This window comes from Mixophyes fleayi, chromosome 5 (assembly GCF_038048845.1).
Source record: "Mixophyes fleayi isolate aMixFle1 chromosome 5, aMixFle1.hap1, whole genome shotgun sequence".
Lineage (NCBI taxonomy): Eukaryota > Metazoa > Chordata > Amphibia > Anura > Limnodynastidae > Mixophyes > Mixophyes fleayi.
The window spans coordinates 247,765,579-247,909,757 of record NC_134406.1 but is presented as its reverse complement, the minus strand read 5'-3'; the positions used below and the strand labels follow the sequence as shown (position 1 = coordinate 247,909,757).

Below are 144,179 nucleotides of genomic sequence, written 5' to 3'. Positions count from 1 at the left end.
AATTCCGCAGCGCTGTACAGAGAACTCATTCACATCAGTCCCTGCCCCATTGGAGCTTACAATCTAAATCCCCTAACTTACACACACTGACTAAGGACAATTTAATAGCAGCCAATTAACCTACCAGTATGTTTTTGGAGTGTGGGAGGAAACCGGAGCACCCGGAGGAAACCTACACAAACACGGGGAGAACATACAAACTCCAAACAGATAAGGCCATGGTCGGGAATCGAACTCATGACCCCAGTGCTGTGAGGCAGAAGTGCTAACCACTAGGCCACTGTGCTGCCCATATTCTTTCCAATGTAAAAACAAAAGGTGTATTAGATTGCTGTTATAAATAGTAAATGGCCACTTACTCTAAATATTTGGTTCTCTATAACCAGAGTCCATCAATGCAGCTTTTGCAATCCCCACAGACATCTCCTCCGCAGTATTTAGATCACTTGACGCGTTTCTTTTTGATTAATAGACTTTTGCAAAAGGTATCCTGGGTCAGTGACATCGTCTGTATGAATATCTTCATAGAGTTCAAGCTCCTCCTTTAATTGATTGTTTAACTTCAGGTTGTATTCATAATCTTCATCAATCCAGACATTAAAATATAATACAACCATAGCACAAATTTTCCTAATAAGAAAATTCATTGATATGAAATAAAAAAATACTCAGTTGGGCCATTCACTATAGAGCAACATTCCATTTTAATCCCTTATGTCCTCTATAATATAGCTGGTTGCAAAAGGTTTTTAATTCACCAAATAGAGCTGTCGAGGATTCTAAGTGCAGCTATTATTAATTCATATAAGGCTGATTACATAGTTTAAACATAGCAACAATCAAACACTTTTATTAGTTACATCACCATTATGAGCGCTGTCAGCATCTCTCAGTCTCCAGCAGCTGGTCCTCGACGATTCTATATTATCATCTGGGTTTAATTTACATGTTTGTATTTATCTAGAGGCTGAATTTAATAAATGCAACAGCTGGAACTCATATAACTACACTGAATTTATTTGGTGAATATATATATTAATAGTAATGGTTATTAAATTTGTTTGTCCAGCACTCCTATCACAATTGCTCTGTCCTGTTGGATTAAGTAAATATCTTAAACAAATTTATAAAGGAGGTTATCCACTCTTAACGTTGTATTGCAGCATCTATTTGCCTGTAATGCGTAGTTTAAATCAGAGATAGTCAACAGACAGCCCTAGGGCAGATTTGTATGTTATAGCTTGTAACACTGGTTTAAAATGCCTGCTGATAAGTTATTACCGACAGGTGTCTCTTTTTTTTATTAAATGTATTGTTTTAACTTATTTCTATACGCGTATTGTGCGGCCCTTTTGAAGGTTAGAGGGACACAAGAGCGGCCCCTATCAGGTTGCCTATCACTGGTTTAAACGGACTAAAAACAGATCATGACATTTGGCAAACTACTAGGGGGATTTAGATTAAGAAAAGACTGACTTCGTACCAGATAGCATAAGGGATCCAAGGGACACTGGGTGTTGAAATGATTTAGAACCAAAGGTTATGAGGAAGAAACAGAAGTTGAAACATTCAGGGAATGGTGATAGAAAAACTTAAATGAAGTTAAAAAGAATTGTGTAATGTTCAGCACAACATTATAATATATTGATGCTCATCACGCCACAATCCCAGATGGAAAAAAAAAATGTGGGGGCATTTGCCAAATTGCAATCTCAATATCAGAAGCATATTACAATCAACAAACCCACAGTTACCCTCCCATTATGAAGCTCTGACAGTCCACCAGTGAAAACAGGTTAGACAAGGTAAAGAATAGAAAGCAAAGTCAAAAATGAAAATAGAGGCAAACTCTAAAGTCATCTGAGGTGAATGTTGGATGAATCTTGTCATTTAAGAACAGAAGGTGCAGACAAGAGGCTACTAGGTTGTTTTGTAGGGGCCTTGTGACCTCCTGGGATTAGGATCATACATAAAAAAATGTCAGCACAAGACTGATATATGCCTGGATCCTCTAATCTTTGAACAACACTTTTCCACAGACGAAGCAACCTGTGAATTCCATTGCATACATGGCATCATGCATTGGTTCATCTAGGGCAGACACCTGCCTCCCTCTGACTCAACTGACTCCGGCCCTGTGTTCTCCATGCACAGTGGAGGTGACTGTAGAGGAGGAATAGCGGTGTCTGTAGATGACGTTCCAGGTTCACCACACAGAGCCTGATGTCTACACCTGGCAAAAAACTAGGCAGGTGATGAGCTTGTTCTCCCCTGAGGTAGGGCAGGAGAGGTGCTGCCTTTGTTACTCAGACTGTAATAAAGCATAGTATTAAGGTATCTCAGCTGGCTACTCTGCCGAAACTCCATTGCTCATCAAGATGTGTTTTTCCCATATGTGCCACACTGGGACATGCAGGAAGTGGTGCCTACGGATCATCGCTTGTGCCATGCTGTATGCTAATACTCAGGGACTAGACCACCAAGGTCAGCCTGAGAACAAGATGACCTATTGTTGCTGAGGAGTCAACGAGTGGGGGAACTGGTGCTTGATCACACTAGAGACGGTGCTAAAGGCAACAAGAATGATGTCAGCATCTCTAGTGCCTACCCTTCACCACCCAATGTGCCATCAGTCATAGAGCAACAGTGCCGTTGACAATGCCATGTATGAGAGACAAAGCCTTGTGTTCTATAGAGGCCAGACTAATATGTCAAATGGTATGACAATTAACATCAGCATAGTAAGTTTACCTATTAGGATTAAAGTCTCACCTCACTCTAAAGCCCCTGGCAGATCTGGCCATTTGCAATTTTTTTTACTTTATTTTTATTTGTTTCTGTAGGCTCTCTCTTTCCTTACCTCTTTCCTAATCGTTTTCTCTTTCTTTTCTCACTTTCATTTTTTTTTTACTAGCACGTTCCCTTTTCCTCACTCTATTTCTCTTAATCTAATTTTCTCACTTTCTCCATCTCTTTTCTGGCTTCTCTCTTTTTTTTCATAATATTCCTGTTCCTTCTTTCTTTTTTTTCTCACTTTCTCTCTCTCTCTTTCTCACTTTATTTTTCTCTCTTTTTCTTACTTTCTTTTTTTCTCCTTTGCTCACTCTCCTTTTCTTTCTCTTTCTCTCACTTCATTTTCACAGTTTTCTCTTTTTTGTACTTTTCTCTCTTCTTTTGACTCTCCCTTTCACACTTTCTCTCTCTCTCCTTATCACCCTCCTTTGCAGTCCTTTCTCTGACTTTCCCTCTATCTTTCTATCCCTGCCTCTCTCTCTGTAGACTGTTGCTTTTCCACAGCAACAGTTAGTGTGATATAGTGTGAGTCATTTATAGGGTTCTCCCACGTTTCGTGCTAGGAAATTTTTAAACGTCATTCAGTGAAACAGATCCAACCAGCGTGAACGGATGGAACAAAAATGATAACCAGAATCCTGCTAAAGAAACATGCAAAATTACAGGCTTATGTGCGGAATAAAGCTAATAGTCCGTGGATCAGTTTCGGGAGTCTCTTTGAAAATTACTCTTCAACTTCCCATCTTTACATAAAAAAGGAAAATAATGTATCCTTCATTTCCCTGTTTTATGGCATAGTACCTTATGAGTCATTTCTTCACCAACAGATTAGAGAGACAGAGATGCAGTTTCCCTTAATGTGGACTTTAAACTGGGATCAAACTAACGGTATTTTAAAGGATCTACAGTATTTCTATTTTGGTCTGTTTTATGTCATTTTAATTAAAAGACCTAGAACCTACTATAGTGCGTTCACATGGCAACGACTCGTTAATCTCACTTGATCTTTCTTCCTAAAAAGGACAGGCCTGTTACTAGTGACATTAAGCAATCTCTTTGTAACAATCCTGTTATTTTTTCTTTGACCTTTCTAATGAAAATTCCTGAAGTCCAGCTTTAATCTGTAAACCAAAAAGAATCGACAGGTAGATTTAACTGCAGGATTTGATTTGAGATGAGTCAAATGCACAATTCAAAAAATAAGTTGGTTAAAGTTTAAAATAACAAGTAAGCAAATCTTTCAAATGAACATGTAGATTTTTTTTTTCGGCGTATCCCAGAGAGATCATTTTGTGGGGTGAACCAATATTTAGGAGAATGCTGCCTGTCTATTAATTATGAACTACTGACATCACTGAGGATTAAAATTAAAATGACAATTTATAACAAAAACAAAAAACATTTCCTATATTCATTATACCACAGAAACATCATTCAACTGATTCCTGAAGTGATTACCTACTGTTGAAGAACCTTCTCCTATGATATGATTCTCAAGCCATTTCATGCATTGTTCAAAAGTATCTCCCATCCTCCCAGCCACATGGCAAGATTAGCTATTTTGCATGTGTTTGTAAAACCCCCCACACAACTCTGGTCAGTTTCAGATAACAGCTTTGAAGCCTGAGACAAAGGAGGGTGTTGGGACACTGAAAGGGTCACTTGCTTTTTACTGCTGGACACATACATAGTGGGGAGAACCGACAGTGGTGATGACATCATCATCCCTGGACCCAAGAAGCTCCATGTGTGTGTGGTGAATCACCACACACATGCTGTTACTTGGGAGGCTGGGTGTTTCCAAGTTTGGACTATAAAAGTCCAGACCCGGGACCCTCTCTCTCTCTCTGGATGCCTGCTGCCCCTTGACAAAGAGCTCTACACTACACTGCAGGACATACACTAGGGATACATTACACTACGGATACACTACACTAGGGATACACTACACTGCAGAAAACATCTATAGGATTACAACACACTACTATATATATATATTACACTAAGCTACAAGAAAGGATTCTATACTACAGGAACGTTCCCTACACTGCAGATAAGAATCGGACCGAGGATACAAGGACTTGATAAGTATCAATAATATATAACTGTGTAGCTATTGTCTGATATCTGTGATAGTTAAATCAATTTTATAAATACTGATTCTTATTAAGGATACATATGCAAAGCTAGGATAGTGTAAGGAATAACGGTGGTGAACATAGGGTTAATGTTATATTTATATACTATGTTATGTTGAACAACGTTATGATATGTGTGTGAATTGTGAATACAAGCTTTTCTGTGTTAACAGTAAAATACTTTGATTTAAATACATACATATATTGTGAGTATTGATTATTTATAACGAATATATACTGTGAAGTACTGCTGAGATACAGTGATTATTGGATAAATAGTTCTGTAAAACTTGTGTTATTTAGTGTGGTCAAAAGACTGAGTAAGGCAACACTGTGTAAGGAAAAGTGCATAAAAGTGCGAGTTTTATAGCGAGTGTATCTAAGAATATAATTAAAGGATAGCGTGCGCATGTGAGGTGCTACCACAGGTCCTTTAACATTGGCGAGCTTAGCCCTGGCTGTTTTAATTGCAATATACTAGGATATAGTAGTGAAAATTGTTATATTGTTAATCTAATTCGGTAGAGGAGCGGGGACGAATAGCTTAGGTACACAAAGGAGGTGATACTTATGTGTTATTAGCGTACGCTTTCTCTGGAAAGAGGTTTGGACAGATAACATTGTTTTACTTGAGGCCTAGAAGAAATACAATTAATTACAGCGAATCTAGTTTAAAATTTAAAGTTTCTTGGATACTCGTTGTTTTATTTCTTTCTTTAAGAAGGAACGGTTCGTCGCACTGTGAGCGTTTGTGAGAAACGTGGATTCACTTTTCAAGGTTGCAACAGTCATTTGGAAGGGTCCTGCTGAGAGGGGAAAGACGTTCCTGAACTGATAAGGATCTTTCTGGAAGCAGCATTTTTACGTCTCAGAGGCTTAAGGGGACCTGTATTACTACAGTGAGAAGTAACACTCAACACAGAACAAAAATGATTTCTGTATCTGGACAGGCGAGTATGAGTTTTATTACCATTGAGAAGTTGTCAGCAAATAGTATGTTTAACCCAGTGATTCCTAATAACTACACATCTGCTGAAACATTATGGGCAACACTTTTAGAACAGGCTTATACACATGATGCGCTGTGTATTAATAGGAGAACCGTGTTCAACAAAAAAACTAAACGTCTCCAAATGTTAGCTAAATTGGTACATGCTTATGAAGATAGGATTTGGACATCTGAACACGCTGAGATGATACTTAAAAACAAAAAGGGCACTGGTGCAAATTCTCATTGCCAGTGCTGCATTGAAAAGGTTAAAAGTGTTTCCATACTTGAAGCACAATTGGAAGACAAAGATATGGCCAATATAGATAGGGGAAGACAGATTTGTATGCTCAATTCCCAAATATTAGAGAAAGAAAAATATTACACAGATGTTGATAAGGAATTGGCAGAACTGTATACAGAAATCAATGTATTCAGGGATAAGGTAGCATCTAATGAAGTTCTAATTGCTGAATTACAAAGTGATTTAATCAATAGAGCACAAATGATAACCAATATGCAAAAAATGATCAATGAGTTATCACCCTTCTCCACAACACAGAATACATCCATGGCTAGAAAACAGGTATGTATAACAGATAAGAGAAGCAGTGAAACAGGGAGTATAGGACATAATATACATATGCCCATACTTTCTCCTGTGATAGATCAGCGAAATCCAATAGCCTCAGTGGCTGACCCTGTAGCACGCACATTAACTTATTCCCCAACACCCATGGGGAGTGTCTCTAATGGTCGTGCGCAATTTGCGGATGATCAAGTTTTTGGCCTAGGCAGTGGTTGGGAAACTGTACATACCGCTCCTACACCACAAACAAGTCACGGTAATGGCACAGGATTGCATGTTTCCCATCGAAATTATAGTATGGAGAAGACTCAATTTCTGTTGAAAATCCGCAAGGAAATTCCAAAATATGATCCCATTATAGACCCTTTTACCTCCTGCGATATTTTTGAGGGACATTGTGACAAATTTAGTGTCGCCCCAGAACATCGCATGGACTTGTTTAAATTGTGGTTACCCACTCACCTCAATCAGAGGTATGCAGCAACTGGAAAAACTGCTCCCAAAAATGGTCAATTTCACGATGAGGAAGAGAGACTTTCTGTCCTCATGAAATTGGCAACTGGCCATTGGGAAGTTACCCCAGAGATCCTATCTAACTTTAAACCAACCATTCACGATGAGCCATTGTCTCTATGTGGTAGGTTTGAAGCAATGTATAGAAAAGTCACCAAAGATCAAGGTGCAGACGTTCCACAAGGCATGATACGCATGTTTGTGGAAAAGTTTCCTTACATTGACACAGCAATTCGCTTAAGTGCGGCTAAAGAACCAACGCTTGCAGATGCAGCAATGGTTATAGAAGAGTATAGACAAGATTTGATGAAAAATAGGAAGTCACTGAAGATGAGGAAATATGTTGTGGTAAATGGCAGATCACAAGATAACCGTTACACAACATATGGCAATGTGCGCAGACAGACACATATTACACCTACAGCTCCTCCACAGGAGAAATGGGTGAATGTGCAATGTTATGCATGCCTAAACTTTGGCCATGTAAGACGTAACTGTACACAAGGTGTTCGCAAAGAGTATATAAGGGACTCTGAACACCTGGGCAATAACAATGGCTTTAAAAACAAGCCTCACGTTAGAGAGTTAGATAAGCAAACACATACCCAGTCAAAACTGCAGCACCTGAATCAGATGCAAAAATGTGTGTCGCTTGTAAGTACACATACTGGCCAAACAGGACAGTCTCATGTACAGTCACATAACTCAGTGACTCCACAGACACAGAACTCTTTAGAACAGGTAAACAATTGTGACGTACAGAAAGCACAAGTAGCAGTTCGCACAGCAGATATCCCTACTGGGAATCTGGTGCAATTAGATTGAAGGTTAGGGACCCCTAAGGATCTGGCACCAATATGCAATATCATATTGGATTCCTCAGGGAGACCCCACATAATGGCCAAAATAAGAAATGAATTACTGAAAATTCTGCTTGATACTGGGGCAGAAATTTCAATCACTAATGTAGAACATGACTTACTACCAGACAGCCCTCAGTGTGTGGTGACTGGATTTGATCACCAACAAGGGGGGGTAAAAGCCCAAAGAATTGAGGAAGTCACTGTGGAAATCAACAGTGATTTCACCTTAAAAATTCCTATGTGGTATTATTCAGGTTCTGATAACATTATCGGAACTGATGTAATGACACAGAATGGCTGGATCTTAAATCTAGCAAACTATTTACTATGGAAGGGACCACGAAACTCAAAGGTCTGTGTGATAAAGAAACATCACTTAGGACCACCCATACATGAAATTGCTGGAACAGCTAACATGGTTGTACACAAATGGCCAGAGGTCTCGCATAACACAGACCTTGAACCTATTGTATACAAATTCCCAGAGCTGTGGGCTCAAGGGAAGAATGATTGTGGAAAGATGATTGATGTTCAGGTGGACATACAAGGACCAGATCCACCACCTCAACGCCAATATCGTTTCCCCCCTGAAGCTATGGAACCAGTGATGGAAGCTGTGACTGACTTAGAAGCAAGGGGGGTGGTCATAAAGGGAAATTCCAAGTGCAATAATCCCTTATGGCCTGTCAAGAAGAAGGAGACTAACACCTGGAGACTCACAATTGATCTCAGGGTTTTGAATAAATATACCCCCATGTCAGCACAGGTGGTAGCAGAGACACCAGACATATTGGCAAGAATAAACGGCAAAAGTAAGGTATTCTCTACCATTGATGTAGCCAATGGTTTCTTTTCGATACCATTGACAGAAAGCTGCCGTTACAAATTTGCATTCACCGTGCAAGATACGCAATACATGTTTTGCGTATTGCCCCAAGGATTTCACAGTAGCCTCACATACTTCCATCAGGCATTAGCAGAAGTACTGAGTGTATTTTCACACCCAGAATGCCTGCTGCAATATGTGGATGATCTACTACTCCATACAGAGACTATGGAGGAACATTTGACTCTCCTAAAGGAATTGCTAGCCCTCCTTGTACGTGCAGGGCTCAAACTGAGTCTTCACAAAGCAAACCTGGCTAGGTCAGAGGTCATATTTCTGGGAGTCAAGATCGCTCATGGGACAAAAGGTATAATGGCCGCCCGAGTTGAGGCAATGGTCAAATTACCTAGACCAAATACCCTTCAAGATTTGCGAAAATTTCTTGGGGTTACAAACTTCATGAGGGAGTTCATAGAGGATTTTGCTACAAAAGCGAAACCTCTGTATGAATTGCTCAGAGGTGAGGAACCTTCATTGAGAGGATGGGCAGAAGAACAGGAAGAGGCATTTTCTACTCTGAAAAGAGATCTCTCTTCTGCCCCAGTTTTGGCCACTTCACACCCAGAGGGTGAGCTGGCAATTCAGGCTCACGCTGGCCCAGAGTCCATATCAACAGTCTTACTACAAGAAGTAGGATCTGAGACTAGACCACTAGGCTATTTCTCAAGACTTCTTTCTCCTGTGGAAAGAGGTTTTGATGAATGTGCAAAACAACTGGCCGCAATACATTATGCTGTCAAAGTGACAGAACATATTGTGGGCTTTAGACCACTTACTATACAGACTCCACACTCTCCATTAACCCTTCTACTCCGGGACATGTTGCCTGGAGTCTCTCAACAGAGGTTTGGGAGATGGATAATGGATTTGAGTGGACACAATCTCCAAGTAAGTCACAAGGCCAAATATGTATTGTCCCAACTGCTAAACACAGCAGGGACGGAACACGACTGTGGACAAATGTCATATGATGAAACAATGACATTGTTTAGACAAACAACACATCCGGGTGACCGAGTCATTTTTGTTGATGGGTCTCGGTCTCACACGAATGGGAAATATGTGACAGGTTATGCAGTCTTGGATAAGACTACAGGGCTTCAGAGTCTTGTTAAATTACCTGGTCACCTGTCAGCACAAAGGGCAGAATTGGAGGCAGTAAAGGAAGCCTTACTACTCCAACCGTCAGGACCACGTACTATATATAGTGACAGCTCATATGTAGTTCGGTCCCTGACATTACACTTGGATACCTGGCACAGGCGCGGATTTGTGGACAGCCAGAATAAACCCCTTGCGCACGTTTCAGTGCTCAAAGAGTTATGGGAATGGGGAATGATGCATCCTAAAGAGGCTGCGATCATTAAAGTTCCTGCTCACCAGAAAGGGAATGATCCCCTTGTCCTGGGTAATAACTCTGCAGACGAAGCAGCCAAACTGGCTTCTTTATCTGGGTTTTTCAGAGACCCAGATTACAAGGAAGTATCATCCTATAAAGTGACGATACGAAACAAGATTCTGGATGAAAGCCCAGTGTCATTTGAAGAGGAACAAGCAAAGGATCCTCTTCTTATACCCCACATTACCATGCCACAAGATCCCTGGTCAATCAAAGAGGGCATCCTGTGTCATACGAACAATGAGGGTTCAGAACCCCTGCCAGTTGTTCCTGCACATCTTCAGGTAGAGCTGACAAGACTCAACCATCAGCTCCTCGGACACCCTGGCCGAGATAAGCTCATGTCCCTCTTAAAGGACAAATTATACTGGTCAGGGATGTCAAAGACAGTGGAAATTGTCACACAACAGTGTCTTGTGTGTGCACAAGTGAACCCCAGAGCTCCAGCTCTCAAGCCGGTTTTACAGCGTGTGTCCCCTGCAGAAGGACCCTGGGCTGCCCTACAGATAGATTTTATAGGACCACTACCAGCTGGCAGTCGCAATTGTCGGTATGCCTTGGTAGTGGTGGATGTATTTTCAAAATGGGTTGAGGCCATTCCAACTGTAAATGACTCTGCTACTACCACAGCAAGGGTGTTATGGGAACAGATTTTGTCACGTTGGGGAGTTCCCAGGATCATCGAATCTGATAGGGGAACACACTTTACTGGCAAGGTCATGAAAGCGCTTTGTGAACTACTGGACATAAAACAGCGATTTCATGTACCGTATCATCCCCAATCAGCAGGAATAGTAGAACGAATGAATCGAACAATCAAATCTCGTTTGACCAAGACACTGTTAGAGAAGGGCTCCTCTTGGGTGACAGCTCTGCCCGCAATACTGATGGGTATTCGGGCAACTGAGGCAACGACAACAGGGATCACCCCATTTGAGCTCATGACTGGTCGCAAAATGCCACTTTGCTTCCCCAATGAACCACAGTTGTCAAACCCCATCAAAGAGGCGATTGCCAGAGATGTGTTCTTACAACAGGTGCAAAATAACCTGAAAGAACTGCTGCCATACGCAGCCATCCGGCTGAACAAACCCTATCTACAGGGGGAGACTCCCATGCCTCCAGTAGATAGTCTGGTAATGATCAAGACATTCCGAAAGGCAGGTCCCTGGGATGCAAACTGGGAGGGACCATATCAGGTCCTTGAAATCCTGGGTGACACAATGATAAAAGTACAAAGGCCAACGACTACAAAGAAAGACTCTCGGAGAAGACGTAAAGTTCTCTGGGTCCACGTTGATCAAGTGAAAACCACGCAAGCCTCCTTAACTCAATAGAGTGCTTCTGTGCTCATTGAGATGGGTAGATTGAGAAATCATACCCCTTCCAAATAAAAAAAAAAAGTTTTAACTGATCATTGAGAACCAAAATGTAAGGAAAGGAAAATCCTAGAGCCCTACCCTGATTACATCTTGTACTGTATATGCAACTCACAGCGCTCCAAGAGGGACACTCCTCCGAGGAGCATATTTTACTCTTTCTCCCACTGTAGGTGTGGATGTAGCGGAGGAGATGGGAAGAACACCAGCAACCCCAGAGAAGCGACTAGGTACCCATCAAGATACTACTGTGTGGCTTCAGAAAATCCTGCTTGGTTTTGGTCCAGAACTCAAGAATTGGCTGCTCGACTTCGGGAAGGAAGAAGACATACTGCAGAAACTTTCTGGGAATCAAGCTACAATCAAGCTGGAATACGATGCCAAAGTATCATTTTCTCATTCATCCCATAATAGTTCTCATTATATTGGTATTAGTAACACATGAAGACTAAAGGACAACAAATGATGAACTATTAAGGAAAGGGGGGGTATGGACTTTGCAGGCATCATGGACTTTGCAGGCATCATGGACTTTGCAGGCATGGGATCTGTTTTACATGAATGTCTTTGTTTTTTTATTATTCCTTTGTGCCTTTTTCTCTTTTCCTCTTCTTCTTTCTTCTCTCCTGCTCTTCACACCCTCGGGGAAAGGGTGGTTTTTTTTCCACTATGGTTCCCCCTCTAGGAGGTTTTTTTCCTGTTGTGCGCCAATAACATAAGAGGTTTTTTTTTATCTCCTCCATAGTTGGTAGGAAGAGGAAGAGAGAGTTGAAAATTATCGGGGTCTCTCTCTCTCTCTCTCTCTTTATTTTTTTTTTAGTTCACCACCAAATCTAGGGACAGGTAACTTCTAACTTGTAGTGTCGGTTTTCCGACAACAGGGGGACTGTTGAAGAACCTTCTCCTATGATATGATTCTCAAGCCATTTCATGCATTGTTCAAAAGTATCTCCCATCCTCCCAGCCACATGGCAAGATTAGCTATTTTGCATGTGTTTGTAAAACCCCCCACACAACTCTGGTCAGTTTCAGATAACAGCTTTGAAGCCTGAGACAAAGGAGGGTGTTGGGACACTGAAAGGGTCACTTGCTTTTTACTGCTGGACACATACATAGTGGGGAGAACCGACAGTGGTGATGACATCATCATCCCTGGACCCAAGAAGCTCCATGTGTGTGTGGTGAATCACCACACACATGCTGTTACTTGGGAGGCTGGGTGTTTCCAAGTTTGGACTATAAAAGTCCAGACCCGGGACCCTCTCTCTCTCTCTGGATGCCTGCTGCCCCTTGACAAAGAGCTCTACACTACACTGCAGGACATACACTAGGGATACATTACACTACGGATACACTACACTAGGGATACACTACACTGCAGAAAACATCTATAGGATTACAACACACTACTATATATATATATTACACTAAGCTACAAGAAAGGATTCTATACTACAGGAACGTTCCCTACACTGCAGATAAGAATCGGACCGAGGATACAAGGACTTGATAAGTATCAATAATATATAACTGTGTAGCTATTGTCTGATATCTGTGATAGTTAAATCAATTTTATAAATACTGATTCTTATTAAGGATACATATGCAAAGCTAGGATAGTGTAAGGAATAACGGTGGTGAACATAGGGTTAATGTTATATTTATATACTATGTTATGTTGAACAACGTTATGATATGTGTGTGAATTGTGAATACAAGCTTTTCTGTGTTAACAGTAAAATACTTTGATTTAAATACATACATATGTTGTGAGTATTGATTATTTATAACGAATATATACTGTGAAGTACTGCTGAGATACAGTGATTATTGGATAAATAGTTCTGTAAAACTTGTGTTATTTAGTGTGGTCAAAAGACTGAGTAAGGCAACACTGTGTAAGGAAAAGTGCATAAAAGTGCGAGTTTTATAGCGAGTGTATCTAAGAATATAATTAAAGGATAGCGTGCGCATGTGAGGTGCTACCACAGGTCCTTTAACACCTACCCTTTTTTTTTTGCAGGGGAAAAGATTGAAGTGACGTTTGTTTGTTCATTTATTTTAATCATTATTTTTATTGCCTTCTTATATTTTACTTAATCACAGTTTATTATTGGAATGATACTATAACATTTTGAAAATACTTTGAAATGCTTTAAGTTTATGGGATATCTTAGAAAAGCTGAAAAGAAAATAGAGGGTGCAGACATAGCGAACCTATTAAAAAAAAAGTAGTTGAAGCACCTGTAAAATACATTTCTCTTGGAAGGCATGACTTAGGGGTATATTTACTAAACTGCGGGTTTGAAAAACTGGAGATGTTGCCTATAGCAACCAATCAGATTCTAGCTGTCATTTTGTAGAATGCACTAAATAAATGAAAGCTAGGATCTGATTGGTTGCTATAGGCAACATCTCCACTTTTCCAAACCCGCAGTTTAGTAAATCTAGCCCTTAGTGTTAATGTATACATATCATTGGAAACATCACTTATAGGCCTACTTTAGAAATTGGCCAACTAAAGACAAGCTACATTGTGGTAGAGCCTGGAAGAAAACTTGTTCAATTTTAGAAAGTTGCAGGTTACTAAGTCATAGTTCTATGTGTAGAAATATGTAAGCAGAAAAACGTATTACAAATAAAAAAAAGTTACAATGGCATTTTGATGAAATAACAGTTTTCATTTAAACTTTTTACATTTAGATATTATGTTTCAACTGGATCTAAAAAAGAGCACACAACTTGAGCGTGCTTCTAACCGTATTCAAATCCAAATAGATCTCAAGTTGCATTTGTATCTGGGTGTAAGTACCCTCTGACTACACAGTACTTGTCGTACAGTATACAAGCATATGTGCAATGTAAGGTCAAATCAGAAAACATATAAAAAAAATTATATTATAAAATAAATAAACAACTCTAAACAGTCTAATCATTAATAAACATATGTTATTTTTTTACAATTTTATTTTATAATACATATAATAATAATATAATACATAAATCGAGTTCTTAATGAGTATTGTATTTATATAGAGCCACTAATTCCGCAGCGCTGTACAGAGAACTCACTCAGATCAGTCCCTGCCCCATTGGAGCTTACAGTCTAAATTCCTTAATATATACACAGACAGAAACACAGACTAGGGTCAATTTGACAGCAGCCAATTAACCTACTAGCATGTTTTTGGATTGCAGGAGGAAACTGGAACACCCAGAGGAAACCCACGCAAACACAAGGAGAAAATACAAACTCCACACAGATAAGGCCATTGTCAGGAATCGAACTCATGACCCCAGTGCTGTGAGGCAGAAGTGCTAACCACTAAGCCACTATGCTACAATGCATTTTATGGTCTATCTTCCTTTTGTTTGTCTTCCTTGCATACACATGTGCCAGTCATCGCTGTCTGTCGGCATTTACACCTGCTCTGCAGCAAATGATACGGCTGAAACAAGCCTACTTAAGAGAAACCCAGGACTTGAATGGGCATGTCCTCGGCACTTATGATTGCCTATGGCCATCCGCTCTTTCCCACCCCTGTTCCACTCTTCAAGTCGTAGGCAGTTGTAAGTGCCACTTGCGTTCAGACATCAATTACATGCAATTGTGTTCATTAGCATATGGTGCATTTCTGAGAATATTTTACGCAGGATACGACACTCATATGACTTATGTCCGAACATGAATCAGGCCCTTTAGGTTTATATAGGAACTGTGTTGTAAGAAAGTATTATAGATCAGAATTTGTATAATAAATAAAATATTTAGGTCTGTATTCATGTCAAAATATAAGTTGGCAGCTATAGGGATGTACTGTTAAATCACGGACAAGATAGAAAATTATACTATTAGCATGTGAATTTGCTATTGTAAAATGTGATGCCATAGTTGTCTCCTGCAAAAAATGGTTTACTTACCCAGTGCATTAACAAAACATTTAAGTGGGAGGGACATTTGTCTAGTGGGCATGGCCAACCTACTGGGGGTGTGTGGCTAATTCTTTACTAGAGCTAGACCACACTAAAACTCTCTCTCTCCCCATTTTTTTGGGTTTGTAAGAATCTATGTAATGAGCCTCCACTGACTCACAGTACTTTTAATGTAGCTATCACTTGCTAGCTGTATAAAAAAAATAATTGCCTACTGAAGTAAAACTCAGTGAAACAAATTTTAACAAATAAACTGTATTTCCCTTTAATACTCTGTAACTAAAATAAATATCTTAATGAACCAATACAATAAATAAATGTTCCTATAATTTTATAGAGGTGCCTTCCTAGCCCTCACACTTACAAACTCTTCTATCACAGTGTCAAAGTTAATGGAACTTGTCAGTTTATGTTCAATGGAGAGAATTGTCAAGTTTGACAGGCGGTGATGTCCAACTGAAGACCTCAAGCAGTTCTTCACTAGTTTTAATTACTGAAGCTGCGTTCACAAGATTCCGCAGTGACAGGTATACTCAGGAAGAAGCGCAGAGCTATATCGATACTTGGATGTATAGAACTCAGGCACCCCTCATATATGAGGTTTAACATATCCTGTGGTGTTGATTTGCTGCAATTTGGGAGGATGAAAACTGCCTGAAATTTGAAACTGTTGTCACAATTTCAGTGTCATTGAGATCAGTAGAGTATGTCTGTGTCAGGTTATTAGCACTCATCTTCATATAGTGGCATGTTGGAGAGGACGGGCCCAGTAAGGAACTTAAACTCTGAAGAGATTTCCATCAGTGTTTCACAACCCCACTTCAGCTGTGCATTCACAGTACATTAAAGAATCCTCTTCTGAAAACCTGCTCAGTGGTCCTACTAAAACCCTCAACTTGAGCTTCTTTATAGTCCATTATTCTTCTTTTTATTTTTCTCATCAAAAGAAATTCTAGAGGAAGATCCATCGACTGAGCTGCATCTTTCAGTAGTGCATCAATCCCTTCTTCATGCATTTGCTGTAGTTCATTTTGAAGTCCACTTATCAGTTTTGCAGCTTGGGCAACAGATAATCTTTTCTTTTGCAATGCTTGGTTCACACAGTCAATAGTGTTTAAAATTTGGCCCCACACCAAAAGTAAGCAAATGAATATAAAATTAATTTGCATCACCAGGCTCTCGGATGAGGAATCTATTTCTGCACATGACGTCTGTTGGGATATCTTGTGCAGTGCCTCAAGAACTCCAGGCAATTGGTTGCTTAAGGACCCTTTGATGATCACCTGGTGTCACTGTGACGTTTGAGTGTAATTTTGAGAATATTTGTTAAGGTATCCCATCTTCTTGTAGAATTAGCAAAAAATGTAACAGTTTCTGAACAGTTCCAAAGAATGGCACCATATTAACAGAATAACTGGCTGCATGAGCACATAGTAAATTAAGTGAATGTGCAGCACATGGAACAAATCTAGTCAGATTGCTTACTTGTTTCAGTCTTGCCTGCACACCATTATATGTTCCTGCCATATTTGCTCCGTTGTCATAACCCTGTCCACGAATATTTTCAGGATCTAATTCCTCCTTGCAGGGCTCCTCTACTATTTCCGCAGCAAGACCGCTACATGTCTTCTCAGTAGTTTCAATAAAGTTTATAAAGCTCTCTTCAACACTGCTTTGGCTGTTAGCACTTCTAACATATCTGATTATTTTACAGAGCTACTACTTGTGTAAGGTGTCTGGAGTGCAAACAATGATGTCAAAGAAGTATTTTGCTTCTTTGATTCTGTTAATTAATTCCATTCTTACTCTGCTACCAAGAAGGTTAATAAATTAATTTTAAATGACTGGGGATAAATAAGAAACGTTGCCTTTCTTATGTGTTTTTGATATGAACGGCCAACTCGTATTAAAATCGCAAATCAATTCAAGCAAATGAAGAAATATCCCTGAGCTGAGTGGGTCAATTGTGTCACATGAACCCTGAAGAGCGAGATTGTTTTTGGCATAAAAAATAATTGCAGCAATAATTATTTTTAAAGCACTGTGCCACTTCTCCTTTTGTGAAGCTATCGCAGTTTGGAGTTCATGGTCAATTCCATGACCAAATTTTAAATACATCTCTGAAGACATCCAACTAAATAATTGTGACTATGATCAGGTGAGTGTTCATGTTCTTCTATCCTGGGATTTAAATGTCTCCAATCAGAGAAGCCTTGCTGTGGATTTGCGATGCTTGTAATGTATGCTGAATATTTCCAAAAAGCATACAGGGAAAACAAAATACAGCAAATTCCATTGCGCTTTACCATTGGTGACAAACACAGCAATAAACAATACTGGGTAATACAGACAAAGAGGTGAGAAGGCTCTGCTCGCAAGCTTACAATCTATAGGTCAATGGGAGACGGTTACATGAGGTTAAATCTACATATTGCATTTCGCTCCAGCTAGATTGCAAAGGTAAAAGGTGATTAGTATGTTATACAATCCAGTCACACAGCAATGTTGGTCAGGGGGTCAGAGGGTTGTTGCCGTGTGTAAAGGACGGTAATAAGGTAACATAGTGATGTTAAGAGGGTAGTTGAGGAATATTATAAACTTGTCTGAAGAGGTTGGTTTTCAGAGAACGCTTGAAAGTTCAAAGACTAGAGGAAAGTCTTATTGTGCGAGGAAGGGAATTCCACAAAGTAGGTGCAACCCGAAAAAAGTCCAGTAAACGGAAATGGGAGGAAGTAATGAGAGTGGAAGAGAAACGCATATCTCGTGCAGAACGGAGGTGTCGAGTTGGAAGATATTTTGAGACAAGTCAGGAGATGTATGTATGTGCAGTTTTTTTTATAGCCTTGTATGTTAGTAGAAGAATTTAATATTGGATTTGGTAAAAAAAACAGGCAAACAATGTAGAGACTGACAGAGTGGTTCAGCAGAGGAAGAACAATTTACTTGGAAAATCAGTCTAGCCGCTGTGTGCAAGATAGATTGTAGGGGTGAGAGTCTGTTTAGGGCAAGACCAGTAAGGAGGGAATTACAATAGTCAGTGTGTTAGATGATTAGTGCATGAATTAGAGTTTTTGCAATGTCTTGTGTATGATATGTGCCAATACTGTAAATATTTTTTAAATGTATGTAAAATGATTAAGATATAGAGTCGATGTGGGGAACAAAGGACAGTTCTGAGTCAAGGATCACATCTGTGCAGCAAACTTGCGGGGTGGGATTTATGGTCACGCTGTCAACAGAAATAGAAATGTCAGATAGGCAACTTCTGTTGGTGGGTGGGAATAATATTAATTCTGTTTTTCAAGGATTGAGTTTGAGTTGGCAAGAGGATATCACTCAGTAATGGAGACAACACAGATGGCGAGAGATCAGGAGAGGATAGATAAATTTGGGTATCATCTGCATAAAGATGATAGTGAAAGCTAAAGGAGCTTATTAGTTTTCCAATATAAGTGGTATAGATAGAGAACAGCAGAGGACCTAGTACCGAGCCTTGTGGTACCCCAACTGATAAAGGAAGTGGAACAGAGGTGGATCCAGAGAAACACTGAAAGAACAATTAGAAAGGTAGGATGAAAACCAGGATAAGTCTTGAAGACCTAGGGATTGTAGCATTTATATGAGAAGAGAGTGGTCAACAGTGTCAAATGCAGCACAGAGATCCAGGAGAATTAGTAGGGATATTAGTGTCCTTTGGTTTTTTAATACCTGCAATATTGTATGTATTATAAATATAAAGACTGTTGCCATATTGTGTGAAAGTAGCACCACAGCAGAAACCATTCTGCTTGTGTTAGCTAAGGTAATTACCATTTGTCTCAAATGTCCATTGTTATGAGATCATCATCATCATCAGTTATTTATATAGCGCCAACATATTCCGTAGATGTGGTTTAGATCTGGTTTGTTAGCAATGTAATCAGAACGATGTGTAAGTGACTGCTAAGATAGCTAGCTGGCAGCCCAAGTTAATTATATAGGTCAACAAATAATCTGAGAGGTAATTAGGTCAGACAATGTGCAACACTACTATACTGGCAGATATAGCATTGGGAAATTAATATGCATCAATATAAATGTTATTGTATCAAAATGTATCTCAGACTTAGATCATATAATACTGCAGATACAATGTGTCAAATGTCTTAATGTTTCAGACAAGTATGAAGTGTCATGTTATTCCCTGATGTAATATTGTAACCTTAGTGTGTCCAGCCAACTAGCTAAGTCAGTCAAGCCATTCCATTTTATAATCAAGGTAACAGAAATGGTATGTCTAACAGTTAAATCATTTAAGTGTAAACTGATAGACCCCTGCTGAAAGTGGGAGGATTGGGACATCTATAGCCGGCATAAGTTTCTCAACAGTGCCACAAAAAATGTGATGTTACTCCACATAGATCTAGCAAAATTAAAAAAAACGCACCTAATTTCACCATAAAGGCAAATCCATTTGGATCGGTGCACTGATGTAAACTGGATAACTTGATCCAATTCCAGTGAACAACTATTACAAATAGGGAATGTTGTGTCCACATAGTGCAATCTATGTTAAGCTGACAAACTCACACCAAAGTCTTCACTTTATGTCCAGTCCTACACTATATACAAATATAACCATGTATTGTTATGCTATAAATATTAACATGATCATTACTATGCTTGTATATGGGTTACATCTTACCTGCAGACAACTTTTAAAGGTAACTACATCCAAAACATCAGCAGTTAGACACTTAGGGGATCACCGGACATAAATTAGATAATTGGATAACGAAGAGAGCTACAATAGGTGTTTGGTCACAAAAAACATTTTTAACAAAAATAACTATAAAGTATTGTGCTGTACCACAAACATTATATTAATGTAAAGAACTAAAAACTGGGGTGCAAGAGGGGTTTGACCACATAGTGTAAACCAAAAGACAGGATCCTCTGCACTCACCAAAAGACTATTAATGCTATTGAAATTGTACTCTGCTTTATATCTGTACTCAATATATATACATACATTTTATAAAAAAAAGTGGACTTATTATTTAGTATACTCATTCATTTTGACATTATAAAAATGAGATATAATAAAAGATGTATTTTATTGAAGTTTATGTTTGTGTCCACTGTTCTGGATGATAGTACATTCAATTTATTAAGGACCCCTTAGTGGGATTTATGCCTTATTGCGAATTTATACAACATCTATTTATATCCTTAGTAACAGGAGTGCCTCTCATGTATAGTATTCTTTTCCCCCTTTTTTGTCATTTTCCATACCAACACACCTTTATCAATTTAAAAGTTGAAAGCAGGTAATCATTAAATGAAGTGTTAGCACATGTGATCACCCCCTCCCCCACCCTACCCTTCTTTATCCTTTCTGACATTATTTAATTACCCTTTCAGCTTCACCTATACTTCTGTATTCTTCTTCTGTATTCTGCTGAGTGCTGAAGACAGTCCTCTTGCCCACTTCTCTGTCCCGGTCCAGTTGCCGCTGTCCTGTAGCTACTGGCTCCACTGGGCTCCTCTAAGTCAATGACGGCGTTGTGACTTCAGACGCTGCAGGACAGAGGGCAGAGATCACAAGCCAGAAGCCTGGTGCTGAGCGCCACTTTGGAAGCGCTGGGTCGCTGGACGCCAAGCTCCGGTAATCTGCGGTCTGCAGTGGAACCAGGGCAGAGAGGCAAGTAGCGGGTGGCACCTGCACCCCCTTTGCCTTGCGCCCTGGGCAATGGCACCGCCCACACCGGTCTAGTTACGACTCTGGCCGCTCGCCATCTACAGAAATGATTTTATATAGTAGATAGTTTGATTATATAATTTCATTAAAAGGGAAAAACAAATTATAGCACACTTTAATTGTGACTGTTTAAATAGCAAACACTTTACTATAAATAACGAAGGTATAAATAAAGCAGGGACTGGTAGATTGTAAAAGCAGTGATCAGATAAAAATAGATCACTTTTGACTGTCTTGAAAAATCATTGTACCCTATATTAATGAAACATAACGAAACAACACATTATGATGTGAAATTATCCAGTGATAAAGTGATAAATAGATATAATATTCACCAACTGCAGCTTAAATCAAAAGTCCATCGAGTGAACAAACATTGCAAAAAAAAAATGATTATATTGGCTTCATAAAAAAAGTCTATAAATGTAACAAGAAATAGTTATTAAAATGATTTATTGTAACATCTGTGAATATAAAGCACATTCTCTGTATCTAATTTGTATCTAAAAAATTGCTGATTTCATTTTCACTTGTAAACATTTCCTTTAGCAAAAAAACAATACAAATTGTTAAAAATACGTATAAGCTTAATGATCATTAAAAATGTAAAGGTAATAGAATTGAGTTATTAGTGCCGCTGCGATTCCTACTATATTTTGTATGGAATCAGTAGATATATAGTATAAGTTTACATGCAAATCATTGCACTTGTATAGACATGCTAGGTGTTTGAGTACTGTGTTGCAGCAGCACGCTGGCTTAGTGGTTAGCACTTCAGCCTCACAGCACTGGGGTCATGAGTTTGATTCCCGACCATGGCCTTTTCTGTGTGGAGATTGCGTGGGGTTACTCCGGGTGCTCCAGTTTCCTCCCACACGCCAAAAACATACTAGTAGGTTAATTGGCTGCTATTAAATTGACCTTAGTATCTCTCAGACTGTAATTGTGTGTATGTTAGAGAATTTAGACTGTAAGCTCCAGTGGATCAGGGATGTGAGTGAGTTCTCTGTACAGTGCTACGGAATTAGTGGCGCTATATAAATAGCTGATGGTGATCATGTTGCTGTGTGTGTGTTCCAGAATTATTTACTTGATAACACAGAACAAACAAGACTATTAGGATATGCTGGCAATAGAGTCATAGTAATAAGCAGCTGTATTATGAAATGCACATAAAACAAAGGACAAAGAAACTGAAGTTCTATATCATAAAAACAAAAGCCGCATCAGTTCTAGGTCTTACAGCTTGCAACCTGTTAACGTTAATAATGAACATTGAGGGGGCTGAATCAAACCCAACAATGGAAACGATTCAAGAGCACCATGCAGATGTTTTCAAAAGTTCTGGCTGTTTGCCAAGCACATGATCCATTAAATTACAACCAGAGGTACAATCAGTATACACCCATCCAAGTTCCTGTAGTGCTTTGGGGAAGAATTCAAAAGGGCCTTGCCTGTTTACACAAATGAGACACAATAGCGAAAGTCCCAGACCCATATTGGTGGAGAAGTTCATGGGTAGCAGTGGATCAGAAATCAAATAGTATATAGCATACAATCCCTACATTGGACGTTATCTCATGCAAACTGGCAGAAGCAAAGATCTTCACTGTACCTGATGCCCAGTGTGGATACTGGTAGCAAGCGGTGGGTGAACAGAGCAGTAAATTAACCATTTTTAAAACATCATTTGGGTGGTACAGGTTGGCACACATAACATTTGGAATCATATATACAAGAAATATTCTGAAAAAGATGCATAAAATTATTAAAGGCCTACATAAGGTAGAAGTAACCATTGATGATATTCTGGGAAACCAAGGGCTAAACATAATGCAAACCCATATGTCCTGCTGGAACATTGCAGAGAGAATCAACTCAATATTAATCATGCCAAAATGCAAATAAGAGTTCTGACGGTGTCCTATTTTAGGCACATAATAAGCAGCTAGCAAATGAAACCAGGGCCAAAGAAAATACAAATGATTACATAGATTCCTGCATCAGGCCCAAAGAAAAGAGAAGTTTTCATGAACATGCCTGCACCAACAAACTAGAAGGAGCTAGAGACCTTATTAGACAACTAATTGGGTACATTTTCTATAGAATCAGCCATAGTCCCTTTGTGAACCTTGCCCTCAAGGACCATTTCAAATTGTATTCAAGTATTTCCACTAAGCAGCACAATTTGACAATAACAATGACAGCGGTCAGAAGTTTGCAGAGTATTCCTGTGCATGAAGGCTTCTCAAATTTAGAAAATGGGAAGAATTTATCGACTACTAAATGTCGCACACTAGACAGAAATATTAACATAATATAGGAAGATGTAATATATATATTTGAATGCAGGTTATTTTGTTTTGTTGCTAACGTGCTTCCTTCAACAGCTTCCGTAGTCTGTAAATGTAGTTTGGTACTTGAGCCTCTAGGGTTCCCTTAGTTTGGTGTAATATATACACAGAACAGGAGGTAAAGCAAAATAAAAGTGAGATGGGAAAGTGTAAATGTAATAACTAAACCATTATGTGACTCCATTTTATGGAATGCCCCTAAAATGCAGCCCCTCTACCCCTTTATCTAAGTTTAATCATTTTGTTACTTGAACTGAAATTTAATATTTGTACTACTTAGGGATGAGCGCACTCGGATTTATGAAATCCGAGCCCACCCGAACGTTGCGGATCCGAGTCGGATCCGAGACAGATCCGGGTATTGGCGCCAAATTCAAATGTGAAACTGAGGCTCTGACTCATAATCCCGTTGTCGGATCTCGCGATACTCGGATCCTATAAATTCCCCGCTAGTCGCCGCCATCTTCACTCGGGCATTGATCAGGGTAGAGGGAGGGTGTCTTAGGTGGTCCTCTGTCCTGGTAGATCTCGTGCTGTGCTGTTTAGTTCTGTGCTGTGCTGTTTAGTTCTGTGCTGTGCTGTGCTGTGCTGTGCTGTGCTGTGCTGTGTTCTGCAGTATCAGTCCAGTGGTGCTGTGTGCTGTGCTCTGTCCTTCTGAGGTCAGTGGTGCTGCTGGGTCCTGTGCTGTGTCCTGTTCAGTCCAGTGGTGCTGTGTCCTGTGCTCTGTGCTTCTAAGGGCATAGTTATTTCCCCAATATTCCCCTGTGTTTAAAAAAATAAAAAAAAGTTTTTTTAAAAAATACCAAAAACTACTTTAATTTTTTTTAATTACCACAAAATTTGCACAACCACTCCTGCAGTATAAGCCCATTGGTACTGCAATATTACCAAGTTCACACATTCAGCAGTAAAAGTCCAGTGGTACTGCAATATTACAAAGTTTACACATTCTGCAGTATCAGTCCAGTGGTGCTGTGTCCTGTGCTCTGTCCTGCTGAGTTCCGTAGTGCTGCTGGGTCCTGTGCCGTGTCCTGTTCAGTCCAGTGGTGCTGTGTCCTGTGCTCTGTGCTTCTAAGGGCATAGTTATTTCCCCATTATTCCCAAGTTTTTAAAAAATAAAAAAAAAGTAAAAAAAAAAAAAAAATTTAAAAAAAAAAAAAAATATATAATAATTATAACCAAATTTGCAAAACCAATCCAGCAGTATAAGTCCATTGGTACTGCAATATTACAAAGTTCACACATTCTGCAGTATCAGTCCAGTGGTGCTGTGTCCTGTGCTCTGTCCTGCTGAGGTCCGTAGTGCTGCTGGGTCCTGTGCCGTGTCCTGTTCAGTCCAGTGGTGCTGTGTCCTGTGCTCTGTGCTTCTAAGGGCATAGTTATTTCCCCAATATTCCCCTGTGTTTAAAAAAATAAAAAAAAGTTTTTTTAAAAAATACCAAAAACTACTTTAATTTTTTTTAATTACCACAAAATTTGCACAACCAATCCTGCAGTATAAGCCCATTGGTACTGCAATATTACCAAGTTCACACATTCTGCAGTATCTTGTGCTACATATAATGGAGACCAAAAATTTGGAGGATAAAGTAGGGAAAGATCAAGACCCACTTCCTCCTAATGCTGAAGCTGCTGCCACTAGTCATGACATAGACGATGAAATGCCATCAACGTCGTCTTCCAAGCCCGATGCCCAATCTCGTAGTACCGGGCATGTAAAATCCAAAAAGCCCAAGTTAAGAAAAAGTAGCAAAAAGAGAAACTTTAAATCATCTGAGGAGAAACGTAAAGTTGCCAATATGCCATTTACGACACGGAGTGGCAAGGAACGGCTTAGGCCCTGGCCCGTGTTCATGACTAGTGGTTCAGCTTCACCCACGGATCTTAGCCCTCCTCCTCCTCCCCCCCCCTACAAAAAATTGAAGAGAGTTATGCTGTCAGCAACAAAACAGCAAACAACTCTGCCTTCTAAAGAGAAATTATCACAAATCCACAAGGCGAGTCCAAGGATGTTGGTGGTTGTCAAGCCTGACCTTCCCATCACTGTACGGGAAGAGGTGGCTCGGGAGGAGGCTATTGATGATGTAGCTGGCGCTGTGGAGGAACTTGATGATGAGGATGGTGATGTGGTTATTGTAAATGAGGCACCAGGGGGGGAAACAGCTGATGTCCATGGGATGAAAAAGCCCATCGTCATGCCTGGTCAGAAGACCAAAAAATGCACCTCTTCGTCCTGGAGTTATTTTTATCCAAATCCAGACAACCAATGTATAGCCATATGTAGCTTATGTAAAGCTCAAATAAGCAGGGGTAAGGATCTTGCCCACCTAGGAACATCCTCCCTTATACGTCACCTGAATAACCTTCATAGTTCAGTGGTTAGTTCAGGAACTGGGGCTAGGACCCTCATCGGTACAGGGACACCTAAATCCCGTGGTCCAGTTGGATACACACCAGCAACACCCTCCTCGTCAACTTTCTCCACAATCTCCATCAGATTCAGTCCTGCAGCCCAAGTCAGCAGCCAGACTGAGTCCTCCTCAATACGGGATTCATCCGAGGAATCCTGCAGCGGTACGCCTACTACTGCCACTGCTGCTGTTGCTGCTGTTAGTCGGTCATCTTCCCAGAGGGGAAGTCGTAAGACCGCTAAGTCTTTCACAAAACAATTGACCGTCCAACAGTCGTTTGCCATGATCACAAAATACGATAGTAGTCACCCTATTGCAAAGCGTATAACTGCGGCTGTAACTGCAATGTTGGTGTTAGACGTGCGCCCGGTGTCCGCCATCAGTGGAGTGGGATTTAGAGGGTTGATGGAGGTATTGTGTCCCCGGTACCAAATCCCCTCGAGATTCCACTTCACTAGGCAGGCGATACCAAAAATGTACAGAGAAGTACGATCAAGTGTCCTCAGTGCTCTTAAAAATGCGGTTGTACCCACTGTCCACTTAACCACGGACATGTGGACAAGTGGTTCTGGGCAAACGAAGGACTATATGACTGTGACAGCCCACTGGGTAGATGCATCCCCTTCCGCAGCAACAGCAACAGCTGCATCAGTAGCAGCATCTACAAAATGGCGGCTCATGCAAAGGCAGGCAACATTGTGTATTACAGGCTTTAATAAGAGGCACAACGCTGACAACATATTAGAGAAAATGAGGGAAATTATCTCCCAGTGGCTTACCCCACTTAGACTCTCATGGGGATTTGTGGTGTCAGACAATGCCAGTAACATTGTGCGGGCATTAAATATGGGCAATTTCCAGCACGTCCCATGTTTTGCCCACACCATTAATTTGGTGGTGCAGCATTACCTCAAGAGTGACAGGGGTGTGCAGGAGATGCTTGCGGTGGCGCGCAAAATTGCTGGACACTTTCGGCATTCAGTCAGTGCCTACCGCAGACTAGAGGCACATCAAAAAAGCATGAACCTGCCCTGCCATCACCTCAAACAAGAGGTTGTGACGCGCTGGAACTCCACCCTCTATATGCTGCAGAGGATGGAGGAGCAGCAAAAGGCCATTCAGGCCTACACAGCCACCTACGACATAGGCAAAGGAGTGGGGATGCGCCTCAGTCAAGCGCAGTGGAGACTGATTTCCGTGTTGTGCAAGGTTCTGCAGCCATTTGAACTTGCCACACGAGAAGTCAGTTCCGACACTGCCAGCTTGAGTCAGGTCATTCCCCTGATCAGGCTGTTGCAGAAGCAGCTGGAGAAAGTGAGGGAGGAGCTGGTAAGCCATTGCGATTACACCAAGCATGTAGCTCTTGTGGATGTAGCCCTTCGTACACTTTGCCAGGATCCGAGGGTGGTCACTCTTTTAAAGTCAGAGGAATACATTCTGGCCACCGTGCTCGATCCTCGGTTTAAAGCGTATGTTGTGTCTCTGTTTCCGGCGGACACAAGTCTACAGCGGTGCAAAGACCTGCTGGTCAGGAGATTGTCCTCTGAAGAGGACCGTGACATGCCAACAGCTCCACCCTCATTTTCTTCCACATCTATGGCTGCGAGGAAAAAGCTCAGTTTTCCCAAAAGAGGCACTGGCGGGGATGCTGATAACATCTGGTCCGGACTGAAGGACCTGCCAACCATTGCAGACATGTCTACTCTCGCTGCATTGGATGCTGTCACAATAGAAAAAATTGTGGATGATTACTTTGCTGACACCATCCAAGTAGACATGTCAGACAGTCCATATTGTTACTGGCAGGAAAAAAAGGCAGTTTGGAAGCCCCTGTACAAACTGGCTCTATTTTACCTGAGTTGTCCCCCCTCCAGTGTGTACTCGGAAAGAGTTTTTAGTGCAGCGGGGAACCTGGTCAGTGAGCGGCGAAGGAGGTTGCTTCCTCACAACGTTGAAAAAATGATGTTTATAAAAATGAATAATCAATTCCTCAATGAAGTACAGCACTGCCCTCCAGATACTACAGAGGGACCTGTGGTTGTGGAGTCCAGCGGGGACGAATTGATAATGTGTGATGAGGAGGAAGTACACACTGTAGGGGGAGAGGAATCAGAGGTTGAGGATGAGGACGACATCTTGCCTCAGTAGAGCCTGTTTAGTCTGTACAGGGAGAGATGAATAGCTTTTTTGGTGTGGGGGCCCAAACAAACCAATCATTTCAGCCAAAGTTGTTTGGTAGGCCCTGTCGCTGAAATGATTGGTTTGTTAAAGTGTGCATGTCCTATTTCAACAACATAAGGGTGGGTGTGAGGGCCCAAGGACAATTCCATCTTGGAACTTTTTTTTTGGCATTATATGACCAATCAACAGTCGTTTGCCATGTTCAAAAAGTAAAACCAAATTTTAAAAAATTCAAGAAATTAAACCAAAAGTAAAATGCCGTGTCATAATTTAAAACAAGAGTTTTTGACGTGCTCTAAAACTACTGTATTGTTGTTTATATTTTATAAACACTACACTTGAAAGCTTGAGTCTTTCAATAAAAAAGTAACTGTCCATTGCACGAATATTTGCAACAGGGACAATTTTAGGGTTAAGAAAGCCAACTAATAACACTTCGACGCTGTCTGTCTTTATAAACACTACACTTGGAAGTTGGAGGAGGTATTGTGGCCCCGGCACCAAATTTACTACCGGGGCCACTCCACTGTGCAGTCCATATTTAGGTGTATCAGATATTAAACAACGGTGACAGTTGATGCCCAATTTTTTAATTATATTGTGGCCTCGGTACCAAATTGTGTACCGGGGCCACCACACTACGCAGTCCAGATACTTGTTTGGTGGAATTCAGACCAGTTGAGGGTTTTATTATTATATTGTGGGGACCACTCTATCTATACCACACTACAACTCTATACCACTCTATTTCATACTTTAATTCTATTTAATACTTTAATTCTATTTCATACTTTAATTCTATTTAATACTTTAATTCTATTTCATACTTTAATTCTATTTAATACTTTAATTCTATTACTAATTACCATAAAGAGGAACTGCCGCTTCTATTTAATACTTTAATTCTATTAGTAGTTACCATAAAGAGGAACAAAATAAACCAATTTTACCAAAAGTATAATATGACTTAGACTTACAAACACTACACTTGAAAGATGGTGCCTTTAAATGAAAAAGTCAGTCTTCATTGCACGACTATGTGCAACAGGGACAGTTTTTTGGTTTACAAAGTCAACCAATAACACTTGGACCCTGTCTGTCTTTAACATACTTGATGGGATCTCAATGACGAATTGTCTGTACCATGTTTGGAGGAGGTATTGTGGCCCCGGTATCAAATTGGGTACCGGGGCCACCCCACTACGCAGTCCAGATACTTGTTTGGTGGAATTCTGACACGTGGAGGGTGTATTTATTTTATTGTGGCCCCGGTATCAAATTGGGTACCGGGGCCACCCCACTACGCAGTCCAGATACTTGTTTGGTGGAATTCTGACACGTGGAGGGTGTATTTATTTTATTGTGGCCCCGGTATCAAATTGGGTACCGGGGCCACCCCACTACGCAGTCCAGATACTTGTTTGGTGGAATTCTGACACGTGGAGGGTTTTTTAATTATATTGTGGCCTCGGTACCAAATTGTGTACCGGGGCCATCACACTACGCAGTCAAGATAGATAGATGCGTATCATAGATAAAGTACATTCAGTGCTGTGGGCCAAATTGAAAAATATTCAAAATGCACTGACATTATCAAAAACAAGAGGTTGTCACACGCTAAAACTCCAACATGTATATGATGGAGAGGATGGAGGAGCAGCCGTATGTGTAGTGTAATGCAGACCTGTTGAAGGTTTTTTATATATTTTATTGTGGTGCCCAGTGCCCACTCCTCTAGGCAGTCCAGGTACATTTATTGGTGCGATTCATAAAAGTTCAGGGTTTTTAATATATTGTGGTGACCCACTCCTCTACGCAGTCCAGGTACATTTATTGGTGCGAATCAAACAAGTTGATGGTTTTCTTATTATATATATTGTGGTGACCCACTCCTCTAGGCAGTCCAGGTACATTTATTGGTGCGATTCATAAAAGTTCAGGGTTTTTAATATATTGTGGTGACCCACTCCTCTACGCAGTCCAGGTACATTTATTGGTGCGAATCAAACAAGTTGATGGTTTTCTTATTATATATATTGTGGTGACCCACTCCTCTAGGCAGTCCAGGTACATTTTTTGGTGCGATTCATAAAAGTTCAGGGTTTTTAATATATTGTGGTGACCCACTCCTCTACGCAGTCCAGGTACATTTATTGGTGCGAATCAAACAAGTTGATGGTTTTCTTATTATATATATTGTGGTGACCCACTCCTCTACGCAGTCCAGGTACATTTATTGGTGCGATTCATAAAAGTTCAGGGTTTTTAATATATTGTGGTGACCCACTCCTCTACGCAGTCCAGGTACATTTATTGGTGCGAATCAAACAAGTTGATGGTTTTCTTATTATATATATTGTGGTGACCCACTCCTCTACGCAGTCCAGGTACATTTATTGGTGCGATTCATAAAAGTTCAGGGTTTTTAATATATTGTGGTGACCCACTCCTCTACGCAGTCCAGGTACATTTATTGGTGCGAATCAAACAAGTTGATGGTTTTCTTATTATATATATTGTGGTGACCCACTCCTCTACGCAGTCCAGGTACATTTATTGGTGCGATTCATAAAAGTTCAGGGTTTTTAATATATTGTGGTGACCCACTCCTCTACGCAGTCCAGGTACATTTATTGGTGCGAATCAAACAAGTTGATGGTTTTCTTATTATATATATTGTGGTGACCCACTCCTCTACGCAGTCCAGGTACATTTATTGGTGCGATTCATAAAAGTTCAGGGTTTTTAATATATTGTGGTGACCCACTCCTCTACGCAGTCCAGGTACATTTATTGGTGCGAATCAAACAAGTTGATGGTTTTCTTATTATATATATTGTGGTGACCCACTCCTCTACGCAGTCCAGGTACATTTATTGGTGCGATTCATAAAAGTTCAGGGTTTTTAATATATTGTGGTGACCCACTCCTCTACGCAGTCCAGGTACATTTATTGGTGCGAATCAAACAAGTTGATGGTTTTCTTATTATATATATTGTGGTGACCCACTCCTCTACGCAGTCCAGGTACATTTATTGGTGCGAATCAAACAAGTTGATGGTTTTCTTATTATATATATTGTGGTGACCCACTCCTCTACGCAGTCCAGGTACATTTATTGGTGCGATTCATAAAAGTTCAGGGTTTTTAATATATTGTGGTGACCCACTCCTCTACGCAGTCCAGGTACATTTATTGGTGCGAATCAAACAAGTTGATGGTTTTCTTATTATATATATTGTGGTGACCCACTCCTCTACGCAGTCCAGGTACATTTATTGGTGCGATTCATAAAAGTTCAGGGTTTTTAATATATATTGTGGTGACCCACTCCTCTACGCAGTCCAGGTACATTTATTGGTGCGAATCATAAAAGTTCAGGGTTTTTAATATATATTGTGGTGACCCACTCCTCTACGCAGTCCAGAAAGATACCTTGTTGCAACGTTTTGGACTAATAACTATATTGTGAGGTGTTCAGAATACACTGTAAATTAGTGGAAATGCTTGAATGTTATTGAGGTTAATAATAGCCTAGGAGTGAAAATAAGCCCAAAAACTTGATTTTTAAACTTTTTATGTTTTTTTTCAAAAAAATCCGAATCCAAAACCTTAAATCCGAACCGAGACCTTTCGTCAAGTGTTTTGCGAGACAAATCCGAACCCCAAAAATAACGAAAATCCGGATCCAAAACACAAAACACGAGACCTCAAAAGTCGCCGGTGCACATCCCTAGTACTACTACACAAAACTAGGCACACTGGTGCCCCTACTGTGTACTTAGCAAGATATACCCTCACCCCACAGAAATGCTCCCATCAGCCGGTGCAAACTGCTGCTCTCCTGCAACCTTTGAATATTTATTTATCCCTTCTTAACGAATATTGGTTAATTTTTTTTTTAAATAATTTCAACTACACTTATTGCAATATATGTTTGAAGGGAGAAAAGCCATTTATCATCCTCATCATCATCATTTATTTATATAGCGCCAGCAGATTCCGTATCGCTTTACAATTGAGAACAGACAGTAATAAAGCAATACTGGGCAATACATACAGACAGAGAGGTAAGAGGGCCCTGCTCTCAAGCTTACAGTCTATGGCCAATGGTTCAATACACAAGGGTAAGTGCTACATCATATTGCATATTTGTGCAGCTAGAATGCAAAGGTAAAAAGTATTTATTGGGCTGTATGCTCAGTCACATAACTATGTTGGTCAGAGGGTTGTTGCCTTGTGTTAGCTGTGTAGAGGGTGCTAATAGGGTAACCTAGGGAGATTAAGAGGGTGGTAGAGGAATATTATAAGATTGCCTGTAGATGTAGGTTTTCAGAGTACGCTTGAAGGTTTGAAGACTAGAGGAAAGTCTTACTGTACGAGGGTGTGAATTCCACAAAGTGGATGCAGCACGATAAAAGTCCTGTGTATGGGAATGGGAGGATGTGATGAGAGTGGAAGAGAGGAAGAGAGATGCAGATCTTGTGCAGAACGGAGGTGTCGAGATATTTTGAGAATATATAAATTACAATTATAAAATATGCATTTATAAGAGAGAATTATTAAATGGCCCAAATTATAATAAGGCATATTTAAAGGACTTTTGAATGAAAATAAGGTGTGTATAAAACATCCAATTATACAATACAATTATAGCAAAGTATATTAAAATAATTTGAACCACAGCTATTGCGGTATTTCTTTGAGTGAAAAGGAGCATTTAGACAATAATTTTTTGGCCATTTAGTGCAAAAAAGTATAATATTTAAATCCATACATTTATTTTAGTGTAAAAGAGGTGATTATAAGACAGACAATTATCTGGCCCAACTAGAATAAAGTATATTAACAATTTAGTTAGTTAGTGAAGGACTGAACTGGACTGTCACTGGCTGTCCCTAATTCCTGTGCTGTGCCAAGGAGCCATTTGATTAGTAAAATACAGCACTTAACGCACATCTCCCAACTTGTACATCTTTGTCCCGCACAGGAGTGTTCCGCTACCCACAGCATATTAGAGCAGCGGGGAACTGGTACCCTGTTTTAATAAATGTTACTGGAAATATGCCTATAATAAGACCGACAATTATCATTATTATAATTATTATTATATTATAAGCATATTTCGAATAACGTTTATTAAAAGAATTTTAGCCAACGGTATTATGTATTTATTTCAATAAATATGAGAGAAATAATTCATTAGGGCAAGTATTTGCCGGTTTTCCACGCATTGTACTAAAAATCACCCACGCATGCTGAAAACCAGCAGATAGATTGGGTGGGGATGGAGCGTGTGGCCATAGTGACTGTACAGTGTGAGCGTGCCAAACTCGAGCGCACACAGCAACAGCTGTAGCAAGCTCTACGGCAGTGGAAGTAACCTTCCATTTTGCCTGTATCTCTTGCTCCAGCTCTGGGGCTTGTCTAAGTTAGCCGGCCAGTCTGCCAGCATTACAGCCGGCAGACCCGCCAGCTCTCTAATGTGTTAAAAAATACATTTAAAATAAAATACCGGGTGGGATTCCCCCTCCTATTGCTATTAACCCTAGTGCTGCCAGGCTAGTGCTGGTTGCTGCGAAATCAGTGGAAAAAAAAATGTGTGAGGTCCCCAGATTTCACTACAACCAGCATCAGGCCAACCAGCCAGGGTGGTTGGCACTATAGCAGGGGGACACGCGGTAGGGGTCCCCTCACCATAATGACAAACCAACCCCAGGCTGTTCAGCGCTGGGCTGAATTCACCAGGGAGTGGGTTCTGCTAAAAAAATTGTGCAGGCCCCCCTCTAGGAAGAACCAGCCCTGTGTTGAAAGCACTAGGGCTCTTCCTACACCTTTGGGGTGGTGGGAGTAGGGTAATAAAATATGTGGAATGTGTGAAAAAGTTTAAAACACCATTTTAGTTTGTGGAACTTCACATCCCAGCCAGCCTGGGATGTCAATAACAGTATGTTGGTGCTTGTAGAAATAAAAGCACCAGCATACCCGTGGCAGCCAGAGCACGCAAATGCAAATATAAGAAGTGATAATGGACACCCTTGCCATGTACCATTAGAAATTAAAAAGGCAGAAGACACAAATCCCTTGCTAAATGAACGAGCAGTAGGACCAGTGAAGCTAATGCTATTTTTTTGTCAAGGAAGAAAACTGATTAGAGGCTTCCAGGAACTGGGTTGTTCTATAGTAGGTTAAATGGGGATGGAAAGATCGAGAGATTAAAGTGTGATTTACCCTGGTCCCTGAATCAGCAAGAAATAATAATAAATGGATGACTCTATGTGTAAGTTTGTCTTTTTTGTTGGTTATGCCCAGAACCAAGACCTTTGAGGATACCTCATATATGTATTCTCTAAGTATTTCTACATCAACACGTGTGACGAGGCTAACCTGAGAGTCCACCTAACATGAGAAGCCAAGTAACAGCATCTGATGCCAGAAAACATCTGTCTCTGTTGGTGGTCAGGTGACAGAGAGTGAGAAGACTTGTTCATGGGACTTGATCCCTCCAAATGAATCTCCCCAACAATTTGTGAATTTGACCAATGGTGGAATGAGGTACTTTAGTAATGCCCTAAATAGAGAAATGAGCCACAGAAGCAGGGTCATTTTTATTGGTTTTATCGTCCCTTATCAAGATATTATCAATCTTTGCCAAGTGGAAAAATTAGTCCTTTTAGGAGGCCCCACCTCCTAAAAGGACTAATTTTTCCACTTGCAACCTTGCCTGGTCCCATTTCTTACATTGAGAACTTGTGATGTGATGCCGTTTGTTGACAATCTGGAAGAGGATGTTGTGTACAAACCTTGAATCTCGGTATTTTAGTGTAGACCTTGACGTCTGTCTGCACTAGATAGATAATCTGTAGTTGTGCAACGGGTAGGACCCTTCTCCTCCCTTGGTATAACAATGATTTTGGTCTCAAAGACTCGTTTCGAGAAGGGGCTTCCAATTAGTACACTGTGAAACAAGGTGGTTGAATGAAGGACAAGCACTTTTCTGAAATATTTATAGTAATTGGTAGTTAAGCCATGAGGACCTGAGGCTTCTCTGGAATTAAAACCCTTTAGTTATTTTGTTGATTTCTTCCTCATTCATTTCAGCTCTTAAATATTCCAGCATTTGCTGTGTTACCTGCTGTAAACATCTTTGTGTCTTGAATTGTTGAGTAATATTCTTATGTAAATGAGCAGGAATGGAGTGTTTGGTGTAATTATAAGGGCTATTATCATATTTAAGATTTTTTTTTAGGATTATATGTTATCTCCTACCTGGATTTAATAATTAAGATAAAGCGCTGAAAGAGTTTGGGTCTTGTGTATATAGGGAAAGATTAGCAAAGTGGTAAATGAACAATGGATACCTGCCCTTAAATCAGACCTATTGGGGAAGGAGGGTGATAATGCGCTATGCATCCAGTGCTTGTCATATGGGTCACTAGCCAATGGACAATAGCAAAGCAGGTTTATATGAGTTTGAGGAGTACCCCCCCCCCTCCTTCTTCCCTAAATCCAGAGAGACCTCCTAAATTCTGATTAATGTAAAGAAACGGAGGTAATCAAGAATTAACATAACAAGTTTAACCATTCTAAAGAGTTTGCAGATAAAACATACTTCAGTGTGTACTAAACAGAGCAGACAAAAAAGTACAAAATAGTTCTATGACTGCCATATATTTATAGCCAGAATTATATGTGAAAGCATATATCACTATAATTACAATACTTTATAACTGGGACCTTCTCCAAACTATATAAGCAAATATTTCATGTACAATCATTTCCTTTTATCATTTGCGTAATAGAAAAAGAAACATTGCTCTCAGGGAACCATAAGTTAACTTATCTTATGAAATACAACTTAAGAGTCCCGTTTAGATGTCAGTTCTGCTTGGCAATGACTTGTGTGCTCAACTTGGTAATATGCCGATTGGTCTGGACCTGAACCATAAGTTTACTTACCTTACGAGATACAACATAAAAGTTCTCTTAACATGTTAGTTCTGTTTTGCAATCATGTCTGTGCTCAATCTGGTAATGTGCCAATTGGTTGGTTCTGTGCTTCATTGTGGCCTGGGTAATAGAGCTGAACTCTCAGCTGCAAAATCAAGTGTCTGGTTAAGGTGATTGCCTCAGGTATTTATCAAAGACTGGTGGATGCCTTGTGGTGTTTATTGGAAAAAGCCTATTGTCACTGGGCAGCTTATCGATCGGGCACAGGGAGAAGTGTATGCCTTAGATTTGCACGGAAGTTCAAAAACTTTTTATTTACTTTTTTTAAACAAGATAACGTGGTGCAGAGGGCACAATGTTACAGGTGTTCCTTGTTGTGCGGAGGGGCTGCCACAATTATTCATAGGCTAAGGATTTAATTGTAAGACAGAGTTGTATATTATTTTGACCTTGGTTCTCAAGAACTCCAGATGTGTGTTCTCTGTTTCTCAAGAAGACATATGTATGTTATCTGCCTTGTATGTTCTTTCAGACGTCAGTATGTGTGTGGGAAGTAGACAGAAACACAAGTTCTTTGTTTCTTTCCGGAGCTTGTTAACATTCTCATAAGATATCACTGTTTTATTTATATTAATGATGCTTCTTATCCTTTGCTGTGCGAATTCATTATATCATGACATTTACATGTCTTTATTTTAGTCAATATTTTTGCAAAGATAAAAAATTTGCTGAACTGTAAGGTGAGGGGGACTACCAAAATATCCCGCAAGTACAGTATGTCTAACATATCCATTTGATAAAAGGAACCTGTGATTATTGAATGTGATAAAAAGTCTTAAAGTGGGTTTAATTCCACAACAGAGCGTACAGCCAGGCCCGGCGCTCCCATTAGGCAAGGTTAGGCATTTGCCAGGCTCTGCAGGGCGCCTCAAAAATAAAAACAATGACTATTGTAGTTTAAAACAGTGCGGCGACCGCTGAGCATACCTTAAACGGCCGCCGCACAGCTTGAGATCAATCCACGGGGAGGGGGAGGGGCTATGGATCACCACCGCCACCCTCCCCTCCAACAGCTGATGGGGCGCTCTGTCTCCTCCCCTCCACTCACTGACTGAGGGACGGCACCCAGCAGAGAGGACCAGCGCCAAGGTAAGGAAAGACGGGGGGAGTTTTTTACATTGTGTCGGGGGGGGGGGGGGGGGTGGAGGGGGGGCGGATTTTGTTACATTGTGCTGGTGGGGGGAAAGGGGGGGTAGGCGGATTTTTACATTGTGCCTAGGGCGCCGAGGACCCTAGCACCGGCCCTGCGTACAGCCATTCTCACTCTGCAAAAGGACTTGATTTATGCGCAAGCTCCAAGATAGCGGAGATTGAGTCTCGTTTTTTTATTTTTTACTTTTAATAGGACGCATTTTGTGCTATCATGTTGCACTTCCCCAGACAAGCCAAGGTTCACTATCTCCAACGAGTAAAAGAAGAGTTTGAACATACAAGTGCAGCATGTAATACATGCACCTCTGCATTCCCCATGTTATCAGGAAACTCTCCTATCCTGGTAAATAAAACTACTTGCCAAACTCCTTTAGTGTTCATTCCTCTGGATCCACCTCCTCTCCCCTTCATCTATCAGTTACAGTAGCACAGGGCTTGGCTCTAGGACCCTTGTTCTTTTCTCTCTATACAACCTCTCTTGGAAAATGAATAAGCTGCTTTGTGTTGCTGTATCACCTCCTGTAGCAGTCAGGAATCTGAATGAGAGTCCAATAGTTGGAAAGAAAGGCAGACCAAGATAGGTTCACTAGAACAAAGAATAGTCAGCCAAAACCAATAACAAAACTGCACTAACATACTTCATTTAACTCAATATATATTCCAACCCGACCCCTCCACTCTGTCTATATTCTCTGTTTCTTATCCACATTCATTAGTATCTCCCATTTCTCTGTGGAATCTCCTCCCTCTCTCTGTACAACAAGACTTTCCCCAGCCTCCAAACCTTCAAGCGTTCCCTAAAAACTCACCTCTTAGCTTATTAAATTCAGGAACCACCCTCAACCTCATTCAACCTCCATAGCTATACTAAACTATTACCACCCTTATATAAAACTTACATGTATTCTCTATCTATACACAAACAAGCCTCTGACCCCAAAACCAACATTGCTGTGTGAATGGATCACATAGCCCCACTAAGCACTTTATCCCATTGCAATCTGCAATATGTGGCCCTTAAGCTCATCTATCATACTCCTCTTTCCCTATAGATTGTAAGCTTGGGAACTGAGCCCTTGTACGTGTTGTCTGTCTGTTTTATTAGTGTGTTTGCCCCTAATTGTAAAGCACTGCAGAATATGTTGGTGCTATATAAATAAATAGTAATGGTTTTTACCAATAATGTCTCCTCATTCTCATGATTAATGGAAGCCATAGATGAGGCTACATCGATTTTTTTTTATTTACTATTTACCATTTATAAATTGGTGGGAGGCAGCCTATTCACTGTGTGCCACTTTGGCACTCCCTGCTCCTTCCCAATCAGACTCGCCCCCAACCTTGAATGTTTCAAATGCTCCTGTAGAACTCACCTTTTCACACTTGTCCCGTCCTAAGACAATTCCGTCCTCACCCTCAACCTGCCCATTTCACTCCACCTCTATCATTTCCATTTACTATCCTAATCCACCTTAATGTTCACTCTCACAAGTTTGTCCCTCTCTACCTCCTATCGCCTCATTCTCTTTGCAATGTTTCTTTTGTTCTAATTGTGTCTTATTATGTAGTTGCTTTTCATATGGTCTCTTGTATTGATTTTTACTGATTCTATTGCTTCTCTTGTCCCTTATCTGTATTTTTTTCTCTGCTTTATTTTTTTGCTGATTGGACGGAGCGGCAGATTCTGTGGCGCCATATAAATAAATATGAAGATGATGATGTTGATGTGTGCAGAACAGACCCTCTAGGCACAGCCGGACAAATCCCAAGTTATTTGTGCTGCGTATAAAGTGTGTGTTATAAATGAGGTCCATTGTTTCCCTTCCCTGCTCTATGAAGGTAATAAGAGTCCCCATTGTTGTACTTGTTTGACGAAGGATATTTCAAAAATGCACTGGAGAATGCAGTCACTATATATGTACCGTATTTCCCCATGTAGAAGACGTACCTTTTTCCCAACAATTTGGGGTCTAAAAACTGGGTGCGTCTTATACAGTGGCAGCGGTATTTACCTCCGATCACCCAGGGATGCAGCATGACATTGCTGAAAGAGACTCAGCCTCCCGCACCCTTGCTCTAGTCTCTTCTCCTCTCTCGGAGCTGTCAATAACATGACCGAGAGTTCCAATGAGGGCCGATGACTCTTCCAGTTCCTCTTCCTCCAGTTCATCAGAATCTGGCGCCGAGGTGAGTTTTATGAATGGGTTCTACTCTGATAAATCTCTGCGAGAGTAAGCTCTTGCCATCCATGGTTGTGGTAGTTTTACATAATAGGCGTTACTAGACTCAAGTCATTTTTGGGCAGTATGCTGTTTGCTTTTGACAATCCTCTGGTAAAGTTAAAGCCACCAAAAGTAACATGAGTTTGGGCCCCAAAATTAAGGTGTGTCTTATATATGGGTGCGTCTTATACATGGGGAAATATGGTACTTGCTTCTATCAGATGAGTGAGGAACTGGCTATATGGTTCTGTTATAGGGTTTTGGTAATGTGATAATAACTGTGAAGCTGTTTTTGTCTCCTTTCCATAAACATTACTGTGATCTGCAATTTATGAAATTCCTGCAAATTTCAGCTTTGGATGAATCAATTGGCTCATGTCTGGGGCTAGGGGCTGAACGTCTGAATGTCAATGGGCCAAACTTGACTATCATCAAAGTCAGGTATATTTAGATTCATGGTGTATTAATTTAATTCATGCCTATTAAATTCTAGATTTTTATTTTAGTTTGGAAGCGAGAGAAAATGCTATATCTGTCTGAATCCATCTAAGGCAGAGGATCTGTAATGATTCATTAGCAAAATGTAAAAAGATCAACTGTTACATTCAATCACAAAATGTTTCCTCTGCTCTTTGTTCTGAAGTCCCAAAACCTCTTTGTAAAAGCTATTTAACTTCTGACAAAAGAGGACATTTAGGTACATCTAGTTATGACCGTATGATGTGGATAAACCCCATAGTGTATCTTTGTCATCTTTTTCATTTTAATGGAAGCAGGACATTTTAATGTTCCATTTTCTGGCTACATATTATTTTAGTTGCTCTTGTGCATAGCTCATTATAGCCTTTTTATTCATCGACTGTGATTTAAACGTCGGGGACAAAAAATATTTTTTATATAACACAATATAAAATTGCATTTATTATTTCCCCCCAATTCTTTTGACGCCAACAGAAAAATATTAATTATACAACATTTAGTCCTTGGTTGTTATTTTACGTATTGACAGTGTAATTATATTGTAAATAATTCAGTCTTGTTTGATAACTTTAACATTTCCTCTTCTTTTGTTTATGAGCCTTTGTTACATTGTTCTTGCTAATACTTGACCCAAAGCTGTTTAACAAAATTTCATGTTAGTTACACTGCTTGATTTTCTGTTGTTAGGTTAGATTTTTGCAAATTAATTATAGGTTATTAGTTTTATTCAATCAATTATTGTAAAACTCTAAACTAGCTTGATATTTTCATCAGTCTTTGATTTTCTGATCTATTAATTTTGCATTGTTTGCTTTAAAGTGTGAACAATATAAAGAATTGTAAGCATTACAATGAAACTGTACATTGAAATGGGAGAGATGTAGGATGAGCAGAGAGATCCTTATCTTTATTTTTCACCCCAAGACCCTGGACCAATGGTTTTATTTCTTAGAACAGCACCGTGAGCTCCCCAAAGTGAGGACACTCTGTACTACACCCCACCACCCCAGCCCATTCCAGTATTATAATACAAGTGATTACAGATGACAGTGCAATCAGCACACCCACGAACAGGAGATCAATTGCTCCATCTGTAAAATTAAGTTTTTTTATATACGAAAAATTTAGCTAAGATGGTCACATATGATGCATTTGTTACAATGACCAAATAACCAGATTTGAGCAGGTATATACAGAATTTGTCAGTGATCGGATGACTCCAATAAGATCAGATTGGGTTATTCAGTAGAAAGACTAAGCTGCCAATTTCCAGTTGGTCTGGCTGACAGAGGGCACTGTGCACATGTTGACTGACTAGATATTATAGCCCACATTTAATAATAAAATAATTGCCCCCTATATAACCTACTTTGGTTATCTTGGGCAAATTCCCACAGGCTATTAATCCATGATGGACTGATGTGGGTCATACATGGAATCTCCATATAAAGGCACACAGATGTGCCATAATAACAATGCACTACAGGCAAATTAGGGGGGCAATTATTTGATTTTATAACAATTGCACTATTATTTATTTATTTATTAATCAGGCCACTAGTATTTATTTACTTATTGAATGGGGGCGCTCATTGCAATATGGGCCCTAAACACCCATATTATATTCCACCATTGTGTTCATACTTAGTGTGCAGGGGTAATTGGTTGAAACTACACCCTTTGTGGACTAAATGAAAATAAAATACAAAGTAAGATATACTTGTATGGTGATGGTCATGTGATCCAGTAGATCTCCCCAGCTGTGTTGTCAATGACCCTCCCCCTGTAAACATTCTGTTTGCATAAGTATGACCACTGTGGAATTACATTGATGGGGACCATTCATTGTATTGTACAGTATTTAGTTCTTAATTTAGAGCCTGAGTCATTAAGGCACACATGCTGAGCGCATTGTGCGTTTGTTTTAAACCACAAGTAAATCATTTCTCTGCATCCCTGAAGTCAACAAGTAACGAATCTAAAGATCTGTGCGGCGATGACTACGGGTGTAGGCTTACTCTGCTGTACTAGACCAGACACTGCAGGATACGTACAGTACCTATGTGGAACATAAAATCTCAAATGAATGTACAGAAAACAAATATTAAGCCATTAATGTTACCTGTCAATAATATAGTCATTTATGATTATAAATGAAAATTTAAAAATAAAATTGTCTTATTTTTATTTATTTTTTTTCCCCTTGGAAAAACATTTCTTAGGCTGTCCTTAATGTCTGCTGTACGTAACAGACATTTTTACAGTTGAGCCTGATTGCAAACATATATTTTCCCATACATACTCAGCTGTCAGCACTATTCGGAACTTATGCTAGCCCCCTATTTAAGAGCAGGAGATCTTCATCATCATCACCATTTATTTATATAGCGCCACTAATTCCGCAGCGCTGTACAGAGAACTCACTCACATCAGTCTCTGCCCCATTGGAGCTTACAGTCTAAATTCCCTAACACACACACACACACACACAGACTAGGGTCAATTTGTTAGCAGCCAATTAACCTACAAGTATGTTTTTGGAGTGTGGAATGAAACCGGAGGACCCGGAGGAAACCCACGCAAACACGGGGAGAAAATACAAACTCCACACAGATAAGACCCTGGTCGGGATTTGAACTCATGACCCCAGGGCTGTGAGGCAGAAGTGCTAACCACTGAGCCACCGTGCAGGCCCGAGATAACCAATGCACTTCTGCGTGCGTCTGAGTGTGACTTGGACTTGGCTGCATGGTAATACCCTTACTGTATATTGCCTGCGTGAATCTGCCTATTCACCACCCTGTTCACTCCCCTAAATCGTAAGCTGTAGTAAGTGTCGTTTGCGTTCAAAGCTTACCTGGACGCGGCTGCGTTATGTTGCGTATCATCCGGTTCTGAGCATACGCCGCGTGATTTTTGAGAACCATATGCACAAAACTGGCAGATACATCTCTCAATGACCCAGACCCTTAGTGTAGAACCCGATTCTCCTCTCAGATGTCAAATAACATGAATACACAGTACTACTGACATATCTATTAGTAACTACTCCCCCCTTCCCCTTGGATAGATGCTTAGTGTACACAAGTTATATTTACTCATATAGAATAATAAATTATCTTAGCTTAGTTTTATTTTAAAGAGCTTCAAAGTCCTTTATTTTACAATGCTTGAAATAAAGTTTTTTTTCCTTGTTTTTTTTTATTTTTATCTTTATATCCACTGATTGACTATGCCTTAGAAGTCTGATTCATTGTCATTAAACTGTTAGAGAAGGGCTTTCTTCTCTTAACATTTTAATAAAAACCATCTGGCACATAGAAAGTACAGTATGAAAAAAAACAATACAAGAATAATAAAAGCAATATCATTCCTAAACAACGTAGAATAATTGTTGAACTTGTAACAAATAAAACATTTTCTTAGCCAGGATTATCGCCCTTCAACACATATGTGCGGCCCATTATTCTGGAAGTGCTACCTCTGGCAACGCTTTCTTCTCCTATATCAGACTTGTATTTAGGTCTTTTATTTCACATTACTCCAGGGTATCAAAGTAACGAGTAACATGTCTAAAGGGCAACAAAATCTCCATCAAGAAAAGCATTGTAGTATTTATTAGAAAGAGAAACAGCTTCTAAGAGAACCCATTATCAACAGGATATGAATGGATCAAGACCAAATACTTCAGTTATATAAAGCAAGAGAGGCTAACAGACCGCTAAACCTGAAATAATAGGTATATAACAAAAGAGAATTACTAGTAGCATTATTACTACTGTTGTTGATTTGTAGGGCACCACAGTGATCAAAACAAGACAGTGGGGAAAAGAGGACATGAATAAAACAGGGACATACTTGGTAGACAAAGTAAATGCAGACATGAAAAGAAAGTGTAGGGAGGGCATTAGAAATTAACCAAAAGTGTCAGAAAGTTAAACAACTGCGCTCAGAAGTTAAGTTACATAATAACATAACTGTGGGAACCGCTGTTTGTGTGATACTCACCCCAGATGCATGACTGTGCATGATCAATGGAGGCAGAAGAATTTTGACTTTCAAGAGCTTGTATACCGAAGCTCTTTAACTCTGTCATGTGACAAGATCAGCTAGATGATGGCCAATCAGAGCTCTCAACACCAGAGGTGTCAGACATCTCCTACGGCCTACAGCATCTTAATGGACATTTGATCCTGTGCCATGGAGCGGATACCTCAAAATTGGCCGGGAACCATCTCTAAAATACGTCAATCATCTCTGCATTCTATTTCTCTACATGAAATATGTGTGTGTTGCTTAATATATTCACTTTGAATTAATACCTATGGTTAGATTTCCTGGTGGATGTTTCAGGTTCATTCTAAGGATGTTGGCATACTAGCGCTCTCTGTGCTTTCATGTATTAGTCACAAGAACCTGGCATTATTCTGTTTCTTTGTCCAGCATCTAGCAGGCAGTGTAAATGTCAGGTTCCTGGCACATTAGCACTGGTAAGCTCTATGTACTCTGCGGATAATTTATTATACTGTACTTTGCAACAGTTGTTCTCGCCTAAAACTAGTCCTGAGTAAAACCTATAGTACTAGCTATAACTGTGAATAAATGTATATATAAAGAGTATAATTCTCGCAAAATAATTCCTACTTATAAGTACCAATTAAAGATGTGATATCCATGACCAGGTTTTAAATTACAGGCACTTTTTGGAGACTCTAAGCCTTCCGACACCCACTCGTACTTAGGGGTATATTTACTAAACTGCAGGATTTGAAAAAGTGGAGATGTTGCCTATAGCAACCAATCAGATTCTAGCTGTCATTTTGTAGAATGTACTAAATAAATGACAGCTAGAATCTAATTGGTTGCTATAGGCAACATCTCCACTTTTTCAAACCCACAGTTTAGTAAATATACCCCTTAGTGTTGAGGGTGCAACTTTCAGAACACCTTGGGTGTACTAAGAATTGCTGGTGGTCTAAATTTCTACATTCCTCATATAGTAAAATCACTTCTTTACAGTTCTTCCTTTTGGTATTTGCTGTTGTTAGTTTCGATATCCAGATTTTATTTCAATCTGATTTTTGTTACCTGAGAATCTCAGCTAGTTTACATTCCCATGTTAATCAAGTATACGTCGCCCTGCCATGACAAATTTTGGCTTGAAATGTGCTATGGACAACAATTTCCTTAATGGACTCAGGCAACGTTGAAATGTAAGCAAAGATTGAGCGATACAATGTATTCCCATGGTGGAAACATTTACAACAACCTGACTATAATCCTGCTTCAGTATAAAAGTTAAATGTTATTATATGGTAACTTTATCATGTCTATAGCTTATTGTTTTAAGAAGCTAATACATATAAGTTATGGAAACAAACATTTCCCTTCGACCTTAAATCCCTCATTTAATAGGCTAGAATTCTTTAAAGGAAAGATCGGATATTATCTTTGAGCTAAAGGGAATGTAGAAGTATTCAACATGTGAAAAACAGCTGACCGGACTCAAACAGTTTACTTGGACTGACTGCTTGTCTGTATTTTTTTTTGGGTGGGGGGACCAGGAGCAATATGTGGCTGCAAAATAATGTTTTGGTTACTCAGAGAGCTCCATCTGGTGGAAAGTCGTGATTTCAAAAGATATATTTATCCGACAGCGAACTAGCCAATGTACATAACAAAATGTTGGTTTGAGTCAACTGTGATTGGCAGGACTTGGTGGACTCCATCCAACAATTGCAAAAGCATTTGCATACTTTTAAAATGAAAATATAGATTAAATACAAGTGTCCCTTTATGGAGAGCCTTTTATAGCCTTCTTTTAGACTTCATAAATGTCTATGTGAAAGGTTCCATACATTAGTATAATTTAAGAAATATGAACTTATATTTGCAGTTTTGAGTGTGTTAAGCTGGTTGAGGTTTTTTTGAATGTTACATATTCTAGTAAAGGAAATATAGTGTCAGAACCTCTTCAGAAGTTCCCTTTTCACACTGACTATTGTATGTAGGATACAGGCTTCTGAGGGTCCTGTTTAATTGGCTGGACAAACATGTCACTCAGAAATGCTTGTGTGACAGTAATCATTAAACTATCCACCCTGGCGAGTTGTGAAATTAGCTCAAACTTGCCACCTCGGAAGAAATTACGTCAAATTATTATTATTATTACCATTTATTTTTATAGCGCCACTAATTCCGCAGCGTTGTACAGAGAACTCACTCACATTAGTAATTGCCCCATTGGGGCTTAGAGTTTAAATTCCCTAACACACATACACACAGACAGACAGAGAGTAGGGTCAATTTGATAACAGACAATTAACCTACTAGTATGTTTTTGGAATGCGGGAGGAAACAGACAGACAGACAAAGACTAGACAATTTGTTAGCAGCCAATTAACCTACCAGTATGTTTTTCAACCTCAAATGAATTTCACCCCAATGGCCTGCCAACAAGTGAGGGATATCTGCTTAATTTATTCCCAATTATCACTATACGGCTTCACCAACACCAAAGACAGCAAATAAAAAACTGAATTATATGCTCCTGAGATGTTACTATCCGGTGAGCAGGAGTTTTACCGACTGGTTCGCTTGCGATATAGTACTTAAGATATAAAGAGCTGTCTGTATGAACTGTCACTTATGAAATATTTGGTGCACTCCTTATATTTTGGTAAACTGATATCGGAACTGATAACGTTTGAAGACATTGATAAAAAGAACTAGTCATCAGCCTCCTACTTACTTTTGGCTGATTATACTTTGTGATTTTTTTACAGGTTACTTGAAGCTACAGATCGGTGGTAAAAAAAAACAACTGGAAATAAAAACGTGTAATTATAAATCATGACAATTTTCAATAGAAATTAATAGACTCTAATTATTATACATTCCAAAAATATTATACATTTCCAAAAATATGTACTGTAAAATATATTGATGACATGCTCAGCAGACTCAACCTGTAAGTAGTGGACAAAATAATGGAAACACATTGGTATATGAGGGACACCAAGCATACTGAAAGCAAGGGCTTCCTCACAGATGTTGCTCATGCCTTAATTAAGCAGATAAAATCCCAGCATGCTCAGGGTCATGTATATAATGGCAGGACTGACCTAATTGCTTTTAATTATAGCTAGTATGGCTGCATGAGGAGATATGAGTGACTGAAAAAAAGGTGATTTTCAGGGGGCACATTCAGCGGGAGCTTCAGTGGCCGCCACAGCTCAAATTGATTATGTTTTGTGAATAACAATGTGTAAGGTGATGTCAGCATGTGGGAAAAGTGTTATCGGCAAAGGGCAATGGTGGGTGGATGGGAATGCTCTATGATGGTGAGATCCTTGCATTGATTCAAAGTGAAAGGCAAAAAAAGCAGCAGCAGATAAATTGTCTGTAAATCTCAGACACTGGTGGGCTCAGTGCCAATGGGCATGTAGGCCGTCCTGGCCACATGTGGTGGTCCAATGCCATTTTGGTGTCTACTAACCATACAGTCATACAGATTGCAGGGGTGTTTTTATACTTTTTTCAGATCCAGTATACAGAAAGAATGTCCTTGTAAGCAACAATAAATGGTGAGGACTAGCCGATCCCTGAAACTGAGATATAAGGAGCACAGAAGGAACATAAAGAGAAAGATGAATACACACAAAGTGCCTATTGACATTTTAATGCCGAACATGGTGACGTCCAGATGGTCTAAGGATAACGGCATAGACGCAATAGGGCAGACTGATTGGGTGGGAGGCAGATTTAAGAGGCTGTGTAATAGGGTATCCTCTGGATGCTCAGGTTACAGAGGGTCTCAGTGAATCATTAGAAGTTAGTACCCTTCCCTGATTACGTTAAATTCCTGCTAGTGCCTAACCTTGAGTGACACCCATGTGACACCTCTATATCTAAAGTGATCCATACTTTATTGTGCTGTATTGTTCTCAGTATATCCCCTTGTAGCCTTCATGGTGATGGAATGCTGGTTCCTTCCCTTCACACATTCAGGTACATGTGTGTACATACCTAAATGTGATCATTTTCATTGCTTAACTTAGTGTATGTACGTGTGTGTGCATGTGCGTGCGCGTGTGTGTATATCACTGTGGCGTAGCGGTTAGCACTTCTGCCTTACAGCACTGGGGTCATGAGTTTAATTCCTGTCCATGGCCTTATCTGTGTGGAGTTTGTATGTTCTCCCCGCATTTGTGTGGGTTTCCTCTGGGTGCTCTGGTTTCCTTCCACACTCCAAAAACATACTGGTAGGTTAATTGGCTGCTAACATATTGACCCTAATCTGTCTGTGTGTGTGTGTGTGTGTGTGTGTGTGTGTGTGTGTATTGTGTGTGTTAAGGAATTTAGACTGTAAGCCCCAATGAGGCAGGGACTGATGTGAGTGAGTTCTCTGTACAGCGTTGCCGAATTAGTGGTGCTATACAAATAAATGGTGATGATGATATATGTTTAAATGTATATACACACACACACATATATAATATTTTGCTATCTCTGTAATTGGTTGCATGACTGAGCAGCGGTGTAATTAGATGTCCAAGGTTTGGCTTTCTGACGTGTGATTCTATAGAAAGTAGTGCCTACAGTTTCCAACCCAAGAGCTTGGTATGGATTTTTTTCTCACAATCTCACCTTTAATTCACATAATTTAATTATGCGATATGTTCCTTTGGAAAATATTTCTAATAACATTTCACTTTTAAACAAAAAAGATTACAATTGCAAAAATGGAAAAAACAACAAAATTATATTTTTATAAAACCATTCATTCTTATTAGTGTTTTCAAAGTTAACTAAAGGTCATATCTACAAGGTCATATATTGTGCCATATTGATTATATGATCTACAAAGAGATCTTAAAGGGGAAATGACATGTTCTGTAAAACATGTGTGAGGTCTGACTGTCTGTGTTCTTTGGTAAGATGAAATGGAATATATTTATGTCCTGCAGTGCAGCAGTTATCCCAGGGGGGGCGTTTTTAAGCCCTGGCATCAGGACCTTCTCATGGTGTAACTGGGAACTTTATACAAGGTGCCTAGTATGGTGAGCTTGGCTTGTGGGGCCAGGACCTGGCTCTTTTAAGTACTTACTCTTCTATTCCATTTGTAAACTTATAGTTGTAAACTTGTTAATATCGAGGAATACGATTTATAAATACATGTTGTAGAAATAAAAATAAGCAAAAGGCAAATTGTTTTATGACAATATTAATCACTTTTTAACAAAATACTTAATTCATGTCCTTTGGAGCAGTGTGATAGAGACTAATGTGAAAATCGCCTCCACAGGACTGGGGAGCTAATTACTCTATTTCTGGCAACCACCTACCTATACACTGGGACAGATAAGTTCCTAGAGGAGTAAAACTACTTTTTTGCCTTCTTCACTGTAATAAGTGGACATATACAGGCTTGATTAACACTATGATGACATCCTACAGTACTCTTAATTCACACATAAGATTACTGTGTGTTGAGTTTATTGAAGTCCTGTAATAATAATAAAAGGTTGTCTGCCAACCGCTGCCGTTTTCTTTAACGTGTCGTGTTTGACTGCTTGGGGATACAGACTCCAAGGCAAGGAATCAGCATTCTAATCAATTATTACAGGATTTCCCAGATCCAGTCTTTAGGGAGCCCTACAATGCATGTTTTCCATATCCTGGCTGGAGCACAGGTGTATTCATTACTGACTGACACATTGTAACAGATCCACAGGTGGTCCTAATTATTTCACCTGTGACCTGGAAAACCTGCACTGTTAGGGCTCCCTGTGTACTGGATTTGGGAAACCCTGAGTTATAATGTTACAGGAAAATACATATTACTATATAGAGCTGGGCATATCCCCCTTTTGCCTGTTTCATGAAACTGGAGTAAACAACAGACAAGTGGCTACTAAGGATGATTTGAGGACACACATATATTAGACTTACATACCTTATATAGGTATGTGTGTGATGAAATGATATAAGAGTAAGCCAGGAAATAAGTAATACATATTAAGAGCATTGTAACTGAGTCTTTTTGTCATTATTAGTATACAATTTATTAATGTAGTTTAGAAGATAGCAAAATAGCAAGACAAGCATTTAGGAGTTTGCAGGAAAAAATAATTTTTTCCCAATCGACTTTAATAATTTTTTTCCTTTATCGCTCCCAATAAAAGCACCATCCCTGATGTGTGTCCTGAATATTGGGTCTCAATCTGGTTTGGGTACTTGCCTCTCAATGAGTTGGGGTTATTGGCCTCTCAAGACAGGAGCTAGACAGTCACTATCTACAATGTCTGAATAAGAGTGTTGCAATAGCAATAACTTTTCTTACAAGTCAAAGTTTCACAGTCAAAAGATGGTAAAGGAACATAACTTACTCTAAATTGGCTGTTGTATGCACAGTAAACAAAGAACATATTCTAAGAACCAGTGGAGTAAGATTTTTTTAGGCTACTTATTTCAATTCAATATGATTATTTTCAGCTTCTGTTCAATCAGGACGAATTCTAAGGTACTTTTTTGTTGGTTGTCATTTTCTTGATTTTCAGGGCTGATGATCGGAAGGTTCCGAATCAGATACCTAATTACAATCATTTTCTAGAATATCACAATGGTAGAAATAATAAGTTTCTAGTCTAACTTTACACAACTTCAATCATACCAGTGTGTGATTATTTCATGCTTTATTAATCAACCTTATGTGCTGAAGAATAAATGTATTCATCTCAAGAGTAGTTTGGCTTTTATTTAAAGATTTTGGGTGGAATATTCTAATTTAAACACCATGACAGAAGGTTATTTAACTGGGGTTTGGTTTGCACATAGACCTCCGCTGTTTGACTTGTACCAGGCTTTATTCTCCTCACTCTTACTGGCATTATGTTTTTTTGGGGCATCATGCTTCCATTATGAAAAAGACCAGCTTAGGAAGGAGCCATTCCAATCCCTCAACACATTGCCAGTAGGAGTAAAGGTAGTCCCCCAACACTTTGCTAGTAAGAGCAAAGACAGTCCCTCAACACGTTGCCAGTAGGATTAAAGCAGGTCCCCCAACATCTTGCCAGTAGGAGCAAAAGACAGTCCCTCAACACGTTGCCAGTAGGGGCAAAGACAGTACCCAACACGTTGCCAGTAGGATTAAAGAAGGTCCCCCAACATCTTGCCAGTAGGAGCAAAGACAGTCCCTCAACATGTTGCCAGTAGGAGTAAAGACAGCCCCCCAACATGTTGCCAGTAGGAGCAAAGACAGTCCCTCAACACGTTGCCAGTAACAGTGAAGACAGTCCCCCAACATGATGCCAGTAGGAGCAAAGACAGTCCCTCAACACATTGCCAGTAGGAGCAAAGACAGTCCCTCAACACGTTGCCAGTAACAGTAAAGACAGTCCCCCAACATGATGCCAGTAGGAGCAAAGACAGTCCCTCAACACATTGCCAGTAGGAGCAAAGACAGTCCTTCAACACGTTGCCAGTAGGAGCAAAGACAGTCCTTCAACACGTTGCCAGTAGGAGAAAGGACAGTCCCCCAACATGTTGCCAGTAGGAGCAAAGACAGTCCTTCAACACATTGCCAGTAGGAGCAAAGACAGTTCCTCAACACGTTGCCAGTATTATTATTATTTAATATTATTATTAATTTTTATTTATAGGGCGCCACTAGGTATCCGTGGCGCCGTACAGGGACAAACAAAATTACAATACAAGGTGAGACAGCACAGTACAGTAAACAATAATCATAGGGGAGAGTCCGCATACGACGGAGCCCAGGAGGGAGGGCACGGGTGACAGGGAAACTCCCAGAGGGAGAGGAGGGAGCGAGGGGGGACAGGGGCAGGGGGGAGAGGGTCCTCAAGGAGGAGGGCTAATAGCTGGAGAGCAGAGTAAAAGTGGTGGAGACAGGAGGAGAGATGACCCTGCTCAAAGGAGCGAACAATCTAAGGGGCGGGGTAGACAGACAAGAGAGACATGGGGGAGGGAGGGAGAGAAGGAGGAACGAAGGATAACTATGAGGGAAGGGAAGTGAGGGGGAAGAGGCAGAAGAAAAGGTAGGAAGTTAAGTGGGAGACTGAGAGGCTTTAAGAAAAAGGTGGGTTTTTAAAGCCCGTTTCAAACAGGACAGATTAGGGCAAGTTCTGATGGAGGGAGGGAGCTGGTTCCAGTGGAGGGGGGCAGCGTGGGCGAAGTCTTGGATACGCGCATGGGAGAAGGTGATAAGGGGGGAAGAGAGGCGACGGTCATTGGCAGATTGGAGGGGACAGGATGGAGCATGAATAGAGAGGAGGGAGTTGATGTAGGGTGCAGTGGAGTTGGCGAGGGCCTTGTATGTAAGAGTGAGGAGCTTGAAGAGGATTTTGTAGGGGAAGAGGAGCCAGTGAAGGGATTGGTAGAGGGGGGAGACAGACGAGGAGCGGCGAGAAAGGAAGATGAGCCTAGTGGCTGCATTAAGTACAGAACGAAGGGGAGCGAGATGAGATTGGGGGAGGCCAGTGAGGAGGAGGTTACAGTAGTCCAAGCGTGAGATAATCAGAGAGTGAATAAGACATTTGGTGGCATCTTGGGAGAGGAAGGGCCGGATGCGAGCGATGTTACGCAGCTGGAAGCGGCAGGATTTAGCAAGAGAGAGAATGTGGGGGCCAAAGGAGAGAGAGGAGTCGAGGATGACACCGAGGCAGCGAAGTTGGGGGACAGGGGAGATAGAGGTGTTGTCGACAGTGATAGAGAGGTCGGAAGGGGGCGAGGTGTGAGACGGAGGAAAGATTATGAGTTCAGTTTTGGCGAGGATAAGTTTGAGGAATAGAGAGGACATCCAGGAGGAGATGGCAGAGAGGCAGGCGGACACTCTAGAGAGGAGGGAGGGAGAGAGATCAGGAGAGGAGAGGTATAGTTGAGTGTCGTCGGTGTAAAGGTGGAAGTTGAGGCCGTAGGAGCTGATGAGTTCACCCAGGGAAGAGGTGTATAGAGAGAAGAGTAAGGGTCCCAGGACAGAGCCCTGAGGGACCCCGACTGGAAGGGTGGACGGGGGGAAGAGAGGCCCAGAGGTGGTGACGGAGAAGGAACGATCAGCAAGGTAAGAGGTGAACCAGGACAAGACTGGGCCGGAGAGGCCAAAGGACTGGAGGGTGTGGAGGAGGAGGGGGTGGTCGACGGTGTCGAAGGCTGCAGAGAGGTCGAGGAGAATGAGAAGGGAGAAGTGGCCCCTGGCTTTAGCCAGGGCAGTTTCAGTGGAGTGAAGGGGGCGGTATCCAGACTGGAGAGGATCAAGGAGGGAATGTTCAGAAAGGTAGGAGGAGAGACGGCTGCAGACGAGCCTTTCGAGAATTTTGGAGGCAAAGGGGAGGAGAGATATGGGTCGATAGTTGGAGGGAGAGGTGGGGTCAAGGTTAGGTTTCTTAAGAATGGGGGAAACGAGAGCATGATTGAAGGAGGAGGGGAAGATGCCGGAAGAGAGGGAAAGATTAAAGAGGTGGGCAAGGTGGGAGCAGGTGGTGGGGGAAAGGAAGCGAAGAAGGTGGGAGGGGATGGGATCCAGGGGACAGGTAGAGGGGGGGAGGATGAGATGAGAGAGTGGACTTCCTCACCCGAGGTGGGGCGGAAGGAGTAGAGGGAAAGGTGGCTGAGGGGGGAGGACGGAGGAGTGGGGGGGTGGGCGTGGGGGGGGTGGGCGAGGGAGTGGAGGAGGAGATGTCAAGTCGGATGGCCTCAATTTTAGAAGAGAAAAAGGAGGCGAAGTCGGAAGCAGTCAGGGAGGAGGGGGTGGGAGGAGGGGGAGGGGCCAGGAGAGTGCTGAAGGTGGCGAAGATGCGGCGGGGGTTGGAGGATTGGGACGAGATGAGGGATTTAAAGAAAGATTGTTTAGCGAGTGAGAGGGCAGAGCTGTAGGATGAAAGGATGAATTTAAAGTGGAGGAAGTCAGCAAGGGAACGGGATTTTCTCCAGTGGCGTTCAGTGGTACGGGAGCATTTTTGGAGGAAGCGGGTAAATTTGGAATGCCAGGGTTGGGGTTTGGAACAGCCAGGGTGGATTGAGTGGGCAGGGGCGACCGCATCCAGAGCAGAGGTGAGGGTGAGGTTGTAGAGGGAGACCGCCTGGTTGGGGCAGGCCAGGGAGGAAAGGGGAGAAAGGAGGGTATCAAGAGAGGAGGACAGAGAGACCGTAGGAACAAAGACAGTCCCTCAACACATTGCCAGTAGGAGCAAAGACAGTTCCTTAACACGTTGCCAGTATGTGTAAAGACTGTCCCCCCACATGTTGCCATTATGCTGTTACCTAATTTGAATTGACTAGATAATGCTGCTGATGGTAATTGCATATCATTGCACCAGCACCCACCAGAGATTTGCCCCATGAATAACAGGCGTATCTGCGCCCAGGTCTATTAGAGTCACAGTTATGTGAAGATGGTCTTACTGTACTCGGTCTACGCTTGCTTGACGCTTGCTTCCCCCATTCCGCCTCTCCAGGCATACGCAGTCTTCAGTGTAAGATGCAGCAAAATTTATATATGGACATATGTGCATGTCTATATGGTGCACATGAGTAGTACAGAGAAGCAGATCTTACTTAAAACAAACAGACGTGCCTCCAACTCTTCCGCAGTGCGCACACACATTACGTGAGCCCCTACCATTGCTTTCCCCGGTGGGTCCTTCATGCCACTGTCCGACTCTGATTATAAACGACAAATATTTGGTATTGTTATACTTAGCAGAACTAAATGATTGCATTTTAGGTAAATAATGGGCTTGCACTAACTTTGTAAAAGGTGCAGAGTCTTGAAAACATTTTTTCCCCCTAATTTTGCCTATTTTTCCTATAAAACAGAATATGCTGTTGAAAGAAAAAAGTTATTTCTGCTATAATGGGTATACACCAGTAGAATTGGATTGGTTGTGATGAGGGGGATACAGGGGCAAACGCAGGATTTGTAGAGGGGGTTTCCCCAGTACGCCACCAGTGGGAGTGACCAGCATGCATGGGGGCGTGGCTATAATTTTAGACAGTGCTTGGCTGCTCTCCAACTCTTCCTATCCCTAAAATCTACATGGGCAATGCTGCCTGCACTACTGTAAGGTGCACGCAGCTCTCCCTATTCAAGCAGAGCCGTGTGAAGTGGGGGCAGGGTCCAGCCACCTCAATTATACAGTGCCCCAGGCCTGGAGGAGGTTTCCGGGCACTAGGAAACCCCCGCTCGGTTTGCCTATGGGATAGGGAGCTATCTGTTGTTGGAATGGTTATTCTGTCCTGAACACTATTTCTGAGTATGACTTGGTGTCTATAAACTGATGTTTGTAAAACTGGATTGCTGATGATACTGGTCTACAGACCAGTTGTAATCGAAGTACAAGTTTACATCACATGAAGGTAACAGAGACAGATATATGTGTTGAAAGAAACTATTTCTGTTCATATATTAATGTTTCATTAGAGTTTATATAAAATTCTTGCCCTGGTGATCTTAATTAATTTGATGCAGAGACTAAAGACTTATTTCATATGCTGAGGAAATAATTTGACACATTCAGTCATGAAAATTAGCCGTGTGTGTTTCTATAGCATTAGCAGTAGAATAGATTACGGGCGGCATCTGGCCGATGTGAGCATCTTAAACTGAGTTTTCATGAAAAGCTATGTGAGTTACCCAGTTCAAACCCAATGATGGCAGGTTTGCGATGTGTCAACATGTATGTAACAAGTGGCTTCCTGTAGGATAGTGGTTATATTTACAAATAGATCCTTTGGGGGGTGTTTTAATACATATAAACACCCATACAAAAGTGCACAAATGTGGACTTATCCTTTAATAACCACTGTGTCAGCTGACGAGGCATGTTGTTACCACGTGTATCACACCTGGGCATGCTTGATCTGTGGGGGTGGAAGGGTTAATCAAAGCGAAAACAACCTGTCTCTAAATGTACTAAAATCCCACAAAATAATATCGCAGGCTCACTAGCTGGCTCTTTCATGAACTTCTCAGATACGTCCTGATTTATCCCAAAATGGAATTACAACCTAATCTAGTCAGAGTTACTGTAAGCCATACAATATCCGGCATATTGAGAGTGGAATGTTATGCTCTCTATCAGAATATCTTTAGAACTGACACGCTGGGACAGAGCAAGTGTTTTTACTTATGATCACATTCAGAATTTTCTCTCTGTCCAGCGGGTCTGTACTGTTACAATACTTGTGTCCCACTACTTGTCAATGGATCTAATTAACCACTGCTATGCCTTTTGACTGAACTTTGCCTTAATGAGCAGCATAAGTGGAACTTGTTTGTCCCTGATTATTCTTCACGACTGCTATAATTGGAAGCTGGCCTTTTATTCGTCTCCAAGAATTTAGCGGACTGTCTATTTCCTACATGTCTCTGATTTGATCCTGGATGTGAATTATACTACTATTTTTCTGATCATTATCCATGGTTGATTAATATGCAGTCATGTTATCTTTATATAAGTCTTATATAATGTTTAAAACATTTATTTAAAATAAGATTTGATTTTTATACTATTGGCTAAAGATTATTTATTCATTTATCTACATTCAGATCAGGATCAGCGTGTATCATCTTCCCTCTGTTTTAGATTTTTTGAGGCTTCACAGTGCCTCATACCTCCAGCTGTGTTCCTCATTCTAAAACATATGTGTTTGTGGTAATACAAACATGTTTAGTGCTGGTTTATTTATGTAAAGTACATCCCTGCTTAAATGTACCGTTATAAAAACCAAGCCTATCAGACACCTGAATTCTTTAAGAATGCAAAGATAGAATGTTATTAAATTATTATTATTATTAACTGTTATTTATATAGCACCAGCAAATTCCATATCACTTTACAATTGGGGACAGAAATAGTGATACAATGATACTGGGTATTACAGCTAGACAGAGAGGTAAGAGGGCCTTGCTCGCAAGCTTACAATCTATAGGACAATAGAGTGTGATTGTGATACATGAGGTGAAGTGCTACATATTGCATATTGGTCCAGCCAGATTGCAAAGACAAAAAGTGCTTAGTGGACGATATATCATTCAGTCACATAGCAATACTGGTCAGGGGACCAGAGGGTTGTTTGAGTATAGAAAGAACACATGTAAGTCTTGTCTGAACTGTGTTGAGGGGTGGTAATAGAGTAGCCTGGGGGGGTTAAGAGGGTGGTTGAGGAATTTGATAACTAGACTAGAGGAACATCTTAGTGAGAACTTGGGATTTTATATCTACAGGGGAACATCGAAAAATGTATGGATGCGATGCAAAGAGAGGTTGTCCCACTGGAATACACTGAGGTGTTTGACACTGTAGACAAAATGCTAAGGGTACAACACGAGGGGTGGTGATATAACATAGTAGACAGGGTTTGTAGGCACTACCTATGGTACACGAAAGTGTTGGCACTGTTTGAACAGCGCAACCATTGGCACGGAGTCTAAAAACCCCCACGGACTTCACCAAGAATCCCTGCAAGAGGACATGGACTTCGCTCAGTGAGGAACCAAGTTGTGGCATAGTGCAGTTGGTTCCCTCTGTGAAAGCAGCAGAGTACTTAGCTGGTATGAGGACTCTGCCGAAAACACTGCAGATGGAAATGCGGGTAGGGGTGTGAAGCTGTCGTGATGACTGGACACACGAAGAGCTGCTATACTTCAAAGTATAGACCTGGGACGGGAGTATTGATGTTGGCCACAATTAATATTCAGGCACTGAGGATTGCCCTGAGCAGGTTCTTATAGTGGCAGATTGATTGGTGATTCCCTAAATGTGTCATCAGTGCTGGAGGTTAGTGGTAACACTTGAGAGAGGTTTAAAGTCATCTCTAGTCTGAGGCTGAGCCCAGTAGGGCTCTGTTAAGTATTCTAATCCGGAAGGCCAGCAGACCAATGATGTCTAAGACTGCTGGTACTGACAGTCTTATTGTGTGGGGAAGGGCATTCCACAAAGTGGTTGCAGCCCAAAAAAAGTCCTGTAACAGGGAGTAAGAACAGTGTGAATGAGAGATGCAGATCTTGTGCAGAAAAGAGGTATCGAGTTTGGAGATATTTGGAGACAAGTGAGGAGATGTATGTTGGTGCAGTGTTGTTGAAGGCCTTGTAAGTTAATAGAAGTATTTTAAATTGGATTCTGTAAAAAACAGGTAACCAATGTAGAGACTGACTGAGCGCAGCAGCAGTGGAACGACACTCTGTGCAATACAGATTTTAGGAATGAGAGTCTAGTTCAAGGAAGACCAGTAAGGAGGGTATTGCAGTAATCAAAGCAGGATGAGTTTATGATTTAAAATGATTTGTGCAGTGTCTTGTATGAGAATTGTGCGTTTAATATGACAAACAGTCAATATACTTATTGAATACAAATGGTGATAATGAATTGACATAAATATAAATGAAAAACAGTTTGTATAAAATAAAACAAAATACAGAAACAGAAAATGTACACTCAAATACTTTTAATGTAATCTGCTGCTTAGGGAAAGGCAAGAGGTTTTAGACAATTCTCAATAGTAGACTGATGCTTCAAAATTGACAATTTATTACATTTTTTCAGCTCTTTTTAAAACTATATTTCTTACCTAAAACCTCACCACCACGGAAAGAGGTGTGCTGTTATGACAATCTGTTTTACAACTGTTTTATTGCTCTTTGTTCAAAAACAATTTCAGCAATGGGGTGTATAAATATTATGACTCTCTTCTGGAACATAGCAGGGATATAGCAATAAGTCCAGTAAACATGTGATATATTTTTCACACAAATGAATATGAAACATGATTACTTTATATTGATTCCTTGGGGACATACACTGGAGAACGCAAATGCCGATACGTGGCGTATTTTGCGTAAACCCGCTATGTGAATGGCCAGAAACAGACCATACGCCAGTGAACGAAACAACATCCAATTAATCTTCGAGTGCAAAAGGCTCTTTCAATAGCCTATGAAGGGTGGACTGATGTTGACAATGTATAATAAGGGTGTGCCTAGGGCGTGCCTACGCGCACATGCGGCCGATTTAAGTTCAGGGCATCTCTTGAGTACGTGTTTTCTAGATGTAACATTTGCACCAGCTACAGGACAATTGTAAGTGATGGCTACACAGATGCATTTGCAGGGAAGTGAAACTATAATAATGCATTTAATGTACAGTACGCATTAAAAACATTCTGATTTATGTATGTCATGTCAAAATAAAATGCATTAACACATTTTTTATTAAAAAATTATAGCAATAAGAGATGTATATTTATTTTAGAGAATATTGTTTTTTGCAAGCTTTCCGATGGGACTCTATGTTGCACATATGCATGTGTGTGTCCTGCACTGTATTCTGTCTATCTACATATGACAAGTAATGTTTAGCCAGAGCATCTTATACCTAGATCCAATTGGAAATGTATCTTGTGATCCGCTTGTATTTGAATATGATCATACATGCTTACAAGTTACATGCATTTTTTTTTAAATGCAAGTTGCATTCACATTGCGTTCGAAAATGAATCAGGCCCCAAATGTGCTGTTTCATTGTCACATTTTGTTCTCTAGCTCTACCAATAGCAATACATTAGTCTCTCAATAATTTCTAGGATGCTTCACAGTCGAGCTGATGCCTTCTGGTTTCATAGCCTCTCCACTCCTCTTCTAATCATACACAAAAAGGTACAGATGTGCAACAGTCCTAATACGGGAAGCTAATAGCAGAAAGTATGGATGACAAAGGATGATGTTTGAGAGACAGGAGGAGAGCTTCCGAGCAAAGAATATGATTGTAAAATGGTTTAGATGGAGATCATTTTTCTAGGAGGGAGCTTGGAGTTTTGGAGAAACACTGATGGAGAAGAGAGATATGCAATAGGAATATCCTAAAATGTATATATCGTACTACAGGAAACCACCCAAAGATCTTGACCTCAACAAACTAATGTGTAGAGAATCCAGGATTTTAAAAAATAAACTATATATACCATATATAGTACAAGCACAGACTATTTAGAAGGCATGGGAACTCATATTGTGAAATCTTGCTGCAACAGTGCTCAATGACATCACTGCTGTTTTTCGAATGTAAAGTGTGATCGAGTAGATGAACTCCAGAACTGGTTCACTACAAATTTAGGTATGATAGGTGAGGCTGCCTATGGCCCTCTTCAGGTAGCTCCTATTAACAGTTTTGCCAGCTACGGCTTCTAAGCTGAAGTTAAAAACCTTTTACTGGAACATCTAGAATAAGGCTCCAGACTGTGTGCCAGACATAAAGGCCTCTCTTAAGGTGTTTTACCTGTGTCCAGTCTATGTCCATTCAATTCTGAATAAAGAAGTGTCTGTATGTCTGCTTTTGTATTGAAAAACATACGATTATCGTATTATTTTAAACCGTCCCCATTTGAGCAATGTCTCCAATGGATGTGGAATCCACCAGGCAAGCATGTTATCTCCAGAACCAGATTTGTGAATAGGACACAAACAGTAGGATGGGAGGGACACGACGCTGCTCACTTTCCACATCAATGACAATGTACTTACATATTACAACTTGTAACCATGGGCTAAACATACAGATATATGCAAATGAATAATGCATCATTTATAATAAAGATTTAATAGTGGCCTGAATTATCTACATTTGTTTATTATATACAGATGACCAAGTAATGCTGCATTTGCGGCAATAGAGCCAGTTACAAAATTGTGAGCAAGAGTGACATAAAGTACAGATCCATGCATAACAAAGTAATGACACTAATTAAAGCAAAGTGTAGTATCCTTGTTTTAAAGAAAAATCTTGACTTGTTGGTGTTAGGCTGCTGGTCTGATCACCGACCCACAGAACTGATGACGGAGGTTTTCACCTATAGCAGCCGCCCTTCCCTTAGAACTAGTTGCGCTCAAGGGTACTCAGATGCCCCCAGGACTTGGCTCCAGATGTAGTGTGGGTTGGTAATACAGACAACAGCAGCAGGCCAGGAGACTGGGCAGAAAGCAGCGGGTAGTCAAACAGTAGCCGAGGTCAAGGGTCACAGGCAAGCAGGGTAATCAATAAACACACCAAAGCTCAGGGTCACAGGCAAAGTAGCAGAGTCCAAGGTACAGGCCAAAAGGGTCAGGGTCACAAGCAAACAGGCAGAGTCCAAAGTCCAGGCAGGGGTCATACACAGAGAATCCAACAGAGTATCCACAGGACAGGGTACAGTAAACAGGAGCAGGTTAGCAAGACTGGGTCAGAAACGCTATAACTGGCAGTGAGGCTCAGTCCTCACTGCCTTAAATACATAGAGCAACTAATTAGGGCTAAGCCCTGTAACAATACACATGCCCAGATTAATTAATCAAAGCCACATTAATCAGCCCACAGGCTGGGGAGATTTCAGCGCCTGCGCCCAGCTGTCTTGTTTGCCGGGGCGCGCTGTGGAATCGGCGTCCGGCCGTTGTCTTCGGATCAGCTGGCTGAAGGGACGTCATGGTCACTAAGGAGCCTGCCGGGACGCTCAGCAGAGTAATAGATGAGTCGCGGCGGTGCCCGTGGCCGCGACGGCTCCTAACAGCTAGATAAATATAAATAAAAAGTAGTCGGTGTAAGGGGAAAGGGGGAAGGGAGTGTGTGAAAGGAAGGGCAAGAAGAAGTGAATGCGTTTTATTTAACAGTATTGAAATTGAAAACGTGGGAGTGTGTTAAATTGATTCCAGCTAGTTTTGTGAATGAGAAAAATAATTGGGATAAAACGTCCTCTCTAGGGTGCTTCTTGGCTGAGTGACTGATCCAATAATTACATGTACAGATAAAAATAAATGCAGTGCTAGCAAAGTAGTGAAATGTTGTACGCACAGTGATAGAATTGCAGGAACAATACTAGCCGCCGTGTATGCAATGTCATAAGGGAATAAAATGAAGTAAACTAAATAAAATACAACTGAAAAAGGAAGGCGATAGGATAATTAGGTCAAATGAACATAAAAAAGTTAAGACAAAGAAAGATTAACAGGAATTAACAATGTGGTGAGGATAGCCCTCTAAGGGTAGTGCAGGATGATGGTGTCCAGGTACATATAAATGCATTGATAAAATGATGTACGTGCACTGATCAAGTTACAGTGTGAACAAATTGCTCTTTGTAAAATAACAAATTGAGAAAAATAATAAATGACAGCAAAAAAAAAGTCAGTTAGTTAATATAAAAGTTAAATAAAGAATGATAAGACAAACACTTTACAGAAGTAAAGGGTGTGGTGAAGATAGTACACTGTGGCAGTGGGTTTACCACTGTTCTCAGCAGTTCTCAGGGATAGAATATTGTTTTTATTGCGAGGATTCTGTCTCCGTGGTGTAAGCATTTCATATCTAAACTTTTATGCATAATGACATTATAAAACAATATCCAATTACAGACAGGTTAAAGTTGTCCGGTGGGCATTGTGGGCCATCTTGTGGCTGATTCCCAGCTGGATCACCATCCATTCAGGGTGCAGTGTGGATGATGAAATTGAGGCAATTACTGTGCAAAAAAAATGTACCCACCTCCATCCTGGCGCAAAACAAAAACATGCACTTGAACAACTAAAACAAAACCCCATTATTGTAGTCAACTCAGCTTTTAAAAGGGGAGACATTGTCCTGTTAAACAAATCCAGCTACATAACAGAAGACTATATTTTATCAACACCTCCTACTACTAAATAATTCCAAACAATCCTACCACAACATTCTAAAATGGGTTCTTCACATTCCTTAACAGAAGATGAGATCAATGTATCTTAAATACCAAAGAATGCATTTATATGTATTTACCTTAAAATTAAAATGTAATGTTATTATAATAATTTTTGTTTGCTAAAAATAAAAAGTTTTTTAAAAAAAAGAATACAACTTGTATTTTACAACTCTCAAAAAGCATTCAAGACTACCTGTCTTTTACTATCTTCAAAAAAATACACAGATACATCATTATGCTACGCAGCTGTTCAATAATTTCAGGAGCTCCCTTATCTCAAATCTGTCTTTATAGATTGATCAACTTTTCCAAAACCACACACAATCAAAACTTTTTAAATTATATTCACTGGGAAGAATATTACCAAATAGCTATAAGGGATGTCAAATCATTAAACACCTGCATTAACGAAGACTCTGACTGTGTAAGATATTTTTTTTTTATATGCACACATTTTACCTGAAGAAATATATTTCACAATTCAAAGCATATATATTATACTTAATTATACTTCTGGTTAGAAAACCAACATGTTCTCCAAATACAAGGCACCACCATAGGAACTTGGTTTACACCAAGCTATGCACACTTACTCATGACTTGATGGGAGATACACTCCGTAAGAACAAAATTTGGAGTTTTTGGAGTTTGACGTTGACCTGGTCCTATGGCACAGGTATATCGACAATGTACTTATCTGGATTCCACAAATCACTAACCAAATTTCTTGCTCATATCAGCAATCATGACAGCAGCCTACAATTCATTACAGAGTTAGAAAAAAACAAGGGAACCTTAATAAGGCATTACACAAGAGCATTGGGAGTTAGACTCTACCAATTTCAATGCAACCTCACCACCAAGCTGGGAACCAGTAACCAAGCTGCCACAACTCACACAAGACAACTTTAACCAGTCCGTAAATGAACATTGTTTTATAATGTTATTGAATAAAACATTTTAACGTATGGAACCGTCACCTCTATTACTTGCATGCTAACAACCAAGTGCAAACACCCCACGCATAACCTGGTGACTGAAACCACATGAACAATAATCTCCGATTGTAAGCTTATTTGGACAGGGCCATATTTCCCTTCTGTTTCATGTCATATGTTATTTATTTGTACCATGATCCCCTTAATTAATAGGGCTACGTAATATGTTGGAACTTTATAGATAAAGGATAATAATAACACTTCTATCCCAGAGGACTGGGAGCAGTAGTACACCCAAAACCCATAGTGGGGTGTCTTCAACATACCATTTAATCCTGTGTTTTAATTTGTCTAACTTACTTTTATATCAATTATTATCAATTATTACTTCTTTATTATTTTTACATATATCACTTTTTTCACACTGCTTTATGTAATTTTATCAGTATTAAGCCCATTTAGCAGTTCCACCTATACCTAACATGTTCCTTCTCTCACTGGTCCATGCAGCCATTTTTCCTAGCAAGTTCTCACAGCCGCAGCTGAAAACCTGGGCCTTGTGACACTAAGGAGGGGGAATGTCAGTGGAAGGACCAATCACAAGCTGCAGTTACAGAGATGTAGTTTCTGATTTGATGGCCGTCCCTCTCACACTCTCCTTCCACATCCACTAATGTAGCAAACTGAAATGTTCTGCCACATGCAGCCTTAATCTGACTGCTGATGCAAGACACTATGCTGGTCATAGTCATCTCTTTATTTAATATTGCTAAACATTCTGCGTTAAACTTTAACTAAGGATGAGCGGGCTCGGATTCCGCTAATCCGAGCCCACCCGAACAGTGCGGATCCGACGGGATCCGAGCACTGTTCGGGTACTTCTGCCCGGCAAAAAGATCCGAAACGAGGCTATGACATCCAAGTCTCGCGTCGGATCTCGCGAGACTCGGATTTCATAAATTCTCAGCTTGCGGCGGCCATCTTCATTTCGCCTGACATCAGGGAAGAGGGAGGGTGTGTAGGGTAGTGGTGCTCCTGCGTGATCAGTCCAGTGCTCTGTCCTTGCTGAATCCAGTGGTGCTTTATGCTTGTGTCCAGTGCTCTGTCCTTGCTGAGTCCAGTGGTGCTTTGGCCAGTGTCTGTCCTGATGAGTCCAGTGGTGCTTTAGTCCTGTGCTTTGTTGTGCTAAGTCCATACAAATTTTATAATTATTAAAAACTCCTAAAAAATCCCCCCCAAAAAAATATACAAAAATAATTAAAAAAAATATTAAAAAATAATTTAAAAAGTATAAAAAAATTCTAGAGCAATATATTATTGTAGTCCCAAAAAATAGGTACTGCTATCTAAATTACTACGTTCACTGTTTCTGCAGTCCCAAAAAAATAGGAACTGCAATCTATATTACTACGTTCACTGTTTCTGCAGTCCAAAAAATAGGAACTGCAATCTATATTACTACGTTCACTGTTTAAGCAGTTCAAAAAAATAGGTACTGCAATCTATATTACTACGTTCACTGTTTCAGCAGTCCAAAAAATAGGAACTGCAATCTATATTACTACGTTCACTGTTTAAGCAGTCCAAAAAAATAGGTACTGCAATCTATATTACTACGTTCACTGTTTCTGCAGTCCAAAAAATAGGAACTGCAATCTATATTACTACGTTCACTGTTTAAGCAGTCCAAAACATAGGAACTGCAATCTATATTACTACGTTCACTGTTTCAGCAGTCCAAAAAATAGGAACTGCAATCTATATTACTACGTTCACTGTTTCTGCAGTCCAAAAAATAGGAACTGCAATCTATATTACTACGTTCACTGTTTCAGCAGTCCAAAAAATAGGAACTGCAATCTATATTACTACGTTCACTGTTTCTGCAGTCCCAAAGTGTGTGTGGTTTAGGGGTACACTCTCTTGTGCTGCATATAATGGAGTACAAAAATTTGGAGGATAAAGTAGGGAAAGATCAAGACCCAATTCCTCCTAATGCTGAAGCTGCTGCCACTAGTCATGACATAGACGATGAAATGCCATCAACGTTGTCTGCCAAGGGCGATGCCCAATCTCCTAGTAGAGGGCATGTAAAATCCAAAATGCCAAAGTTCACTACAATTAGTAAAAAAAGAAAATTCAAATCCTCTGAGGAGAAACGTAAACTTGCCAATATGCCATTTACGACACGGAGTGGCAAGGAACGGCTTAGGCCCTGGCCCGTGTTCATGACTAGTGGTTCAGCTTCACCCAAGGATCTAAGCCCTCCTCCTCCCCACCCCTCTAAAAAATGTAAGAGACTTAAGCTGTCATCAACAACACAGCAAACAACTCTGCCTTCTAGAGATGTCATCAGAAATCCCCAAGGCAAGTCCAAGGGTGTTGGTGGTTGCGAAGCCTGACCTTCCCATCACTGTACGGGAAGAGGTGGCTCCTTCCACCATTTGCAGCACGCCCTCTGCATATGCTGGAAGGATCACCCACAGTCCAGTTACAGATTTGGCTAATGAAGGTGTCAATGTTGTACACCGGGAGGAGGATATTGATGTAGCTGGCGCTGAGGAGGAACTTGACGAGGAGGATGCTGATGTGGTTATCTTAAATGAGGCACCAGGGGGGGAAACAGTTGTTGTCCATGGGATGAAAAAGCCCATCGTCATGCCTGGTCAGAAGACCAAAAAATCCACCTCTTCTGTCTGGAGTTATTTTTATCCCAATCCGGACAACAAATGTATGGCCATATGTAGCTTATGTAAAGCTCAAATAAGCAGGGGTAAGGATCTTGGCCACCTAGGGACATCCTCCCTTATACGTCACCTGAAGAACCTTCATAATTCTGTGTTTAGTTCAGGAACTGTGGCTAGGACCGTCAGCAGTCCAGGGACACCTAAATCCCTTGGTCCTGTTGGATACACACCACCAACACCCTCCTCGTCAACTTCCTCCACGATCTCCATCAGATTTAGTCCTGCAGGCCATGTCACCAGCCAGACTGAGTCCTCTTCAATCCGGGATTCATCCGAGGACTCCTGCAGCGGTACGCCTAGTACTGCCGCTGCTGCTGTTGCTGCTGGTAGTCAGTCATCTTCCCAGAGGGGAAGTCGCAAGAACGCTACGTCTTCCACCAAACAGTTGACCGTCCAACAGTCGTTTGCAATGAGCACAAAGTACGACAGTAGTCACCCTATTGCAAAGCGGATAACTGCGGCTGTAACAGCTATGTTGGTGTTAGACGTGCGTCCGGTGTCCGCCATCGGTGGAGTGGGATTTAGACAGTTGATGGAGGTATTGTGTCCCCGGTACCAAATCACGTAGAGATTCCACTTCACTAGGCAGGCGATACCCAGGACGTACAGAGAAGTACGAAAAAGTGTCCTCAGTGCTCTGAAAAATGCGGTTGTACCCACTGTCCACTTAACCACGGACATGTGGACAAGTGGTTCAGGGCAAACGAAGGACTACATGACTGTGACAGCCCACTGGGTAGATGCATCGCATTCCACAGCAACAGCAGCAGCTGCATCAGTAGCAGCATCTCCACAATGGCTGCTCGGTCCAAGGCAGGCAACGTTGTGTATATGGGCAGCACGGTGGCGTAGTGGTAGCACTTCTGCCTCACAGCACTGGGGTCATGAGTTCAATTCCCGACCATGGCCTTATCTGTGTGGAGTTTGTATGTTCTCCCTGTGTTTGCGTGGGTTTCCTCCGGGTGCTCCAGTTTCCTCCCACACTCCAAAAACATACTAGTAGGTTAAATGGCTGCTATCAAAATTGATCCTAGTCTCTCTGTCTGTCTGTGTGTGTCTATATTAGGGAATTTAGACTGTAAGCTCCAATGGGGCAGGGACTGATGTGAATAAGTTCTCTGTTCAGCGCTGCGGAATCAGTGGCGCTATATAAATAAATGGTGATGATGATGATGATGTGTATCACCGGTTTTAATAAGAGGCACAACGCTGACAACCTCTTAGAGAAGCTGAGGGAAATAATCTCGCAGTGGCTTACCCCACTTAGACTCTCCTGGGGATTTGTGGTGTCAGACAACGCCAGTAACATTGTGTGGGCATTACATATGGGCAATTTCCAGCACGTCCCATGTTTTGCCCACACCGTTAATTTGGTGGTGCAGCATTACCTGAAGAGTGACAGGGGTGTGCAGGAGATGCTTGCGGTGGCCCGCAAAATTGCTGGACAGTTTCGGCATTCTGCCAGTGCCTACCGCAGACTCGAGCAACATCAAAAAAGGCTGAACCTGCCCTGTCATCACCTCAAACAAGAGGTTATGACGCGCTGGAACTCCACCCTCTATATGCTGCAGAGGATGGAGGAGCAGCAAAAGGCCATTTAAGCCTAAACAGCCACCTACGACATAGGAAAAGGAGTGGGGATGCGCCTTAGTCAAGCGCATTGGAGACTGATTTCCGTGTTGTGCAAGGTTCTCCAGCCGTTTGAACTTGCCACACGAGAAGTCAGTTCCGACACTGCCAGCTTGAGTCAGGTGATTCCCCTGATCAGGCTGTTGCAGAAGCAGCTGGAGAAAGTGAGGGAGGAGCTGTTAAAGTATTGCTATCCCTCCAAGCATGTAGCTCTTGTGGATGAAGCCCTTTGCCAGGATCCGAGGGTGGTCACTCTTTTAAAGTCAGAGGAATACATTCTGGCCACCGTGCTGGATCCTCGGTTTAAAGCGTATGTTGTGTCTCTGTTTCCGGCGGACACAAGTCTACAGCGGTGCAAAGACCTGCTGGTCAGGAGATTGTCCTCTGAAGAGGACCGTGACATGCCAACAGCTCCTCCATTTTCTTCAACACCTGTGGCTGCGAGGAAAAAGCTCAGTTTTCCTAAAAGACCCGCTGGCGAGGATGCTGAGAACATCTGGTCCGGACTGAAGGACCTGCCAACCATTGTAGACATGTCTACTGTCGCTGCATTGGATGCTGTCACAATTGAAAAAATGGTGGAGGATTACTTTGCCGACACCATCCAAGTAGACATGTCAGACAGTCCTTATTCTTACTGGCAGGAAAAAAAGGCAGTTTGGAAGCCCCTGTACAAACTGGCTATATTTTACCTGAGTTGTCCCCCCTCCAGTGTGTACTCTGAAAGAGTTTTTAGTGCAGCGGAGAATCTGGTCAGTGAGCGGCGAAGGAGGTTGCTTCCGCAAAATGTTGAAAAAATGATGTTCATAAAAATGAATTATCAATTCCTCAATCAAGAACAGCACTGCCCTCCAGAGACTACAGAGGGACCTGTGGTTGTAGAGTCCAGCGGGGACGAATTGATAATGTGTGAGGATGAGGAAGTACACACTAAGGGGGGCAAGGAATCAGAGAATGAGGATGAGGACGACATCTTGCCTCAGTAGAGCCAGTTTAGTTTGTACAGGGAGAGATGAACAGCTTTTTTTGTGTGGGGGCCCAAACAAACCAATCATTTCAGCCACAGTAGTTTGGTAGACCCTGTCGCTGAAATGATTGGTTTGTTAAAGTGTGCATGTGCTATTTCAACAACATATGGGTGGGTGGGAGGGCCCAAGGACAATTCCATCTTGCACCTCTTTTTTTTCTTTGCCTGCTCATTTTGTGGGGGTCCAAACAAACCAATCATTTCAGCCACAGTTTTGTAGGCCCTGTCGCTGAAATGATTGGTTTGTTAAAGTGCGCATGTCCTATTTCAACAACATCTCCCAAGGACAATTCCATTTTGCAACTCTTTTTTTGGCATTATGTGCTCTTTGGGGCCTAGTTTTTCAAACTGCCATCCTGTCTGCCACTGCAGTGCCACTCCTATATAGTCATCCTATGGCAATGCGGATAACTGCGGCTGTAACAGCTATGTTGGTGTTAGACGTGCGTCCGGAGTCCGCCTACTGTGCAGTGGAATTTAGATGGTTGATGGAGGTATTGTGTCCCCGGTACCAAATCCCGGAACTCCACCCTCTATATGCTGCAGAGGATGGAGGAGCAGCAAAAAAACCATTCAAGCCTACACAGCCACCTACGATGGGCCACGTGTTTGTGCCGCCCACTTGTGTCGCTTTGCTTAGACATCCAGCTACCTCGGTGCAACCTTTTGGACTAAAACCAATATTGTGAGGTGTGAGGTGTTCACAATAGACTGGAAATTAGTGAAAATGAATGTTGTTGAGCTTAATAATAGTGTAGGAGTGAAAAAAAAAACTGAAATATGGATTTTAGCACTTTTTATGCTTTTTTTTTAAAAAAAAATCAGAACCCAAAATCAGAACCAAAACCTTTCGTGGGGTGTTTTGGCAAAACAAATCAGAACCCAAAACCCAAAACCCCAAAAGTGGCTGGTGCACACCCTTAACTTTAACACATGCTTGATCCACTTTTGAAAAGTTTATAGAGTCGTAACTTACTAAAACAATAGCTAGGCTTCTGCTTGTCATTGTTTTCAGCTTAATGCATTTCCAATATATCTTGATATGTTGGACTTTGTACTTTATAAGAAGCTCAGTGCAGCGCTGACTGGTGTTTAAAATGATATGTATGTGCGGTCTTTCAGTTGCTGTCCCCCAGAGCACAATACTGATTAAAGAAATTGTTCTTTTATTTTTATTGCTTTGTTCTCTGTGTCTGCATGAAAGAAAATCCCGATCTCAAAGCACAATAACATCATCCTGAGAATTTAAAGGACCTTTGACTTCTTCCCCATCAGTGACTATGGTAGAATCAGCATAAAGGGTCATTCAGAGTCAGCGCAGAGAGCTGGGCGTCCTCTTCTCTAGTTTCATCATTGTAATTGGGACATGAGGGTGGAATATTGGCATTAGATCTTATCTCTGCTCTGCACATATTAGAATACTGTGTGTTCATCACCTTATCTGCTGTGTCTGCTCTTTATGCAGAGAAGTTATCACTATATGGGTGGAAAAAGCTGATGCTGTGAACAACAATATCTATAGCTGTCACAGTGATTTACCAATGCTGATATTGTTATTTTTTTTTTGCACCATTGTTGATGTAATATATACACTATGTCCTATGCCATTATTAACCTAACTGTGGTTTCTGATGTATAGATGCTTACTAATCCTTTATTAATCCGGCTACTCATAGTTTTATGGTGCATGTGACAGAGGCCTGAGCACCTTTCTGTGATCTTTCGTCATCTCCTGTTTGCTCATTGTGTCCCTTATTTTGAAGTGGGCGGAGATAGAATAACCTGTAGCCAATCAGATTGGAATGTTCACGTAGCACAGATTATTTCAGGCAATAAGAATGCAGATTTTGTGGGAGCCAGTGATCTGTCCACTCAAGTGATCATGCTAGTGAGGATATAGCACACAAGAGATAGGCAGTGATAAAATATGAGGAGGGGGTTGGAGGCAAGCGGGAAGCCAGACGGAGTGATAGCTTTGGCAAAACAAAACAGTGTTAACTCACATAATACTATACACTTGAAATGGTTTGTAACTCATTAGAGAGTAAACGTATCTTATGTCAATGTGACCACAAAAAAAATTCATACTTTGAAATAACTGCTAATAATTGGTTTTATTTTATTATTTCGTATCTTTTTTTTTTAGGGTCGAGGTAAAACAGTTTCCTGTTGGCAGCATTTTGGAATGAGCATGTCTTTATTTTAATTTGATCATACTTGAACCCTTTGGGCCAACATTCGAAACGAGAACAGTCCAGACCAAATCGGCCAATCAGATTAGATTGTATTAATCTGTATGCTCAAGTGTTAAACTGGCCATGCACACACTGATATCAAAGGCTCCACTATAAGAGCATGACCAAGAATGATCCAGTAAAATTCTGACAGGGGGGAATTCAATTAGCTGCAAAGTGTCACGTAGACACTTCGCAGTGGAGATTTCATAGAAATCTCGGCTCACTTTATGGGGTGCGAGGAAAAAAAGAGAGATTTCTACCATAATTGCTGCCAATATGCGCGGCCCGATGTCTGAACACCACATCGCCAGCAATTGAATTCCTCCCTTAGCGTGAGCACAGGAGTCTAGCTTGGCCTGTTCATGTGAACTTCTGAATACCTTGGATCCACATTAGTGAGGTCAGTTGATGACCACACATATTTTACTAGGTAACAAGGGTCCCCTGTATTTTTGACTTCGAATAATTAAAATCCTGATGGATTTAAATCATTCTTAGCCACATGTAGGACCACATGTATTAATTTCAGGTCAATATATATTATCGTGAAAAGGCCAGAGCCGGAGATACATGGCAAGTCCGGTAAGAGCGGCAGAGGGGCGCTACGCTGACCAGCGTGCTCCGCCAGTGCTGACATTTGTTCAGAACAGAGCAGGGATCAGAGGGCGCCATGGTTTGCACATGGAGATGCCAGAGCCGACCCTGGGCCAGGCCTCACTTAATTACTCCTTACAATTTTTTTGTAATTTTTTAAATGAAGATATTTGGTGTCAGTCTTTGTGAGTTTGATGGGTAAGAGAAGAAGCTAATTTTATATAAAAAAAAATTCACTTAAGATGATATTTATTTTCCTTCATAGAACTTTTTCTATAAGACTTATTACTGGTAGATGATAATGATTTTATGTACACTGTATGGACAAAAGTATTTGGCCACACCTGTTAATTATTGAATTGAGGTGTTTCAATCAGACCCATTGTCAGAGATGTATAAAATCAAGCACCTAGCCATGCAGTCTCCATTTGCAAACATTTGTGATACAAAATGAGTCGTTCTGAAGAGCTCAGTGATTTCCAGCGTGGTACTGTGATAGGATGTCATTTTTGCAATAAGATGTGTTTGTGAAATGTCATCCCTGCTGGATATTCCACAGTCAACTGTAAGTGATATTATTAGAAAGTGGAAGCATTTAGGAACAACAGCAACTCAGCCACGATGCGAAAGACCACGTAAAATCACAGAGCGGGGTGAGCGATTGCTAAGGCGCATGGTGCGTAAAGTCGCCAATACTCTGCGGATTCCATAGCTGAAGAGTTCTGACCTTCCACTGGCATTAATGTAAGCACAAAAACTGCGGTGTGCGCTTAGTGGAATGGGTTTTCATGGCCGAGCAGCTGCATGCAAGCCTCACATCACCAAGACCAATGACCAATTGTCGGATGGAGTGGTGTAAAGCACACCGACACTGGACTGTGGAGATGCGGTAATGTGTTCAGTGGACTGAGAAATCACGCTTAACTGTTTGGCAGTCTGATGGACGAGTCTGGGTTTGGTGGATGCCCGGAGAACGTTACCCGACTGGCTACATTATGTCAACTGTGAAGTTTAGTGGAGGGATAATGGTATGTGGCTGTTTATCAGGGTTTGGGCTAGGCCCCTTATCTCTCGTGAAGGTCAATCAGCTTCAGCATACCAAGTCATTTTGGTGAATGCTATGCTTCCAACTTTGTGGTAACAGTTTGGGGAAGGCCCTTTTCTATTCCAACATGACTGTACCCCAGTGCACAAAACAAGGACTACAAAGACATGGTCTGATAAGTTCAGTGTGGCAGAACTTGACTGGCCCGTACAGAGCCCTGACCTCAACCCCATCGAACACCTTTGGAATGAACTGGAACGGAGATTGTGAGCCAGGTCTTCTCATCCAACATCAGTGCCTGACCTCATAAATGCTCTAGAATCAATGGGCACAAATTTCCACAGAAACACTCCAACATCTTGTGGAAAGCATTCCAAGAAGAGTGGAAGCTCTTATCGCTGCAAAAGGGGGACCGACTCCATATTAATGTATATGTATTTGAATACAATGTCATTACAGTCGCTGTTGGTGTAATGGTCAAGCGTCCAAATACTTTTGTCCATATAGTATATTTCTCTTCTAGATCAACTCTCCCTTTCGGGCTCCTGTTGTTAGTTATAAATTGATTATGTGACTTCAATTATTGTTTATTAGTGTAACATTATACAGCAAGGTAAAATTGATTATCCAAGTCTTTGTCAATTATGTTAAAATAATTCTAGAGAAATGTTTAATGTCCAGAAGATTTGCAAGAAGACCTGTGCTAGAATTGAAGTTTAGGGTATTGTAAAGTGGGATTAGGATTACCATGGGACCTGGGGTTGTAATAAAAAAACGCGGGCCTCCACCTGAGTCAATCCTACCAATATATAAATCAACTTTTTGATTGGCGAGTCTGCAATATAAAGTGGAAGAAGGGAATTGAATCTGTGCACTTGTCCTTACACGCAGCATAAGAACAGAGACTGACATTTACATTCAATAAACACAAACAAAAATAATAGCAAATCTCTTGGCGGTTAGGTAGTATTAGGACCGAGCAGATGGAGATGCGGCCTTAGGCCCCTATTTTACTCTGCCATTGGAAATGTAAGATTATAATTATAAGTCCTTGTTTGGTTTTATTTTTATTTTTTTGGGGGGAGGCACTATTTATAGATAATTTTGGATCATGTAGCCCTCACGGCAAAATCCTCAGGAAATTAGCAACCATCACAAAAGAACATAATGAAAAGCATGTGCAGTGCCCCAAACACTGCAGCAGTGATAAAACCATAGTTGCCTACTCTCCCGGACTCGAGAGAGCAGGCAAAAATCCAGGATCCAGCTGTTGCCGTTGTTGAATATGGTGAGGGCGGGGCTAAATGCGTCCTCTTTCCCCCGCCCCCTACTGCGATTGGCCAAAATTGCCTAAGATTGACAGGGGCGGAGCCTAACGGCGCAACACGCATGGCTCCCCCCCCCCCGGACAGCTGCCTTCAAAAGTAGGCAAGTATGGATAAAACATTTAAATGTGTCGAATATATATATTTTAAATAAAGACGCTCACCCAAGTATACAGTATATGATACCAATCCTTAAGTGTAATCCTTTTAATAGTGCATTATCATCCTATAAATTAGGATGTGTCACCATGAAGATAGCACATGGTCGTCACCAGTCAGTATGTTCCTGTGTTAGGTCCAGTGGATTGTGACTTATATTTGAAAAGCTTTATGTTAATTTCTCAGTGAATACAGCTTCCTATAAATGATGCCTGATGCAATTGTCCTGGACATCTTGTATTAATGAAATTCCTTTTTTTTAACATTTTTACTTCAAAAAAGTATATTGTAATATGTTAAATACTGGATATCAATACATTAATGGATGGATGTCTTTAGTTGTTTAAGCACTGCATTCACTTTATAATAAAAACGAATATGTTATTTTGATTTTTGGAGATGCCTTTTAAAATAACCTATTGTTGGAATGAAATTCAGCAAATATATTTCATATTGGAATCATGTTCCTGGATGCTATGTGGATAATTCATGTAGATTAATTTTTTCAAGTTCAATCATGTTTATGAAGCTCCCTGGACTCAGTGACTATTAATCAAGAGATTAATAAAATAAATGTGATTATTTATTATATACCAGAGCAGTTTCATTATAAATTGAATGTAATCTATCATATATACACACACACACTTAAGATGATCTCCCATCCTAATTTGTAGGATGCAATAATCCAGGCCTGGCTAACATATGGCTCTCCAGAGAATGTGAAGCCACAAGTCCTGACATGCTTTGCCAGCAGATAGCAAGCAAACAGCTGGCAAGATAGGCTGGGGCTTGTAGTTTCACACCTGGACAGCCAGAGGTTTGAGAGGCCTGCAATAGTCTACTGTAAATATTTAGATATGAATAAATTAGTGTGATTTGGCATCTATCTAGAGGTTACCTCCCATTCATTAGACTGCCATTGTTTGTATCTCTCTCCAATTATCCCCGTACTTTTTCGAAGGCGCTCCTGTCAATCTTATTCATGTGCCTTTATCCCATCAGGATAGATTTTACAGGAAGGGGGGAGGAGGGGTAACAGGGTGGTGCGATACGCTGTGAATTAGATCATTAATACCCACCTATACTAGGGAATTGAGCAGGGTGAGGGGGGGTTGCTCTGCTATACCAGCCGTCTGGGAGAATTCCAAGAAATTCGAAAATTCCACGCGAGTAGGCAACTATGAGTTAGAGCGCTCTTAACACACCTTCCATTGAAATGCAGGTTTCCTCCTGTTCTGCAGGAATACATACACAAAGCACTAAACAACTAATTTTCACACGTATAATTTATTTTGTACCTCATTGATATCTAGTATACTCTCGTCGCATTATAAACAGCAGCTGGTACAATTTCCATCTCTTCCAGATCACTGAAACAGAAGTTGGCAATCTACTAGAGATTGTATCCATTATATCATTCTAAATTCTAGAACAGCTTCTGGAGTGTATTTTGGCATATTGTTGATTACAGTCTCTCCTCCCAATCTCTTCACTGGAGTTAAGGAAATGATAATGACTAAGCACAAATGTATGAACGTAAAAAAAAAAAAAAATTATGACTGTAAACATATAAAAGTGAATTTGAAGTAGAAACACTTAACACTAATGTGAGCCTTGACCGCTTGTAACGATTGTTTGACAAACATATTTAAAAGCATAAGGAGAAAAACAAACCAACCCACAAGTGTTCCTTTTGCCTAAGGCTGCTTAGTATTGTTGCATTTAGTTATGAAATATTTCATGTAAAATATATTCGCCCAAAAAAATAGTGATGTCACGTCAATGGGTGTGGTCTGCCTTTTCAGTACGTGCGAACAGATCAGAAGAACCTCACACATGATCCTGTCTTGGCAATACAAACCTAAAACCATAAACGTTAATAGAAGGCATTTTCCAGGTGATGAAGCCCTGGGAAGCACAAAGAGCAAAGAAAAGGTCTGTAAGATCACATTACACATTAAAATAGACACTACCGGGACTGAGGAATGGAAGCATGAGCAGTAATACAGTAAGAGGCGGAGACAAGCATTGTCGAAAAGCAGCAGCAGCGCATCACAAAAGAAGAAATCTCTGCAGAGATCCTAGCGATCCTCTCTGCCGTGTAGTATGTGGGCCGCAGTTCGTGCATTCGGAACCTATTGTTGGTATTAGGAACCAATACCAGAAGAGCAAGAAGGGTCAATGGTTTGGAAAAAAAATCACAGTCATGTACGATCTTTAGCTCACAGGAGTCAGAGGCGCCCAATCCTCGCCAATGTCTCTATCTTTGCGCATTCTCCCTGCTCCGTGTATGGATGAACCGCAGTATGTATTATCCTCAGCACCAGGTTCATCCCCCAGATTTATAGGATTGGCGTACTCAGAATCTCACGCTTATTTCTTTCCAACCCCATTGGTTACTTTTCCTCTGCGGTGCTTTCGTCTTGATGAGGCAGTGCCTCCGTTGGGTTTGGATGAGACTTCTGCTACAAAAAGTATTGTTAAAAGATGTTGAACATAGGGAAAATATAAGTCACACACAGAAAGTTAGCAAAATTGGTCCAATGTCTAAATAAGGTGAAAAATATTTAATATGATCAATTCCTTTCCGACAGTACTAAGTGTTTTGGAGAGAGCAGCAATGTAAGAAAAACTCCCTGACAAGTTCTATTGCACTATTGTCTTTTCAAACTGAATTTATAAATGCCGGCAAAAATATACAGCTCATAGGCAGACAGGTTAGAAAGTTTAATATTTGCTTATTTTTTCCACCTGGAGAAAAAAAAATAAAGATTACGAAATTTATTATTAAACAGGGGTTTGGAACGGATATTAACTTAGCCTGAAGCTAAAAATGAATCATTTACAAATTACCCTGATTTTCTACTGCAGCTCTGTTACAAATAATAAAATGTAATAAATATTTCATATACCCTTTATGATAAACCGCTATAGCCATCATTACTCCACTTAAAATGTGTACAAAAAGGGATCAGATCTAGTACATGCAAGCGACTTAACTGTCCACTGTGTTGAATCTACTAATCTGCAGCTAGTATAGAGCACATTTATTACCCAAGAAACAGTTTAGGGTTCACAATGCATTTGGGTGTACAATGGGCCGCTAACCACAGCAACCAATCAGACACTTGCTTTCATAGTGTAATTTATACAAGACAGATAAATGGTGATTGGTTGCTGTGAACCAGTTAAAATTTTGCACCAAAATGCAATGTCAGTAAATGAGGCCTTTTATGGCTAAATTGTAATAATTTGGGTTTTTTTGGGAGCACGGTGACTGTATTTCTGTATATTTCAGGATATGCATCAGCTTACATGTAGAAAAGCTACAATACAGTTCACACCAAAAATGAATTTATATATTTCAGTGATGTAACTACTGTATGTTTATTTTCAAACCACCAAACCCATAATGGGTTATACTACAGCGCCATCTTGTGGATAACACTAAGACAACAAGCAAAGACTCAAGAACAACTGGTACAGGCTGTATTTAACTAGTAGTTTACTACTCCGACGCTTGGATTCTCCCGAGTTAATATGAAGCAGAAAGTATATCAGCTATTTCTGTGCAGTGATCCTGGTATCCATGCGTGATTGGCTGCTATGTATTATCTGCAGTATTGTAGAAGACTATCACACACTTAGCTGAACATATATGGGCTGACTGATCAGTACGCAACAGGAGACACTTAAATAATAGTTTTGCCTGTAGGCTTCTAGAGGGCAAATAGGTACCAAACTGCAGAGCATGTGAACATAATCTACACGTGTTCCACATGACACCATGCAGCCCATGGCCTCAACACACGCTGGAGCACTTACCTGCTTTTTCCACATGTTGCCATGGAACATCCATGTTATCATCACACTCCGAATAAGTCTGCAAGAGACACACATGAATTACATAAACCATGCAGTCAATGTCAAGGTAGGTCTATATTCTATAGATAAACAGTAAATGTGTACAATAGAGATTAGAGGAGGACAGAAGTTAGATTAGATTTGCGCTTTGCATAAGACGACCTGTTGCCTATGCACAGTTGTGGCATTTACATGAGCGTATAATATATAAAATCATGAGGAACCAGTACCTTGTGAATACCAGTCAGTGTTACTGTGGTGTCACTGGTTACAAGTATAATTGGAAGATGCATACTGGTTCGGCCCACACAATGGATACAACCGCTGTGTGCAGGCGACAGGTCAATTTTACTAGAGGTCTGTAGTGAAACAGAACAAATTTCTGCCAGAGAAAAATGTATATCTAAATAAGCATTGCTCAAATGAATGGCTGTAACCCACATTTAGTGGGAACATGTCTGTGAAACTCTTAAAAGGGAAATTAAATTGCAGGAGATGTGGCGCACCGACATCACTGCAACGTCCGGCTACGCACATCGGGCCTGATTCATTAAGGATCTTAAATTAAGAAGTTTCTTATTTCAGTCTCCTGGACAAAACCATGTTACAACGCAAGGGGTGCAAATGAGTATTCTGTTTTACACATAAGTTAAATACTGACTGTTTTTTCATGTAGCACACAAATATCAACTTTAAATTTCAGTGTACAAATAAGCTATCAAGTATAGTCAGTATTTAACTTAAGAAAACTAATTTGCACCCCTTGCATTGTAACATGGTTTTGTCCAGGAGACTGAAATAAGAAACTTCTTAATTTAAAATCCTTAATGAATCAGGCCCATTGCCAGCAATTATGGTAGGAATATTCATTCATTTTTTCCTTACACCTCTATGGGGTGCGAGGATAAATAATCGGAGATTCCAGCCATAACATGGGCGCGAGGTGTCTGCGCAGAAGTTCCAGAGACTCCTCATGCCGAATTGAATCCTCCCCTTAGTGCCCTCCCCTTATAACAGCATTACACACCTGTGATAATGAAACCCCTACATCTATCTCTGTAATAAGTATCACAAAATATTGTGATGTATTTCTTTATATCATGGAGATATTATCTGTTCTCTGCCCAAAGCATCAGCAGCCATTTGTAAGCTGTACCAATATTAAACCTAACAAACGTAATAAGAATTAGTATCATCCCTGGGGTATGAGACACCAAGTGCCTCATGCCTCAGCGATCTTACGAACTCCTATTGAACTGATGAGATGACAGAGCAGACAGGTTGACACATATGAAATCACACTTTACTCATTAACCTGCTCCTCTTATATCTCCCTCACATGTGATGAGTGAGTACACTGGACAGGTCCATGCAGATATTCACAGCACAATCTTTATTCACTGACTCAGACAACCTGTGTGAATGTGACTTATTGTTGTCTGGATAAAGTACAGTAAAGACAATTCTGTACCTTCTGTCGCTGTCCACAGTGATCGGCGTACCACACCATCCCATACAGGCAAAGAAAGGTCGTAACCGCCTGGAACGCACACAAAGATTAAACACTGAATTTACATGTAAGCAGATTGTTAACATACATGATGAAATGCAATAAAGATAAAGAAATCTATCTGGTGAAGGAGGCAGCTGTGCAAGGAATGAGGAACTACAAAGGCCAGGAGAAAATGGAACAGGCTGTAAATAAGATGTACAAGCAAAAGGAGAAAACAAAGAGGAAAGGGATAGTAAGACCAAAGGCGGAGTGAGACATGGGCAACACAGATCATCTAAATAAGTATTATTGTTAAGCAATTACAGGAGAAAGAAAGGGACCTCCGTTAAGTAACAAGAACATTGATGAAACAAACAAAAATCTATTTACAGAGGAGAGGATCTGGGACAGCTCTACAAACAGAAAGTAGACAAGTCAGTGGGGCCAGATAGGATACACCTAATACTAATAGAGCTAAAAGTGAAGCGGATTACGCCATCTACTGATAAATACATCGGAATGCTCGGAATCTGATTCAAATGTGTTCAAGTGAATAGGATACTGGTGGAAGGATAGTGGTAATGGCATTCAGACTAGGGAGAGGTTATCAATGGATCACCCCAAGGATCCGTACTTGAACCAGAGTTCTTTAATATTTGCAAAAGGAAAAGTATGTCTTTCTGCAGGTGACACAGAGGATACAGGACGGACACACTGGGGAGGCGGAGCTAAGTAGGAAGATTAGAGGAATGGTCAAGACTGCAGCAACTAGTTTTATGTCAAAAATGCAAAACTATGCACTTGGGTCTAAGAGCGCAAAGGACAGACGAGGAAAAATTGCTTCACAGAAAGGGTAGTGGATAAGTGGGATAGCCTTCCATCAGAGGTGGTAGAGGCCAATACAGTAGAGCAATCTAAACATGCTTGGGATAGGCATAAGGATATCCTTAAAAATGGGCAAACTAGATGGGCCAAGTGGTTCTTATCTGCCGTCAAATTCTATGTTTCTAGGTTTAAAATAGTATTAACAGTACAAAAAATGCAACTACTGAGGAGGAAAGATCGGCAGGGCCTATCCCCATAAGGACACAAATAAAATTAAAAATTGTGTACAGAAGGGCTACTAAAGAGAAAATACATTTAAAAGGTGTAGCAGGAAAAATTACATCAGTTTTTTTACTGTAGGACCTTATAATAAAAAAAGTGTGTGTGAATATAATGTACATTACTTCCTCTTCTCAGGAATCCCTCCAGTAAGAAAAATTATGGAAGGAAATAGCTCATAGAGTTAGGATCAGGCAGTTACCGTTTCTGAAATATTTAGATATAGTCTATGGAGTTGCATCAACTATAAACGGTATATTCCAACAGTAAATGTTATTTCTTGTTTTTTATTCCATGTTTTCCCAAGAGCTATAGATTCTTAAATTAAAGTTTTTCTAAGTTGCTTTTGCAGGCGTTGAGGTTGTATAATAATGTAATGTTACATTCTGCGGATATAACCGCTTGGGCGATGATGGATGTCAGTATTTCAATTTATTTTTATCAATGAAGATTCCCTTCCATCCCTTTCAGACTGTCTGTCAGAGACCTCATTAACATGCAGACACGCCCATAGAGGTGGGTCTATGTCAGAGCGGTCAGTCATGCTCTGATTCAACACTGCCTGTTCACATAGCAGAGAGCATCTACTGATCAAATAGTACCTCCTCCTCCTCCAATAAACCCACAAATCATCAGCAAGCTCTCTCCTTACTAAGATTAATACACGAGTAAGGAGCTTAGGAATTAGACAGACTGTTTGTTATTGGTTGAGGGAGGGAGAGGTACTGTGGAACGGGTCTGATATGGATCTTCCACAATAGTCAGATCTATGGAATGTCAACATGAGATCACCGAGAGCCACAGCCTGAAAGAGGGTGAAACAGTAATTCATACACATTAAATACACACACAAGATTACATGGTGTTGGAAAGACACATTAAAATGCAATCAAGTATTCCAAACATTACGATAACGGATATTCATTTGTGTAGGATACAAACCCTTCAAGATAACGATTTACTAAAACACAATAATTCACTTACCACACAGATAAGCCAGAGTACGACATACAGCAAATGGGTCTTGGAGAACAGATCCTGGCCAAACTTTATACACACCAAAGCTTCAAGAAAGGCGATAGCACTGCGAGACAAAAAAAATAATATAAAAAGAATAAAAAGACAATACAAAAAAATTGAATACTTTAACAAATTTAGACAAAAGGTTTTTAGATCCCCCCCCTCAGGACCTCCTTTTTGACTGAAGACAGTACTGTGTGCCCGAATAGATATTCATATAATGGTGTCAGGTGTTCACTGCTTTTATTAAAACATGTTGAACAAACCTTGGGTCCATCTGGAAAGGGCCCTCAACCCATCTTTCTCCATGGTGGACCTGGTATGGGCTCCTAAGGTATGGCGCCCCCCCCCCCTGCCTCTTACCTAAACTCACTAGAGATTCCTTAGTGGTTTGAGATAAAGCCACTACTGCTAATATAATATATCTCTTTCCACCTCCAAGATTTCATTGCAGGCGGTAGACAAACTAATCCCTGATCTCACCCTCTCCTCCTGGTCTGCTGACAGTGCTTCCACTATTAAACATCTGTATAATGCAGATGGCCTTATGTGTGTTACACAGCTTAGGGCCCAATACCACTTCCCAGCAATAAGACTTCTATAAATATCTTCAAACTAGACATTTGATTACATCCCTCCAATCCCAATATGTCTCTCTCCAACAAGCCGCCTGGTTATTGGCTGAATTGACTAAAGGGGATAATAGAGCTGGTATCACATTCTGGTACAGGGTTTCCATCCACTGTAGCTGAGCTGTCAAAATTTTCCTCTTAACTACAGTGGGAACAGAACTTGGGCCACGAGTGACTCCATTTTCTGGTCTGTCCACCGTATGTCTCGCTGTCTGAACCACACGGACAAGTTGTTTAAATTGCTACATAGGTTTTATTTGACCCCAGCTAAACGGCATAAAATAAGGCCCTCACTCTACAAGTAATGTTGGCATAATTGTCGCAAGACATCTTCCATGTTTTTCTGGAGCTGCCCAGCAGCTCGATCCCTATGGACATCCATTTATGCTCTGACTAGAGATGTTACCCACAATTCCCCAGAATTGGTGCCCCTTCACCATTTGCCTCCTCAAACTCCTTCCCGTGACGGGTATGTGATTGGCCATATTTTCATTGTCACTCATCCCTCCATTATTTCATTCTGGAAGGCTTCTGCACTCCCATCCATCCAAATATAATCTCAAAATTTAGTTTTGAATTGGAGACGATGGGTGTACCCAATACCTTACTCTGCCCCTATCAGTCCTCCTCAGGGCCCACCACGCTTTAGTCTCTGTCTTTTGAGTTCTTTATATAGGTGTAGTTTCATTTGATTCTTCTATGTTTCTCTTAGTTTTGCTAAATATTTATTCCTTGTTACAGATGTTGTCTCTTTTGCACCATGTTTTTTTTTGCACTCTGTTCATTCCCTCATAATTGAAACCCATTAATGAAAATTATTCTTGAACTAAAAACAAAAAAAACCCCAAAAAACTGATTTTGAAAAACAATCTGACCTGAAGCTGCGTTTACAAAGGACTGTGAGCATTAACGCATGAAACAAGTAACAAGGAGGTGATGGAGCAATGAGTGATTTCTAATAGCCACGACAATCCGATACAGAAGTGATGTTTGTATTTAGTGTGCACGGACTCCACACTTGGCTAATGTTAAACAGAATAAGATATCTAATGTATATGTCCACTTACAAAGTACATTAGCAGTCATCAGCATCCCTCCCCCAACTACCAAAACTGTGGAGGCCCCATGTCCGTGGCCAGTGGAGTTTGGGAGTCCTCACACCTGCCATCCGCACCCGATCCTCTCCCAGCATTAAACACACAGAAGATCTGATCTGTTCATATTGTGTAGTTCTCATTACTATCACTAACTGGTCAAAGCTTTGACATTGGGCCTCCATATTGGAGACAGTAAGAGCTGTTTGCATCTCTTATCGACATAGGATGGGGTGGGAGGCTCCCAAACTGTAGTTTTGCTACCTGGTGGGATGGGGCGGCTGTCTGTTAAAGGATATCTCCACCCAGAAAGTGCAGTTTACAGACAGGTCTGGCAGTGAGCTCTGGGGCTCCAAGCTCTGCACATTAGGGCCTTCTTTGATGATAACATGAAACGGGGGGAGGGGCACAGAAAAAGCCCCACAATACATGTAAGAAGCCTGGGAACTAAATTGTTTGGAAGGACATATTCAAACCTGGATGTTCCCTTACTTAAAGACCATTGATAAGTATTACCAAAATGTCCTAGGAAATTATTTTTACATTATTCAAAAGCGCTTAAAATTTCGAAAATCAAATTTATAGAGAATTATGAATAATTAAATAAATCAGTGGCACAACTTTGAAAAGAGAAGAGGGCATTTAGTGGCAGCTTATGATTGGTTGTCTGTGGCTCTCTAGATTCTAAGGAATTGATAGGTTATATTCACAAGAATATCAGCCTTCAATGTGTCAGTGACCGGTCCACTACACCATGGCCACACCCAGTGTCATTTTTAATTGCTCAATTGGAAAACAGACCGAGCACTAGCAACTTAACTAACAGACACACCTAATCAACAACTGTTAAGATCGGATCAGTTTTATTAAGAAACAAATCAGGTCGATAAATGTCAGCGAATGTGTTGGGTCATCATGTTACCCGGACATGCAGATGTTACAGCACAACAATCCGGTGGTTCAGCCAAGGACCTGAACAACTGGGTTCATTCAATTTAGCCATAGACCAGTGATGGCTAACCTGTAACACTCCAGGTGTTGTGAAACTACAAGTCCCAGCATGCTCTGCCAGCTTAACAGCTAGTTATTCACTGGCAAAGCATGCTGGGGCTTGTAGTTTCACAACACCTGGAGTGTCACAGGTTAGCCAACACTGCCATAGACCATTCTGGGGACCAGCGGAAATGAGTGCGACATCTGTGGGATGCAAGACCACTGTGTGACTCTACTGCACTAAAATTTGTCCGTGCTACTCTTTGGGGCCACTTGGAACAACACTATTCTGCCAACAAAATTTGAGCTTCTATTCTATGTCATCATGGAATCAATAGACTCACAAAATGGGTAACATATATACTCACCCAAACACCCAACACTGTGTACCAACTCTTTTGCATTGTGTGTCCGTAAGATATGCGTAGTACTGTCTATAAAAAAGAGAAGGTTGAAAAGTAAAGCACAACACAATGCAGTAAGCTTAATGCTTATAATTAATCAGGGTGCTTACAGAACATGATGCAATCTGTATAGACGTGCCGCAGCGCACAGATAAAGAAGGCGCCCTAATTGGCCGCCAATCATAGCGTTCATGACCACAAATTTAAAGCGGCGCTGCCTTGTAAAGGGAAACTTCCCTTTACAAAGCGGCGCCGCTTTAAATTTAAGCTGTCATCTCGCGGATTTCCAGCGACTTGTACAACCCGCACTATGATACATTTACCCCCTGATCAGTGAGCTAGCATATGGATTGGGACGTAGGTCTTTCTTTTAGTGCAGGAAGGGAGATGAAAGGAAACAAATGATTGGTCGCTATGGGTAACGGCTCATTGTGCAGGAAGCATCATGTTACAAATTATTACTAGACCGTCATGAAGCTGATATCTTGGTTTTAAAATATATATATATATATATATATATATTAGTTTTTTGGAATAATGGAAATTTGACTTTGAAAAATCAGTGTTACAGAGATCTGTTTTATAGATATGCTGCATAAAATGAACTATGGCTAAACATTGGCATCAATTTCATTACAAAATATTTTTTATTATTTCTATTGTATTTTGCCCTCTGCATGGATTGCAGTACTGCTATTAGCCTATAGATGTCATTGTGGCAATTGCGTTCTACACAAAGCAACTGACGTATGGCCATATCTCTCTGGGAGGCAGCAGGGGAAACGGCGACACCTACAGGCTGTACAATAAAATTACATTGGACAGTATTCCTAGTATGTTACTTTGAATAGTGAGGATAGCTCTTTTAAATAATCATAAAATTAAAAGCCACAGGTCAATAAGAGAAGACACAGCTGTGAAAAATAAACTAACTGGCAAAGTGGATGTGTTAAAAAATCATCAATATGCTCTAAGGCTTGTTTATGGAAACTCTTTAATTTTCTTCATAAATCGAGTCACAAATTATACTTACACTGAGCAAAATTTCATTTAGCGCTAATAAAATATTCAGTGCCCTCATATTGGAAATAACTCTAGTACATTACCTGACAGTCGGTGCTGTAATAATTCCGATAAACAGTATTCTGCACCAGCTCAGGGCGTGACTTGCTTGGAATACAAAGATATGTTTTAAGAAGAATGTATTGAGCTCAGTCAGCTAGAAGATAAAATAGACAAGGAAAATACCTTTTAACATTATTGAACTAAAAGCAAAATAATTCTTTAAATCCAAATCACCAAGTAAAAAAGAATATAATTTACATATCAATTACATTTTTTTTCCCCCCGCTGCCTTATGAGGAACTACAGCACTTACAAATACCGTTAACAACTCTGCTTGCCTGCAGCAGAATCCAACTACCCTATATTACGTGCAGAAGTGAATTGCAAAAGAAACCACCAAAAGGAAATAGTGACACAAAAAACAACAAAAAGCGTAAAGATTTGAGCAAACTACGGTACTGGGGATCAAGTCAACAGCAAATTTGAAAAGCTCAAAAACATTATGAACAAAGAAACATTAAAACAGTAATCGCAAAATGGATATGGAATGGAAATGTAATCTTCTATACAACATGAACTGGAACTTGTAGTTCAACAGCAGGTGGCAAACAAGCTGCTTGAACTAGATTTAGATACTTTTATGTACTTCTTCTGGCCTACCTACTTCTTATTCCCGTCGGTCCAGTAATTATACTCTGCCTGGTACCTGCAGAGACTGCACTCTCCTGCGTACCCTCAATAAACGTCCCATGTCTTCATTCATTAGCATGGTCGCACTTTCACTTATCCCTTTTATATTCAACTCAAAACTACTCTTGTGCCAACAACTTTAAAGCAGTTCATATACGAGCCTCTGGGTACAGCTGTTTGTGGTTTGTCATAAATTAGTACCCCCCAGTTACCTGCCAGATGATCATAAAGAGATACACTCCAGTCACTCTTTGGAATGAAGACTTGGGGTCAAACCAGCGCACGTAGATCCAGCTTGCCGGGGTAAATTGCAGCACCGCCCGCTTTATTTTCCCTGTGGTCGTGTGAATGTCTCTGAATAGGAACAGAATGCAAGCTTCAGACAAGCAGCAAAGAAACATCTTAAGAATTCTGTTGCCCAAGAGATACTTTGTGACAAAGGTGGTGCCTAATATTGCTAATCGAGTTTCCTATACCTGGCTGATAATTTAGTGAAGGTGTTGCCCATAGCAATCAGATTCTAGCTATCATGTTCAATAAATGTACTAGATCAGTGAGGGTTAATGTGAAATAGGAAGGAGGATGAGCTCAGTCACTCCCTGCTCTCCGGGTATGCCGTGTGACCTCCAAGCACCATACAGAGGAGGTCACGTGATGCGGAAGTTGGCTGTACTCATTCAATAAGATCGGGAGCAGCCAGCTTGGAGGGGGGGAGTGCAATGGCTCAGTGGGCCGTCTGTTGCCTTCCGCTGTACTAGATAAATGATAGCGAGAATGTAATTGGTTGCTATGGACAACACCTCCACTTTTCCTTTTCAGAAGCTCTTGTTAATCTACCCCTAGGAATGATGTTTCACTGGAATCTACTGACAATGTGACAGTTCTCATTAATGTAAATCTACAGGAGAACAAGTTAAAATAAGTCCTACTTTTATATAAAGTCCATTATTACTGAAGAAATTAAGGACTGCTTTGTTATACTTTATCGACCTACTTGAAGCTTGCCCAGTGATAAGATCTCATCTCCAAGAAGCGACAGACCACCATGCCCAGAAAGATGCCACCTCCGTTACATAACAGGATGTCCAGAATCACCTGGTCCCACCAGCACTCAGCAAAGTTAGGAAGAAGGTGCATAAAAAACAGCTGGAAGATAAAGGGAGCAGGTTACACCACAAAAAGCTCAGCACCTCTAGTGAGGTCTCAGACCATACAGTGCAGGCTCTTGTAGGATGCTAGGAGCTTGCAGGGGTGTCTGTATGAACACAAATATCACCAATGTGGATTGTAAAATTGCATATGTATGTGTTGGGTCGGGTACGAAACAGCAATGGTGAATAGGTTGACAATTCTACTGTAGACACCAAAATGGTGACATTGTGACTGTAGTAATCATCATCATTTATTTATATAGCACCAGCAGATTTCGTAGCGCTTTAAAATTGGGAGTAAACGGTAATAAAACAATACTGGGTAATACATACATACAGAGAGGTAAGAGGGTCCTGCTTTCAAGCTCACAATCTATGGGACAATGGTTTGATACACAATGGTAAGTGCTACATCATACTGCATATTGGTCCAGCTAGAATTCAAAGGTTACAAAGTATTTAGTGGGCTGTGTGATCAGTCACACAACTATGTTGGTCAGAGGGTTGCTGTCTTGTGTTAGCTGTGTAGAGGGTGGTAATAGGGTAACCTAGGGAGATTAACAGGGTGGTAGAGGAATATTATAAGCTTGTCTGTAAAGGTGGGTTTTCAAAGAATGCTTGAAGGTTTGAAGACTAGAGGAGAGTCTTACTGTGCGAGCGAGTGAATTCCATAAAGTGGGTGCAGCCCGAAAAAAGTCCTGTAACCGAGATTGGGAGGAAGTGATGAGAGTGGAAGAGAGACCCAGATCTTGTGCAGAACAAAGTGTCAAGTTGGGAGATATTTTGAGACAAGATGTATGTTGGTGCAATTTTGTTTTTGGCCTTGTATGTTAGTAGAATAATTTTATATTGGATTCTTTGAAAAACAGACAACCAATGTAGAGACTGACAGAGTGACTCAGCAGACGAAAAACGATTTGCAAGGAAAATCAATCTAGTTGCTATGTGCAAAGTAGATTGTATGGGTTCAAGTCTGATTTTAGGAAGACCAGTAAGGAGGGAATTACAATAGTCGATGCGGGAGATGAGGAGTGCATGAATTAAAGTTTTTGCAGTGTCTTGTGTGAGATATTTGTGGATTCTGGAAATGTTCTTTAGGTGTATGTAACATGATTTAGATATAGAGTTGATGTGGGGAATAAACGACATTTGTGAGTCAAGGATTACACCTAGGCAGCGAGCTTGCGGGGTGGAAATATGGGCATGTTATCAACAGAAATAGAAATGTCAGGCAGGAAGCTTCTGTTTTTGGATGGGAATATTATTAATTCAGTTTTTGAAAGATTGAGTTTGAATTGGTGAGAAGACATCCAAGATGAAATGGCAGAAAGACAGTCAGTAACGCGAGACAACACAGATGGTGAAAGATCAGGAGAGGATAGATAGATTTGTGTATCATCCGCATAGAGATGATACTGAAAGCCAAAGGAGCGTATTAGTTTTCAAAGAGAAGTGGTGTAGATAGAGAATAGTAGAGGACCTAGGACTGAGCCTTGTGGTACTCCAACTGATAAAGGAAGCGGAGCAGAGGTGGATCCAGAGAAATTAACACTGAAAGAGCGATTAGATAGGTAGGATGAGAACCAGAATAGGACAGTGTCTTCAAGACCTAGGGATTGTAGCATTTGTATGAGGAGAGAGTGGTCAACGGTGTCAAATGCAGCAGAGATCCAGGAGAATTAGAAGTGAGTAATGGTTATTTTTTTGCTGTGATCTAATCATTGACAACCTTGGTCAGCGCAGTCTCTGTGGAGTGTTGAGAGCGAAAGCCTGACTGAAGAGGATCAAACAGGTTGTTTGCTGTAAGAAAGTGTGTGAGGCGAGTGTAGGCAATTCTCTCTAGAAGCTTGGAGGGGCATGGGAGCTGGGAGATGGGGCAGTAATTTGCGAGAAAGTTAGGGTCAAAATTTTGTTTTTTTTAAAATGGGAGTAATCACTGCATGGTTGAATAGTGATGGAAAAATACCAGTAGAAAGAAAGAGATAGATTACAGATTTTAGTTAAAGGGGGAATGAGCACAGGAGACAGGGACCTACCAATTTGTGAGGAAATGGGATCAAGAGGACAGGAGGTAGAGTAGGAAAATGAGATGAGAAGAGTAGAAACTTCCTCTTCATTTGTGGGATCAAATGAAGAGAGAGTGTCAGAGGGTGCTACAAAGGAATTGAGCCGATTGCTTGTCAAGGGAGATGATACCATTTCAAGCCTGATCTTATCTATTTTGTCCTTGAAATAGGAAGCAAGATCTTGTGCACTCATGTTAGTTGGAGGATTTGAGGTGGGAGGATTCAGAAGAGATTTAAATGTGTTAAAAATGCGTTTGGGATTAGAAGCCTGAGCATAGATGAGAGATTGGAAGTAGGTTTGTTTAGCAGTGTCCAGAGCATTTCTATAGGAGTGGTAGATATCAGTGTATGTGATGAAATCATTAGAGGTACAAGATTTACGCCAGTGACGTTCTGCTTTACGAGAAAGTTTTTGTAGAGTTCGTGTTACTGTAGTGTGCCAGATTTGGAAACGAAGTCTATGCGAAGTATGTAGTGTTGCTGGAGCCACTTGATCCAGGGCAGTTCCTAGGGTTTGGTGAAAATGGGGTACTGCCAGATCAGGGGAGGAGAATGTAGAAATTGGGGAGAGAAGGTGTTGGAGAGAGGTGGAAAACTGTTGAAGATCAATAGAGTTCATATTCCTGTGGGTGTGAGGAGGCTTGGAAGAGTTTGACACTAGGGAAAGTAAAGAACTGAGGGTGAGCGAGTAGCTAATAAGGTGATGATCCAAAAGGGGGAAAGGAGTGTTAAGGAAATCAGAAACTGAGCATAGTCTAGAGAAAACAATATCAAGACAGTGGCCATCCTGATGAGTAGCGGATTTAATCCACTGGGTGAGGTCAAGTGAGGATGTTAGAGAGAGTAGTTTGGAAGCAGCATTGGAACGTGGATTAGAAATAGCCCCCATATTTCTATACAAGACGACTGGTCAGAGGTCACAGAGTTTATCTATAATGCATTTTGTTACCCAATATCTGCTCTCCATAAGTGTATCTTATAGGAATAGCAGAGGGATTAGTTTCTGGGAAGTATAACATCTCCTGGGATAGATGTTGCTCTATGCTAGAAAACTAATACTGTGTAAATGGAAATGAACTGTTTCCAAACACGAGTGGAATGGGAAAAAAGTTTGTTAAGTGTGTGTTACCCTGGCTTAAATTAACATATTTGAGTAGAAACTATTTGTCTATATTTGTACAGACCCTTTATAGCACCCCCAGAATCAGCTGCGGGTACTGGAAGAGACCTGTAAATAGTTGTACTAATATTATAAATTATCTTTAGCTTAAAATGTTGCAGGGTTGCTGTATTGTGTGGCCAATTCACAAACATAATTTAAAAGTGTATTGGATTCCTTTCTTACAAGATATTGTATCTGTATCTATAATCAGGCAAGGATATTACAGGAGCGATTGATCAAGGAAATTAATCCATTTAAATTTTTGGACTCCTCTCAGTAGTAAAGCTGCTGCTATATCACTACAGGACACTATAGACCAGAGGACTGGTGTGTAGTGAAGGAGATCAGCTTTGCAAATGATAGTGCGCCAACTGATGAGGCGAAGATGGCGATGGCTGCCCATAGACAAACAGCCATGGCAGTAAGGGGGGCATATTAGGAAGACATACATGGGTAACAACAGGTGCCTGGAATCCCCAATCTGGACCAGACTTGCTGGATAATATATGGAAAAAGAACAAATTTGCCCTTAACAGCACTGTAGAAGTACTTGGGGGGAGGGGGATCAGGATGTGGCCTAATTTGTTTAGATTTACCAATCGGACATGCTGGCAGGTATGCTGTATGTCATTATTAAACAGCATGTATATAAATGGCATACGTATATTTGGAATCCCCTAAAAATCACGTTCTTGGCCCTGGAGGATTTAAATAATATATAAGATTTAGGTTTACTGGTCCTTTATTTGGCAAAGGAGGATATTTTGGAATACTGACAATGTTTGTCACATGACTCTCCAGCTTTTCCTCTACATATATGGAACTCATCCTGGTGACTAAGCTATGGAAGGGAAGATTAGGGGGATACTTTTAGAACCAAACACATACCTCTGTCAGCTCCCAGGTGATGCTAATAGTCCAGCACAGGCCGTAGCTGCGGATTAGTAAGGCCTTCATGGCCCAGCCCCAGAAATGGCCAAATGCAAATATATCAAAATGACTGAGTATCCGCTCCCAGGTGATTACATGGCAATTAACTGCATATTCCTGTATGAAAGAGGATTAAGAAGAGTCATCAACGTCACTCCACAGGATCACAAAGATAATCTTATGAATTAGCAACATGTAGAGAGTCCAGTTTCTGAGGTCAGCAGCATTTTTATTTCACTGAAATCAGCATTGTTGATCACTACCTCATCCTCTAAACCGTGTCTGTTTCACAGAACCAGACATGCGCTTCAACAAAGGCTTCACAGATCTAACATAAGAATCAACCTTTATAATAATTACAAGGAAATGTGACCTTGTGGTTGATCGGCTTCAGAGCCTCCTTCCACCGATGGACTGAATGGGGACAGTTCTTGGCCAGGTTGAGAAGTACAGACCCAACCACCCATTGCACAGACCCAACCACCCATTGCACAGACCCATAGTGCCTTTAATGTGAAGGTAAAACTCTCTGCTGTTAAAACCCTTAAGGGATCCCTACCATAACATCCGATTCTCTTGTCGCATAACGAAGGTTTGGATCCAGCCAATACATGACAGCTTTCACCTGCTCAAGGCTAAGGAAGAGCAGGAATACTAAGAACAGAAAATAAAGGACACTGAGGCCTAGGGGGAAAAAAAATAAACAAAAAGCAATTAGAAGTATACAATACAGTAGGATTATCAACAAAACGGATAAATAACATCATGTATAAAAAAACACATTATTGTATAAGTCAAAAAGAAATAGTGAATGTATAAGTAATATAGTAAAATATTTACCTTACTAGTATCTAAACATTTAGTCGCATGCACTTTAGGGTAAGTAAAGCACCTTAAGCAAAAGGTCCTGCTTTAAAGAACGGTGTCAGCTACACACAGTGGGGGCAGGGATTATATGGGCTGCATGCCATCATTATGTGGGCAGGTTATACAGCATATAAATGCAATAAGGAGCCATGACAGTTCAGTATTGGTCAGGTAAAGGACCTGAAAGCCTGCAAAAATAGTGAATAGCAACACTTAATGGGGGGAATTCAATTGATCGCATTACTCGTGGTAAAAACCCAATTATCGTTAGTACTGTAATTTTAACGCGGATTTCTGCTTGCAACTCTCAGAGCTGCGAACAAAAATCAGCGCTGAAATTACCGTAGTAACGATAATAATGCCCACTATTACGTAGTACGGTAACGGTAATAATGCGTACTAATAATAGTGCGAGGGCCACGCTACTTTCATGAATAACGTGGTCAATTGAATTCCCCCGCCACTGTGTTAGCAGGAAGTGGCAGACAAGTTACTTATTCACTAAACAAGACAAACTTTATAAACAACAGCAAGATGCTTAAAACCTATATCCACTTATTTGTATTTTTTTTGTAACCTTTCAAAAGTATACATTTTTCTCCCCCCATGTCCAATTGTCGTGAACATAGAGAGCTTGCAGTTATTTCTAAGGGATAATTCATAACTGCAGTGTAAACAGGTTGTATCAAATGAATCCATTGATAAGTTGGTGTAACAGTTAAAGACGCAGAGTCTGATGTAATTGTGTTTGATGGCTTTTTACATCCCAGTGAGGAGATAAGCCTGCCACTTTTAGCAGCTTCCAGGATGTTCGCTTTAGAAACTTGAATAGACCTTGTGGTGCTAATCACAGCTGGAGATCCTGGGTAGGCAGCATGTGAAAGCCTATACAGGTATATAGAAAGGTGAACTTGAAAGGAAATTAATTCATTCTTCATATTTTGGGAAATCTGGATGCCACTCTGTACTGAGGGGCCAAAACCACACAAGGGTCTTGAAAGATAGATACCAACTACAGAGGGAACAGCCATAGGCACATGTATTTCAAGATGAGATTGGATATTGTTGTAATTCCATTATGTTTGGTATTTAAACGTGCGGGAGAATATGACCGGTTTATTGAGGGGGGTGTTATTTCTCTGAGATATATCTGTGAAGAATTACCAACAGGTCAAAACTTAGGAATAGTTTGACCAAACCTGAGGCAACATCCAGGGGACATTTCCGCCCCCCACATTAGCATTCACGCTGCCCCTGTGAATGCCGTCCAATTTGAGTTTGCTTAAAAACCTGTGTCTGGAGGGACAAAGTGTCAGCTTCTTGGGGAATCAATCTAATTGAAGGACTGTCCATCTCTCCTGCCTGCCCCAGGCATACGGATTATTATTTGTTAGTAATGCTCTGTACTTTCATCCCATTTATTTTATAAGAAACAATTGCACTATATTTGTCTGTCTTTTATTATCTTTTTATCTTAAGCATTGTGGATGTATTTTCCATATTAAATTACACTTAATAAGTTCTAGTCTCTGTGTTCTTACGAATTCACGCGACAGTTTGGTCCAGACGCTACCTAATTGAAACTGTGCAAAATTGGTGGTTTATGTGAACTCTGATTAAAGTAAATTGTGCTAGATTAATGCTAGGGAGAACCGAAGGCTTCCTAAATAAGAGTGTCAGCTCTTGTCCGAAAAACCTTGGTGGTGGTAATTAGTATTGCAAAGCTAGTGTGTGGCATAGATAGGGAAGGATTTAATCATTTTAGACAGACCAGGTGGTTGTTGTTTGGTTAACCCTATGTCACATAAGCATCACGCAGACTCAGGTGAGTGCTGTTCGTGACACAATCAACAAGCTTGTAAAACGGCAGCCATATTTGTTGTTACTTTTCCCTGAGTCTACCCTTCCTGTTGGAAGCTAGAGGACGCAGCCCAGAAAAGGCATCACTGTGTTTGTATATAGATTTCTGGTAAAAGAAAAGACAATACAGATAGACCTAAAACAGCTTACACACAGAAAGGATGTTTTATCACAAAAAAAAAATCTCTTCCGTCATACCTGAATACCTAGATTGCGATCTGTGCAGTTAGAGCATTTATTTAAAAATTATATTGAAAAAACCTGAGGCTTTTAAAACAAGGCTGCGACCACATTTTCTGAAAACCACAGAGCTTCAGATTGTGTGATGCATCTCAGAAGATCACACTTTGAAAACGGAAAGCCGCAGAGTCATCCAGAATCTTGTTGGTACATAATCATCCATCAGATGATTATTGTTAAGACATGTTGTTGTCAGGTTACCTAGGAACTAGGGAGGCAGAGGCAAACAATGGCAGTTTGGCAAGCCTCGATAAATTTGTTCTTCATTTGCAAGTTCAGCTACAACATCTGCCAAAAACAGTCATGACAATGGATTCACGGATCCTGGGGTCTGGACACAATGAATGGTTTATGAATGCAGAAAACACTGCACCATAATGAAAGGAGATGCTCACTGAACTAATAGAATTAACTGTTTGTCTTGTTGGAAACTCTCAGTGAGAGAGGATATTACTTCATGGAGTTTGATGCCACAAACTGATCATACATTAAAACAATCGACAAGTTTTACTTACCAAACACCATCCTCCATAGTGCGGGGTGTGGCCTTGTGAAGGGGCCTGTAAAAACAACACAAATACTAAAAAACAGGCTGTCTTTTAGCTTTTAAAACTAAGAGAGCCACTCTTTTGCTCTTGTAAATGGCGAGTTGTTTGAGAAATCTCTCTCATATAGATAGATAGATAGATATACACACACACATACACTCTCATCCTAGGCCTTTTTTGAGGATTTACCTTGGTAGCAACAAGCAGTTAATTAAAGATTTGATTCAATCACCCATGAATTACTACTGACTTAATTAAAATGTGACCTATTGGAGATACTTGAGGACAGAATTTGAGAATTGTTTTAAAGACAGCAAACATTGCCATGTGTGGGACTTTCCCGTTTTGAATCACTTCATAAGCTTAAGCACATTTGTTGATTCATGTACAGCGACAGTGCAAGTGATCTTACATTAAGCATAACTGACATGGTATGCTTCATCTTGTAGGCTTTTTGTCCTATATCAGATGTCCTTTTTCAATATATGAAAATGTCAATTTTGGGGCTTAGACCACCTTTAAAAATGTAATATTCATATTTAAAAAAGACATGTTAAATGTCATTACACTAACTTATTAAAAAACACCAAGTTTTCTCATAAAACAGAATAAAAAAAAAAAAAAGAATACTTTACCATTCGGGAACGCTAAGACACTGATAATTAGAAAGAAAAAGATGACGGACAGGATGCCCTTCCATATATTGTCTTCTTGGTTTGTGTTCTCCCTAAAACACAAAAATACAGCAGTGGGAAATATATGCGATTGTTTCAAGAACAATCAGAACTTACATTTTAAAAATGTGGAAAATATATTTTCCATGTAATGTAGAAGAGCCAGCGAGACCTGGTGCAGAATTTTGAAGGATATCACATGAAGCTTTTTATAAGGATAAGATTACAAACGTTTGCAGTTATGGATTTTAGCTATATTTTAGCTATAGTGGGTCCGGATTGATTTATCCCACAAAATGGCTGCCTCCAATGTGTGCAGGTGATCAGTCTTCTTGAAAGAACATAATGGGTAAAATACCAGGGGGTAAATGTATCAAGCTGAGAGTTTTCCGGCAGGTTTGAAAAGTGGAGATGTTGCCTATAGCAACCAATCAGATTCGAGCTATCATTTTGTAGAATGCACTAAATAAATGATAGCTAGAATCTGATTGGTTTTTAAAACCCGCCAAAAAACGCTCAGCTTGATACATTTACCCCCAGTTGTGTACCCATCACATCAACAACATAATTCACACTTAACAGATAAGTAATCATATACCTTGTATTACGGGACAATACTGCCTAAAAATAAGGTCGATTGGTAGATATTAAATTGTGAGGAGATTTCAAGGTTACTTTCAGAAAAAAAAAAGAATTAATGGCTGCAATGTTTATTTAAATAAACTATTTACTGTTGTACCAAGGCAGTGAAATTAGTCACCTATATGTTATGTTCTAGAGAGAAATAATATTTGTGGATGCATAATAGAACATAAGGCTTTAAAATTAACTCATAAATCATCTAATTAAACTTCTTCTGTTAAACAGTATACCTAGCAAAACACCACACAGCAAAATCTGCTTATCAGTCAGTAACATACTTTCGAAGATTATAGCGAGTCAGCCAAGGGATTCATTCCAACAAATTAATCCTCTCATCCAAATGAGGAAAAATTATTCAGGCTCTTTAACTTCATAACTTTTGTACTGAAGGACATTATTATATGTATTAAAAGGACCACTATTCTAATCCCTACTGCTACGGTTTATTTATATAGTAATGTATAAAGAATATTATTCACATCAGTCCCTGTGGAGTAATATCACTAACACTTCTTTTATTGAAGCCTGAGGTGAGTGCTCCTGTCACCCAGTGCAGTGCTCAGATTGTGCCGAGAGCCTGGGAACCCTGTTACCCAAATTCTATAAGGCCCTTAGGAAGATAAGGGTCTTTAGGTCCCCTTCACCAAAGCCATTTGGGAGCCCTTTAAGCCCCGATCCCTGGAGCCATAAGGCCCCTTAGGAGGCCAGGATCTACAAGTCCATCTTTGCCGTAAGGCTCAGGTGGGCCCAATTCCCCACGGGTTTGGCCGAGGATCCCCACTGGGGGATGGATCTTCGGCCCCATTTAGAAGGAGGGAGCCTCTGACAACATGGAGGGAGGGCCACTGCCGGATTAAGTGGGTGGGGCATGTGCCCCCTGGGGGTTAAATCTATAAAGGTGCTAATGATGTTTAAAGGGTAGTTATGATGAGGCTGAAGGCGTGAGCAAATGTCAAAGGTGATGAGAAGCGAGTTAATCATTATAAAGGGGTTAACAATAATTTGGGGTGTTATTTGGTGATGGGGAGCTTAATGTTGATGAAAAGGTTATATATAGGTTACATATATTTAATCAGTATGCAGAGGTTACTGACAAGTCAAGAGGTTAATGATTATTATGAATTGGTTTCACTATTACCTTGTTAATATTTACTGTCTCCTGAATGATTTTACTATACTCTTAATTAACAGCCCCCCCTATCTTAAATGCCCCGAGCCCCCTAAAGTTTCCGGCTCTGTAGAGGGCTGCCCATAAGGGTCAAACCCATAGCCCTCAAAGATATAAACAAAAGTAACCAAACCACACATAAACATGAAAAAAATGTGAGTGCAAAGTGATTAATAGATTAAATGGTGCCAATTAAGGCCCCAGTCTTTCATCCAAAAATATAAATATTGTCTTTGCCCCTGGGGAAAAGGCTAGGGCAAAGGAAAAAAAGTGCCACCTAAAGAGCAAGAGTGTCTTAGTGCAAAATGTCGTACTCTGTGGACGTGGTGCCCCCCTCACCACAGCATTAGCCCCGATGAAGCACCATCTCAGGCAACACTGGGGGAACATAGCATCTCTGACTTCAGGCAGACTTTTGGCCAGAGGATCAGGTAGCGATCCATTGCCTATTGGGGGGCACCTTTAAGCCCCATAGGTTACATGGGCAGCTCCAATTGATCTTAGCCAAAAAGCCGAGAAGATATATTCAATGGAGACTATATAGAAAATATACATTAATCAATGACACACATTTGTAGTAATTCCCCTTTTTCTCAAGTATGAAGATATTTCTTAAAAAAAAATTACCTCAACATTTTAGTATTCTTGTGTCACAAATACAAAACAATATATTTAAATAAAGTATAACACGGGCAGACAAAATAATGTGGAATTCAGGACCCAGTCTGTGAAATCTGTGAGCCAACAGGATTTATTAGCAGCCAGAGATGTGTCCGCATTGACACTGATAGAAATGATGGCCAGATGTTATGCACTAGCAGTCATTTTTTTAAGGGCATTGGCCATCTGGCTCTTGGGATTTGTCCAGCCCCAATATAATAGAATTTGTAGGATAATACATAATGGCAATTTATAAAACAGTTTAATCATGCAAGTGTAACAAAATGCTTATGGTGACCAAGCTTCAAAAACAGATAAATCCAAAAGCATTTTTAAGATGCTGCATCTAACTGAATTAAAAAGGACTCTATGAAGTAAGTTTAAAACAAAACACATCTGCTAAAAATCATCATATCAAATTTGAAACATTTGCATTGGAAATGTGTAAAATGGCTCTCATTCCCATTACAGGCCGTTACTGCAGATGGAAAGGCACTGAAGATTGCAAATGGATTCTAGATGTTATCCAATCCTAAGGAGTAATATAGTACCCAGCATGACAGCAGATAGACATCTGGTCACCAATGGGAGGGGCTATTGGCATAGCATGTAGAGGACAAGGCTCAACTAGCATTGTGACAATTCAGTAACACAATGCAAAAATAGATTACCCTTGGGAAAAACACTGAATTCAATAATAACAAGCAGAGCCCATCTAACTGGATGGAAGAACTGAAATTTCCTTTAAATAATCAACCTGACCTGCCAGACATGTCATATGCAGGCAATGTGTCAGATATATTTAATTTTTTACTAATAATAAATATTTTATTATGTAATTAAAAGCCATCTCCTCCACCATGGATGACATATCACTGTATAGGTTTCCTCTACTGTCCTATGCAGAAGATTTGCAGCCCAGGTTGAAGTTACAAGTAACACAATGCACAAAGTGATGGAGTGCACAGTGATGTGTCAGTCACCCCAATGCCTGGGGCTGTGTATACACCCTGTGTGCCAGGGCTGCCCTCCATGGGACAGGCTCAGGCTGGCTGATCCCCTTACCTGGTAAAGGCGAAGTACATCAGACTGATGATGGTGAAGGTGAGTAGGGTTATGGTGTGGGGCTTGTAGAAGAAGTCAATGGTGATGTCCTCCACCTGCTGCTCGTTGATCATCCTGAAATGAAGTTTATAGTTGACATCATCTTTACTTAGAGTCCTAGACCGCATACAGGACGCCATGCCCCTGCCCCCTCTCCCCCGGCCCAGGAAGCAGCGACATGCTCACACTGCGGACCGTACCATCTGCCGGGGCGCGCGGGGGGGGGGGGGGACCGGCGTCATGTGCGGAAGGTGGAGACATCCCCGTGTGCCCCGTTCCTGCTGCCTGTCTTATTTATACATTGTATTATATCTCACTAATGTTCGTGGAATGTATCACGGCTTCCTGGGGGTATATAAGGAGTGTACAGCGGATGTAGCTAAGTGTCTCCCTCGGTGGTCACAGAGTGGATCTGGCCATAGAGGAAGTGCCCTGTGCTCGGACCCACGTGGGTGGTAGCTGCAGATGTTCTGTGTGACTTTCACTGTGTGAGTGTGTAACCTGGTAGTGTTATATATACTGTACGTGTTATATATACTGTATGTGTTATATATACTGTATGTGTTATATATACTATACTACACTGTGTGAGTGTATACTGTATGTGTTATATACTATACTATACTATGCGGTGTGAGTGTGTAACCTGGTAGTGTTATATACTGTATGTGTTATATATACTATACTGTGTGAGTGTCTGTACTGGTATATACTGTGTGTGTACTGGTATATACTATACTATACTGCACTGCAACTGTGTGAGTGTCTGTACTGTATGTGTTTATATATATATATATATATATATATATATATATTATATACTGTATGTGTTCTACTATACTGTGTGAGTGTCTACTGGTAGTGTTATATACTGTATGTGTTATATATACTGTGTGAGTGTGTATATTGTATGTGTTATATACTGTATGTCCTATATATACTATACTACACTGAGTGTATAATGTATGTGTTATATATACTGTGGGAGTGTATATACTGTATGTGTTATATACTATACTACACTGTGAGTGTGTCTACTGTATGTGTTATATATACACAAGTCCTGTATCTACTGTATGTGACATATACTATACTACACTGCACCTGCGTGAGTGTGTATTACATATTCTAGTCCTATATCTACTGTATGTGACATACTATACTACACTGCACCTGCGTGAGTGTGTATACCGTGTATTACATATTCTAGTCCTATATCTACTGTATGTGACATACTATACTACACTGCACCTGCGTGAGTGTGTATACCGTGTATTACATATTCTAGTCCTATATCTACTGTATGAGACATATTACACTGCAACTGCATGTACTGGTAGTGCTATATATTCTATAACTATATATTGCTAGTGCTATACTGTGTGTGACATATACTACACTGCAACTGCTTGAGTGACTACACTGCTGGTCCTGTGTACTGTATGTGTGACATATAATACATCTAAGTGTGTAGACCGCTACCACTGTGCCTTTTAGATGTGACATATACTATCTCTTAGCTGCGGAAATTGATGATGATGGTGGCGTATAACTGTTTACTCCATGCCCTCTATGTATGACATATACTTCAACTGAGTCAGTGCTTATACAGTTACTTCTGTACCCTCTGTGACATTTATTACAACTGTATCTACTGTATGTTAATTACTACTGGGTGAGTGTCTTGTGTGTGTGTGCCACATATAGTATACTATATACATTATGTAATATAGGCATTTCTTCCACATTCAAATTCTGTTTTGCGACCTCAAATCAACTAAAGTTATTTGGTAAAATTTTGTGTTACAATTCCCTACATAAAACACAGGGTTGATACATAAAGTTACTTATTTAACACGCAGCTTATAAAACTGTTGTTGCCTCTCCTCTTCCCATGCTAAACACACTGCCAACCAATGTCCCATTTATCAGGATACTGCTTGACCTCTCCCAATCCACTCCCCCAAACCCTGACTTTGTATAACAAATCCTCATCACACAGCAGAAGTGAGGTCCCCAATCCTTCTGATGATGGCCTGGAGACTGTGCATAGTCAGATAGGCCCAGGGCAGCCTCTGTATCTTCAATCACGTCAGAGATCCGCTCCTCTCTTACCCCTAGTGCCTTCCCCAGACTTCTCCTCTCTCAGGCTACATCATTCACATATAGTCCAAATTACCAGTATGTCTGCTCTAGCATACATTGCTGCTAACAGCACCATTTATGTATTGATCCATGAGAATGTTCAGGACACACTTTACTAGAAATAGGGTAGTGAGTATAAAGCATCTATGTAATTATTTTTTTGGCTATAAAAAATGCTGTAACATTCAAGCAAATGCAACCTAGTACCATTCGATTGAATTTAAAACAATATGACTCTTCCATTATGCTCCTAAAACACATTAAAATTCATGCATTCTAAAAACAAAATGCTCATAAACACCTACAACCATTTTATTTTTATTTTTGTAAAACTACAGGAGTAGAAAATGAGGACTGCCTCATTTTCCACTCTCCTCAATACTGCGTGAGGAACACAGTCTGTCTGGTCTTTGCCTAACAGTTACTAGGTTCAATAAAAAATATTTTTTTAATTTTGTGGCCAAAAAAAGTCTATATATTTTCTTTCTTTTTAAGAAAAGTTTAGTAAAAGTTTGCATGTAGCAATAACGCTAGATAAACAACAAGTGCTTTGGGTGAGTATGATACGTATAAGCAATCTAATAGCGTTTAGTGTCATCCTGATATATTGATGTATATGTAGAGTAATTATTTGCATGATTGATGATACTACTTAAAGATTGTTAATAAGATCTCATCTGTCGCAGTCTGCTTATTTATGCAGAACTTGGTAAACACTCCAATTAATAGGAGCTTTTCTTGATTAAAATGTTGAAATTGGCAAATAATGTTTTGTAATTTTTCAACAATGGAAATGGGAAACAAAAAAAAAATCTGCTTTTCATTGGTTTATTTTTTTTTCTCTATTAGAATGAAGTGTCTTGTCTGGAATCTCTGTAGTCACAACTAAGTCAATCAGTCATTCATTTTCTAAAGTGTTATGAGAAAAGTGACAGCTAGACTTTGATTGGTTGCAGTGAGTTACAGAATCATTTTCCTGTAGCCCAGTTAAAATAATTGTCCCCGTTTGTAATGTACAATAAACAAACACAAACCATAGTGTTTTTCTAAAAGGTAGTGGACACCATTCAAAGGCAAACCGAGGGGGGTTTCCTAGTGCCTGGAAACCCCCTCCAAGCCTGGAGCACTGTATAATTGAGGTGGCTGGACCCTGCCCCTGCTTCACACTGCTCTGCTTGAAAAGGGAGAGCTACATGCACCTAACAGTAGTGCACGCAGCATTGCCCATGTATATTGTTGGAGAGCAGCCAAGCACTGTCTAAAATTATAGCCATGTCCCCATGCATGCTGGTCATGCCCACTGGTGGCATGGTGTGGAAACTCCCCTCTATAAATCCTGCGTTTGCCCCTGGACTTAACAAATTAACCATTTTCATTTCTATGTAATTCCCCACCACCCCTCCAACTATTCATGTGTTGTAAAAGTAACACCCCAGAGTTGCTTAGGCCTTCAGTACTTGCAATTGCACTATCATATCAGTCAAATTGAAATAGAACTTGATTCTAGCCCTGTCCACTTTAGTCTCTTCCACACAGACATGGATAAGGAGGAGAAAGAGCAATAAATAAATACTATAGGTTTTCCATTTTCAGTGTCCCTAGTAAAAAGTCTACTTGCATCCATGATGGGAGGAATATTCTGTTCCTAATTTGTTAAGTAGTATTGTTATTTGACCAAAATAAATACTTTGTGTAATGAAATATTTGTATGACTTAGGGTAAAACCTCTGTTTATATGTAGTTATGGTTTCATGCAGTCAACAGTCTGTCCTGGAAATGCAGCTCTTGGTCCTTGTAATGCGTACATTATAACGCTATAGAATATTTACATTGTTGTGGTCTCTCCCTGTCAGGATCCATAAACCAAATAGCGAGCTAAAGTGAGCAAATAATGCAGCTTTATAGCAATTTTTCTATTTCCAGTAATGAAGTTGCCTCTAAAAAATGAAATACAATATGATCCAATATGAATAGGCATCTTGTAACATTATCAGTTTAATTACATGTGGATAATGGGACATTGTAGCCTATTGTTAATATGTATATAGTTTATTGTATATTAGTGATGTGGCAGTGAGGTTGTTATTCATTGTCTTTAAAGTGAAGCTAAGGGGGTTATGGGTTGGGATCAGGTTGCAGGATACTGGTGAGGCTAAACTAATTAGTGTCCATTGATCTCGGAACACTATTCCAGACAGGCCATCTAGCATAGGAGGTTCTGTGGAAGTACAGCTCATCTTCCCTCCCCATCCCCCTCTCCCTACCCCAGTCCAGCACTAACCAATGTTTAACAAGGAGAGACCCAGGGGTTTGGCCAGAGAGGGGAAAGCTCTGTGGAGATTAGACCATAAATATAAGGAGTCACTCCAGGGGGTGAGGGGTGTTCATTCTGGGATTTCATTAATGGGAGGTGCAAGATCTGGTTTTGAGTTGTCGTTCTCTACCAAAGTCTAAATATGCAGCCGAGAGAGATCCATGGGTCGTCAAGTCCGGACAGCCAGGTGACTAACTCCTTAAGCTAGTGGAGTAAGGGACAGATGATGTGGTAAACCTGCCAGGCATTTATTTACTGTGTGTAAATAATAAATATATTGCTTTACTTTCTAACTGCATTTGTCTGAGTGACTGTTCGAATCCTAGAAGGTACTGGGTAGACTTCACTGACATAGTGAGGTACCTGTGGGTGGCCAGCCAGCGTGAAGTGGGTAGCATGGGGCCATATAAACCCGGTATCTTCACACATGCCTCCTTATTGGAGTACACTGGCAGGGCAGCTGCCGTATCACAGAGGTCTGAAGTTCTAGCTTCCTCAAGTTTTTGCTCACTCCCGTTGAGCCATCTTCTTGGGTATAAAATATAAACATTAAATCAATATCGATCCAATCAAGCTTTTACTAAATAATAAATTAACTGACCAAATGTGTGCTTTAGTTCAATTAAGTTCCTGGCTAACTGGTCTTTGAAAAAAAATTCCCCATGGTTAATGATATACTGCAATGTACCTAGTAATAATAGCTGATAAATAACATCCTTTTGTGTTCTTATTGTCCCAGATTGTCTTCAGATGGCCCTGCCTGTATGTCAGAGAAGTGGCAGATGTTTACTCTCATCTCTGAGACATTATGCTGCTTTTACAAAGGGACGATGTGATTCGATAACCGGAACCCTCAGGCACCAGAGGAAGAATTATCCTGGTTTATCGCAACAATTTCACTGTCAATATATGACACAAAATACAGCAAGGAACAGTATATTACTGCGGAGAGCGGGGTGTGCACAGTACAGCACACAGGATGGTGTAATGGTCATTGACCCAGAAAGTAATCTGCCCTCCATCAGCCAAAAGCAACAGAGGACTGTTGTAATGCCCAGAGTGGATGTGGGTACACTTCCAGAAGGTATCTAATTGTATTGTGAAAACCAATTGATCATCATAAAGTTTTGCAGGAAACTCTTGTTTAAAATGGAGATAAAAGTTGTACAAATTAATCTTAGGACTTTTGTCAGCGAAATAGTAAGTCTAAGGCTGGGTACACACTACAGAAATTTTCTCCCAAAGTGCTAACTAGAATGATTTTACCAGCGACTGATAGAAAGGGAAAAAAAACTCCCAATCAGCATGCCGATTCCTGTGTATACACTGTATACGTGTTACCTTCAGATCTGTGCTCTTCATCTGTCATAACCATCTGCTGAAAAGATTGTAACTGCACACCCTATGTTGATCGTGAGTGCATGCACACTGCAGAATTGGAACAACATTGTTCCATCTTTGAACGAGTTTTTTAGTTTGTATCGTTTCATTTGATTTTTAAACCAATGTGCTTTGGAACATTAATTTTTCATTGTTGCAGTGTTGACACGAATGCAATATTGGGCCGAACAGTCCTTTATTATGTGATTGGCCGAATAATCAGATGACAACCCCTGTAGCCTTACATATATTAACATTTTCACAATGGATGACTTAAATGCAATAATGTGCATTTAATTAATGTCGTGTACAGAACGTAGTGACAGCCATTTTGTGGGTTAAACTGATACATGAGAATGCAGCCTTTTAGGAGCCAGTGACAACATTGAGACATGAAGAGCCTCCGGTTTCATTCTCATTGTAATATTCATGTCTCAGAAACGTCATCAACTGATAACACTGCATTTTCATTCATATTAGTGTTGCACGCAAAATGGCTGCAGTGTGTGTGGGTTACAGGAGAACTTTGCAGTACTCTAATCTAATATTGTAAATTTGATCCATTCAATTATCCGATGGGTACATCATCGTTCAAAATGAATAGTTGGTCGCAAAACACCCCGCACAAACATCTTGCTAAAATCCAGCAATCTTTGCGTTTTAATGATTGGTTATAATTTTGTTAGAAATTTAAAGCTAAAAACCCTTCCCTTGTTTACTTTGGAATTATTTTTTTTTATTGTTATTTATTTTAATTGGTCAAAACACCGTCATACCAATGCAAGAAGACTGATAACAGAACAGGAATGACCTTTGAGTCATTGGCAGACATTCAGAACATACTTAAATACAATACATTTGTAATTAACCGTTCCAAGTTTGACTCAACTTTTATAACTATGGGGAACTAAAACAAGAATTTACTCCACTTTTCAAAACAAATATTTCTCTGCTGACTAGTTAGTTGCTTGTAAGTGGTGTACTTAGTCTTTTATGCACGCTGTGATTTTTTATTTATTTATTTTTTTTTATTTTTTGCCCATCCACTTTCCCCAAATTGGCTACTTTATTAAATCCTCTTGATAGTTTCCATGCAGCAAAGTTTATGATTGTAGGCTCTAATGAAAAACAAAGAAAACAAAGCTTTTGTGTTAAGATCTCGTTTAGATTTGTTTCATAAACAATACTCTATGCATTTGATGCTCTTTGAATAGTGTTCTCTAGTCAATATTAGACAACCCATATGAAGGAAAACAATATATATTGTTTTTAATGTGTATTCACACCGCTAGTGTCTGTGTGATGTGTTTTGCTGTATTGTAATCTGTGTTGAAATTGATACAAAGCCTCAACAGAAGCTTGTATTGTTGGCCTAGGGAACTATCCTAAACGCACATGGCTCTTCACTTCCACATAGTAGGAAAACTATTTTGGTCCATAGTTTATTTATATCATATGCTTGTGTGAATTTAAATTAAAGTTCAGAAGCCTGTACATTTAGTGGATTAGCTAGATGTAGAGGATATACTAAAAAATAAAATTTTACACCCTTAGGGGCATAGTCAATTGTTTTTTTTTCCGCGCCATGTAAAATCTATTACCGTTAATATGGTAGTAGTTGGATTTCAGCGAGAAAACTACCGTATTAACGTTTTTTCCACGCACAATTACCATAATAACGATGATCGTGCGCGGACCGCAAGATTTTCGGCGTTTCCGCCGAGAATTGAATATGCCCCTATGTGTGGGAATTTGTAGGCATGTCAGCCATATATATGAATTGTAAGGTGTAAAGAGAAATTGCAAGGAGTACAGAAAAATACATAAGACGATCAAATATTATCATGTTAGCAAAATGCAAAAATTATGCTGTGGACAGTTTTATAACTGTACTTAGAATTGGTCCTGTAACGACCACAGAATCAGGGTGTTAAATAGTTATTGGTCACTAGCTCAACAAACTAGTTGATAGTTACTATATCCAGAAGTCAAAATATAAATATATATATATATATATATATATATATCTAGGGCAGCACTGTGGCTCAGTGGTTAGCACTTCTGCCTTACAGCACTGGGGTCATGAGTTTGAATCCCAATTTTTCTTATCTGTGTGGAGTTTGTATGTTCTTCCTGTGTATGCGTGGGTTTCCTCCGGGTGCTCCGGTTTCCTACCACACTCCAAAAACATACTAGTAGGTTAATTGACTACTGACAAAATTAACACTAGTCTGTGTTAGGGAATTTAGACTGTAAGCTCCAATGACTGATGTGAATGACAAATATTCTCTGTACAGCGCTGCGGAATTGGTGGTTCTATATTATAAATAAATGTATATATTGCATACGGTACATTATGTGGAAATAAGAAGTTCTTGTTCTGTTCTGTGACCATATAAAAGCAGAAGACTGTGACTTCCAATATCTGTAGCAGTTTAAACTCAGTGGCGGATTAAATTGGGTGCAAAGTGTCTCATGGACGTTCTGGAGATATTTTACTCATTTTTTCCTCACACCCCTTAGAGTTCCAATGATTTCTACCGTAATTGCCGGCAATGTGCCTGCACCACATCGCCGGCACTTGACTTCCATCCTATGTGGTGCACTATTTCTTAGAATACTTAAATTTTACTAATGCACATTATTATCATCCATTTGTGCAGATATTTACAGTAATTTATACATATAGTACCATCATGTGTACAATATGAATAATTCTATAATCTTCTGGAACACTGTTGTTTTCTTTCTGCAAGAACTAGATGACGTCCCACCTTTGTCCCCATTGGATGTGATCACAGAAGAAGAAGCTGCTCTGATAGATCCCTATATTCCGATCCCTCCAGACTCCGTCACACTTCGAGACTATGTGGATCATTCAGAAACACTACAGAAGCTTGTTGTGCTCGGTGAGTGGACAGATGTTGTATTCAAAACTATCACAACCAGCCCGGGGTTATCTGTCTCCTGCAGTACGAGCTTCTGTTCATTGTAAATTTGGTGCCATTTATTAAAAAAAAAAAAAAAAAAATCTGTATGAAAACAATTATGCTAAATGTCATTATCACACATAACTTCTGTAAATTATGTTTACCCATAAGTTCTAATAATAATTTATGATAATGTCCGTTTCATACCTCCCAACTGTCCCGATTCAGGTGGGACAGTCCTAATTTGAGGGCTCTGTCTGGAAGTTGGGAAGGAGTCTGTTCACTGCTGCTCTGCACGGTGCGCACAGCTGTGAAGGGGTTTTGGAGGAGAGGGGAGAACAGAACGGGGCAGTCGAGCACTTCTAAGCTGCTAGGCACATCCCCAGGGTTGTGGCCACACTCCCCGTTCCAATGCTGCCTACCCAAATGTTGGGAGGTATGTGTTTAAAGAGTAGTAAAAGGGGTATTGTATGTTCTGTCCGTGTTTGCGTGGATTTCCTCCAGCTATCCGGTTTCCTCCCACACTCCAAGGGGAAAAAACCCACTGGTAAGTTAATTGGCTGCTGACAAAATTTGTGTGGTGTGTGTTAGGGAATTTAGATTGTAAGCTCCAGTGAGGCAGGGATTGATCTGAAAGACAAATAGTTTCTGTACAGCGCTGCGAAATTGGTGGTGCTATATAAATAATAGTGTGAGTAAAGTAAATTTTGTTTAAACACCATTGGGCCATTTCATTAAGTTATTAATAAATATAAACACCCGCTGTTACTGTAATGAAGCCAGGAGAGGAGGAAGAGGTCAGCGTTTCAGTTTGCAGTCATCTTTGTTTGCCGATAGAAAACAGAGAATCCACAAATATAAAAATATAATATCCATTGTTACGCCTAACAAAGTTAGTGAACATGCTCAGACAATGTCAGATGTGGGGGACAATACTACATCATGCTTTTTACAACGGGCTTAGGGGACCCATGACTTTCAAAAATGGAACTTCAGCAGCTTATTTATTTTGAACTCTTTATTATATGTAAATTCCAAATGAATAACTTGTATTGTCACACACTTTTACTGGCATTTAATAACATATAGACAACCTTTGGCTCTCTAGGTGCTGTGGAACTACAACAACCAGCATGTCATGCCAGTCTGTATGCTGGGACTTAAAGTTCCTCCTCTTCTATAGAATATAACCCTATGTGTTGATCCCACACTAGACCTAAAACCAGCCTTTGGGAATTTCAGTGGGTACAGAATACTTATTGGTTCTTGGTGTTATGGTGTGCAGGTAATAACTGGAAACTGCATGTGTTTTACCACAGGTGTGGATTTATCCAAGCTAGAAAAGCGCCCCAACGTGGGAACATTTCTCCTGAAGTTAGACTTTGAGAAGGATATAAGTAAAATCCTTTTTTTCCTAAAAGATGTTGGTCTAGAAGACAGCCAGCTGGGGCCTTTCCTGACCAAGAATCCCTTCATTCTCAGCGAAGATCTTGACAACCTGCACAAAAGGTAAAATAAATGTGTGTTGCCCGCAAAGACTTTACTCCCGAACTGCCCACTTGATTGTTTTATTATTTCACAGTGTGCGCTACACATAAATATTTGACCAGAGAAGCGCTCAGCTTGCCATTCCAAAAGTGATTCCATTGTCTGTCCACTAACATGGCAACACCTGTGGTCAAATAAGTATACATTTAGTGCTCTGCGCAGAATATTAAAGCAGAATTCTACCAAGTCTTGGCGTTCACTATCACACAATAAAAGGCAAAGTTAGATATGTCATCCAGGTGGTCCTTCCACGAGTTCACTTCTGCCTCACAGCGCTGGGGTCATGCGTTCAATTCCCAACCATGGCCTTATCTGTGTGGAGTTTGTATGTTCTCCCCGTGTTTGCGTGGGTTTCCTCCCACACTCGTAAAACATACTAGTAGGTTAATTGGCTGTTATCAAATTGACACTAGTGTCTGTCTGTCTCTCTGTCTGTGAGTGTGTTAGGAAATTTAGACTGTAAGCTCCAATGGGGCAGGGACTGAGGTGAATGAGTTCTTTGAACAGCGCTGCGAGTGGTGCTATATAAATTGATGATGATGAACTTCAGTGCTGCTCTCCTCTCTGCTTCAGTGTTCGGTCTTCTCAAACTACCGAGTGGTGGTAGAGTTGATGTCTTTACGTCGACTCCCAATGTTCTTGAAGGTATTATGGCTACGGAGACCAGTGTGGAGCCACAAGCTCTGCATGGCACCCTTCCCTCTACAGTTTCACACTGCCCATGCTTTCAGACAGAAAACTCCAGACAAAGGGAAAATGGCCGCATGGCACAGCCCCTGGGCCTCCGGTGGGGGGGAGCGGTGGTGGTGGGTAGAGCGGTTTCTCACTGTACCTGATGATGCAGAATTAAGCAGAAAGTAGTCCATTGCTGGACCCATTCAGCATTCATGGGGAGAAGAGAAAAGGACCCTCTAGATCAGTAATCTGACATTGAATTTATTACAAATTTGTGAAGACTTCACTGAATTACAAGTTTCAGTTTTAATTGTCCTTTTCATATTTAACATACACTATAGCACAAAAAATATCTACTTGCAGCAGACCCAATTGCCAACAATTACTATAGCCCATATCCATCGTATGCAGCCAATCACATCGTTCCCACTGCCCACCATGTACACTCCCATATCCTATGTAATAGCCTCAGGCCTAGTATAATTACATAGCCCTAGAGGTGCCTCTTGGGCACCAAGTTCACTGCTAGAAACTCCAGAACAACCTATCCTGACTCTATGTCCAGTGTATTTTATGTGTGACCTCTTATGGGCTGGAGTGAGTTCACCAAAGGATACGTTGGGCCCAGAACCTGAGCAGTACCAATGCGTTTTCTCATGAGGTTACCCTGTAATATGGTCCTATGTTGTGGCAGGTCTGTAACTTGGTGGACTTGTCTGTTTGTTCACAAATATTTGCAGATTGACAGACTGACACTTCCAGAAAACAGAGTAACAGATATGCGGGTATGGATTACATTTATTTAAGCAGTCGTTTCCACTAATTATTATAGGTGTAGGTCAACGTCCTGGAAGGAAAAGGTTTCCCTTGGTATCTGTCATTGTCTATGTTACATCTTTGCATTATTGCGCTAATAATGTTGTCATCATACAATACCCACCTGCAGCTATAATTGTTATTCCACTACCTTATTTACTAAATGTTTCCCCCGAACCTCTTAGATTGTAAGCTCATCTGGACAGGGCCATCTCTACCTTCTGTTTCATGTCATTTCATGTGATTTATTTGTGTTGCATAACATGTTGGTGCCTTATACTTAAAGGATAATAATTATAATAATCCAGTAGAAGACATTGACTATCATTGTGTTTAGATGCAGAATTTGCATTATATCAATTGGCTTTTATCTGTCTTCTGCAAGTAGAACAATGAAGGCCAATTTCTTAATTGGTTGCTATGATTTTGTGCAAATGTTGCACCGAATGTTATACAACACTAATAAATAAGACCTAGTGATGATGTTTTCTTGTTGGTCGTCTATAAACATGTTTATCAGAGTTGCCAGATATCGTGTCGGAAGGAAGTGAGCAATAGATCTTGGGAGTACTGACTGCCCTACGTGATTCCCCCATTTGGAAGAACAATGTGGGTTTATTGTTAGGGTAGGCTTACGCTACACATACTGGGGCTGATGCAGTGAGTACAATGCCAGTTTGCTTAGCAGATCTTGTGTGAAATCACTTTACACCTGCCCAGAAAAGTGGCCGCAGGCATCTGCGGCTATGCAGATCCGCCTGATTCTCACACTTAAGCCCACTTAGAGAGGCAGGAAGGGGTGTTCTAACATAGGCCAAGTACAGTAAGGACGTGTTCGCATAATTACAAACAGTTGCAGACTGAGACACAGACACATACTGTATATGGCTGTTCAAGTGTATTATTTGCAGGTGGTCAATGGCCGGTACAAATAGCGGTTGATGATGACGGTCGCCAGCAATAATATTTGTTGCACATGCATATAATCTGCTTTTGTGTGCATGCTTAAGAAAATTTTTATTTTATTTTTACGTATATTGGACAAGGGTTTTATTGAGGTCTAATAGCGAACCAAACAAATGATTACAAACACGGGCAGACCTGCATGTATTTTGCATATGCCCACAATTGCGGCTCTGTTAGTGAATGCAATTCTTCAGCTCTCCGGAAAAATATTAACTTTCTTTCATTGTTCTTATTGTTAAAAAGTATGAGTTCACTGTAAACTGATTCTATTGAAAATAGTGTATGCTTTTAATATCAAATCAAAGATGCATTTATGTTCATGACGGTAATTGCAATTCTATAACCTGATCATCTGGGCAATAAGTGTAGTTTATTCCACTGCTTTCTGTGGTCGATGCCACGTGGTGGTTTAGAATGCTGCGGTTTTCACACCAGAAAACCATGAGGTTGTAAAGTGACGAGTGTTCCTGCAGTGAGACATTACTGTCGCATAGAGTGCTTTGGCTGAAAGCATTGCATGCAGTGACCCAGGATACGCATTCCCTGTTCAGTTTAATGCGTCGTGCTCATGTATTTGATCGTTTTAGATCCATAAAGGTGAAGTCTGGCAGGTGTTTTAGAGGTGATTAGGAGACTAAGCATTATGGCAGACTCCTTCAGATAAATGTAATCATAAATCTAAGCCTTGCTTCAAAATAACTTTAGATAGAGAGATTTTATATATATATATATATATATATAATTCGTTTTAATTAAACAAAATAATTAGACCAATGGTCTGTTAATTATGTGTGTATTAAATTGATTTATAGACGCACCCATTCTGTTCTGTATTTTGTGCCCATCTTCCAGTATACTGGGTGTCACATACATTTTATATTAATTATTGATATGCAAAAAGATCAGCTCAAGTAACAAACAACTCTGCAGGCAAATTGTGCCTGATGTCAAAATAACTCTGATCAAAGAATCCTTTGTAAGATACTCCTAAAATAACCTGTGCAGTTCCTCTCATCTCATCAGTGCTTCCCATAGTTATTTAATGAGGCGAACAAAAATACTGGCATGTGATGAGCTTCAAACGGATGCTCTTAGCTGACAACCTGTAAGAAAATGTGAGTTATATTGCAAAGCCGGTTTCAATTGTTGTTACCGTCTATCCCGATGTCCCGAAATTTGCAGAACTGTTCCACGGACCTCAGCCGTTCAGGAGGATGCGGTGTTGACAGCCAGTAACAGTTCATACGCAAACTGTGTCCGTTCTACCTCGCTGCTAGAAGCGGTCATAGCCATGGTTTACAGTCTCCTTCTGGTTATAAGTAATTACAAAACCATATGCCTTCCATTCACATAGAGAAATCCGTATCCGATATTGTGAAGACCGTGCAGATGGATGTAAGCAAATTTATAAAGTGGGATGGCAGATTTTATAAAACAGGACAAGATTAAGATACCACAAAATGTGGTAGATTGCAGAGTGTTGTTGCAAACAATTTTCCTTCATCACCATTTATTTCTATAGCGCCACTAGTTCTGCAGTGCTGTACAAAGAACTCATTCACATCAGTCCCTGCCCCATTGGAGCTTACAGTCTAAATTTCCTAACAGACAGACAAGGGTCAATTTGTTAGCAGCCAATTAACCTACTACTATGTTTTTTTGAGTGTGGGAGGAAATCCACGCAAACACAGGGAGAGCATACAAACTCCACACAGATCAGGCCATGGTCGGGAATTGAACTCATGACCCCAGTGCTGTGAGGCAGAAGTGCTAACCACTAAGCCACCATCCTTCCCCAAAACCTTGTCTCCGATAAGGGAACTTTCTATACCATTGTGCTGTTATAGTCTGTCATTGACGGCCGATGCATTCATTGCTGAATGAGGGAAGCAGAGATGAGGTTGCACAGAGCTGAGGGACATTGTCTGTCAATGGAAAATTAAACGTCTTCCTCAGTGGAAACATCAGTGTAAAAAATCTGCAGTTGGTTTATCAGTTAACCTTGACACTTGAGGCGGTGTTTGTGTCTGTCTCCCCCTCCCTCTCTCTCAAATCTCATTTTCCCTTTTTGTGTTGTTCAGACGTTCTGTTCTGCAAATAGTAATTTCTCTGTTTCCTCTGTCCTTGTCCGTCTGTACAGACACGCTATTTTATTATTTTTCCTTTTGTATTTGTCTCCTGTAAAAAGCTAATATATTAACTTGTAAAGGGATTTACCATCTTCACATAAGCGTTTGTACATATATTCCTACAATGTTTACCATACACATGACGTGATCTTTCTAGCTTTAACATACATGGCTGAAAAACATAATGGTTTATTTTTCCTGCCCTGCCATAGGACAGAAAGCTGCTCTGCCTGATGTAAATATTATGGTATATAAACACAGAAGATGAAAGCAGTGCATTTAAATTTGGCAATGTACTTATTATGAATTACAGGTGTGTATATACAAGTCAGTAAATTCGTGTCATCTGAAACTAGATGCCCATATTACGTATTTCTGCATGTCCCAGACGACATGCGCACGTTTGCCATGTTGACCACACTTTTGGGTTCTCATATGTCCAGATTTTCCCAGGAAAGTCCACTTTTTTTTTTCTTCCCGTCCACTCAAAATATTTATTATTTATTCTTGGCCTTTTATTTAAAACATATGGTAGCACTGAGCATATTGTACAAGGGATAAGTGGTCTTATAGGATCAAGCTGATAGGTGATCTAGATCACCTAACATATTTTCTGGGTTATGTTACACTTTCCACTTTAGTTTAAATGTAGGGTTTACTTTCACTGTAATCTGTTTGAGATAATTGCTGTTATTCTGTTTGCTTGGTCCCTTACCCCATACGCTGATTGGAAACTGACGCAGAAATATTGCATTGAATTTCCTGGTGTGTAGAATCCATATGCAGCTGACTGAATAAAAACACCCCCCCCCCCCCTCCCCCCATGAACAAGCCCTTAGCAATGGAACAATTTCTGCAAAATTAAAAAAGAATTCATGATATTTGCTCCACCTCGGTGACCAAACCATTTACACAAAGCATCCATCAAGTAATGGTGTATCCTTACTTTATTTACCGCAAAGTGCTCTACAAAACATACACTGTAATGTTACAACTCGCTGCCCCTTTAAATATGCAATAGTGTTCTTTTGTTCACTTTTGCTTGTCCTGTGAAGAGATTCACAAAACATACACTAGTAGTGAGATACTGAAGTTAAAAGCACTGCAGTTGTGTTTGGTTTCATTTACTCTCTGCTCATTGCTGCATGTAAGAGCAATTATTCAATAACATGGTGCAAAGCGCAATATCTGCTTCCACCACTTGAGTACACTAGACTGATGAAAGCTGATATCTGGTTGCTATGAGTTACAGCACATACATTCTATATGCGCTAGTTTATTAAATGAGCTTTATAGTGCAGTGTTATACAGTGCCGAGTGGGCTAAATCATTTGCCCGACAGCTCCCTTCCAATTTTATATTTAGTAACGTAAAATGAAATCTAAGTTTTGCTGATCTCCCGCATCCAAAGGTGTATCTTACTCCTGTTCCATAGAAGTAAGGAATACCTGTCCTACACAGGTCTGCCCATCAATGACTCATTCCATAACATGGTGAATCAGCACTTACACAGTGACATGTATGTAACCTGTAAATGGTATTGGACCAGAAATGCCACCAGCAAATGGAGGAGGCCGATTCCAAAGAAATGGGAATAAACACAGCAAGCTTTTATGTTACAAATAATAAATGTAAATGCACTTCCTTACAGAAAGAATTGGAAAATGTGACTTTATGGTAGCAGGCCACACTTACATATTTTGACATTGGGACTTGAAGACTATATAATCTAGGTTCTGCAGGGTTTTTTTTTTTTTTTATAAAGCTGATAGGAGATCCCAGCAGGTGAAATGGATGTCACATCTTTCCAGTTCTATCGCCTGTAAACCTCGCCGCATCCACCAGTCACATTCCTGTTACACAGGATTCCTGGTTCTTTCCTGTTCCATCACAGAAACTAACAGAGTTCGTCCCATCTTGAGTTAAAATACTTTAGCCCAAGCTTAGGAAATATAAGATGTCCCTGTTTAGTATCATACATGCTGTGCAGGAAATCCACAACATCTCAGATGGCCGTTAGGCATGGTCCTACTGTGCCTGGCTTTGGATGCAGATAAAAGGGAATGAACAGGAAAAGATTTCCATAATAATGTATTTTCCTTCCAGAACTTCACATTAGGAAGTAAGGGATAAGTTTTAGAGATGTTACTAATTTCTTTATGCTGGACAACCCCTGAACAGTGATATTTCCATTAATAAGCCTCCGAATAGCCATTATTTTATTAAAGTACCAACATATTTGCTTTTATTATATAAGGTCAAGATAATTTATCAGTACTGTATGTTTCCTCACGTATCATAAACAGAAATTAAAGTGATTGTCGCATGTGATTATGACAATACAGCTCTATTGCGATCTATGGAAGGACTTAATTGACAACATAAATTAATATGGTAGACTATGTTTTTACAATAAATGTATTTTATTTCAATTGTTGGTCTTTTGAGTGCATATTGTGAGTATATTCTCTTTTTTTTGGGGGGTGCTTTCCATTAAATTACATTTACAACCCTGTGGTCTATGATACAATGGGAAGGGCTGCGCTCAACCCCAAATCAGCCAGGAGCAGCAATACTCAGGAATCCCTTCCTGTGAATCACAACATATACATACACGCAATGTATTGCGCTCAATTACCAAAATTGCATATGAACACTGACCAAATGGTAGTAGATGATAATTGCAAGTACATATAATCTAGTCCTAATAATAAAAATAATGAGGCTAATGATATTACAATATATGGTCAAATGTGTGACTGATAAGGGTATCGATATTAAACTGAACGTCCACTAGAGTGTGTGAATAACCAGATAGTAACATGAGGTATATTGGGACCAGTCTAAATAGTGATGACCAGGGGTTTAATAGGCAGATGGTCATACAAAAAATAATAAAAACAATAAGACAATAAAACAGCAAAATTTCCACAAATGAAAGTGGTGACACATTAAAATTAAAATAGTCAATAAAAAGTTAATATTGAGTCCAAGGGGATTCCAATATGAACCCTTATGTAGAATCCCGATTTAGTAGGTGATCTCAATCACCTACTAAATCGGGATTCTACGTAAGGGTTCATATTGTTTTTATTATTTTTTGTATGACCATATGCCTATTAAACCCCTGGTCATCACTATTTAGACTGGTCCCAATATATCTCATCTTACTATCTGGTTATTCACACACTCTAGTGGACGTTCAGTTTAATATCGATACCCTTATTCACACATTTGACCATATATTGTAATATCATTAGCCTCATTGGTTTCTCATTATTTTTATTATTAGGACTAGATTATATGTACTTGCAATTATCATCTACTACCATTTGGTCAGTGTTCATATGCAATTTTGGTAATTGAGCGCAATACATTGCGTGTATGTAACCCTGTGGTCTACCTAAATCCAATCAGTTCTGCCCTTGTGTGACTGTAGCTGGTCATTTGTCACTTGCAGAAAGATCGCTTTCAGTTATAAGCTGTGCACTATAATTACTGATGGCTGTAGGAATATAATTCGCTGCTATAGGCTCTGGAGGAAGCTGCAGAATATTATATCCTGATTTCGGATCAGATCCAGAATTGAGCAATACGGTTATTATAGCTGTGATTGGTTATCAGAGTTCTACATTCCAACACAGACCTGGATTTGCCAAGTCACACAGTTCCATTGTTTGTTGCCACTCCTAGGCCATGTTTGCAAGGCCTTACCTTCCCCTACTCCACGTATTTCAGCCAAGCTCCAACATTCCATCTATGTAAGATAATTAAATTCTATCCCTAATTAAAAATGAACATGGATTGTGAATGCTGGCAGTAATTAGTTTCCCCAAGGCCAGCCGAAATTAATACGTTTAAAACAAAATGTAAAATCTATTGAATTATATACCCCTGCCATGACCTGAAATGACACCCTGCAATTCTGTGAAACCTGATGATCACATGAAGAACCCTGGTCACCAGTAAAATAGTGAGTAGGGCTGCAATAGGAAATTGGACGCTTAGCTTTTAGATTGCTTTTACAATGATATGATCTTATTTCTTAATGACCTCCATCCAAGTTCAGAGTAGTCGGAAGTATAAACATTCGTACTGTGAAACCAATTGGTGATAACGGTGTACTCCTTAGGCCAGCACCTATGGCGGAGAGCTTCCGCAGTTCCAGTAGCAGATTGTTGGAACCCAGGATTGGAAAACCCAGTCTATGACTGTGGTGGCACATGAGATGTTCTATTGCCGTGTTCTGAACCCCACAATCAGCAATTGATAACCCCTATAGAGAACCCACATTGCCAGATGTTTTTCACCATTAGCAGCTGCCTATCCTAGAACCATACAGTTTTGAGTGAGGTAGAGTCAGGAAAACTCGCAGCTATGGAGCAACACGCAGACAAAACAAGAATAACGGGACACAAAAGAGAATGGTCAATTGGCAAGCTGGGTCTGAAGATAGGAGAGGTACACAAAGTCAATAAACAGTCTGGGAGCTCAAGGGCAGACAGAGATCCGACAGCAAGATCCAGTAAACAAAGCCAAGGTCAAACACAGTGAATCCAGTAGCAGAAGATATATCGATCTATACAGGATAAAGATACAGGAACTAGCCTAGGTAAACCTAACACCAGCAAGGCAATAATGGCAATAAGTGTATTTATGTAGGTCCTGGCCAGTTAGCTGCTATGTAGAAATTATGTGAGCAGAAAGTGTTGATTGCTCAGCTGCTAAGTAATGAGCAGTGATGAGTCTAGTACAGTGTTTGCTAACCTGTGACACTCCAGGTGTTGTGAAACTACAAGTCCCAGCATACCCTTCCAGCAATAAGCTGCTATATATTGGCAAAGCATGCTGGGACTTGTAGTTTCACAACACCTGGAGTGTCACAAGTTAGCCATCACTGGTCTAGTAAGAGCTGGCAATCAGCTGATGTGGAATCCTCATTGCAGCTCAGGAAGCAGGGTAAGGTTGCTAAGCAACAGACACAACAAATCTGATATTCAGCAAAATCTGGAATGGATTTCTGACGCAACAGAGCAGCAAAACAGAACAACATGCTGATATATGACAGCATGTGAGACCATATGGGAACATTATGGGATATGTGGTGGCATGTGAGGATATACTTAAGACGTACGAAAGTTGGGTCTGATGTACATAGTGTTTAATTGTTTTGTGCAATTAAATAATATTTTCACAATATTGAAAAAAGTATTGCTAAGTATACACTATTATTGGGCAATAAGTATTTGTTTTTTTCTATACATAGTTTAAGGGCGTGTTACTTTAAAATTTTGGTGACATCCTTGCATGACTCACTAATTTATCATTTTAAATGTACAAAATTCTTTTTTTTTTTTAATAGTCTCAATTTTAGACTAGAGAAACTATTTTCAAAGGGCTTTAAACTTGACTTGAGGTATTGAATGTGTGTGCTTTCCATAGAACATAAAACCATGGTCCACAAGACATTCCAAAATGAATCCATGAGGTTTTGTTAAATATGGTATCGTGTTTGTAGATATCATTCAGTGAGAGCGAATGACTGTATTTACATAAGGTCAGACTGTGGTGATTCTCAGAGCTTTACTAACAGACTAATGAATGGAGTTTCATAACCATGCCTTGTGCACTCTAAATAGTTGTTTGGATACTTCATTTGTGTATGAGTCTGTAAATGACCAATTAAGTGCACAGAATCTTTACATCCTAACAGCAGTTCTACTATATATAAAATTTGCTGTCAACTCATTATGTTTACAAGCCAAATTCAGTTGAAGAGATTTTGCAGTGCAGAATGCTGTTATATATTGCAGGGTATATGAAGCTATCCTGGTATTTACAGAGTACTGCCTAAATTACAACAGCTTCAACAAGTTGGTTTTATTCTTTAAGTTCACGATGAAACATTTTGTGAACAAAATGACATATGTTGAACTTAATACAGGAAATCTTCATTGTCGTGGCAGCTTTCTAATAAATCCAACTTAGTGGGTTTTATTTTTTACTGTTGAATGAAATATGCAAATATGTTATATCTAACTGCTTATAGACTCTCTCTACTAGAATTCACCTAAAATCTAGTTATTACTGCAAATTTTCCAGTAAGGAGGGGGAAGGCCTGTGTAGTTCTCTATCAACACCTGGCCCCCACTGTCGCATCACAAAACCAACCTCATAGGGTTTGAAGTCAGGGGTGTAATCAGTTTAAAGTTCTGATGTCAGCCAGATAATGCAGCAGATCATCTAACTTTAGAAGTTGGGGAATTGGGACACTGCGTTCCTTCACTAAGGCGCATGAAAGGGAGTGTGTGGCCATGCCCCACTTGGGGAGTGTTCAATGCTTGTATGTTTTGACCTGCCCCTGGCCACCTCCAAAACACAATTTACTTTTAATTTTAAAAAAAAACAAAGTTGTATTTATACTGTCCATCTGTGTGTTCATCAGATCGTCACAATATTACACTTTTTAGTCTTATTTTCACTAAACATAGGTTGCAATGTCAATATCGAATTGGTAAAATATCTTGGAAATAAATTACCTTTTTGTTGATGCCATTTTTCATATGTCTTGTGATACAAAGCATCATTGTTAGGTTGCCATCATTATTAGTGTACTTTTCCAGTAGTCTTCCATTGTGTGCATTATTATGTGATGTCTGTAATGTAAACAAGAAATAAAGTTTGAATTGCTTTAATTAGTCCCAGGTCATTTAAAAATTTGATAAGGTGCTACACTATAGGAAATCTAAGAACATAAGAGAACTGTAATAATGCCTACAGCCAAAGTGTGTGAAGCGGCCCTTTAGGGCACACAGGGCCGCTAAGAGCAATTTGGGGCCCCAGTACAGTAACTTTTTGGGCCCCCAAAAAAGTTACCTGTTATTGCAGCTTTCACAACCTGATATTGGTGTTTTTTCTGGATCCTGGAATGTTGGGACCTGTTTGGAAAACGTATAGGTACGTGAAATATGGAAAGCCGAGCAATAAATGAACACAGTACATAACACAGATCATGCAGTATATAATACATACATTTTCATAAAACATTTATTATGTCACCCACGTCATGCCACATCAGCAGAGGGGTTGGGGGTGAGGAAATATTCCCCAAGGATGTTTTTTTGGTAATAAATTAGGAATTGCTGGGTAGGTAGGGTTTACTAAAGAAAAATTAAATAAGACTGGCGTTATCAGGAGAGACAAAGCACTCAAACTAATGGCCTCATTCATCGTTGTAACACCAATATAATAGTTACCGCGTGGCAATAGTTAACATGGCTGCAAGACTCATCTTCCTCTCCAGCTGCTCCTCTTCTGCCTCCCCTCAGCCTTGCCTTACACTGGCTCCTCTTCCCCTACATAATTATTTTCAAACTCCTCACCTTCATCTACAAGGCCCTCTCCAACTCCACTACCCCATACATCTCCCACCTCCTCTCCATTCACAATCCCTCCCATTCCCTGCGATCGGCCAGTAACCGTCGCCTCTCCTCCATTCTGATCCCCTCATCCCACTCCAGAATCCAGGATTGCTCCCGGGTTGCCCCCCTCCACTGGAACGACCTCCCACGCTCCATCCGACTGTCCCCTAATTTGTGCACCTTCAGACAGGCACTTAAAACTCATCTGTTCTCAAAGTCTACCAGCCATCCACCTAACCATCTCTGCATGCTCATTCTCCTCTCTACCCCCTGTTCCGCTTCTCGCTCCTCTTGCGATTGATCCCCTCTGAGTCCCCAATGTTACTGCTGTCTGTTGCACTCCCTGTAGGATGTAAGGTCTTATGAGCAGGACAATCTTCCCTCCTGTTTCTCTACCTATTCTTCTGCTCCTACTTCACTGTGTTCGATTTATTGGAGCTTTAGAATTCTTGGTATTTTTTGTTTATTGTTATGTACTGGTTTCCCTGTATGGTCCACTGTCTGTTCTCTGTACAGCACTGCGGAAACCTTGTAGTGTCCTACAAATAAAGATTAATAATAACTAGTATAAAGTGAAGAACAGAAACCTTAAGTATTCTGGAATTATTATGACCAAAGGTTTATGGTGCCGGACAAGTTTTGTTGAGACATGGACTGGACTCAGACTGCCGAAATCAGAGGATACAAGTCTGATACTAAATAAGTAATCTGTGGCTAATATAAAATCTACAGATAGGCGTTTCTCTTTAGTCTTTAAATTATTCATAATCAAACTTGTGTTTATGTTCTGTCGGCGCTTCTGAAAATGTATCCATGCGAGTTAGAGCAAGTGTTTTGTCTTTATATTTTGTATAGATACAAATCCCTGCCAAATTTTACACAAGGCTGCTCGTTGTGCAGACCTATTACCGTATGTGAGATTGCATGCAGTCGTAGTTGTTTCATAACAATGTAATTGTCGAGGTGTGTTGGAGAGGTTGTCCTTGAAAACAGGATTTTACCTGAACCAATTACGTTTTTGATTTTTTACTTGACACGGGGCAGCTCTCTGGTTAAATTATTGTATTTTTAATTAAGTGTCTTGTTGAATGTGCTTTGAGGTGCAAACCTCTAATAGTCTATAATTTACATTTCAGTTTGTGGATTACTATGAACCCTGCATGGTGTATTGTCATTGACAGATACAGATTACATTAATACCTTTATTCCTATTAATTAACAGAATACACGACAAAGCATGCAAAAAGACATACATGAGAACAGTAAGCATATATGGGCACAGATGAGCAGAATGATCACGGTGTGCAAATAAAATGGCAAACAAACAATTCAGAATAATATGCTATAAAATTAAGGCTGCTTGATATGTCCTCTGTCAGGTTTGCTTAAACAAAAGTACCAGCACTCAGAAAACAGGACAAGACCATACAATATAAAGTATGACACAGAAGTAGGAAAGTGAATTTAAAGTGATCACCTTTATTATCTAATTGAATAGTCCTTACCATGGTATTGCGACATCTTTAGTGCATCTAAAATAACTTTAACCTCATTTAAATCCAGTTTTTCATGCTTTTATCAATGGTTCTATCCATGGGTAAAACCGTACAACACTGGTGTCTATCAGGAAGCTGCTCCTTTTACACACAAGATTGTATGGTTTTAATTAATGAAAATAATAAGCATGTTTTATATTTTACATTTTTTTATGTTATGAGATTGGTTTGAGTAGAAACATTTTATATGCATGAGTAAGTTAAAGAACTCGTCCCACAACTAAAAAAGCAGTCTAACACCTCCATATCCAAAATTCTGAGAACCATGGGGGTCTTGGATCCATTAGATCAGTAGTGGATTAAGGTGATCTGGGACCCTGGGCTGTAGTAAGCGTTGTGACTACATGTCCATTGTACTTTATGTGGCCAGACACCTACTGCATGTTTAACATGTAGTAGAGATGTGCTTTGTACTTTTCAGCTGAGTTGAATTGTGCCCCGATCCTATCTCCCTTTGTTACATATGTCTCGCCACGCTCCTAGCCCTTGTCACATATGTGACAGCATAGAGACAGTTGCGGTGCAACTCTGACTTCCTGCTGCTGTTATCTTAAGCTCTGTTGCTGCTTGGCCAGATCCTGGAATGTTGGGGAAATGTTTGGAAAAGGGATTGGTACTATTCTGTTCCTGGAATGCAGAGCAATGAGTGTACACTCCCTGACCGCAACCATTCCAGAGTTCTTGCATTAAATCAATAAAACCCACATTTAATAATTAGTCCCCTCTCCTCCAAACCAGCACCCACATTTAATAAATAGACCTTCAAAAAGCCCTAAGAGTAAATTATTAGAATTCACATTTAATAATTAGGCCTATTTCCTCCAATCTGTCCAGACATTTAATTCAGTAACACACATTTTAATAAATAGGTCCCCACCTCCCAACAGCTCTGCCATTAAATTATTTTCACCCAAATTTAATACATAGACCCCCACATTGCATTATTAGCCCCTTAAAGTATAATTTGTGGAGGCTATCAATATATTATCTTGCTAGCCCACACATTTAATAAAAAAAGATACCATATTAACATTTACCCACGTTACATTAATAGCCAACATGCATTACCTTACTATACTCCCCTTTGCACACATTATGTGAACACACCTCCCACACAAATGCACATTACATTAATACCCTATTCGTACACACATTTCATTAATACCCCCACACACACATTTCATTAATACCCCCACACACACACAAATTAGAGCTTGAATGCTGTGAGTCAGATTCCTCTGTCTGCCTCCTATAGAGGTTTACATGTGCTGAAGATTTTAAGGGATTGACCTGCATGGAGAAGAGGAGACAATAGGAGAGGAAATAGTGAGAAACAGGAGGGGAAATAGTGAGAAACAGGAGGGGAGGAGGAAATGGGAAGAAGAGTGGACCCAGCCAATCATCACTGAGAACTGGCTTGCCCACCTTTTCTGTCAGCCTAGGCATCCTGAGCCAGTTAAGGCAGGGGGCTTATACCTGAGCATGCATACATTTAATACCACCAAGAAGGGTCTCGGTGCCATGAATGGGCCGGCTGGCCAGAAAGATCACGGCCCCAGGCCCAATGTCTATTGTCCCATTGTCCATGCAAGTTCACAATTTTTGTGTGAAAATTTGAAACAGAAGTTTAAAAAAACAAACCAACATTGGCAGGCCCCCAGGAGATTGAGGATGAGACCATGGGCCCCTTATTGCTCTTAGCCACGTCTGCCCTTATTATCATCCACTGCTGATTATATTCAATGGAAACCCCTATCAACATTTTTTGTGACTGGCTGAAGAGGACTTCCCAGGAGTATGTTATGATCAGCTCACACGCTACCTTAGAAAGCCCAAGTACTCCCCTCCAAGTCACGATAAATATTAAGATACGACCAAGTAATTCCATTAAAGGGGTTTAATCCCACCCTAATGTCAGTCTCCATGGTAGCACAGACAAATGTCTAATACCGCTTTCATACTGCCGCCCCGGCAATATCCCGGGTTTTTCAAGCCGGGTTTTTGCCGGGGCTCGGAGCGTCCCAGCTCAGAGACACCATTCATACTGCACCTCGGACCCGGGAATTTCCCGGGTTGGCCCCATTCATACTGCACAAGTCTGTGCCCTGGCAATTTGTGGGAGTCATCACCAGAGCAGTTTTCATTGGCTGAAAAATGGTGATGTCATTGAAAGGTGACTGGTTTTTTGACGCATAAAGATGATGCAAAAGTGGGTGGTGATTGTTTACCACATTACTTTTCATCATGGCTGTCATTCTCCAACAAACTCCGATTCTGCTTCAGCTTGATCTGCACTCCACCATTTCTCCTAAACTCCTTCTCGAATCTTCCACGGGCTCCCACCGATGACATCATCCTCCAAAGACAGGCAGACAGCCAATTAGCTTGTTTTCTGTGCAACCCGGGTTGAAAAACCATTCATAGTGCAGGCAACCTGGGTCCGACCCAGGAATTACCCCTCGATAAATCCCGGGTTGAAGACCCGGGTTTTTGGACCCGGGATTTTTGACTTGTACCATTCATACTGCACCAAGACCCGGGTCGTTTGAGCTCGCCCCGGCAAAAACCCGGGATTTTGGTGCAGTATGAATGGGGTATAACTATCAACTTCAAAAGTAAACAATCATTTCTTTTAAGTATGTGTATTTCTACTTTTGGGAATTGAGTTTGAGCACCTCTGAACTAGGGCATTAAAAAAAAAGCTGTTGAAATGCAGGTCCATTGAAAGAAAGCTTAAATATTGTGTGCCTGTTGCTCACGAGCTGTAAAAAGCTATTGGTTATAGAAGCTCTTGTGTTAGCCAAATTTTGGAGAAATCTCATTCCCCCCCGGTTCAAGGGTCACTTGTCTCCTCCATGTCAAAAGTGATAACTATACCCTGATCAGTGTCCCTGTTCCACCTACTCCTCTAATAACAAGATTTCTTCCTAATATGCACCTTAATATCTACTCCTCTTAGTTACTCAAATATTATTTATTGATATGCCTGTTTCGGGGAGAGAGCGAATCCCCCGAACTAGATCCTAATGGCTATTGCTCCAAGACGGCAGGCGGAAACACCTCCACCCTACCCTGTCCTCTTAACCCCTAAGCCATCCCTTTTTCACTCAATGATCTTTAAAAATATAAAAATGTTATTAAAAATGACCTGGCAAAGGCATGATTGTGTAAACCTGCTTTAAGATTCCACTTTAGCTGTCATCCTGCCTATTGTACACTGTACTTTTGCAAAAGTTGTAAAAAAAAAAAAAAAAGTCCTGTGAGCTTTTAAGCAGCGGAATTATCTTGCTTCTAAAATTCTGGTGTGACACCAGCTTTAATACTTTATCTATAATCTTTGTGAATCAGATCATTGAGGAAAAGTATGAACTTGGTAATGCTCATCCATTGTTAGATGTGTAAGGGTTAACAAACATTGTATTACTCATTTGTACTTCTAATGCCTGTATTTTATTTTTGAGATTGGCTACAGTTCAGCGCCAGTTCACTTTTAAATATGCAATTGCATAATATAAGGACGTTAATTTGATATAGTGCGGATTAGAAGGGTAAGGGCTGCATCCAATTGAATTTCTTAAATATACTACAAAGAAGAAAGAAGAGGGCCGTATGAGGCCCCCAAAGCCCAGATCCACATGTCTGCTTTAGGAATAGGACATTACTCCCACTCATCCAGAGACGTGCCCTAGACATGTGGTTCTGTTGCTGCGCTACACATACAATAAGACACGTGTTTTCACTTTTCCACTCATTCATAGTCATCGTCTCATTGGGCGTTTTCCTGACATGGAGCCTATTTGTAAAAAGAATTCTATATCTAAAACCGAAACATTGTCAGACAGAAGATAAAAGTGTTTTTTAATCCTCTTGATTAAAGAGAAACATTTTCTCAGTTGTACCTTAAATTCAGCAATCTCTTCATTGTTATATTTGTTAGGGTTGCTTACCTGAGCTCCAGAAAATTCAGCAGTCAAGCAATCGCACAGATTGTCTCCCGAGCCCCCTATTTACTGAACTTTTCCGTGGAAAGACTGGATAATCGCCTGGGCTTCTTCCAGAAACAGCTGGGACTCAGTGCGGAGAAGGTAAGAATGTGTGCGATAAGAATACTTTGTCATATTTACTTTTCCTGTGTTCCATTTGTCACACACACTTAGGGTGTATAGCACCACCTAGAGCAAAACCCTATTACTTAGGAAAAAAATAGGCTACTGTATTTAGAAAGTATCTAAATCCATACATCAATGGTCATGAATAATTTCAATTTGTGACGTGGCCTCTTTGGTGCTCACAACTTCACTTCATTTCTTTGATGGGTAAAAGCCACTGATTGTAATATGCAGCTTGACCCAAAATAAATAGATATCTTCTAACATTCATAGAAACCGCTGCTTGTGGTCTGCGTTGAGCTTGTTTGCACATATCCAAACTTGGCCTCCTGCATCTCTCGTGTCAACGGCCAATCAGGAGACCAAGCTCAGGCTGGGAGAAGTCTGAAATGCATAGGGAATGAGGCCCCTTTATGTTTAAACCTTTATTTCAAATATCTTTACCTCTAATAAGCTCCAGATAACATTTGACAGAGGTACATATGAATAGCATTAGTATCTGCTTTTATATTTATAAAGCAACTTGAATTTTAGGTTTTGTGGCCTTTTAGTTATTATCTTTTTTTATTATTATTGTTATTGTTGTTGTTTATTAATAATATTATTATTATTATTATTATTATTATTATTATTATTATTATTATGTTTTTATTACAAGGCACCACAAAAGGATGGCTAACACCTTTAAAATGACATATTCAGTAGTACACAATGAATAGAACACATTACATAATGCCTGAAAAATAAAATAATATTAAGACCAGACATGTTGATTAAATAAAAAATACACAGATAACTTGTTAATGCAGATCAAATTATTTAAGGGACAGTGAGTGAGAGTGATGGTAATGCAAGCCATGAAGTAGGCCTGAGCACAAGAACACAGGGCTAAGGAAGCAGGCCAAGGGGTACAGTGGGTGATGGAATAGTAGAAGGAGAACACCAGGAAAGACAGAACTTACATGCTAAGGGATCAGGATACATAAGTGTGTACATTTTTAACAGTTAAAACACCACCATATACATATGCAGCATTATGACTTTAGACAAACCGCAAGCGAATTGCGGCCTTTGTACTTCAACTTGCGCCTCTAGAATGGAGGTAATTGGGTTATTGCAGTGTGATCTGGCAAGCTCATATTCTCTGCACAAAAGTGCAGTAAAATATATTCACTCCATTACATTATCATCCTCTTCATAACACCACTGTGTTTTAGGATGGCATCTTAAGAAGTGACTGTGTTTGTAAAAACTTGTGAGTTGCAAACTGTCTTAGGAAAGGATGATTATAGCTTGTAAAACCTATGATGTGCATTGGTATCGATATAGTATTTGATGTATGAGCGGCAGTTTTTGTTTGAGAAGTTATTCAAAGTTCCCCTCCCCCCTTCCTTAAAGTACATCAATTCTACTTTTATTTGCTTGTTTTCCTAATTTCACTTCACTACCTGGGCATTCCAACGATGGCCACGCTATCTGCAGCTCAGCCTGTCTCTGCACTCCCGGCTCAGAGCAGCTGGGCGGTCATATGATGATATGACATAGATCATATGATGATATGACATAGATCGTATTTCTATTCACCATCTCTGGCTTCCCCGCTTCACTTAAACGTGCTATATTCTATAACATATTCTACCATACAAGCCGAGCGGCATATAGAACCTGAAAACATTGCAGTCACCTCTGGAATCCCAATTAAGTAACCTAATTTAAAAGCAAGAATGACTATGAATTGACGGGTTCTACAACGGGTAGGAAGGAGGCTTCATTATTTAAAATACAAGTTGCCTTGCCTATAAATAATGACTGACAGCATCCACACACATGCTAAGTGTTTACTTTTATTATGTCATTTAATGTAAAATGTTACACTTTTTTACTTCGGTTTATAGATAAGATGACATTGACTTTTGCTTTCCATTGAATTATAGACCCGAGATATTGTAACCCGTCTCCCCAGGATGGTAACCGGAAGTCTTGAACCGGTAAAAGAGAATCTAAAGGTAGTGTGTGTATTTTCGCTTCCTTGCTTGAAGCTCTGTACTTTATTCTCTGTGTCCTCATTCATATATTCCAAGACCAAACTGGTGCAGTCATGAATGCAGGAGAACCAGTGAGGGGATGAGTCTTTATTATACAATCACGTCTTCCCAATTTTACATTTGCATACACTTACATACTTATCAGTGACCTTTAAAATTATCATACAAAGTACGGAATAATAAAGTTTGAGCTAGTTGGTAGCTGTACTTCTGCTCTCTTTATACTCAGTGTACTAGTCAAGTGTCTGATGATTTTTAGTCTGGCAAACAGGTATCATACAGGTAATATAATTTAGAACATTCCTGGGAAAGTTTAGTAAAAGTCCTTGTATTTATTTTACAGGTTTTGGAAATAGAACTGGGCTTCCATAAAAATGAAATACAACATATTGCGTTGAGGGTTCCTAAGATGTTAACCGCGAACAAGAGGAGACTTACGGAAACCTTTGATTACGTGCACAATACCATGGGGATTTCCCACAACTTAATCACTAAGTTCCCACAGGTATTCTTAATTTAAGTGTCTCTTTTATTTTTCAGTCATACCACAGAAAATATGATACTTGTATATAAATATATAAAGTATAAAGACCATCTCACTGCAATCTGTATTTTCTATGTATGTAACCACAATTTGTCAGTAACTATTGTATCATCCCACTTATATCCTTTTGTTCAACTGACCAATTTGCTGAATTGTGACTTGTTTTGTAAATTATATATTGTGCGTAAGTCTAGGTGGAGGCAGATGTCGTTGTGATAAACTTCCAAAGGGATCGTAAGTTAAACGACATCTGATGACCACCAGAGACAATTATCTGCTACATCCAGAATCTGCATTCACCATTGTACTTACCCAGGACAATGTAACTAGCTGAGTCTATTTCTCTCTATCTCTTTTTGTTTATTTGCCCTACCTAGTCCCTTGCCACTTCCAATCCTTCATCCCCACTCTCTCTCTCCTCCATTCTTCTGTCAAAAAAAACGGAACAATGGAGAGACCGAAATAGAAGCATAGAAGGTGCTGTGGCTTTTGTACAGAGCTGTGTAAAAATTGGGGCATTATAAATATTATATGATAAGAATAGTTGACTGAATAACATCTTGTGAGGACATCCGAGGCCATATCCATTATACAGGACCACATAGCCCACAGTCCTGTCTGGTGCTTCTATGTTACATTTAGTCAGATTGTGTGAACTTGTACAGAGTACAGACGTGTTAATAAATTGAACCATTAATTTAGCATTGTCTTTTTTTTTTTCATTCATGTCACCGAAATGTATTTAGTGTGTAAATGATAAAATAAAGTATTACTATGCCCAAAATATTTACAAAATAAAATTATATCTGTTAAACAGTAAATTACAACTGAATGGCCCTATAATCTGACCATGTATCGATCCGTCTATTTCTTTGTCCTCCAGCCAGTTAAACACTTCTCATGATAATTGGTAATAGTACTGTTGTGTTGATTTGGTTTCTATTTTAATTATAATTTTCCTTTAGAATCCGATGGACTCACTCACTGTACAGACGCTTGCACACACAAGAGCTATGGCATGCACACATATTCCAGCAGTAGCCCTTCTCTAAATTTAATGTCTGGCTAAAATCTAAACAACTTATATTCACTGATCTATAACTTTCATTACCGAGTCAATAAAATCATCTGCTAGATTTGTTAAACATGATCTTCCAGCAGCAAATCTATTTTCTCGGATCTTGTAAATTGTTGGTTTCTAAATAGTCAACAAATGTTTAAGTGATTCTACTAAATTTCCTGCTATTCACGTGAGACTCGTCCTACTTCACCTTTTGTGTAGTGAAAGTGCATTTGCCATTCTCTAATTACCTGACCTTATACCTGCCAGCCCTGATTGGTTAAAAAGTTTTGCTAAAGCAGCTGCAAACACCGTTCTTGTTCTTTTAATACTCTTGTATGTACCATCTGGACTCATTTAATTCTTTTCCTTTTGAAAGTGCTAGTAACATCTCTTCTATAGTGAACATATTGTGTCTACACAACAGTAGGTTATACCTTTTCCCCTCACGTTTAGGGGACCACTTTACATTTTCATCAGTAAATACTGAGCAGAAATAATTAGGGATGTGCACCGGCCACTTTTGGTGTCTCGTGTTTGTGATTTGGATTTGCTTGAGGTTTTGGGTTCGGATTTGTTTCGCAAAACACCTGACGAAAGGTTTTGGTTCGGATTTAAGGTTTTGGATTCCGATTTATTTTGAAAAAAACATAAAAAGTGTTAAAAACAAGTTTTTTGGTTTATTTTCACTCCTACACTATTATTAACCTCAATAACATTCAATAACAATCATTTCCACTAATTCCCAGTCTATTCTGCAGAATCAGTGAACTTTGTAATATTGCAGTACCAATGGACTTATACTGCAGGATTGTTTTTGGATATTTTTTTTTAATTTCTTATTTTTATAACATTTTTTTGGACTGAGCACAGCACAGCACGAGATATAGCAGGACAGAGGACCACCTAACACAACCTCCCTCTACCCTGATCAATGCCCGAGTGAAGATGGCCGTGACTAGCGGGGAATTTATAGAATACGAGTATCGCGAGATCCGACAGCGGGATTATGACTCAGAGCCTCGGTTTCAGTTTTGCAATAAGCGGGAATACCCGGATCTGTCTCGGATCCGGCTCGGATCGGCAACGTTCGGGTGGGCTCGGATTTCAGATATCCGAGCCCGCTCATCTCTAGAAATAATGTTAGACAGTCTGCAATTTCTGTCTCTTTCAACACATCCATCCCCTTCAGGTTTTAGCCTCACTCTTCCTCTTTCTGCTCGTTTTTTTTCCTTTCACTAATTGATCTAAAAAAGTTTTTTCACTATTTTATTGACCGCAATCGTTTGTACTTTAGCCTGTTATATTGTGTGTTTAGCCTCTAACACTCGCATCATATGCTTTTTACCCTACTCTAATTGTGTCTGTTTACATTTCTTCAATGTGGTTTTCTTATCACTAAGGGCAACTTTTGTGCTATATCTGCTTAATGCTTGTGCAAACAGATCGGAGAGTGCGGTCCATTACCTGCGCCCAACTTCACAATTGACCACCCGGTTGCTTAGTAAAAGTAAAATACATTTCTGTTTGTGTTACTTTTCCGGTTAATCGTAAAATCCTCAAATGTTTCATAAAATAGTCTTAGGCTGGGTAGACACTACAGAAAATTTCTCCCGATGGGGTATAGTTAACGATTTTACCAATGACTAGAGAAAAAAAAAAGTCCTGATCAGCAGCCAATTCATGTGTACACACTAAACACGATTTACCGTCGGATCTGTGCTCTTCATCTGCCATAACCATAGACTGAAAAGATGATGACTCTGCAAACTCTATGGAGATCTATGGACACTGCCAGTCCTAAATACATACACACTGCAGTATTAGAACGACATTGTTCCATTGTTGAACGAGATTTTTAGTTTAGATTAAAAATCAAATGATACGATGTGCTTTGGATCGAGAAACGTTCATCGTTATCCTGGGATTGGCCCGATAATCAGCTAAAAACCCTGTAGTGTGTACCCAGCCTTATTCAGGTATTACACAGAAGTGTACATACTCTATAAAACCAGTGATTGCTTTGTCCTCTCTTTCTTTTCAGATTTTTAACACTAGTCTGTTGAAAATTAAGGAAAGGCACCAGTTTCTTCATTTTTTGGGAAGAGCAATTTATGACCCAACACTACCCAACTACGTCTCCTTAGATAAGCTGGCATCCATGCCCAACCATGTTTTCTGTGAAGACGTTGCCAAGGCCTCCATACAGGACTTTGAGCAGTTCCAGAAGACCATGTGAAGTGGCATAGAGATATCTATTGTTGTGATTAAACATGTTATTTTTGTATAACTGTGTTTGACATTATTTATTCAGAAAGTGGCTGTGCTAGTAAAATAAATTGCAAGGTATTGCATCCTACATAGTATATTTGAATATTCAATACTTTTTTATAGACTGTGTGTTAGGTATAAAAATATGTTTAAGGAAAATAAGTGAATTCTACTTAAATCACGTTCAGTGGGAACATAAAACAATTATAAACAGCATACATGTTACAACAATGAAGGTAAGACAATGACAAGAAAAATGATGGGGGGGAAAAGAACCTAGGAGTTAGCAGTAATTCTATCTTTAGTGAGAAGGGTCTGTTGAAAGCTCCATCCATATGGTGAATTTGAGACACTTAACTTACAATAATATCAGGTGCTTTTGTTGGGGTGTTAAATCTTTCTTTTTTTTTTCTCTTTAAAGAGATTGAGTCCCTTGATATGGTCACGTTATGGGCATTGAGTGAAGTTAGGCCGAGTACACACTTCAGAATTTTCCAACAAATGTGTTATCTACAACGATTGTACCTACAACTGAAGTTCCGATCAGTCAGTGGATTCATGCGTACACACTATACATGTTTTAAACGATTTTTGCATGACTAACAGTCCGTCCAGCAATTTTTGTCTGTGATAATGTCATCTCAAAGGATTGTGACTCCATACACACTGAACCGATACATGGCCTTCCTGCAGCCATATGCCAAATACATTTAAATAAAGGCCTGAACATCAACAGCAAAAAAACTTCCACAGACTCAGATTCCGATAAAGGAAATAAGTCATTGCCATTTATTCAATGGCCACAATTGAACAGCAAGCTAATGGTCTTCACATGCGAAGAATAAATGTATACACTTGCATACAGGAACACATAAATGACATATGGAGCATGTAAAAAAGGTTTATTATTGCTTCTCCATTAAAAGCATATTATTCCCATTTGCTTGAGGTTTTGACACCGCGTCACGTTTGAGACGTAGAGACAACATCATAAATTTAAATATACACTCCCAGAAAGGAGTCGCTGTTTGAGGAACTATCAGCAGTTGGTCAAGTAATTGATTGTGACTTTGTACACACTGCAGGATTGGAAGGACGTTGGAACAAGATTTATAGCTCTGATGAACAATCAAATTAAATGACGGTCGGTACTTTGGAATGACTATCGTTCATTGTTTAATTGTACACACTAATGCGAAATTGGCCCGAACGATCGTTTAGTGCTCGATTGATCCAATAGTAGGCTGAAAAACCTCTAATATGTACCCAGCCTTACAGACCAGAATGCATAAAAGTGACTATACCACAAAAACCTACAGTCAAGTCCATAAATATTGGGACATTGACACAATTTTCATATTTGGCTCTATACACCACCACAATAGATTTGAAATGAAACAAACAAGATGTGCTTTAACTGCAGACTTTCAGCTTTAATTTGAGGGAATTTACATCCAAATCAGGTGAACAGTGTGTGTAGGAATTACAACGGTTTCTATATGTGCTTCCCACTTTTTAAGGGACCAAAAGTAATGGGACAATCGACTCAAAAGCTATTTCATGGACAAGTGTGGGCTATTCCCTCGTTATTTCATCATCAATTAAGCAGGTCTGGAGTTGATTCTAGGTGTGACATTTTCATTTGGAATCTGTTGCTGTTGGCTCTCAATATGAGACCCAAAGAGCTGTCACTATCAGTGAAACAAGCCATCATTAGGCTGAAAAATCAAAACAAACCCATCAGAGAGATAACGAGAACCTTAGGAGTGGCCAACTCAACAGTCTGGTACATTCTAAGAAAAAAGGCCAGAGTCAGCAAAGTTGATTGGACTTTCCGTCACAGGACTGATAGGCAATTACCCAAAATCTACTGCGAAAACAACGCATGAGTTTTCTAAGGCAAAGGAGTGGAATATTCTACAATGGCCAAATCAATCACCTCATCTCAACCCGATTGACCACGCATTTCACTTACTGAAAACAAAACTAAAGGCAGAAGGACCCACAAACAAAAAAACAAGACAGCTGCAGGAAAGACCTGGCAAAGCATAAGAAATGAGAAAATCCAGCATTTGGTGATGTCCACGAGTTCCAGACTTCAGGTGGTCATTGTCTGCAAAGGATTCGTGACACAGTATTAAAAATGAATATTTTATTTATGATTATGTTAATGTGTAGAAATACATTTGAGCCGTTGCAAATATGGGATGGTGTATAAAAATGGTTGACTTCCTAAACGTCTCATACAATATATTTGTTCAACCCCTGAATTAAAGTTGAAAGCACTTCAATTGGATCCTCATTGTTTAACTTCAAATCCATTGAGTGTCGTACAGAGCAAAAATTATGAAATTTGGCTGATTACAAAACTACTACACAATCTTTTTCACCCACAACCTACCTTTTGCAATTTTGGCGACAAACAGGTTTGTAAATAAATGTCGCCCAAACAAAAAAATATTACAAAATGCTAACTAAATTTTACGTTACAAGGCACTTCATACATACCACACATGTCTAGGCCAGAGGTTGGGACCCCGGGCTTGTGTGCCAAACATGGCATGCAGCACTGTGTAGTCTGGCACACCGGTGCTACTTTTCACAAAAGCAAAAAATTGCAAAAATTGAACTACTGCGCATGCGCAGCAGTTCCTCGTGTCCCTTTGCAGAATTGATGAATTGTGTGTCTACAGGAGGTGAGTCGCGCACACACAGCTGGCTAATGTGGCACTTAAGTGTGGAATAAAATTAATTGGGGGCACTTATGTGTGGTAGATAAAAGATCACAAAAGGACAACTTTTAAGATTGCGCAGGAACTGCTCTACAGATAAGATGGGACTCATACAACATTTGATTCCAAGATGTTAACTTTGAAATCAAATCTTGGTGGTGGCAGTATTGGGCAATCATAGTCAACTTGAGGTATAATTAAAGGGGGATTTTAATCATTCATAGACCAGGTGATTGCTGGATGTGACATTATATATCAGAGCTCAGACTGCATATGCTTTACCTCTTTTGAGGTCTGCTAATTTGAGGTATGAGTCTTATCCTTGATTCAGGGTTCTGTTGGGATCCTATCCAGCAGGATAAAGACCACCAAATCCATACTTGCCAACTTCTTGTAGTTAGCTTCCAGGAGCTGCCGGAGTTGGGCGTGCGAGGACCCGAAAATCGTGGCATTTTGGAGCTAATTCTGCCCACTTCACTAGAAAGTGGGCAGACGCGGGAGATTGCCATACACTCCTGGGAGTCCAAGAGACCCATCCCGCGTCCGGGAATCTCCCGGGTTGGCAAGTTTGACCAAATCCCATGAGTGCTTTTTTACTACTTTCTTAATTTCTACGTCCATGGCAGCAACCGTTTGTAAATTATGATGGCAGTAAACTAGCCCTTCTCCATTGTCTACGTCTGTATATATGGGTTAACTGAACCTTCTATTACAACGACTTATTTCTAATAAGCGGTAATATTGAGATACGACACACAGCATTTAGTACATTTCATAACCAATTGTAATTAAACTATCTACAACCAAGATAATGCTCCCCCATAATGCAGGCACAGAGCTGCCCCAGAAGCAGCCTCAGTACAGAAGAGACACTTGACCCTGAAGACTAGGAAGGTTCTACAGGCAGTCACGTGGTGCAGTCACGTGAGCCTGCCCTCACTACCCTCCTTTTTCCGCCAGCACTCTGCCTCTGACGGTGTCGCGTCAGGATTACGTCACACGTCTGCGCTCATAGGTCCTGTCAAGATGGCGGCGAGGGCACCGGGTAAGGACGCTGGAATGTTTTGCGTGGTTTACGGGGTATGGATGACGGTGGTTGTAGTGGGAGGTTTGGTGGGTCTGGAACGACGGATGTGGTGTTACCTGGTAATGATACGTGGTGGGTCACCTCCCTGGTACAGCCGGGGGTGTGACACTGTGTCCTCCAGGTGACCGAGAGCCGGGTGACATACTCTCCCCGGTCTCCTCTATCGCACACAGCGGGGAATATCTCATGCACTGGGTCCCACGTTCTCCTGCTGCCCCCTGGGCATGTCCTTGGGCAGCTGTCTGGCTGCTAGAAGATAATGTTACGGCAGTTCCTAAGGTGTATGACATAAAAAAAGCATATATCTGTATATACATTGTTCCTATTATGCTGTTCAGCTATTTATAATCATTGCACACCCTCCCTCCCTGCTGATATTTTAAATTGATCATTTCCTGATTTCCCTAATCTCTTGGTGAAATGTATGAATTAATATTGATAAGGGGAGACCTTGATCAAGATTCACCTTCAATCTTTCTAGCCCCCTAACTAAGGTCCCAGTTGGGTATCCTGCATAGCATGGGCACATTTTGCATAGGTGTCATAAACTCCTGTAGTAATATGTAAATGTCATGCAGGATGTATGTTACATGCATCCCAATAAAATTTCACCATCCCTCAAACTATTGTCTGTCCACTGTTACTCCCTATTGGAAGACTTACACTTGAACAGATTTGAAAAACCATTGAGAAGTGGGATTTTGCAACTAAAATCTGTTTTTGTTCTTGCCCGTATAATAAAATATTAAAGTACACCTATTTTGTATTGGTGTACTTGGAAGAAATAGATCATCACCATCAGCATTGTTTTTTTCTATAATGTGACAGTCTGCAGCACTGCACAATCATCACCATTTATTTATATAGCGCCACTAATTCTGCAGCGCTGTTCAGAGAACCCATCACATCAGTCCCTGCCCCATTGGTGCTTACAGTCTAAATTCCCTAACATACACACACAGACTAGAGTAAATTTTTTAGCAGCCAATTAACCTACCAGTATGTTTTTGGAGTGTGGGAGGAAACCGGAGCACCCAGAGGAAACCCACGCAAACACGGGGAGAGCATACAACCTCCACACAGATAAGGCCATGGTCGGGAATTGAGCTCATGACCCCAGTGCTGTAAGGCAGAAGTGCTAACCACCTGGCCACCATGCTGCCCACAATCAACAAAAAAAAAAAAAACAGAATCATATACAAATAATTATGGGACAAGAGAATTGGTAATAATCAATACAAGAAGAGATAATAGAGAAAGCAACTTGTTGGGTAATTTTTAGTAATGGCAATGAGAGGTCCTGGAGACAGATTTTTTGTATTTGTTTTCCCCTTTGCATTCTGCTTTTCACTAGGTAGTGCTTTTGAAATGAGAAAAACAATTATTCCAATTTGCTACCATAAAGAATCACTACTTCTATTAGATTAAAAAAAATCCATATAAAACTCACCTGGGTAGAATAGAAAACATTTCCATTTTTAGTTCATGCACTACTAAAAACATTCTAGCCATGAAAGGATTAAAAAAAAAAACCTTTCATCAAGTGGCTAAGGTTGTGCACACCTGAAGTGGGACACTGCGATCTACTGTCTTGTTTTCTTTCTCTAGTTGCTGCTTCTGGTCGTTTCATGGAGAGTTTATGCAAGTGGTATTACAATCTTGCTGGATTCAACAAACTAGGTATAGTTTTTTTGTCCCGATAAACCTTTCATGTATTCTGCACAGAAAAGAAACTGAAAAAAACATTTTTTTGATAATGATTATCTCGGTAGGTTTAATGCGAGATGACACACTGTATGAAAACGAGGAAGTACAAGAGGCAATAAGGCGGCTTCCACCCAAGGTGTATGACGACAGAATTTTTCGCATCAAAAGAGCTTTGGATCTCGATATGAAAAAGAGTATCCTCCCCAAAGAACAGTGGACGGAATATGAACAGGTACACATTTTCATCATTCAGTGACTGATACATTACTCTTTCTTTTGCTGATCTAATACTGTCAGTTATTTCTACATAAATCTGTTCTTTGGATACAGTTGTACACATTGTATAATTATAAAAAGAGATATTAAATTCTAAAGAAACAACATTGAACTAATCTGGTTTATCGGTATACATGACTAAAAAATACAGAAGGAAGCAAAGGAAAATAAACAATGCATGTATAAAACGTTGCAGGAGGGTACATACAAACCAGTACATTGGTCACCTGAATATTTGAAGCTTCTTTAACAGTTTATGCAAAACCTCCTCATCAGAATCAGCCTCCTTATAGTTTGGTCCGAGGGTACCTTCCTAATCGGTAGTGCAGTTGTGCCCAAAAATATTTATATTAATACTTTCTGATAATGCACCATTTCTTCCAGGAAATTGTTGAAAATAAAATATAGATCTCTATTTCTTTGGGTTGTGGTGGGATAAAACGCAAAAAGCAGAAAAGTTTGCAAAGTCAAGTCATTGCTTATGAAGAGAAATAAAGAGAAAAACTCCTAACTGCTTCCTTATTGGTTTCATTATGATCTTACACAAATCAAACAACAATTGGAAACCCTTCAAGCGCTGTCCGTCTTTCTTAGAAAACCTTATGAAAGTAAAAAGGAAATAATAAAATATACTTAAATATTTCAGATGACGTTTCTGGGTCTGTTTGTTCCCGCATAGGATGTTACCCAAAATAGAATTCACATAGAAATAAAAAAAATCACAGTAGTGTAATATTGTCAATATAAACAAAATACAAACGAAAAATCCACAGACAGTAGTTCAGAGAGTTGCTTCCTCTCCTGGGATGGAGTTCAATGTGGATTCTGTGCCGAATGACGGCTGTCTTTCTTGTTTTTGCAGCTTTCACCACCTATTGCTGCTTATGCCTTAAGCTCAGTTTGTGCTTTTCTGGATCCTGGTATGTTGGGGCCCATAGTAAATGAGCAGAACAATCTCAATCACAATCAGTAGAGCGCAGGTTAACCAGGATCTGTGTTCCTGCTAAGCATTTCAGGGATCTACCCAACTTCGACAGGTCATCTGGAACACACCTTGTTCCCAAAGCCATGCCCCTCACTTGCAGAAAGAATTTATCATCGAAGAAGATCTAAGAAAAATACAACTTGATTTTGATGTGCCTGATTACATATATTTCTAGTAAGTGGTCTGACACTAGGGGGCAGCACACTGGGAGAGTGTCCTTTCATCAAGATCACTGTTTGGGAGAAGATTCTTGGTTCACCATATGAAAAGAGAACTTTGACTACAACTATATATTTTCAGAACTACCTTCTGAGGATTTTCTGTTTTTGTTTAGAGTGACAATATTACACTACTGTGATTTTTTTTTTCTCATTTCTATGTGCATTCTATTTTGAGAGCATCCTCCTATTTGAGAACAAACAGACCCAGAAACGTAATCTGAGAATTTTAAGTATATTTTATTATGTTCTTTTTACTTTCCTAAGGTCCTTTAAGAAATACTAACAGCACGTGAAGGGTTTCTAATTGTTTGTTCATTGCTTATTCCACACAGCAGTCTTTAAATGGACAATATTATTGGCACATTTTTAGAATTAGTTGGAAATAATTAGAGTTCATGCAGGTGATTTTACGTTACTTTAGAACTTAACTGACCTGTGAGGAGTTGTATGTACCTGCAATATAAAAAAAAACACTCATTTAACAAGCTTGGATACAGAAAAGGACTCATTCTCCTGTTTCCTGTCGCTGTGTACTGCAGTGAGCCTGGAGAAAAGAAAGACAGCCAGATAATTGTCTGAGAAGGTCGGACAGGAGAGCTTGATGTTCCCGTTTACACCATACATAATGTTAGGACTATTAAGGCCCATAGCACTGTAGCCTACTTCCCAGGGAAGCGAGAACTTGATCGAACATTGCAGGATTCTTTGAATGTCGGAGGATACACCTTGATTAACTTGCAAACAGATTCAAAGTGACCTTCAGACACAAGGTACAACAGCTTCAACTTGCACCATTTGTCTCCCATTCAGTGAAAGGGGGTTATATAATCGACCTAAGAGAGCTCAACTGGAGTTGCCAAAACACATACGAACAAGCTAAATTCATTCTGGGAGAATGTTGTGTGGACAGAGGAGACCAAGGTAGTGCCCTTTGGAAAAGCACACCATCCCTATACAGAACGCAAAATGGAGGAGATTGTGATATTTTGGGGGTGCTGTGCTGCACCTGGCACTGGGTGTTTTGAATGTGTGCATGGCAGCATGAAATCTGGAGTTTACCAGGCCATTGTGGAGCGCCATGTTGAACTGTGTCAGAAAGCTGGGACGCCGTCAAAGATCATGGAACTTCCAGTAGTATAGTGACCCCCAAACACACTTCATAAAGGACAACACAAGACACTGGGACTGTTTTGTAGTATCCTGCAATGAGTCCCAATCTGAATCCCAGAGAACCCCTGTGGAGAGATGAGATAACAGTAGTTAGGAGAAGGAACCTTCACATCTGAAACTGGAGCAGTTTGCACAGGAAGAGTGGACCAACCTGCCAGGAGGGAGGTGTAGGAAGCCCAGCCATAGTTATAGGAAGTGGGTGATTGCAGTTATTTGAACTAAAAGCTGTGCTACCAAATATAGTCTAGAGTGTCTGTATTTGTGCCATTTCTTTTCATTTTCTGATTTAAAAGGACATACAGTACTACATTTATGATAAAAAAACAAAGGTTCTATAATAGAATTGTGGAGACAAGATACTGTTAATTTTTTTTGTTTAGAGGAAAATTGAGTTGTTTGAAAAAAGTGGAAGGGTGCCAATATTTTTGCCCATGACGCAGTGAGAAATGACTGATCTTGGTGATATATTTCTGTTCTGTTAATGACACCCCTGGCATTATGACCTGCCTATTAGTTGTGTACAGCGCTTGCACGCAAGCTGCTGTCTCTCCATAAGTAAGAGAAGTCTCCCTTTTCCTAACATTTGAAAGTAAAATATTTTTTTTACGTTGTCTTTAGAGTGATCTATTTTTTTTAACCTAATGGTTCCCAAAAGCGCATATTCTTTTCCAGTATGTTTTTGGTGTGTGGGAGAACACCGGAGCACCCAGAGGAAACCCATACATACAATGAACATACAATGTCCACAAAAATAAGGCCATGGCGGGAACTAAACTCATGACCACAGTGCTGTGAGGGAGAGGTGCTAACCACTGAGTCACTGTACTGCCCCATTATTCTAATTGTAACTGTACAAAAATTCCCCTTCAATAGTTGGTTTTGTTTTTTAAAAAAATTATATATATATATATATATATATATATACCATTTGTTAAGGACATTACTTAATTTTGTTGTTTCCATTTTTTTTGCCTCCTACTTACCCTAAAAACGCCCTCAGCCGCCACCCTCATTAATGTAATAAGAGCTTTGGCTACGGTTGAAGCTTGCTGGTGTGGGCCGCATGTGTCCCCTTTCTCTGCTTTTTCTCCCCATTATACTTTAAAAGGATTACTCCCTGGCTTTGTGGAGCAAATAGGAGTAATCTTTAAATCCATTCCTTTCTGTTTTGAACTGTCATACAGACCCTTATATGTGGTTTTGCAGAGACCTGTACAGATTTAATGTGCATTATGAGTCTATTTTAAGGTATTGTAAAGTAAAATACTGTTTGTTTTTTGTTTCAATAGGACGTCCACTATCTGGAGCCGTACCTGAAAGAGGTTGTCCGTGAAAGGAAAGAACAGGCAGAATGGCAGAAGAAATGAGCTGCATTATTCTTATACAGAGATGCTGTATTATTTATCACTAACAGACCGATGTATAAAAACTCTTGAACAACCGTTTTGCTTTTACTTACCAGTCACTGTTTCTAGAGTTGATCAACAAATAAATGTTTAAAATAATTCATTTGTTTTGCTTGATAGTTTTTCCCCTTTAGTGGTATAACTATTATTGGTGTACGAGCACACATGATCTACTTTTACCTTATAAGCAAAATCTGGACAATTACTAGTCAGTATGCAACTACTTATGCAGGGAAAAGGTGTCAGTGGCCAAAATATCGTGACCGCTATTATATTTGCTATAAATGGCCGGCGCAGTGGTTAGTCTTGCCCTATCTGTGTGCAGTTTGGTGGTCATGTCTGTATGACCTGATCACCAAGTTTGTTTTCTGGGTAATGGGTTTCCCTTGTTAGTAAGTTTTGATGTATGATCGAAGGCAATCTAACCCATTTTTTTGCCTATAACATTTCTCTTGTGACTTGATGAAGATAGGCTGGATATATTCCTACTGCATATTTTCAATACCATTGTGTACAGAAGGTGATTTTTAATTTCTGGGCTTGTGATCATTGTTTAACAGTAAATATGTGGGGGTGGGTTCTCCCCATTTTCCTAGTCTTTCCTATACAATGCTAATAAAAGGTTATCCAAAGCAATATTAAAATTGCCAAGGTGAAAGAGTTATTTCTGGTGAAAGTGGCACACTTACGTTTTAGTCTAGTTATCATGACTCGGTCATGAAGGGGTTAAATACCTTGTACACCTTTGTTGAGAAAGCTGCGCCTGAAAAACTGATGTGTGCTGCACGCTTACTAGACGGG

General features: G+C 40.1%; 3 protein-coding genes across 5 annotated transcripts; 2 read left to right on the top strand and 1 right to left on the bottom strand.

Annotated features, from left to right (window-relative positions):
* Positions 1 to 75,725: 75,725 nt before the first annotated feature.
* On the bottom strand, positions 75,726 to 127,839 carry PTDSS1 (phosphatidylserine synthase 1). 3 transcript variants are annotated; one of them, XM_075213837.1, is made up of 16 exons: positions 127,713 to 127,839; positions 121,665 to 121,726; positions 121,328 to 121,444; positions 99,847 to 99,960; positions 96,273 to 96,364; positions 95,605 to 95,649; positions 92,682 to 92,806; positions 92,081 to 92,239; positions 87,808 to 87,959; positions 87,026 to 87,167; positions 86,165 to 86,277; positions 85,023 to 85,088; positions 81,900 to 81,999; positions 79,791 to 79,859; positions 78,281 to 78,338; positions 75,726 to 76,920 (listed from the first exon to the last, which is right to left on the bottom strand). In XM_075213837.1, the coding sequence occupies exons 3-16, from the start codon at positions 121,342 to 121,344 to the stop codon at positions 76,829 to 76,831; spliced, it is 1,344 nt and encodes a 447-aa protein (XP_075069938.1). In that variant the 5' UTR covers positions 121,345 to 121,444; positions 121,665 to 121,726; positions 127,713 to 127,839; the 3' UTR covers positions 75,726 to 76,828. The 3 variants fall into 3 exon arrangements, with proteins under 3 accessions (XP_075069938.1, XP_075069936.1, XP_075069937.1); XM_075213835.1 differs by lacking the exons at positions 121,328 to 121,444; positions 121,665 to 121,726; positions 127,713 to 127,839 and having other exon boundaries at positions 99,847 to 100,079; XM_075213836.1 differs by lacking the exons at positions 121,328 to 121,444; positions 121,665 to 121,726; positions 127,713 to 127,839 and having other exon boundaries at positions 75,726 to 76,917; positions 99,847 to 100,079.
* Positions 100,141 to 133,813, top strand: MTERF3 (mitochondrial transcription termination factor 3). The gene is made up of 8 exons (XM_075213838.1): positions 100,141 to 100,373; positions 105,084 to 105,428; positions 108,481 to 108,633; positions 109,974 to 110,163; positions 127,703 to 127,850; positions 129,809 to 129,880; positions 130,263 to 130,424; positions 133,568 to 133,813. The coding sequence occupies exons 2-8, from the start codon at positions 105,095 to 105,097 to the stop codon at positions 133,760 to 133,762; spliced, it is 1,254 nt and encodes a 417-aa protein (XP_075069939.1). The 5' UTR covers positions 100,141 to 100,373; positions 105,084 to 105,094; the 3' UTR covers positions 133,763 to 133,813.
* A 3,659-nt stretch (positions 133,814 to 137,472) lies between these two features.
* On the top strand, positions 137,473 to 143,477 carry UQCRB (ubiquinol-cytochrome c reductase binding protein). The gene is made up of 4 exons (XM_075213834.1): positions 137,473 to 137,571; positions 139,222 to 139,293; positions 139,386 to 139,552; positions 143,262 to 143,477. The coding sequence occupies exons 1-4, from the start codon at positions 137,553 to 137,555 to the stop codon at positions 143,337 to 143,339; spliced, it is 336 nt and encodes a 111-aa protein (XP_075069935.1). The 5' UTR covers positions 137,473 to 137,552; the 3' UTR covers positions 143,340 to 143,477.
* The last annotated feature ends 702 nt before the right edge of the window (positions 143,478 to 144,179 follow it).

Coding starts and splice junctions, on each gene's coding strand:
- UQCRB (XM_075213834.1), top strand. Junction 139,294..139,385: donor TGCTGGATTCAACAAACTAG/GTATAGTTTTTT, acceptor TTATCTCGGTAG/GTTTAATGCGAGATGACACA. Junction 139,553..143,261: donor AGTGGACGGAATATGAACAG/GTACACATTTTC, acceptor TTGTTTCAATAG/GACGTCCACTATCTGGAGCC.
- MTERF3 (XM_075213838.1), top strand. CDS start 105,095: ATGGCCCTGCCTGTATGTCAGAGAAGTGGCAGATGTTTACTCTCATCT. Junction 110,164..127,702: donor CTTGACAACCTGCACAAAAG/GTAAAATAAATG, acceptor TATATTTGTTAG/GGTTGCTTACCTGAGCTCCA. Junction 127,851..129,808: donor TGGGACTCAGTGCGGAGAAG/GTAAGAATGTGT, acceptor ATTGAATTATAG/ACCCGAGATATTGTAACCCG.
- PTDSS1 (XM_075213835.1), bottom strand. CDS start 100,025: ATGGCGTCCTGTATGCGGTCTAGGACTCTAAGTAAAGATGATGTCAAC. Junction 86,278..87,025: donor TCTTTATGATCATCTGGCAG/GTAACTGGGGGG, acceptor TTTATCTTCTAG/CTGACTGAGCTCAATACATT. Junction 78,339..79,790: donor ACTGTGGACAGCGACAGAAG/GTACAGAATTGT, acceptor TGTCTCTTGCAG/ACTTATTCGGAGTGTGATGA.